Source organism: Leucoraja erinacea, chromosome 2, assembly GCF_028641065.1.
Source record: "Leucoraja erinacea ecotype New England chromosome 2, Leri_hhj_1, whole genome shotgun sequence".
Lineage (NCBI taxonomy): Eukaryota > Metazoa > Chordata > Chondrichthyes > Rajiformes > Rajidae > Leucoraja > Leucoraja erinaceus.
In genome coordinates this window covers 48,165,161-48,309,339 of record NC_073378.1, presented here as the reverse complement: position 1 = coordinate 48,309,339, position 144,179 = coordinate 48,165,161, and the positions used below count along the sequence as shown (strand labels likewise).

General features: G+C 44.1%; 3 protein-coding genes and 1 long non-coding RNA gene across 7 annotated transcripts; 2 read left to right on the top strand and 2 right to left on the bottom strand.

Moving 5' to 3' along the window:
• Positions 1-35,109: 35,109 nt before the first annotated feature.
• efhb (EF-hand domain family, member B) lies at positions 35,110-74,996 on the bottom strand. The gene is made up of 13 exons (XM_055656438.1): positions 74,783-74,996; positions 74,510-74,572; positions 67,695-67,838; positions 58,883-59,063; positions 54,152-54,262; positions 51,792-51,921; positions 49,574-49,657; positions 45,681-45,748; positions 44,727-44,881; positions 41,074-41,281; positions 40,679-40,858; positions 39,229-39,410; positions 35,110-35,629 (listed from the first exon to the last, which is right to left on the bottom strand). The coding sequence occupies exons 1-13, from the start codon at positions 74,855-74,857 to the stop codon at positions 35,468-35,470; spliced, it is 1,743 nt and encodes a 580-aa protein (XP_055512413.1). The 5' UTR covers positions 74,858-74,996; the 3' UTR covers positions 35,110-35,467.
• A 27-nt stretch (positions 74,997-75,023) lies between these two features.
• Positions 75,024-78,301, top strand: LOC129709855 (uncharacterized). Its single transcript, XR_008725586.1, has 3 exons — positions 75,024-75,193; positions 76,727-76,881; positions 77,800-78,301. It is a non-coding gene; the product is annotated as an uncharacterized LOC129709855 (long non-coding RNA).
• Positions 78,302-83,545: 5,244 nt separating this feature from the next.
• Positions 83,546-129,414, top strand: rab5aa (RAB5A, member RAS oncogene family, a). 4 transcript variants are annotated; one of them, XM_055656458.1, is made up of 6 exons: positions 83,546-83,654; positions 96,722-96,954; positions 110,967-111,118; positions 113,286-113,408; positions 117,418-117,511; positions 128,010-129,414. In XM_055656458.1, the coding sequence occupies exons 2-6, from the start codon at positions 96,789-96,791 to the stop codon at positions 128,123-128,125; spliced, it is 651 nt and encodes a 216-aa protein (XP_055512433.1). In that variant the 5' UTR covers positions 83,546-83,654; positions 96,722-96,788; the 3' UTR covers positions 128,126-129,414. The 4 variants fall into 4 exon arrangements, with proteins under 4 accessions (XP_055512433.1, XP_055512425.1, XP_055512441.1 ...); XM_055656450.1 differs by lacking the exon at positions 83,546-83,654 and adding an exon at positions 83,832-83,879; XM_055656466.1 differs by lacking the exons at positions 83,546-83,654; positions 128,010-129,414 and adding exons at positions 87,823-87,990; positions 125,465-125,547.
• A 6,601-nt stretch (positions 129,415-136,015) lies between these two features.
• Positions 136,016-142,066, bottom strand: LOC129709817 (protein phosphatase 2C-like domain-containing protein 1). The gene is made up of 2 exons (XM_055656426.1): positions 139,629-142,066; positions 136,016-137,880 (listed from the first exon to the last, which is right to left on the bottom strand). The coding sequence occupies exons 1-2, from the start codon at positions 140,719-140,721 to the stop codon at positions 136,745-136,747; spliced, it is 2,229 nt and encodes a 742-aa protein (XP_055512401.1). The 5' UTR covers positions 140,722-142,066; the 3' UTR covers positions 136,016-136,744.
• Positions 142,067-144,179: the final 2,113 nt, after the last annotated feature.

The following is a 144,179-nucleotide window of genomic DNA, read 5'->3' as shown; positions in this document are numbered from 1 at the left end:
AGGCTGATTCTATCGATGATAGCAGATCCTCCTCTGGAACCAGCAAGCAAAGAGTATTCACACTCTTTAAGAGTCATTCTTTGGTATGAATGTGCATGACCGATGCAAACAGGTTGTAGGGCATAAGGGTTTTAGGCCTAAAAGTTTATTAGGTTGTTTTGTGGGGCATGCCCGGTTTTAATGGGATAAATGGTCTCCCTCTGTTTAATAACATGCCCCACAAAACAATCTTTCATCTTTCACTGCTTCAGATAGTTGTCTATTTTTAAAGATTGCTTTCATTACAATTTGTGGCAGAGAATTCCATGATCCAATGATCATGTACATAGGAAAATTATCTACATGATAATACGTGCAAATCAAGATTTATTGATTTGATATTATTATCATGTAGATAATTTTCCTATGTACATGATCATTGGATCATGGAATTCTCTGCCACAAATTGTAATGAAAGCAATCTTTAAAAATAGACAACTATCTGAAGCAGTGAAAGATGAAAGAAAATGATATGAGATAGTTGTTCATTATATTGGATTTGGGGTCAGCAGAGAAGAACAGACATGATGGGGAAAATGGCTTCATGCTGTTTCATACATCACAATGACCCTGCTGTGATTCTGTAGAATGTAATTTATGAATTACAGCTTGGCACGACATATGAATTTCACCATCCAACCCAGACCCGAATGCACATCCATGGCCTCTGACATGTGCAGTCTTCAAAATCTCACATCATAACAATCATCCTAACAACTTCCTCAAATGCTTCGTAACTGCTTAAATTCCAGGAATGCAGCGTTATACTTCTTTTTAAAGCGGAAACAGGAAAACTCCACAAATTTGGAGGCTGGCATATTAAGGGAAAGAGCAAGTCTTGAGTTACTTTTGCCAGCAGATTCAAATGTTAAATTTAGGTCATAAGGTCATGTGATAGGAACAGAATTAGGCCATTTGGCCCATCAAGTCAACTCCACCATTCAATCATGGCTGATCTATTTCTCCCTCCTAACCCCATTCTTCTCCCCATAACCCCTGACACCCCTATTAATCCAGCGTCAAATACAAAAAATTATTGGCTACGTCTTACTCTTGACAAGAGAAGTTTAGAAGGATGAGGGGGATCTCATTGAAACTTACCAGATAATGAAAGGCTTGGATAGAGTGGATGTGGATAGGATGATTCCGCTAGTGGGAGAGTCGAGGCTCAGAATTAAAGGACATTCCGTTAGGAAAACGAGGAAGAATTTCTTTGGTCAGAGGGTGGTGAATCTGTGAAATTCCTTGCCACAGAAGGCTGTGGAGGCCAAGTCAATGGATATTTTTAAGGCAGAGATTCTTGATTAGTACAGGTGTCAGGGGTTATGGGGGGAAGGCAGGAGAATGGGGTTAGGTGGGAGAGATAGATCAGCCATGATAGTATGGCGGAGTAGACTAGATGGGCCAAATGGCCTAATTCTGCTTCTATCATTTTTGACCTTATGACAACGCCATCTCAAATAAAAAGTTGGTTACTTAATGGTGTCTACGATGATGACGATGTGATGGAGCATTTCTCGAGAACATGGAGGTAGAGAACCAGAGGGACTATTTACTGTTTCACCTTGAATGGAACATGCTCAAGAAAGTGATTCACAGAGTTGTGATCAAGGCATAGCCTCTGGGAGCATTATACACAATAAACAGTTACAATGCAAAATGAGATTTAAGATTTAAGATTCTCCAAGGGTGGAATCCTGAGTGTTAGATTTAAACCTAGAAAGTTATCTTGTGAATGCTGTAGGAATAAATTATGTCACACCTATTCAATTGGACAACCTCAGCCGTCAAAAAGACGTCCAGAATCAGGAAAGTGTCCCTTGTCCCAATCACTGCATGTTGAGTCTACATTACATAGAGGAAAGAACCTTCTGCTATTTTATTGAAACTCCGCAATGCACAACTGCCTTGGCAAAAGCTGAAGTGTGATTATAACAGTCAGTATTAGTGCCCTGATGAAAATTATTCAGGTGAACAACCGTTTTACAAAAGACCTTTCAAAACCTCGAGCGGAACTTTACAAAAGTGACAAAATCTGCTGATGGATCTGGATCGGTCCCAACTGCAGTTTTCTTTCAACATCCATCCCAATCCTGTCATTTATCACACAAGGTATTGACTCAAATGAATTCCCTTGGATGATAAAAGTTGCAATGTTACTAATTAAATCCAACTTCCTCATTTGGCATTTGCTCCCCTGGCTGCCGTTCCTCACAACGTTGTTGGAATGGCAGAGCAACCCCCAATAGAACTACAAGGAGCACAGGCTAAAGTGAAAAGGAGTCTCTATACCAGAGAATGAGGTGGCATTCCAGCAGCTGCAGGGACAGCTCACAAAAGATGATGCTGCCGAAAGACTTGGTTGACTTGCGTAACTTGGGCGGCATGGTAGGCTAGACCCACTGCCTTACAGCGCCAGAGACGCAGGTTCGATCCTGACTTCGGATGCTGTCTCTACCAAGTTTGTACATTCTCCACGTAACCTGCACGGATTTTCTCCGAGTTATTCAGTTTCCTCCCACGCTCCAAAAACATACAGGTTTGTAGGCTAATTGGCTTGGTATGAATGGAAAATTGTCCCTCGTGTGTGTAGGGTAACTGGTCAGCATGGATTCAGTGGGCCGAAGGGCCTTTTTCCACACTGTATCTCTAAATTAAACTAAACTAAACCTGTTATATAACGTGGAGGAGTTTTCATCCCAATACTCTGTGATTTTCCTGTAGTGATTCAAAACCAGAGACAGCTTCTCATATTTTTTGTTTTACAGTTTTTCACCACATTAAAGTAAGTGCATGAAGTCAATACCAGTTCTCAGAGTCATCCACTTATTTCCTGTAATCTATTCCCTCTGACATGCCCATCAACTCCACTTTGATTGTCCGACCACCCACCCACCAGCTAAGTTACAATAACCAAATAACCTACCAACCGGCTATTCTTTGGGGTGTGAGAGGAAAGTAAAGCACCCATAGGAAACACATGGTCATAGGAAGAATGCACAAACTCCATCAGATAGCACCAGAGGCCAGGATTGCATTACGTGCTGCATCATGGTGCAACTCTGAAATAATGTGCGATGCTCCGGTATTCCATGGGAAACGTCTTCTCATTTTGCACTGTACCATTGTTGCTTTGTAAGATGACAATAAAGATTGATTGATTGATTGCTTGATTGATTGAATTGCTATCACTAATTCTATCCAAGATTCAGACTTGGATTATGACCTGTTGCTGCATTGTTTCAAATCCAAGCTGACTCAACTATGCAAGAGTTATGGCAAAAGTGAAGGGCGAATAATCTCAAACTATCCTCTATTCTCCAGCAACTACCAGACTTCTCGCACGCTCCACGTTTGCTGTTCCCAGGCTTCCTCCTCTGATGTCCCTCTGGCGATTGAAACCCCCCTACGCTAAAATACAAAGCACATCGAACTGTGCCCCCTCAGCAAACCATCCCCCCCATGACATAGCTGCTTTCTATCTTGCAACTATCAACCTCATCTCTCAGCGTTCAATCTTCAGAAGCAGGTCCCCTGTTAATAAGTCCCCAGCAGATCACTTAGGCCATCTGTGAATGAGAACCGCTGGTGAAGGAACCGTGCTGGCCTCTCAGGAAACCACTGGGTTTCCCAATATTAAATCTCACAACTGCATCACCCAACCTCGCACACTACACAGAGCTCCCCTCAAGGCAATGAAATCCAGGCTGTAATTCTCCAATGCTGCTGTTTATCCTCAAATCACAAGAGAGTGATTTATTTGATGTTTCTTCCACAGATGTTGTCTGATCATTACTGATTTAAGAGAAAGTTAGATAGAGCTCTAGGGGCTAGTGAAGTCAAGGGATATGGGGAGAAGGCAGGCACGGATTATTGATAGGGGACGATCAGCCATGATCACAATGAATGGCGGTACTGGCTCGAAGGTCTGAATGGCCTCCTCCTGCACCTATTTTCTATGTTTCTATTACAGCTCGCACATTGCTGCTCCAAGTGAAGGAAAGCAAATGTACAGGGCACTTCTGAATGGGGCAGACAAAATATTCCACAATGAGGTCTTCCTGACTTTACTTAAGTGAGAGGCATTAGTCCATGATAAAGGCATTTTAATATTGTTTTCATATCTGATAATATTAATTATGAAATCACAATTGCCATGTCTCAGCAAGACAAATAAGGGTGCAATTCTGCTAAAAAGACAACATTTTTATTTGCATATATCAAATGGGCCTACAAGTTAAACAAACAGAAATGATGCTGGTTGTGGTCCTTCCCATTATAGAATAATATCAAAACTTTATCCTCCTTTCCATTTACTTCCTTTGAGGATAGCAGCAAGATTTTCCAACCGGAGCAGGATTTTCACTGTCGCTACATCTGAAGGGATCAATAAAAATCAGTAACAGGATCAGTCTTTGTAGACAGATAACAACTCTGTCTCTGTGTGTGTCTCTCTCTCTCTCTCTCTCTCTCTCTCTCTCTCTCTCTCTGTAGGCCCCTCTCGGTCATGACTGACCATGGGTGATGCATCCTGGTCAGATGCAAGCCTGGGCGATGTCATATGGAGGACAGGCTGTTGCCCATGCAGCACGTCCCCCCTCTCCACATCGCTGATCGATCCAAAGGAACAGCAGGGCCATTACAGGTTGGCATTAGCGCCGTCGCAGGAGCTGCCAGAGCGAGGTTGTGGACAACAACGAACTGCCTTATGGGCTCCGACTGGGGATTTTCTTGAGGTTTACTCCTGGAGCCTTTTCCATGACTGGATATGGCCACAAGGCAGTCGAGGTTTTAAATCAGAGTTTTCCCTCTCCTAGATGGACTGCCTTCCCAGGCTTACGAGCCCCATCTGCCCGAAGATAATAACTAATAAACAAAGATTCAATACATTAATAACTACTGGTGCAAATAACCCAACATTCTTACTGCAACCAAAGACAGTCCAGAGAAGTTCATAACTTTGGTCACTGTGTGTTGGCATCTGGAATATACTGCGTACAGGTGTGGCGGAGGTAGGTCACATTGTGGTCTTCAAGAGGAAGATGGTTAAATATACGATTGGAATAAATGCAAGGTTAGGGAAAAGGGCCCTGGGGTGGATCTAATGAGTTGATCTGTCAAGGGTTGTGTGGACACAATTGGCCAAATGGCCACCATCTGTGGTGTAACCATCCAATGGTTCCTTGCTGATTCTAGCAGACTAACATTGCGAACACTAAGGACGTAATTATATCGAGTTGGCTCTTACAGGCAGGTTACATCCACTACAAGCCCAATACCAATCCTATGCACATTCGGAGAGAAATATTACTGAAATAATGTTGCCAGCCTTGCATCATCACCTAAAGCTAAAATTATTCTCAGATAATCCTTGCTTCACATATCTGGTGGATATTTTGTTTCCACTGAAGCACTGCCACTAAATAAATAAAAAGAGATAAAATATTATCTGTGAAACATTTTTAATATTTTGCCTTAATAAGTGTTTCCTGTTTATATGACATCTGAAGCATACATATTTGTGTTGTTGTCTTTCTCTGAGGACATGGGAATGGATTGGGGAAAAAAACTGATAGGAAATTTAAAAATCAGCTCTAAAAACACATATGTTTACCTTTTTTATTCGGGTGATTAAAGACAGAAATATATATATATAATTTATGATCCTTCTTAAAGAAAGAAAGAGGGATGAAGGGGGAAGGACGACAGATAGCACAATGGGCTAAGAGTTCGACTGGCGACCGGAAGGTAGCCGGTTCAAATCCCGCTTGGAGTGCATACTGTCGTTGTGTCCTTGGGCAAGACACTTCACCCACCTTTGCCTGTAATGGAATGTTACGGCGGCAGGCGCGGGCACACCGCGACGCCCTGTGTCTCCCTTTCAAGGGAGATGCTAAAAATGCATTTCGTTGTCTCTGTACTGTACACTGACAATGACAATAAATTGAATCATCATTTCATTTCATTTTTGTAGAATCTTTGTTGAGGAATTCAAGAGCACAGAGATTTGGAGACCATGTATCATTTATGTATAATTTACGATTTGTATGTTATCTGAATCTATTTGCTGTGATGCTGCTGCAAGCAAGATTTTCATTGCACCTGCACATCACCATACATGCATACAACAATACCTCAATTTGATGACTTGGATGCTTTCAATAATTACATTCACAATGCTCAAGAGGTAAGAATAAGAGGAGTGCTATTATCTTCGCACTCGCTGGTGCCAGCAAAGATAACAGACATAGGAAAGGGCAAGATCATAGGGATGGTTTGGAAACAGGGATGATAAAGTTAAAAGTGAGGTGCAGAATTGAAGGGTAACGCAAGACCAGGATTTGATGTAAGCTAGGATATGAACAGTTGATCTAGATAACTTCAAGATTATGAACGAGAAAATGAAGGAAGCCAGCTGGAGATCAAGTGTTGAGGTAACAAAGGCATGGAGGAATGTTTTCCCTGTTAAATCTCTCCCTGCACGGGAGACCCGACCTTTTCTTTGTCGGGTCTCCGTTGTCGTTGGGGCTGCAACGAGGAGCGGCCTCCAACAGGAGAAGACCGGGGGCTCTGGTGCCGACGACTCACCTCACCGTCGCGGAGTTGGCCGAGTCCAGAGCGGGTGGAGCGGTGGTGGAGCGCTGCTGCTGCTGCTGCGGCCCGACCTCCGGAGATTCGGAGGCTGCAACTGCGGGTCTGGTGGACGGCGGCACCAGGAGCCCGCGGGTCCCTGGAGGGAGACCGCTTTTCAGGGCTCCCGCAACGGCGACTTCTCCCGCCTGAGTTGCGGGGTTGAAGAGCTCCTGGAGCGGGGCCTGACATCACCGCCCCGCGCGGCTCGGAATGGCCGCGGGACTCTGCGTGCGCACGCCGGGGGCTCTAACATCAAGAACCCGGTGTGCGACCTCGCACCACCCGGCGTGGCTTTAATGGCCGCGGGACAATCGCCATCGCCATCGGCCGGGGGCTTTGACTTTGACTCTGACATCGGGGGGGTGGGGGGGGAGTGCAGTGAAGAGATAAGTCTTTTGGCCTTCCATCACAGCAATGTGATGGATGTTTATGTAAATTATGTTGTGTCTTGGGTCTATTTGTTTGTAATGTATGGCTGCAGAAACGTCATTTCGTTTGGACCTCAAGGGGTTCAAATGACAAATAAATTGAATCTAATCTAATCTAATCTAATCTAATCTTTCAGCTGCAGTAGAAATGAGATAAACCAAAAGTTTGTCAATGTATGGTATTAGAAGTAAATGGAGATAGCATGGGCATGAAGTCCAAAATGTAACAAAGGATTAAATGTAGCAAATATATAGATTCAGCTTCCAAAAGATGCCAAGGAGAGGTCTGGAAAGGAGTGGCTAGGAATTGCAATTTGTGACTTGCATTGAACACAATTACTTCAGTCTGCCTGATATGCAATTTGAGGCAGGTATAAGACTCTTTGTTAATACACTAATGCTAATGCACTAAACAATACAATACAAGTATTAAAGTCGATATTCAGACTGGTGTAAATTTGGTTTGTAGCTACTTTGTCCGAGTAAATACTAAGCTATACATGACAATTTTGAAGAGTTTTTTAAATTTAAAATCAAACCTTTGGGTGAATAGCAATAAACCCAAGCACTAAGAAAATGGCAGAACAGTGGCTGAGTTGCTGCCTCAACACCAGAGACCCAGGTTCGATCCTCACCTTGAATATTATCTGTGTGGAGCTAGCACATCCTCTCTGTGACCACATGGCATATTTCTGGGAGCTCTGGTTTCCTCCAACACCCCAAAATTGTGCAGGTATGTAGGTTAATTAGCCACTTTAAACTACCCCTAGTTTGTAGCGAGTTGATGAGTAAGTGGGATAATGTAGAACTGGACATCATGGACTCATTGGGCCAAATCGCCTGTTTCCCATTCACACACATTCTATATTATCCCACTTTAGCAATTAAACTAAGCAAATAATTGGTCCCACAGTATTTGAAATCTGCTCCAAATGAGCTACATTTTAAATTGAAGGTTGTTGCTGATAGCAGATATTGAGCTGAAATCACCAGCTGTAAGCCCACTGCCTCCTGAAGTGGGGAAAACCCAGACATATCTCCAGAAACAATTAATGCGTCTACTGCTCTACAGTGCACATCTATCACAGCCAATATTTTAATATATTTTTCTTTAATTATCGTGAAAAAAATTCAATTAATGCTTCATCCAGTGTTGCAAAACAATGGTGTGATATTTTAGGCAGAGTCTCTTGGTGATAAAGCATGTAGTACATCCTTTTAATGCTTTCTATAATAAGTAAATTTAGTTTATGCCATAAATCACTTCAGTGACAGCACTGCGTAAATTGGTTTCTCTGCTGCACTCGGGGAAATTGTTCACCCTGGAGCTGAGAACAGCCTGTACCTGACTCATCTTTCAAGCTTAATAAACCCCCGTGGGAACACACGGGGAAAAAAGCTAGGGTAATATCTTAATTAATTACGCTGCTGCTGTAAATAAAACCTATCACCGTTTTAAGCATTAAAAATCAACATTGCTTTTTAAAGGATTTTTAAAGGGCTCTGGAGTGAAACATATACCATTAAAGATTAGAGGAAGAAGAGACCTTCAACTGATCTGTATGAGGTTTATTACCAGCCAGCATTACTAAGAATAAACACTTCAACTCCTTGGACTAAATTGAATCAAATTTCAGAAGTGGCGTACAATTGACTACTATTGACCAAGGGCAAGTTTTTCAATCAATATGTTTGTACATTTTTATTTCCCCTTCAGTTCTAATAACATAACATCAAGCATTTTGGACTATGATGATTTTTCATATCATAGCACACACTGTAATTCCACTGGAATGTTTCTTTAGGCTGCATAGTTTGTAAATGACAGAATGACTGGGATATATTTTTCAGTACTGCATAGTGATAAGGCTTCGTTCAGGAAATGTGGTACATTCAGTTGTATCCCCACTCTTGAAATGGAGTTCATTTCATCACTAGATGTGGGCTAATGTGAATCTTATTTATTGCTCTCCATTGCTTAAAATGCTAAACAATATTACAAGCTACAATTGTAGCATAACATGGAAGTGAAAATAAGGGACGTTCAAGACATCTGACGAATTTAAATATACACACAAAAATTAACAATACAGTTTATAATTATGTTTATATTGCAATATTTTGAAACCAATCTCATAATATACTGGGGTTTTATTAATATCAGTTAGCGAATCAGGCTGAAACTCTAGCTATTACCACTGCAGCAAAGAAACAGGTATTTCAGTCTGACCGGCATATACTAACCAGATTGATTGATTGATTGATTGATTGATTGATTAAGTACAGCATGGAAATGGGCCATTCAACCCACCGAGTCCATGCTGACCATTAATAACCCATTCGCACAAGTTCTATATTATCCCACTTTAGCATCCACTCAATGCATAATTATGGGGCAGTTTACAGAAGCCAATTAACCTACAAACAGGGGTAAAATTTTGAGCAGAGCCATGGCATTCTCTCACTGCAATTTAGTCACTTTAAGCAAAGTGAAGGGGAGTTAAAGTGAAGCATTGCCTTATGCAGTTATCAATCCCAGTTTGTATTTTATTTTAATTTAAATGGTTTCTATTTAAGCTTTGTTAAATGCAATTATCTCCACCAGGCAGAGATTCAATTTTGTAGTTAACCTTTTACTATGGCTAAAGGGATGAACATGGTGCAGTAGAACAGAATAACACAGGAAAGGGCCCTTTGCCCACCATATCTGTGCTGACCATAAAGCAAATTGAAACTGCACAGCTGCCCACATGTAATCACCATTCCTCAATTCACTGCCAGTTCATGCATCTGTCTAAGTGCTTCTTAAACGTTGCTATTGTATCTGCTTTCAACATTTCCCCTGATAGTGCATTTCAGGCACTGACCAGTCTGTGTTTAAAAACTTGCCTCGTGTATCTCCTTCAAACTCTCCCTCCCTTCCTATTATCTAACATTTCCACCCTGAGAAAAAGGACTCGATCTACTCTGTCTAAGCCTGCCTCATCAAAAGGATGAGACAGGCTTAGACAGGGTAGATCGAGTCCTTTTGGTTCGATCAGGTTGCCTCAGCCTAGAAGCTCTGAGAAGATGAGAAGGAGAGAGAAAGAGGGTGGGATTTATCCAAAATTGGAGAATTCAGTGTTCATGCCTTTTTGCTGCAGACTACCCAAGTGGGATATGAGGTGCTATTCTTCCAGTGATCTCATTCTGCCAATGGAGGAAGACATGAATAAACAGGTCCATATGGGTCACCCATTATCTTAACGTGTCTATTTTCCTCTAGACATTACGGAGGTGTTGTTGCAAAGAATTGATTTCAAAATATTACTGTTGGTTTATGAAGCACTGAATGGTCTAGGGCCAGAATACATTTCTGATCATCTGCTACATTATCAACATTCCAGACCTCTGAGGTCATCAGGGACAGGTCTGCCTTCTGTCCCCAGAGTCAGAACTAAACATGGAGAAGCAGTGTTTAGTTTTTATGCACTGCATATATGGAACACACTTCCAGAAAAATGCAGGTCCGCTCCAACTACCAGTTCTTTTAAATCAGGGCTGAAGACCTTTATGTTTGATGCTGCTTTTAATTACATTAAACAATTATTCATTTCTTACACTACACTGTAACTTTTATTCTTGTATTTTATACTTGTCTTATCCTATTTTAGCTTGTTTTTATTTTCTATTCATTTAAATGACTGTTTTTAATTGCTTTTGATTGCTTTTTAATTCTTTGTGTAAAGCACTTTGAATTGCCTTGTTGCTGAAATATGGGGAGGTTGCTATAGGGAGGTTGCACAGCAGTCAAGGTCATGACCCGTGACCCGTACTGTTGCCATGCAATGCCTTCTGGAGTACAAGCGGTGAACGTCAGGTAATCACTTACTATGGCTGCCAGTACAGCGGGCCCATCTTCTGTCCCAGCATCTGGACTCCACGCTGACTGGTTCCACACTCGTGGACCCCAGGCCGTCGTCCCTCTGTGTGGGGGTCGGGGAGGGGAGGTGAATCACCCCGTGTGTGGGGCTCGGGGTCCGGTGCCGGTGCAGAGCGGTCAGTGACACTGGACAGTGCTGACCCCGGTGGGGGAGTTGGGGCTGTCTAGAGGGATACGCTCCTTCGGCTGCTTACACCTTGGTGCTTGGGTTTCAGAGCGCTCAGTCACCATCCAGCCCCGGGCGATTGAAGGCCGGGACTTGCCCTCAATCCGCCGGCACGCTGCTCTTTCGCAAGACAGTGAGCAGTAGTGATTTTGGCTGTTTTCTATCACGGTTACCCTTATTTCCACAATTTTTACAGCGCAAAAATCGACCATTTTGGCGGTTTTTAACAGGTAAGAACGTACGCTGCCTTGCACTCGAGAAGGATTGAGCTATTCGTGCGACACGCCCTTTGACCTTACGACTTTGATCCCCCGTAGCGACAATTTAAACCTGGACCTGCAGGTGTGAAACTGCGGTCTTTATTCTCCCCATACTGTTTCACAGGTGGGGAAACATGGAGAGCTGTGCAAACAACGGCAGGCAGCACAGGAATCACCCGTAAGGGAACAGCTGTGCCCGACTTCGCTCCCGCACCGACCAGATTAAACACCATGGCTGGGCGTGAGACTATACAGAACGGAGCCGTTGGCTTTGACAAGTCAAAACGGCAGGAGGAGGGGTGGAAGACATTCCCCCTTAACGGCAAATTTTAAGCCTGGACCTGCAGGTAAGTGATACTGCGGTCTTTATTGTTCCCATACTGTTCTACAGGTGGGGGAAACATGCACAAGACAAAGACGTTGACCAGAGCTGCGACAAAGCTGGCGGGGGAAGACCGCGGAGTTGCGGACGCCAGCAGCGGCCGACGGCACAGGAATCACCCGTAAGGGAACAGCTGTGCCCGACTTCGCCCCCGCACCGGCCAGATTAAACACTGCGTCTGGGCGGGAAGGCAAGAAGAAAACCAAAAGAGTCGTTGACTGATGAGTCCGACTTTGGGCGGCCAGCGATCGTGAGCGCTGGAGCCGGTTGGACTGGCTTATGGAGCAGAGCTCCAACATGACAGGCTCCGGGAGATGGAGTCTAGTCACTGTGGGCACTATGTAAAACCCACAGCAGCACCTCTTGTAGGGCTGCACAGTGCTTCTCCCTTGTCAGAGGGGAGTACGGGGGGGGGGGGGGGGGGGGGGGGGGGGGGGGGGTCAATTCTGGGCTGATCCTGAAGAGGGGTTCTGACGAACAAAACTACAAGTGTGCAGGAAGGCAAAATCTGCTGGTCATGGTGTCCAAATACATACAGCCAGACCACGATGGACACCACTGCAAAAATACTTGGAGAGGATGGGGTAGGGAGGGGCTGGGGGAGGTAAGTGGGGGAGGTGAGGAAGGAGAGTTTGGGGGGAGGAGGGGGAATAGAGGGAGAGAGGAGGGGGAGTGGAGGAGGAGAGTGGGGAATAGAGGTGATGAGAGTAGTGGGGGAGGTGATAGTGGAGGGGGATAGGGGAGGTGAGGAGTGGGGGAGGTGGGGGATAGAGGGATAGTAGGGGTATGGAGGGGAGAGTTAGGGAGGGAGGGGAGGGAGGAGGGAGGGAGGGAGGGGGGAGGGAGGGAGTGACTGACTGCAAATACAAGCCCAGTCGACCCATTCTTTCATCATATGTCAGTCCCCCCGCCATTCTGGGAATTAACCTGGTGAATCGATGTTGCACTCCCTCAATAGCAATAATGTCCTTCCTCAAATTAGGAGACCAAAATTGCACACAATACTCCAGGTGTGGTCTCAACAGGGCCCTGTATAACTGCAGTAGGACCTCCTTGCTCCCAAACTCAAATCCTCTTGCAATGAAGGACAACATGCCATTTGCTTTATTCACTGCCTGCTGTACCTGCATGCTTACTTTCAGTGAATGGTACAAGCACACCCAGGTATCGTTGCACCACCCCTTCTCCTAATCTGATACCATTCAGATAATAATCTGCCTTCCTGTTCTTGCTTCCCAAGTGCATAATCTCACATTTATCAACATTACACTGCATCTGCCATGCATCTGCCCACTCACCCAACCTATCCAAGTCACCCTTCAGCCTCATAGCATCCTCCTCGCAGCTCACACTGCCATCCAGCTTTGCGTCACCCCCAAACCTAGAGATGTTACATTCAATTCTCTCGTCTAAATCATTAATCTATTACTAAAAGTCTGTTCTTGACTGGTTTTGGCGATCTGTGCTACGATTTCCGAGAGAACGCCACCACCTACGGCCGTCATATTTGACCACCTCGCTCAGAGCCCCCTCCACCGCATGTTTGCCGAGGATTTTTCCAGTCGATGAAAAATGACAGAGATATTAATGATTTTACAAAATTCCCCATTCTCTCTGCTGCCCCTGCTGGCGGCAGGGGGGATGGACTATAAAACCAGGAAGTGGTGTGCCTCAATTAGTCTGCAAGCTGGAGGAAGGCAGAGGGTCATGTTTCTCTGAGCTGTGAATAACACATGTCCACATAACTGTGAGTAAGTACCCTTAATGTGGTTTGTAAATGAAAATATGGTTAAAGTAAAAAAAGCACTGCCTGCAAATGGTTGTTTGGGGGGTTTGGGTTGAACTAAAATACAAGCCCAGTCTCCTCCCCCCTTTCATCCTTGTCCCCCCCCCCCATTCTGGGAATCCCCCCCCCCCCCCCGATGTTGCACTCCCTCCTAGCTCCTCCTCCTCCTTCCTCCCCCCCCCCTCCTCAAAATTGCCCCCCTCTCAGGTGTCCTCTCCCCCCTCCCCTCCCCCTAACTGCCCCTAGGACCCCCCCCCTCCCCCCCCTCCCTCCTCTTCCAATCTCCCCACCCCCTCTCTCCTTCCCTTTCCCTCCCCCTCCTCCCCCCCTGTCCCTCCTCCCCCCCTCTATCCTCCCCCTACCTCCTTACAATGCCCCCCTCTCCTCCTCCCCCCCCCTCTCCTCTCCCCCTCCCCCCCCTTCTCCTCTCCCCCCCCCCTCCCCCTCCTCCTCTGCCTTCCTGTTCCTGCTCCCCAAGGGCATACTCTCATCCTCCTCCCCCCCCTCTCTCCTCCCCCCCTCTCCATGCCTCCCCCCTCCTCCTCCCCCTCTCCTCCTCCCCTCTCTCCTCCCCCTCATAGCTCTCATCCTCCCCCCTCACACTGCCCCCCTTTGTGTCCTCCCCCAAACCTAGAGATGTTACCCCCCCTCTCCTCGTCTCCCCCCATTCCCTCTCCCCTAAATCTCCTCTTCTTGACTCCTCTCTCCCCCCTCTCCTCTCCCCCTTCTCCTCTCCCCCTCTCCTCCGCTCCCCCTTCTCCTACTCCCCCCCCCCCCCCCGCTCTCCACTCCCCCCCCGCCGCATGTTTGCCTCTTTCTTCTCCCCTCCTCCCCTCCATGACCTCCCCCACCGTCACTCCCAAAAACCCCCCTCTCCTCCACCCCCACCCCTACCCCCCTTCCCTCCACCCCCTCCCCTCTCCCCTCACCTAACCCCCCTGTCTGCACAGCCCCTCACTCCCCCCTCTCTCCCATCTCCTCTCTCCTCTCCCCCCCCTCCTCTCCCCATGTTCCTCTCCCCTGTGAGTCCTACCCTTAATGTCCTCTCTCCCCCCCCCCCCCCTCCTCTCCCCCCCCCTCCCCCCCCCCCCCCCCCCCTCCTCTCCTCTTGGGGGTTTGGGTTGAAATAAAAAGGCCTCTCCTCTCTCCCCCCCTCTCCTCCCCCCCTCTCCTCTCTCCCCCCCCTCCTCCTCTCCCCCCCCCTCTCCTCTCTCCCCCCCTCCCCCTCTCCTCCCCCCCCCCCTCTCTCCCCCTCTCCCCCCCCCCCTCCCCCCCCCCCCCCCCCCCCTCTCTCCCCCTCCTCCCCTCCCCTCTTTTTCCCCCCCTCCTCCCCTCCATCCCCTCCCCCACCCTCGCTCCCCTAAACCCCCCCTCCCCTCCCCCCCCTCCACTCACCCCTACCCCCTCCCTCCACCCCTCCCTGCTCCCCACTCCTCCCCTCCCCTCCCCCTCCCCCTCCCCTCTCCCCCTCCCCTCTCCCCCTCCCCTCTCCCCTCCCCCCTCCCTCTCCCCCTCTACCTCCTCTCTCCCCCTCTCCCCCTCCTCTCTCCCCCTCCCCCCCACTCCCCCCCTCCCTCCCCCTCCCTCCCTCTCCCTCCCCCCCCTCCCACCCTCTCCCCCCCCTCCCTCCCCCTCTCTCCCCCTCTCTCTCTCCTCCCCCCTCCCCACTACCCTTCCACTCTCACCCACCCTCCCCTCTTCTCCTCCTCGCCCCCCACCTCCCTCTCCCCCTCTTGCCCCTCTCTCTGTGTGTGTCTCTCTCTCTGTCTCTGCCTTCTCCTTCTGCCCTCACTCTCTGCCCCCCCCCCCCCCCCTCTCTAGATGTGACTGCAAGTTGGGGGCTATGCGTCAGTAGATAGGGTGGTTATGGGGTAAAAGGAGCAAATTAATAATATTAATATAATATCAAGGGGGGTAATTAGCGTGAGTGGGGGGGGGGGGGATGGTTAGTGTGTGTGACGCTGCATGCCGCCTCCCCCCCCCCCCCACAACCGCACGTTGGGGGAACAGACCCAATGGGTCTGCACTTGGTCTAGTATATATTGTAAACAACTGGAGTTCCAGCACTGAGCCTTGCGACACCCCACTAGTCACTGCCTGCCATTCTGTAAAGGACCCGTTAATTCCTACTCTTTGCTTCCTGTCTGCCAACCAGTTTTCTATCCATTTCAACCTACCACCCTAATATCATGTGCTCTAATTTTGTGGGACCTTGTCAAGGACTTTTTGAAAGTCCAGCTACACCAAACCCACTGGCTTTCCCTTATCTATTCTACTTATTACATCCTCAAAAAAATTGGTCAAACATGAATTCCCCTTCATAAATCCATGCTGACTTTGACTGACCCCACCACTACTTTCCAAATGCGCTGCTATAACATCTTTAATATTCCAGGAAATCCTCCTCCACAGCAACATTGGCCCAATCTTTATGTAGATTAATGCTACAAGCATCCCTAATTTCCTGCTTGATGCTATCTCCAACCTTGCTACTGCTGTTTGGTGGTCTGTATACAACTCCAACAAGTGTTTTCTGCCTTTGGCTATTTTGCAGTTCTACCCGTACCAATTCTACAGCATCCAAGCAAAAGTCTCTCTGTTTATGGCCCTCTATCTCCTTGCATTGGATCCCATCCCCCTGCCCTTTTAGTTTAAACGTGACCTTTCCTGCACTCTCTTTACCATTAGCTGCATGGATACGTTTCCATGTTGTTGACTCCACCCCGCCCCCACTGTTTTGTTTAAACCCACCCTCTCACATGATTACCATGTGGGAATTATTCCCTAAAATAAGCTGTCACTTACCTTAAATAAAGACATCAGGAAATATAATGATTGGGAACATTTGGCATTTTATATTGGATTTATGAAATATAATTTCTACAGTATTACATTACAAAATAACCAAGACCCACACTTAACACAGTTTACATAAACATCCATCACAGTGAATCTCCAACACCTCCTCACTGTGATGGAAGGCAAAGTCTTTATCTCTTCCCTTTGTTCTTCTCCCGCGGTCCAGCAGTCCAACTGCAGCGACGAGGTGAACTGGGGCTCCGATGTTAAAGCCCCCGGCGGGCGATGGCAAGTCCGGTGGCCGTTTAAGCCGCGCGGGGCGATGTTAGGCCCTGGCTCCGTGTTCTTTAAACCCCGCAATTCCAGCAGGAGAAGTTGCCGTTGCAGAGCTCAGAAAAGCGGTCTCCCACCAGGGACTTGGAGCTCCGATGTTACCGTCCACCGGGCCTGCGGCCGGAGCCTCCGAACTCCAAAGTAGGGTCACAGCCGTGCTCCACCACAGCTCTTCCCGCTGCAAAGACGGCCAGCTCCGCGATGTCAGTTCCGCAGACTCCGCGACTGGAGCCCTCAGGTTAGTCCCCGGCCGGCTCCTCGATATTAGGCCCAACAGGGAAAAAGTTGGATCCCCGTACAGGGAAGAGATTAGACGGTTTCCCCCACAGCCCCCACCCCCCCACATATACACAGCTAAAAAAAATAATAAAAAACAGCTGAAGACATACATTTAACAAGACAAAAATGTTTTAAAACATTTTAATATTAAAAAAAACACAGACGACTGTAGTCGAGCCACTGCCGTTAGGCGCCACCACACCACCAGATATATTAAGAAGAGACATTTTGTATATCATTATTTCCAAAATGATAACTGCTACTGACCCCAAACCTATGAAATGTTTAAGCACAGATTATTAAATAGGCCTAAAGTGCTCAGATTTACATTTTATTCCTTGACTATTGCTGGATCATATGCTTTAAAAAATTCCATTGCTTATGCAGAATCTAGTAATATGCGTAACTGTCAGCATTATAATAGTCTTCTATCATTGTCAATTCTCATCATAATAAACATCTACAAATTAAGTGATGTGAAATATAAAACATTTAATGTTCTACATTGTTGTTGTGCGGTAATATTTCAAGATTATTGTAGTAGACTGGTTGCTCAAAATTTGATTGAATTATTATATTGAAACCAAGTATAAGGTTAGGTTTTGGTAGATACCAATCATCACTTGATGCATTTTGGACAAGCAACAAGCGCACAGATTAGGCACGACAGGCAGTAGTTGTATGGAGTGACGGAGCAGCGGTGGATGGTACTGGTGGTATCACCGGGCCAGGATGACCCATTAATCGTCAATCCAGTGCTGCTGCCAGGACTCCAGCCTTCAAGCCCAAGATAAGATGATATTTTTAAGAACCTGATATAAGATGGTGCTAGAAACATGCCGGTTCTTTGTGAACTACCTCAAAAGAAATCAACCATTATGGTACACTACAATCACTGCGCTTTTTTACTTATGTATGTTTGTGCTTATACACAGTATGATTTTACTGCATTGTATGCAAAACATAGCATTTCACTGTATCTAGGTACCTATGTTGTACCCTCTATCCTTTATCTGTGTATTGTGTTGGGCAGTGTTTACTACTTTTTGTAGTCTTTTCCTCTCCAGGGCGCTCAAATTGCCGAACCAAGCCACGATGCAACCGGTCAGCATGCTCTCTACTGTGCACCTGTAGAAGTTAGAGAGAGTCCTCCTTGGCAAACCGACTCTCCGTAATCTTCTCAGGAAGTAGAGGCGCTGATGAGCTTTTTTGATAATTGCGTTGGTGTTCTCGGACCAGGAAAGATCTTCAGAGATGTGCACGCCCAGGAATTTGAAGCTCTTGACCCTTTCAACCATCGACCCATTGATATAAATGGGCCTGTGGGTCCTCCTCCTGCTCCTTCCAAAGTCCACAATCAGTTCCTTGGTTTTGCTGGCGTTGAGGGCCAGGTTATTTCGTTGGCACCATATGGACAGTTGCTCGATCTCTCTTCTATACTCTGACTCATCCCCATCAGTGATACGTCCCACAACAGTGGTGTCGTCAGCGAACTTGATGCTGGAGTTCGCACTGTGACTGGCTACGCAGTCATGAGTATAGAGTGAGTACAGCAGGGGGCTGAGCACGCAGCCTTGAGGTGCTCCCGTGCTGATTGTTATCGTGGCTGACACATTTCTACCAATACGAACAGACTGTGGTCTGTGAATGAGGAAGTCGAGGATCCAATTGCAGAGGGATGAGCAGAGACCCAGTTCTGCGAGTTTGGTAACCAGCTTGGAAGGGATGGATGATTGTGTTAAATGCCGAGCTGTAATCGATGAATAACAGGCTGACATATGAGTTTTTGTTGTCCAAGTGGTCCAGAGCGGAGTGGAGGGCCAGCGAGATCGCATCCACCGTTGATCTGTTGTGGCGGTAAGCGAACTGCAGTGGGTCCAGGTTTTTGTCGAGGTAGGAGTTGATTTGCTCCATGATCAACCTCTCAAAGCACTTCATCACCACTGGCGTTAGTGCCACTGGTCGATAGTCATTGAGGCACGTCACCTTACTCTTCTTGGGCACTGGTATAATTGATGCCCTTTTAAAGCAGGTGGGGACCTCAGACCTCCGAAGTGAGAGGTTGAAAATGTTCGTAAAAACTCCAGCCAGTTGGTCCGCACAGGTTTTTAGAACACGACTTGGTATACCATCAGGTCCAGGCACTTTTTGGGGGTTCACCCCTCTGAAGGATTTCCTGACGTCGGCCTCTGTGACTGTGACTGAAATACCATCACAGCGAATGGGGGCTCGGGAAGGCACATCAGTATTCTCCCTATCAAAGCGTAAAACGCATTGAGCTCGTCAGGGTGTGATGTTTCGCCAATATTCGAGCTGCCTCCTGATTTCGCCTTGTAGGAGATGATTGCATTCAGGCCCCGCCACAGCTGCCGAACATCTGTCTCATCCTCCAGTTTGGAGCAGAAGTCCCTTTTGGTTTTTTTGATGGCCTTACCAAGGTCATATCTGGACTTCTTGTAGACCACTGTATCATTGGACGTGAATGCCCTATTCCAGTTTCTTACCATATTCCAAAGACGTGCAGGTTTGTAGGTTAATTGGCCTCTGGCCCAAACACATCGGGAGTGGGCGCGAAAGTGGGATAGCACACAACTAGTGTGAATGGGTGATCGATGGCCGACGTGGACTCGGTGGGCCAAAGGGCCTGTTTTCATGCTGTATTTTTCACTCATTTAATCAATCCTCTGCAGATATCCCTGCTGCAGGAGCCCTTCCTGGAACATGTGTCACAGCACAGGGAAGGAGTTCAGAATTTGGGCGGGGGGGAGGGGGGGATGTGAAATTGTCTCCTCTCTTTAATTATCCCCATCACCTCTTCATTCTGTCAAGATTAAAACAGAGAGAAATTATCAATAAATATCCTTTCTTTGATCAATGAATGTGATTTATAAACAATGGTAAACCGATCACTTGCTAATTTAATTTCACCATGTAATTGTTTTAGGACTCTCAGATAAAGTGGAGCAAAAGATACATTCAAATATCCTCTCTTGCCTAAAAAAAACCGCCAATGTCATTGTCTATACCCTATACCATCCACTTTGCTGCTTCTTTGAGTAATATAACTGGATTCCAGATGGTAACAGTGTTGCCGCTGTTAGTACATATCCTCGTGCATTGAGCTGCAAGCTTACTTCTTATGAACATATTTATAGGCAATCACTGGGGAAATCCAGATTCCAGAGGTGAAATGCAACTGTGTTGATCCATTTTCCCAAGCAGTCTGGATAATGTAGTACCTCACTAATTAAGTAAGTATTATTTTCTATTGTTATTTGCAACTTCCCCTGAGGATACCTGGAATCAGCAGTGAAAATGGAGAAGTGATTCTGCCACTCTGTGTATTTAAAGTGAACTGCACAAAGCAAAATGATTGCTATTGCAATGACTTAAATACCTAGAAAATTACCTATACATTTATAAGGTCCTTTTGCAGCTCACCTTCTATTGTGTTGAAAGGAATAGAAACTGAAAAGGCGGCCAATATTCAAAAGATCATTAAGCATCTGTGGAATGAGAAAAGCAGAATTAAAAATGGTGGCACAGTAGCGCTGCTGGTAGAGCTGCTGCCTCACAGCGCAAAGGAACCAGGTTTGATCCTGACCTTGGGTGCTGTCTGTGTGTAGTTTGCGCATTCTCCCTGTGGACAACTTTTTAACACAAAAGGTGTTAGATATATGGAATGGGCTGCAGGTATGCTGCAGGTATTATCACAATGTTTAAGGAACATCTCGATACGTACATGGATAGGAAAGGTTTGGAAGGATATGGGCCAAATGCAGGCAGGTGGGACAAATGTAGATGTGGCATGTTGGTCAACATAGGCAAGTTGGGCCGAAGGGTCTATTTCCACGCTGTGTGACCTATGACTATGACTCTATGATCACGTGAGTTTCATGCGGGTGCTCTGGTTTCCTCCCGCATCCCAAAGATGTGCAGGTTTGTAGGTTAATTGGCCACTGTAAAATTGCCCCTAACATGTAGGGAGTGGATTAGAAAGTGGGTTAACATAGAACTAGTGTGAATAGGTGATCACTGATCAGCGTGGAATCAGTGGGCCAAAATGCATGATCCATGCTGTATCTCTTAACTAAGATAAATTAAACTAAACATTTCGTCAATGACTATTTATCAGAACTGAGAAAAGTGGGGTAAACTTTAAGTTGCAGAGAAAGCAGAAGGAAAGGGGGAGATAACAAAAAGGGGAAGATCTATAATATATGGAGGTAAGGAGAGATTAAATGACAGGACTGGTGGTTCCAGCTGAAGGCATGAATGGGAAGATTTGTAAATGGGATTTTGGTTTTAGTTTTATAGGGACAATTTACAGAGGCCAATCAGCCTACGAACCTGCACATCTTTGAGATGTGAGAGGAAACTGGAGCACCAGCCGAAAATCCACGTGGTCAAAGGGAGAATGTACAAACTCTGTACACACAGCAGCTAAAGTCAGGATTGATCCCAGGACTCTGGGACTGTAAGGCAGTAACTCTACCACTGTGCCACTATTCTGCCCCTAAAATAAGCAAATTAAATCTGAAACACTAACAGGGGAAATAAATGAAACAAACTGATACAGGAAATGTGAGATGCAAGTGTGGGATGGTTGATTACTGTATATAAAATTGTTGAGTTCTATGTTGAATCCCAAAGGCAAAGGTACCCACGGGGAATTGAAGTTCTGTCTCTTTAGGTTACATTAAACATCATCCAAACAGCATACACAACCAAATACAGAGAGTGGGGTAAACTTTACATGGTACTAACCTGTACCTGTACATGGTACTAACACCATCATCAAGTATGCAGATGATACAACGGTGATTGACCTCATCAGCAACAACGATGAGCTGGCCTACAGGGAGGAGGTCCAGCACTTAGCAGCATGGTGCGCTGACAACAACCTGGCCCTTAACTCCAAGAAGACCAAGGAGCTCATTGTAGACTTCAGGAAGTCCAGAGGCGGCACGCACACCCCCATCCACATTAACGGGACGGAGGTGGAACGTGTTTCTAGCTTCAGGTTCCTGGGAGTCAACATCTCCGATGACCTCTCTTGGACCCACAATACCTCTACTCTGATCAAGAAGGCTCATCAGCGTCTCTTCTTCCTGAGGAGACTGAAGAAGGTCCATCTGTCTCCTCAGATCCTGGTGAACTTCTACCGCTGCACCATCAAGAGCATCCTTACCAACTGCATCACAGTATGGTATGCAACTGCTCTGTCTCCGACCGGAAGGCATTGCAGAGGGTGGTGAAAATTGCCCAACGCATCACCGGTTCCACGCTCCCCTCCATTGAGTCTGTCCAAAGCAAGCGCTGTCTGCGGAGGGCGCTCAGCATCGCCAAGGACTGCTCTCATCCCAACCATGGACTGTTTACCCTCCTACCATCCGGGAGGCGCTACAGGTCTCTCCGTTGCCGAACCAGCAGGTCGAGGAACAGCTTCTTTCCGGCCGCTGTCACTCTACTAAACAACGTACCTCGGTGACTGCCAATCACCCCCCCCCCCGGACACTTATTATTTATTCTTTTTATTCAAATCGTTTGCTATGTCGCTCTTCAAGGGAGATGCTAAATGCATTTCGTTGTCTCTGTACTGTACACTGACAATGACAATTAAAATTGAATCTGAATCTGAATCTGAGAGTTGGAGTGGTGTAGGACTAAATAGTCCATTCTGTACTGTTCACCCCTCTAAAGATGGGAGATATTTATTGAATTGTACTTAGTGGCAAATAGCTGAAGGTAAAATAACTCTAGTCCTTAATCCTGGAATAATCTGGTTATGAAGAAAAACACAAAGTGCTAGAATAACTCGGTGGATCAAGCAGCATCCATGGAGGAAATGTTAGGTAACATTTTGGGTCGCTTGTTCAGACTGATTGTAGTACAGGAAACAAAACTTGAAAAGCGGATGGCGAGGGACAAAGCCTGGCAAGTGATAGGTGGATACATGTGATGGGGATCTGATTAGCAGATTGGGAGATAAAGGCTAGTGATGAATAGGAGACAAAAGGGTGTAAGATAAGGGGAGAAGAGGAGTTAAATGTGAAGCCAGAGGAAGGAATAGAAACATAGAAAAATAGGTGCAAGAATAGGCCATTCAGCCATTTGAGCCAGCACTGCCATTCAATATAATCATGGCTGATCATCTAAAATCAGTACCCCGTTCCTGCTTTTTCCCCATATCCCATGATTCCTTTAGCCCTAAGAACTAAATCTAACTCTCTCTATAGGTGGAGAGGGACAGGGAGAAGGGGGAAGGGGAAAGGGGGACTGGATAGTGGGTGAAATGGGTGGAGCACAGGAAAAAGTGGGTGTAAAAAAGGGGGAGCATTATCAATGTATGAATGAATGAAAACTTTATTGTCATTCAGATATACACCTAGACACAGTGCACCTTGAACGAAATTTCGTTGCATTTGACTCTCCAAAATCAGGTAATAGTAAAAAGTACTAGGTGCGTCCATAAAAATGCCTCATGTGCATGGTTCTGTAAATTAAATATATATTAAAAGTTTTTTTTAAAAGTGTCGATATTTTAAAAGTTCTAGCCTCGGTTTTGTTGATTGATCAGTAATCTTATGGCCTGGGGGATGAAGCTGTTGCAGAACCTGGTTGTCCCGCTCTTCATGCTGCGGTACCTCCTCCCAATCCCTCACCTGTTTTCCAGCTTTCTCCACCTTCACTACAATCAGTCTCAACAGGTGACCTGACCTGGTAACTGACCTGAAACATCACTTCCAGAGATGCTGCCTGATCCTCTGAGTTACTTTAGCACACTGGGGTTTTTTTTTGTAAACTATCATCTGCAGTTCCCTTTATCTCAATAATTTGGCTATACCTTGATGAATAATCTTTTGTTGCCAGATTTATTTGCTAATTACACAGTTCAGTCGTAGAATTAAAACCACAATCAAAGTCCAGCTTTGGATGGGTTAAATTTGAAGCAATAGCCATTATACCATCGAATTTCATTTATCTGCTTCCAAGGTACAACTTCTGTTGAAGCATACGTCAAAGGTGGTTAAAAAATACTTCATGTGACGTATTCTGAGTGTATTGTAATATTCACTCCTCTGTGAGTATAGCAAATTTGATGCTTTGACTTGCCCAGCAAATTCCTCAATCTTTGATGCCACTACATAGGGTGCTGAGCCAGAGTAATTTTATAAAGTGCTGGAGTAACTCAGCAGGTCAGGCAACATCCCTGGAGAACATGGATAAGTGACATTTCACGTCGGGACTCTTCTTCAGATTTTGACCCAGACTGAAGAAGCTTCCTGACCTGCAACGTCACCTATCCATGTTTTCCAGGGATGCTGCCTGACCCACTGAGTTACTCCAGAACTTTGTGTCTTTCATTTGTAAACCAGTATCAGCAGTTCCTAGTTTCTACAGAATAATTTAATGCAAAGTCAACCCAATTATTTAGATAGTAAAAATAATAGTAAAATCTCAAAATTGCTGTGTTCTTCTCAAGTTGATAAGCCTTTAAAGGATAAACGGAGCAATTCAGTACAAACATTAACTACAAAACTAGCAAATTGCATAAAACTGAGGAATATGAGATCTTAATTTGACCCTAATCCAGCTGGATTCTTTACCACATGAAGTCATTTTGATTTTATCGCACATCCAGACATGAGCAAGGGAAAAAAATAAGGTGAAGGTAATTTTTCATAAAATTATAATTTAGAGGGAAGCTTCTACTAACATTGTAAATATTTTCAGTTGGACACAGTTTAAAGAAAATGTGCGGGGCAAGTTTCTTTTACACAGAGGGTGGTGAGGTTGGAACGTACTGCCAGGGATGGTGGTGGTGGTGGTGGCAGATACGATAGTGGCATTTTGGAGGCTTTTAGAAAGGTGCATGAATATGCAGGGAATAGAGGCAAATGGATGATGTGCAGGCAGAAGAGATTAGTTTAATTTGGCATAATGTTTGGTGAGGACATTTTGGCTAAAGCCCTGCTCCTACGCTGTACTGTTCTATGTTCTTTAATCTATGTATATCCAGGTATAATTTAATTACATTTAACGTGTCATTCAGGTATTACTGATGTTTGAAAAAATGCTGAATGTAACCAGGTCAATCCAGAAATATTTTAATAGTTATTCTGGAAGTTTGATTGTTATCTAATGAAGAGCAGTTGCTGGTTTTAGGGAACACTTCCCACGCAAACCAACTTAACTGGCATCTCTTCGTAGGTTCTCATGTTCCTCTTGAATTATGAGACAGGGATCTTGCCACTAGAAAAAAATGAGTTCCTGGAGCTCGAGATGAAACTCAACATGACACTAAAAATGGAAAGCTTGCTGTGCTACTCACATGTATGACATCTCCCGCTGATATTTGCCAACATGTTCAAGAATGAATTCCCGATTGATGAAACTCATGTGGCAGTTTAAAATGTATTGTGAAATGTCATGTTATCACCGACTCCCACATCAACTCCACGGCTGGTGTCATCTCCCTGGCCCTACACTCATCCCTGGAACACCTGGATAAGAAGGACACCTACATCAGACTCCTATTGATTGACAGTAGCCCTGCATTCAAAACCATTATCCCGACCAAGCTCACCTCCAAACTCGTGGAACTTGGGAGTCAGCACTCCCCTCTGCAACAGGATCCTCAAACTTCTGCCCAACAAACCAGTGAGGATATGTGAAAACTTATCCTTTACGATAATTCTCAACACTGGTGCCACACAAGGATGCATTCTCAGCTCCTTACTATAGTCATTATACACTCATGACTCTGCAACCTAAATACTAATCTAACTCAATCTACAAGTTTGCAGATAACACCACCCTAATGGGCTGGATATAGAATGGTGTTGAAACCAAATACAGAAAGGAGATTGAGAATGTTGTAGCGTGGAGCCAAGACAACAACCTCGCCCTTGGTGTGAGCAAAACAAAACAGATTGTGATTGTGATTGAGATTGCGAAGCAGTAAACACACCCCAGTCTACATTGATGGTGCTGAAGTAGAGATGGCGGAATGCTTCAAGTTCCTAGGAGTAAATATCATGAATGAATAGAAACATAGAGACATAGAAATTAGGTGCAGGAGTAGGCCATTCGGCCCTTCGAGCCCGCACCACCATTCAATATGATCATGGCTGATCATCCAACTCAGTATCCTGTACCTGCCTTCTCTCCATACCCCCTGATCCCTTTAGCCACAAGGGCCACATCTAACTCCCTCTTAAATATAGCCAATGAACTGGCCTCAACTACCCTCTGTGGCAGAGAGTTCCAGAGAATGAATAAGTTTATTGGCCAAGTATTCACATACAAGCAATTTGCCTTGGTGCTCTACCCACAAGCGACAACATACAATACAGTGACAGTTAGGAATGACACATAAAACATTAAATATTAATAATAAAACATTATCGATTATCATCAGCAATTTGTCCTGGTCCGGCCACATAGGAGCTATGGCCAAGAAAACAAACCAACGCCTCTACTTCCTTTGGCATGTACCCAACAATTCTCACCAACTTCTGCAGATGAGCCATATAAAGCATCTTATCGAGATGCATCACAACCTGGTTTTTAAGGAACAACATCCAAGACCGCAAGAAATTGCAGAGTTATAGATGTAGCCAAGACCGTCACACAAACCAGACTTCCTTCCATTGACTCCATCTACACTTCACACTGCGTCAACAAGGCCGTCAGCATAATCAATGACCAGTCTTATCCCAGACACTCACTCTTTTCCCCTCTCCCATCTGACAAGAGGCATAACAGTTTGAAAATGCATACCTCCAGATTAAGGAACAGTTTTTTTCCCAGCTGCTATCAGGCAACTGAACAGTTCTCTCAACAGCCAGAGTGCAATCCTGACCTCCCATCTACCTGAACTATCTTTAGAAACAAGATACAAGATACAAGATACATTTAATTGTCATTTGGACCTCTTGAGGTCCAAACGAAATGCCGTTTCTGCAGCCATACATTACAAACACATAGACCCAAGACACAACATAATTTACATAAACATCCATCACATTGCTGTGATGGAAGGCCAAATAAACTTATCTCTCCACTGCACTCTCCCCCCCCCCCCCGATGTCAGAGTCAAAGTCAAAGCCCCCGGCTGGCGATGGCGATTGTCCCGCGGCCATTAAAACCACGCCGGGTGGTGCAAGGTCGCACACCGGGTCTTGGTGTTAGAGCCCCCGGTGTGCGCTCGCAGAGTCCCGCGGCCATTCCAAGCCGTGCGGGGCGGTGATGTCAGGCCCCGCTCCAGGAGCTCTTCAACCCCGCAACTCGGGCGGGGGAGTCGCCGTTGCGAGAGCCCTGAAAAGCGGTCTCCCTCCAGGGATCCGCGGGCTCCCGGTGCCGCCGTCCACAGACCTGCCGTTGGAGCCTCCGACTCTCCGGTCGGGCCGCAGCAGCAGCAGCAGCAGCAGCGCTCCTCCACCGCTCCACCCGCTCCGGACTCGGCCAGCCCCGCGACGGTGACGGTGAGTCGTAGCACCAGAGTCCCCAGTCTCTTCCTGTTGGAGGCCGCTCCTCGTTGCGGCCCCAACGACAACGGAAATCCGACGAGAAAAAGTTGGGTCTCCCGTGCAGGGAGAGATTTAAAAAGTTTCCCCCCCCGTCCCACCACACCCCTGCCCCCCCACACACACACCCCAACAAAAAATAACAAAAACTACATAAAAACACAGACAGAAAATAATAAAACGCGGACAGACTGCAGAGGCCGCTGCTGACCAGAGTTGCGCCGCCCACCAGACATAGAAAATAGGTGCAGGAGGAGGCCATTTGGCCCCTTGAGCCAGCACCGCCATTCATTGTGATCATGGCTGATCGTCCCAAATCAATAACCCGTGCCTGCCTTCTCCCCATATCCCTTGATTCCACTAGCCTCTAGAGCTCTATCTAACTCTCTCTTAAATCCATCCAGTGACTTGGCCTCCACTGCCCTCTGTGGCAGGAAATTCAACAAATTCACAACTATCTGGTTGAAAAACCCTTTTCTCACCTCAGTCTTAAATGGCCTCCCCTTTATTCTAAGACTGTGGCCCCTGGTTCTGGAACACCTCAAAATATAATTTCATATTCCTAATATCTATAGTTCATTGTAACTATATGTATAATAAATCCATTTATTAAAGGAATAATATTAAAATCTCTCTAAACATATGAGAGAATATCCATAATTATCACCAGTTTCGCAGATATCAAATAAGTAATATTTAATTTGGCAGGATAGATTAGAGGGCTCATCTAGGGAGGCTATTTGGGTGGAACTGAGAAATGGGAAAGGTGTAGCAACACTTATAGGGGTGTATTATAGACCGCCAAATGGGGAGCGAGAATTGGAAGAGCAAATATGTAAGGAGATTACAGATATTAGTAGTAAGCACAATGTAGTGATTGTGGTAGATTTCAATTTTCCACACATAGACTGGGAAACACATTCTGTAAATGGGTTGGATGGGTTGGAGTTTGTAAAATGTGTGCAGGATAGTTTTTTGCAGCAATACATAGAAGTACCTACTAGAGAAGGGGCGGTGCTGGACCTCCTGTTAGGAAATGAGATGGGTCAGGTGGCAGAGGTATGCGTTGGGGAACAGTTCGGGACCAGTGATCACAATACCATTAGTTTCAATATAATTATGGAGAGGGTCAGAACTGGACCTAGGGTTGAGATTTTTGATTGGAGAAAGGCTAACTTTGAGGAGATGCGAAAGGATTTAAAAGGAGTAAATTGGGACAGTTTGTTTTATGGGAAAGAGAAATGGAAGACATTTAAAGGTGAAATTTTAAGAGTACAGAATCTTTATGTCCCTGTTCGGTTGAAAGGAAATAGTAAAAATTGGAAAGAGCCATGGTTTTCAAGGGAAATTGGACACAGTTCAGAAAAAGAGAGAGATCTACAATAATTATAGACAGCATGGAGTAAATGAGGTGCTTGAGGAGTATAGGGAATGTAAAAAGAATCTTAAGAAATAAATTAGAAAAGCTAAAAGAAGATATGAGGTTGCTTTGGCAAGTAAGGTGAAAGTAAATCCAAAGGGTTTCTACATCTATATTAATAGCAAAAGGATAACGAGGGATAAAATTGGTCCATTAGAGAGTCAGAGTGGACAGCTATCTGCAGAGCCAAAAGAGATGGGGGAGATATTGAACAATTTTCTTCGGTATTCACAGTTCCCTGAAAGTGAAATCTCATGTAGATAGGGTGGTAAAGAAAGCTTTTGGTGTGCTGGCCCTTATAAATCAGAGCATTGAGTATAGAAGTTGGGATGTAATGTTAAAATTGTACAAGGCATTGGTGAGGCCAATTCTGGAGTATGGTGTACAATTTTGGTCGCCTAATTATAGGAAGGATGTCCACAAAATAGAGAGAGTACAGAGGAGATTTACTAGAATGTTGCCTGGGTTTCAGCAACTAAGTTACAGAGAAAGGTTGAACAAGTTGGGGCTTTATTCTTTGGAGCGCAGAAGGTTAAGGGGGGACTTGATAGAGGTCTTTAAAATGATGAGAGGGATAGACAGAGTTGATGTGGATAAGCTTTTTGCACTGAGTGTAGGGAAGATTCAAACAAGGGGACATGACTTGAGAATTAAGGGACAGAAGTTTAGGGGTAACATGAGGGGGAACTTCTTTACTCGGAGAGTGGTGGCTGTGTGGAATGAGCTTCCAGTGAAGGTGGTGGAGGCAGGTTCGTTTTTATCATTTAAAAATAAATTGGATAGTTATATGGACGGGAAAGGAATGGAGGGCTATGGTCTGAGCGCAGGTATATGGGACTAGGGGAGAATACGTGTTCGGCACGGACGAGAAGGGTTGAGATGGCCTGTTTCCGTGCTGTAATTGTTATATGGTTATATATGGTTATAATAGAGAAGGTAAAGACCACAAATGCTCTAGCATGGAAATGCATACAACCATAAAATATTGTTATGTAATACTCCAACATAAATAGTAAGACCGATTGTTCAATATTGCAAAATATTCCTTTTGACGTAAAATTTGTAGTTATTTAACAGAAGTATTTTCGGTGAAGCTGAATTATGGCAATCGTGTGCCGTGGGCTCCCTCTATTGATTGCATTTAATATAGCAGCAAAGTATTCCTCCGAACTGGGAGCACATGGAACTGCAGATGCTGGAATCTTAAGTAAAAGACAAAGTGGTGGATGAACTCAGCAGATCCAACAGCATCTGTGGAGAGAAGAGACAGAAAGTGTTTTGGGTCGAGATTGTCGGTCTGACAGATGGAGTGGGGGGAGAAAGCTGGGAAAGAGAGGTTGGAGTGAAGGGAAACCTGGTAGGTGATGTGATTAGAGGTGAGGGAGGGGGGGGGGGAGGGAGGTTAATTGGCAGTGGGTGGACTAGGTGACAAAGACCAGAGGTGAAAAATAGACAAAAGTGTGTCAGATATGTAATAAAGAGGAGGCGTGAAATGCCATAGAAACATAGAAAATAGGTGCAGGGGGAGTTCATTTGGCCCTTCCAGCCAGCACCGCCATTCATTGTGATCGTGGCTGATCATACACAATCAGTAACCGTGCCTGCCTTCTTCTCATATTCCGTGATTCCGCTAGCCCCTGGAGCTCTGTCTAACTCTCTTTTAAATTCATCCAGTGAATTGGCCTCCACTGCCTTCTGTGACAGAGAATCTGGATGAAAAGGTTTTTTCTCATCTCAGTTTTAAATGGCCTCCCCTTTATTCTTAGACTGTGGCCCCTAGTTCTGGACTCCGCCAACATCGGGAACATTTTTCCTGCATCTAGCTTGTCCAGTCCTATTATAATTTTATATGTTTCTATAATATATCCCCTCATCCTTCTAAATTCCAGTGAGTACAAGCCCAATCTTTCCTCATATGACAGTCCCGCCATCCAGGGGATTAACCTGGTGAACCTACGCTGCACTGCCCCAATAGCAAGGACACCCTTCCCCAAATAAGGAGACCAAAACTGCACACAATACTCCAGTTGTGGTATCACCAGGGCCCTGTACAACTGCAGAAGGAACTATTTACTCCTATACTCAAATCTTCAAGTTCTGAAGGCCAACATGCCATTAGTTTTCTTCACTGCCTGCTGTGCCTGCATGTTTACTTTCAGTGACTGGTGTACAAGGACACCCAGGTCTCGTTGCACTTCCCTTTTCCTAATCTGACACCATTGAGAAAATAATCTGCCTCCTTGTCCACTCACTCAACCTGTCCAAGTCACCCTGAAACCTCCTAGCATCCTCTTCGCAGTTCACACTGCCACACAGCTTTGTGTCATCTGCAAACCAGAGGGATGGATATGGGTGAAACGGGACAGGGGACAGTCCCTGCACAGTTTGTCTCATTGCGCCACATGACAGCGATCTGTGCGGTCTGGGGAACCGCGTCGATTGACGGCTGTGAGTGACGTCACGTCTCTTCTCTTCTCTCTTGGTTGGATTTGCAGCCGCCGACAACATGAAGCAGCCAAAGATGGAACTAACCAGGTGAATCAGTTGTAAAATGGGGGGGGGGGGGGGGGGGGGGGGGTCACAATGCGGTCAAACATCTGGGACAGGGTTCGGCAATCTACGGCCCGTAACCCGAAAAACAGTGGGGGGTTTTTCAATTTGTTTTTGCGGGGTTGGAGCAGGCGAGCTGACCTGAGAACTGCAGCCAGTCCTTGGGACGTGAGTTGATCTGGGAACTGCAGCCAGTCCCTGGGACGCGCAGAATGCCAACTTGATCAACATGGCCAAATTGGGCCAGCCATGTACATGTTGTATAACTCTGACTCTATGCAGTTCTGAATGGGCTTAGAATGACCATTTAAGCAAAATTGCCCCCACTTTCCCCATTTTGATTCTTGAGATTAATATCCCTTTGCTCTGTTAACAGCGTTAAAGTACTTATGAGTTAGTCAGGAAAGGGAACATGTTATTTTTTTTTAGTTTATAAAGCAGTAATAAGTGATTTGTGTCCAAACAATTGGAACTTACATAAAATGTTTGCATTATTAGCAGGGCTGCCAACTCTCACATTGAGCGTGAGAGTCACGCATTTCACAAAATTCTCACGCTCTCACGCTGACCACAAATTTCTTACGCTCAAAAATCTGCAGGTGCTGGAAATTCAAAATTGTTTTAGAGGTGAGTAAAACAGGGGAGACAGGGGTGGGGTGGACGGATGGGGGGAGGGAAATGCTCCCGGGCATTGCAAAGTCTCAGTTCACTCCGGATGTTGTCGCCGCTTCACTGACACACACTCTCACACACACAGTGGCACACACAAGGTTGAAAGGGATATGGGCCAAATGCGGATAAATGGCACTAGCTTAGATGGGGCATTTTGATCTGCATGAACAAGTTGGGATGAAGGGCCTGTTTCCATGCTGTAAGACTATGACACGTTGTAGAAGGGGTGCAATTGCTCTGGAGAGGATCCAGAGGTGATTTATGAAGATGTTGGCAGGGCTGGAATTTTTTTTTTTCATTTTGAAAAAAGATTTGATAACTGGGATTGTATTCTCTGCAGCAACGGAAGTAAAGAAAAACTTAGTTGAGGTGAATAATATATTATGAGAATAGGACCCGTTTTTGCTTAACTAAGAGTGAAGGAAGGAACTGCAGATGCTGGTTTAAACTGAAGATAGACACTAAAAACTAGAAAATCTCAGCAGGACAGGCAGCATCTCTGGAGAGAAAGAATGGGTGATGTTTCAGGTCGAGACCTTCAGACTGAAGAGGTTGAAAACCAGCCATAAAACACAATGACTGGAGATGTGTGTTATTCAATTAAGGGCAGAAATCAGAATCATGTGATCATCTTTATTGACATGACACCGTAGTAAATATATTACAGAAAAAATTTAATGGGGTGCACGGTGGCGCAGCAGTAGATTTGCTGCTTTACCACCACGGGTTTTCTCTGGATATTCCGGTTTCTACCTACATCCGAAAGAAGTGCCGGTTTGTACGTTAATTGGCTTCTGTAAATTGTCGCTGGCATGATGGATGGAATTGGTGTATGGCAGATTGCTGGTCGGTGTGGACTTGGTGGGCTGAAGGGCCGGTTTCCATATATATGTTTTACATATATATATCTTAATTTCATTGAATCATATACGATTGAATATGTGGCATTTTTGTCTTGTTTCTAGATTCAAAGGGTAAGGTTGATTGATTTATTTGTGCAGAACAGTGATGGAAGTCTGACTCTTGCCTTGTTTCTCTGTTTTTTTCTCTATATATATATATATATATATATATGCATAAAAGCATGAATTATAATCTGATTTCCATACATGAATATAGTCATGCATGTGCTGCACCTGTTGATCAGAACCTGGCTCTACTGTGGAAGTAATTAGGAATGTAATTTAGCCTAACCTTATTCATACCTAATCCAATTTAAAGTATTAATGTTACATTCAAGTGTAAGTTAAAAGACTCGCTACAGTATGCACCAAATTGCACAATTTCAAGCTGAAAAATGAGAAAGCTCCCTACCCCCTCCCACACCCCCGCGGCCACCACTCTCCCTCGCAATTTCTCACTCTCAACTCTCACCCAATGTTGGCAGCCCTGCTATCATAAAGTAAATGTTCATGGAGACAACTTTTGCATAGGTAGCTGAATTTGAGACAGGTGTTCCAAATCCATCCTAGTAGTACAGCACAAGAACGGCCCCTGTTCTAACATGGTGACATGGATAAGGGGGAAATCTTTTTAGGACTGAGATGAGAAAAACATTTTTCACACAGAGAGTGGTGAATCTCTGGAATTCTCTGCCACAGAAGGTAGTTGAGGCCAGTTCATTGGCTATATTTAAGAGGGAGTTAGATGTGGCCCTTGTGGCTAAAGGGATCAGGGGGGCATGGAGAGAAGGCAGGTACAGGATACTGAGTTGGATGATCAGCCATGATCATATTGAATGGCGAATGTGCAGGCTCGAAGGGCCGAATGGCCTACTCCTGCACCTATGTTCTATGTTTCTATGGTGACAAGACGATTGCCGTAACCCATATCTCTCCATTCCCTAAATGTCAAAATGCCTATCCAAAAGTCTGAAATACCACTAGCTAATCTGCTTCAACCACCGTCAGTGTGTTCCAGGCATTCACTACCCTTTGTGTGATAAAACTCGCCTCGCACATCTCCTTTAAACATTGCCCTCTCACTTTAAATCAAAGCCCTCTAGTATTTAATTTGTCCATCCTGCAAAGAGGTTTCTGGCTGTCTAATCATCTTAAACAAAGCCAATGTGTAATTAATACGAATATATGTGAATTTTAAAGAGCCCCGTGATATTTCTCAGATTTCAATGGTGAAATCACGTGAACACTTAATAAAATCAAGTAATACATTGAAATAATCAAATGAGTAACATTTTTTAAATGATACATTGACTATTTTGAGGGTTACATATAAAGAATGTACCAGAATTCATTGTTGAAGCAGGTGAGCTGGATAAGCTTCTGGACGTACTCATATTTTCCACTAATTTGATAAAGTCAATACGGGGCACATGTTGCTCTTGTTTCAGAATGGCACCACTTGGCTTTAACAAATCTGCGTGTGACAAACTTGTAAGAGGTACTCAGCAGCAGATTTAATAGCAGCTGCAGTGGCAATACTAGAGGTAAATGTCACTCATTGTGATAGACAGTCAAACAGGCCCAGTTAACAACCACTTAATTATAACCCAAGGCAGTGGCTGGGTTGGTGATGGGGTGGTGGGAAAATGATGGAATTCGAGGTAACTAAGAAGCAAGAAACTAAAGGTGATGGTTTCAGTCATTGTACTGTTTGAATTGCAGCACACTTACTTGTTGAAAACAAAGTTGTTTCCTAATCATTCTGCCATTAATTTTTATCGTTGATATTCCAACAAAGTAACAGCAATTAGTTTGGAGAAACAATGTGAAAATTCATCCTCATTGTTTTGGGATGTTTGTAGCCTGAAGAAAAAGTTTGTTCACATATGTATTTGATAAAAAAGTAATTATGATTTGAAATATGATGCAGTAAATGCCAAAGATTTTTATGGTGCTGTTGACAACCCATTTACAAACTTGCTGAAAAAATTGGAAACAAACCAGAATTATAGAGATATTTTAATATTTTCATGTGAAAGACCATTATTTCTATTCCTACTTTAAAAACATTATATAAATGTCACAGACACTCACTGCATGATAACGTTTGACAAGTTCTGACTATTTTTTGGACCACAACTACAATAAAAAGTTTTAATTGAGAATGTTACAACTACTTTAGTCAGCATATTGAGAGGTATTTGTTATCAATGTTGTGCCCAGAATAAGCTGACAAAAAAACGGAGTTAAAATTTGTGCCTCAACTTGAAATTTTGAAACTGTTCTAACATTTCAGAAACAAATTGCAAAAGTTGATGCATTTAACTTTTTAAATCTTAAATTCCTTGAAGAAATTATAAATGTTTAACAGGTTAAAGTCTCTGATATCTGAGTCTCGTCCAGGATCTCACGAAATGTCTCTACGGACACCTCTCCCGTTAAATGTTTCATGGCAGCACGCCTCCATACCTCTTCAAAGGTCCCCCTGGTCATATCCACTCCAGCCTTACAAAATATTTGCTTCATCTGATGCGATAAAAAAGGGAAATGAGTGTCAGTGCAAATTCAACACCAAATTACTGCCTTTTTGTGATTACATTTTGAATCTGATTTAACCATCAAGAGGAAAATTGAAACAAAGGGTTATTGGAATGAATTTGATTGAAAAGATCTAATAGTTACCTACGCAGATTAAAATGTAAACACATACATTCACTTAATAAAATAATCAGAACATTTTATATTAATTCATCCACTACAATAAGGGCCAAATCTATTTTTTTTTTAAATTAGCATCTTACAGCAACGTGGAATGAATCGAGGTTACATTCTTGAATGTACAAATGGTATGTAATTGTAACCTGCATATCATGATGGTCAACCTCTGGTACCATGTATGCAACTGCAGTGCATTGATGTTGCATTACTATGTTATGTTTTCCACAGCCAAGTAACCATGCCAAAGCAAATACATAGCTATATGAAACAAGGGCTACATGTTCTGACTACTTGCCGTTTAGCTTCAGTGTGCAATCCATGTACAACAGCACAATACCAACCAAAGCCCTGCTACCACCAGTGATAATTGTAGATCCCAAAAAAAGCTTTGTTGCCCGGGACCCTCAGAAGAAGTCTTGTTGTAGGAGTAGAGTGAATTCACTGTGGTGTGCTCCATGTTATGCAATGTCATAATCACACCGTCTGAGGAACAGGATATGGAGAAAGAGGAAGTGAGAAAGAGTATATGGAAATCCCCTCCTCCCACCCAACTCTCTTTTCAGTCTTGGCTGTCACAATACAGCTCATTATATCACACCTTCCATAAATACAGTGACGTTTTCTCATTCTAAAGTTCTTCACTCTGTTGAACCAAGGAACTGCAGATGCTAGTTTACAAAAAAAAGACACAAAGTGCTGGAACAACTCGGTGGATCAGACAACATCTCTGCAGAACATTGATAGGCGACATTTTTTACGGTGGAGTCATGGTCAAGAGGGTAGGTATGAGGAGGGTGTCAGCGAGTTTAATAATGTTGGGAATTGTTGTTGAGTGAGCAGAGGGCTCTGCAATCAGAGGGGGTGAGATTGTAGTGGGCAAGGGGAGTGGCGGTCAAAATGGTTGATGTTGCACCGATAGTTGGAAATAAAGGTCCAACGAGAGTAGGAGGCCAACAGGGGGAGAGAGGGAACTTCAGAAATGGGAGAAGGAGTCCTCACTGATTGGAGAGGACCCGCCTATCCATGTTCTCCAGAAATGCTGCTAACCTGCTGTTACTCCAGCACTTTGTGTCTTTCTACACTATTATTTGATATCTCACCATCTATTTTGGAACCCAAACCAATAGGGTGGCAGATGGGAAAATAGTGCCTGATATAAATGTTAATATAAATAATTTCATTGGAGAGGACAGACAGAGAGTGGGGAAGGTCAAATAGATGAACAAGGTACCAGAAGTTGCAGAGATGAGTACAGTTATGACACTTAGACAGATATGTGGATTTGAAAGATTTGTTGGGATATGAGCCAGGCACAAGCAAGTGGTACTAGCTTGGTTAGACATTTTGATCAGCATGGACACATAGGGCCAACTGGCCCTGTTTCTGTACTATATAGCTCCTCTTCTTCTTGCGTATGGCATGCACAGCCTAAAGTTGTAGGACAACTTGTTCTATTTGATCTTACTTGATTGTGCACACCAGGTTGATTGCATTCATTGAAATCAGGCGGACCACATGAAGGTTGCAATCTCCCACCCCATTATCCCACCCGCTCTGTGACACTAGGACTGTAAATGTTGAAATGGACTGTAAATGTTGAAATGGAGCTGGTCATCACTTCTATGATGGAAAGGATGAGCACCAAACACTCTGCAAAGCATTGTCACTGCCCATGTGCCTTGACATTGATCCCATATTTTCTTGCAAGCCTGCCATTGCTCAGGGTGTTGTATTTGCAGGTTGCCAAAATCATTTTTGTTGCAGGCTGCCCCTATGAATCTTAATCTGTCAACAGCAGCAGAAAGCATGTACAACTTCATCCTTGAAAGTTTATAGCCAAGCTACCTTTTCTGTCTGCCTTGCTCAGTTTACTCATACCAGGTTACTCCCATCTTGAGATCCGACTTCTAACCCGACCTCTTCAGACTGCTAAATATCTCCATCTGAGCTATTAGTTTTGAATGCCAGATTAAGCAAAAATCTACCTTAACCTTTGATCTCAAACTATTAAATCATTGCAATGGCTAATTGGACTCCATGACCGACTGGAAGGTGAAAAAGAGGTGAGGTTATGATGAGGGAAAAGTGAGTAACAAGAAATACATGTTAACACCATCTGCAGCTTGTGAATGTGAAGAGCCCTTGCGTTAAAGAGGTGAAATATTAGAAAAAATGAATATGTATGAGTACATAGACACAGGTAGATAGATGAGTATGTTACGTATATATACACACCAAGATATCTTCCCCACTGCTAATACGAGGCAATGGTTACTTAAATATGATCAGCGAACTCTCTTTGGGGTGAATAATTCATTGCAAGAGCACATGTTTCCATTTGATTTTGCAGTCAATTATGGGTCACCTTATTGGAGAGAGACAGACAGAGAGACACAGACACAGACAGAGAGAGACAGACAGAGACAGAGAGAGAGACAGAGAGAGAGACAGAGAGAGAGAGAGAGAGAGAGAGAGAGAGAGACAGAGAGAGAGACAGAGAGAGAGAGAGAGAGAGAGAGAGAGAGAGAGAGAGACAGACAGAGAGAGACAGACAGAGAGATGGAGAGAGAGAGAGAGGGAGAGTGAGAGACAGAGAGAGAGAGAGACAGACAGACAGAGAGAGACAGAGGAGAGAGAGAGAGAGAGAGAGAGAGAGAGAGAGAGAGAGAGAGAGAGAGACAGAGAGAGAGAGACAGAGACAGAAAGACATTGACAAAACAAGGAAAGCATACTGACAAACTCAGTGTGGCAACCCCTGACTTTAAAGACCTAGATGATACATCAAAACTAAGAATAATCCTTGGCGAAGGAAATACGGCACATCTTGGTGCACAATACGTAACAGCATGCCATAACCTGAGAGACGGTGAATGACCAACATGCACATATGTACGCACACACTAATTGACATTAACTAACACTAAGAAATTAATATTGAATTGCTAAACTTGCTATTGTGTTGTACTGCTTACAGCTGCAAGAACGTGTAGCAATCAATAAAGGGCTATAGGCCTATTGGAGTTTATGTACAGGAACATATCTATCCATGCACTGTATACTTGTATTTATACTTATGCATTTTAAATATGTATGTCATGTTTTATACTTTGGCAATATAACAATGTTTTTTTATCATGCCAATAAAGTTTTTAAATTGAATTGAATTGACAGAGACAGAGAGAGAGAGAGAGTCAGATAGAGAGAGACAGACAGAGTGAGAGACAGAGAGGGAGAGAGAGAGAGAGAGAGAGAGAGAGAGAGACAGAGAGAGAGAGAGAGAGAGAGAGGGACACAGAGAGAGAGAGAGAGAGGGATACAGACAGAGAGACAGGGAGGGAGACAGGCAGACAGAGAGGGAGACAGAGAGAGAGAGAGAGAGACAGGCAGACAGAGACAGACAGACTTACCTCTTCTTTAGACCTGCCTAAAAACATGTCTTTCTCATAAACTTGTCTTTGAGCAAAGATAGAAGGATTTAGCAAGGCAGTAGCAGTTGCTTCATCACCATAGTTAATTGTATCACTAATACGGCGAAAACGAGGAGCTGCTAAATCAGTACGAATAGTAGGTACACCAAGGGTTGGAAAATCTGTTGGAAATAAAATACCCAAATATTGTTGGACAATATTTCAGTTCTTTCAGATATAACATGCTGTTATAAATCATTAGCAGCCAATCGTAACACCACTTAGAGTAAACTTTTAGTTTTAAATATTTAATTCATTAATTCTCATTTGACACAATCTTTATAGATATATTTTCATCTTCAGCATTCAAAATGCTGAGCGTCACATAAGGAGCACTTATCAGGAATCCGTGCATGACTTATATCCCATCCAATAAAGTTAATGATTAAGGATTTTTCTATAAGCAGTGAATTAAATTCACTGACTAGGTAGTGAATTAACAATCAAAATTGTTAAATTCCTTGAACAGTGTAAAGAGGAGCCGATTTGAATTTATGGAGCACTGAAATAAAAAGCATCCCTTCACTTTATATAACCATATAACCATATAACAATTACAGCACGGAAACAGGCCATCTCGACCCTTCTAGTCCGTGCCGAACACATATTCTCCCCTAGTCCCATATACCTGCGCTCAGACCATAATCTTCCATTCCCTTCCCGTCCATATAACTATCCAATTTATTTTTAAATGATAAAAACGAACCTGCCTCCACCACCTACACTGGAAGCTCATTCCACACAGCCACCACTCTCTGAGTAAAGAAGTTCCCCCTCATGTTACCCCTAAACTTCAGTCCCTTAATTCTCAAGTCATGTCCCCTTGTTTGAATCTCCCTACTCTCAGTGGGAAAAGCTTTTCCACGTCAACTCTGTCTATCCCTCTCATCATTTAAAAAAACTCTATCAAGTCCCCCCTTAACCTTCTGTGCTCCAAAGAATAAAGCCCTAACTTGTTCAACCTTTCTCTGTAACTTAGTTGCTGAAACCCAGGCAACATTCTAGTAAATCTCCTCTGTACTCTCTCTATTTTGTTGACATCCTTCCTATAATTAGGAGACCAAAATTGTACACCATACTCCAGGATTGGCCTCACCAATGCCTTGTACAATTTTAACATTACATCACAACTTCTATACTCAAACTTTCTCCTGATCACACCCTTTTTTCCAGATAATTGGAACATGAGAAACAGAAACGGGAGTATGCTGCCTCCTGAAAAGTATCTAATGCACGAGACAAGTGTTGCATACCATAAGATGAAACTACAATTTCAGATAATTAAAAAACAATCCGAAATATATCATATATTCTGTCTTGAAGCACAAAACTGTTCATCTAAAATAACATTATCTGTTAAGAAAATGAAAATATTTGTCAGTGCACTTACCTTCTGGTGAGTAATTACCAACAACAGCATTGATCAATGAAGAGCTTTTGCTATAGTGGCCATTAGACTTGTCTTCCTTTCTAGTTATGGTTCTGAGTGTCTTGACTGAGCTACCAATTTCTAATGGTACAATATCTTCATGTGCTACTAGCCCACAGCCATCATCGTTTGTTGCATTTCCTATTGAAGAATTGATTTAGCTTTAATAAAGAGGCACACAGATATCAAAAGTAAAATAAGTTAATAGTAATATCTGAAAATTGCATTCAGTTAACTTCTGTGGTGAGCAAAACAGAATTAATGATAACTCTTCTCTCTACAGACATTGCGTGACCTAATTAATGTTTACAATATTTTTAATATTTTCCAAAATATGCAGCACAAATATCTTGTACCTTTTGTAATTATCTTTTCTTCTTGTTCTCCAATAGGCATTTTATCTTTCCAATTCAGAAAATTTGCAAACTGTAAGAAGTTGATGGCGCCAACCCCTTCTAAATCACAGTAGTCAAATAAGTCATCCATTATCTTGGGGTCTAACTTCAGGTTAAACTGTGACAGGACATCTCGTAGTTCTTCTTGGTCGATCTTGCCATCACCATTCTGGACAGAATAAAAAAAGAAGTCAATTATCTTGCTTCTGTCTGACAATAGACAATAGGTGCAGGTGCAGGAGTAAGCCATTCGGCCCTTCAAGCCAGCACTACCATTCAATGTGATCATGGCTGATCATCCCCAATCAGTACCCCGTTCCTGCCTTCTCCCCATATCCCCTGACTCCGCTATTTTTAAGAGCCCTATCTAGCTCTCTCTTGAAAGCATCCAGAGAACCTGCCTCCACCGCCATCTGAGATGTAGAGAATTCCACAGACTCAACACTCTCTGTGAGAAAAAGTGTTTCATCGTATCCATTCTAAATGGCTTACACCTTATTCTTAAACTGTGGCCCCTGGTTCTGGACTTCCCCAACATCGGGAACATGTTTCCTGCCTCTAGCGTGTCCAAGCCCTTAACAATCTTATATGGTTCAATGAGATCTCCTCTCATCCTTCTAACTCCAGAGTGTACAAGCCCAGCTGCTCCATTCTCTCAGCATATGACAGTCCCGCCATCCCGGGAATTAACCTTGTAAACCTACGCTGCATTCCCTCAATAGCAAGAATGTCCTTTCTCAAATTAGGGGACCAAAACTGCACACAATACTCTAGGTGTGGTCTCACTAGGGTTCTGTACAACTGCAGAAGGACCCCTTTGCTCCTATATTTGATTTCACTTCTTATAAAGGCCAACATGCCAATCGCTTTCTGCACTGCTTCGCTGACACAATTACATACAAGTTCATAAGTCACAGCAGAGGAATTAGGCTATTCGGCCCTTTGAGTCCATTGCATTAAATCATGGCATAGTTATCATTCCCTCTCAACCTATTTTCCTGCCTTCTCCCCATAATCATTGACATCCTTACAAATCAAGAATCTGTCAATCTCCACCTTAAAAATATCCATTGACTTGGCCTCCACAGCTGTCTGGACTCTTGATCTTCGTGACAGAGAACAGTGTCCATACTATCCCCAAAGATAGTGTGTCTCTTCTCTCTTCCTGTTGAATGGTTCCCCGATCCACGGTGCCACGATTGGGATGCTCGTCCTTTTCCAAACCCCACACACACATCTGCACAGAGAACAAGAATCTCAGACCTGCTTAACAAGCACAAGGGCTGAGGCTCCTCTAACACTGCCTTTACCTCCATCTTGCTACCTGCCTCACTTGCTGTTACACCCTCCTCCTGACCACGGACAATGGTGGAAGCAGTTACCCAAAGAGGTGTGACTGCCTCCAGAAATGTAGCATCCAGGTAATTCCCCCATCCCTGATGTGCCTCAGCATTTGAAGCTCAGACATTGAGCCAGAGTTCTTCAATCAACCAACACTTGTTGCAGATGTGATCAACAGGAACCACCACCAGCTCCCACATCCTGCAGCTACAGTACATTGCCTGATCCTGCATGCGTCCTTTATGTGTTGTCAAACAACATATATTTATACTTCCTGCTTGCTGATGTTCTACTCTGGGCTTCTCTCCGAAGCCTCTCGAGCCAATATAAGAAATTCGAGAAAATGTCCTCATGATTTTCCATTAATTGATCTTACTGAGCAAAAACATGTTAATTGTGGGTGGATGGGATTTTGGCATTGGAGTGAGGGGGGGGGGGGCACATGAGAGCTACATTCTCATAAGATGTGCATGTTAAGAAGTAGATCTTCTGTCATTTATAGTGTGAATCTTCTCATACCACAACTGTGAGTGGCACTACATTTAGGAAGTGACTATTACTGAAAATAGAGGTAAAATGCAAAGACCAGTTATCAACATTGTTGTCGAACTTATTCTTGCACAATAGGAAAGGCAGTTTTGACACAAGAGCTATAAGAACAATTGTAAAGATGATCTCCATTCTGCACTGCAACCTTCTCCTCACCTGACACCACCATAGCAACAGTTCACCAGATGTGCAAAGAAACAGTTGAATTGCGATAGAATCATTCAATCATCATTATGAATGTGTTAGATTAATGATATGACCCTTGCATAGGGGACGAAGATGCAAGAATGCCTTGGGCACTCGGATCCTAGCATACAGTTCTAGGGGTCACAGTTTAAGGATAAGGGGGAAATCTTTTAGGACCGAGATGAGAAAAACATTTTTCACAGAGAGTGGTGAATCTCTGGAATTCTCTGCCACAGAAGGAAGTTGAGGCCAGTTAATTGGCTATATTTAAGAGGGAGTTAGATGTGGCCCTTGTGGCTTAAGGGATCAGGGGGTATGGAAAGAAGGCACGTACAGGATACTGAGTTGGATGATCAGCCATGATCATATTGAATGGCAGTGCAGGCTCGAAGGGCCGAATGGCCTACTCCTGCACCTATTTTCTATGTGTCTATGCTATCATTGAAAATTTAGCGCGCATAAACTTAATCTACAAAAGAATCACTTTGGAAGAATGATAGACAAAGGATCAAGATGAAGCAAACCAAATTCTTATTTATCCATGCAAACAAAAGAGAATAAATGAAATCTCCAAACATGTATTTGAATGTAAGCAGAATGACAGGAATAAAGATTGAGCAAGGTTATAAACTGTATATCTCTCCATTAATAACATATCTCTTGAGAGGAAAAAGAAAATTAGCCACATTAATGAGGAAAATCTATGAAGGAATTGTTTCACAAGTCTCTAAAACAAGCAGGCAAGGCTTGAAGAAATCCCAGCTAGTTTTTTTAAATTAATGTATTCAGATTATTTTTCCAACAATGTATCTGTTATCATTTGGAATTCTCCTATCTGCTTGGCAATTTATTGTTTTTTCCAAAAAATGTAATCTAACATTTTTAGGAAGTTTGGTCTAGATATGGCCCAAGGAAAAGTTATATTCACTGGCATAGAGTATAACCTTATTTTCGGTGAAGTTTGTATGTATTTCCTTTGGTTCTCAGTAATGGATCCATTACTATCACAAATAACAATTCTTCATTATATCCCAACTTCATTATATACAACTTAAATGTTCTCAATACCCAAGACACAAAGCATGGTTTCTAATACATTTTAAGATTATTTATTATTCTCAGCACATTGGCCAAAATGATTTGAATAAGGTTGAAATTAAATGGGAAACCAATAGTATTAATTAATGGAGTCAGGTTTCTACTTGTTAATTAATTAAGACTGAGCAGGGTCAGAGAGTCAACCTCTCCCAATAGCTCACACCCTCTAATCCTGGCAACATCCTCATAAATCTTCTCTGAGCCCTTTCAAGTTTGACAAAATCTTTCCTATAAAATGGTGCCCAGAACACAATATTCTAACTGCGGTCTCACCAACGTCTTATACAACTGCAACATAACCTCCCAACTTCTATACTCAATACTCTGACTGATGAAGGCCAATGTGGCAAAAGCCTTTTTGACCACCTTATGAAGTACTATATGTGCAACTGTTATATTTCTATAATATTAAAAGAAAGCTAATAAAAAATATTACTTACTTTGTCATAATGTCGAAAAGCTTCAAGAAGTGATTTGAAATTCTGAAAGTTAATTTTTTTCAAATGCTGGCGAAGTATTGTTAAGGTCCCTTTTTCCCTGTCATTCTCTCGACTAAATTTGGTAGGAGTCTTATTGTAAATAAGATCTCCAACACCTGAAACAACAATGTCAAATAATATCAGTCTGAAGAAGGGTCTTGAGCCAAAACGTCACCCATTCCTTCTCTCCAGAGATGCTGCCTGCCCCGCTGAGTTACCCCAGCATTTTGTGTCTACCTTCTGTAACAACGCATTTATTGCAATAATTAAAGCCAGGTTTCTTTTAAGAAGTATTAATTAGATCTGCAAACAATTGCAATGCTCAGAATTTGACTGCACATTTCAGCTCCATAGAACCATTGTTCTGGGGCAAAAGGTGCCAATTTGCTTCCAATTTGGCTTGCAATGGACATATACTAACTTTGAAAATAATTTGTTAAAAAGAATGAACGGTCATTGACCCGAAATATCTGCTCCAGAAGCTACACAAGTATTTTTATTTTTACATTAAAAGCTTGCAAAGTACTCCCACAACATTAGGCATAATCTAATGATTGTACTCATGTGATTGCATGGGTACAAAATTGGACCCAACGCCATAGACTTAACTGCACAGCAGATTAGATATATACAACTTGCATTATTTAAATTAATTATCATGGCTTGCAGGGCGGATGCTTATTGATTAAAAAAGTTTTGGTCTGATTACCATTTAATCTTTCTTAAGGGCCTGTCCCACTTACACAATATTTCTGCGAACTTGCCAGCATCCGTCATAGTTGCAGCAGGTTGCCGAAAATGTTCAACATGTTGAAAATCCAGCAGCAACCATGATATTAGCTTTCACTACTTTAAATCAACATAATTGCCAATGTGAATAAAAATGGAAATTTTAGTTTAGCTTTAAATCATTACCATACTCATCGGGATGCAGTAGAGCACCGAACGTGTGATCAGGAGGAACCTTGCGGGTATCTGCAATTCTGGAAAAGAAACAGAAAGAAGAAACATCTATGAAAATGTTTACCGACAGCAATAAAATTTCCTTAAAACCTGGGGCTCCAATGTTACCAAATTGTAAGCCAGGAATATTAGGTGCAATTCCAACTATAAGAACATCTCCCAACATTGTTAGCAAAAACATACAAGATCCGTAGCCATTGGTGAATGGTTTAATGAGGTCTCCTGTCGTGGTTAATTTGCCTTGGAGGCTGTGGGCCAAGGAGCTTTTCCATTCAGGTTCATGACCCAACTCACAGAAATACCTGAATTTTTAACATATTGGGTAAAAATATTATATAAATCATACCTGATATAATAATATATGGTTTAAAGAGACTGCAACACGGAAATAGGCTCCCCTTGGTGTAATATGAGCATTGGACACTAGATGGCGCTTACTTTTTCGATCTCATTTTCTAATTAGTTTAATTAATTAATGTGCAACTTTTGGCACTGACGAGTTATGATTTCCTTCTCAACTATATTTTAAATCTGTGCAAAATTTCATGTGGAGACATGGGTCACGAAAGTTGATTTCTAGACACATTTTTGATGTTCGGCCCCCAGCCTATTGCAGCATCTAACACGATCATTGCTGGCACTCTGGGAAACTAACCCTGCAGGAGGTCTGTGATAAAATAACTTGCTCTAATGTGGAGCTTGGTGAAACATGTATGCTCTCACACCATATCCTCAACTTACATCTGACTGCCAGTGCTCACAACCCATCTGTCTTCAAGTGCCACATGTTTGAGATTTCCTAATCATCTTCCCCCATGCTTTAGTCTTCTTCCAGCCCAACACGATTATTTATCTACTGATTTATTTCGACAACGACTGCAATCCAGCAGGAGCCTAAACCTCAAAAAGACGCAAAATACTGGAGTAACTTAGAGGGTCAGGCAGCATCTCTGGAGAACCTGGATAGGTGAAGTTTCGGGTCAGGACCTTCTTCTGACTGAAGAAGGTAATTCGGAAATTGGATAACATGGTGTTCCCTTGGCATTGTTAGTTGTAGGGGAAGATAATTCAAGTTCTCCTGACATGCTGCCTGACTCACAGAGTTACTCCTGCTTTTTGTAAAACACCATCTGCAGTTCCTTATTTCTACATGATCCTAAAACGCCATCATATACCTTCTAAACCTCCTTTAACAACCCAATTCCTATATAAAAGAAATCTGAGAACAAAAATTTGGGGGCTCCAAGTGGGGTTACATTAGCTACCCTCCTTTTTTTCTGTGCCAGTTCCCCACAGCCTTCAATTCACTGGTCTCTCAAAAATGATCTACTTCCTTTTTATACCCACCGTGATCTACCACAATCCTCTGGGGTAGAGAATTCCAGATATTCATCACCTTCTGAGAAAAAAAGTTTGCTCTACATTCCAGTTTGAAATGACCATTCCCTAATCTTATAACTAAATCCTCCTGTTTAACACTCTCCCATTAGCACCTATATATTACTAAATCTCTGTTCTTGACCGCTTTTGGCCTTCTGTGCTGCGATTTCCGAGAGAACGCCGCCACCTCCGGCCGTCATTTTTGGCCACCTTGCTCAGAGACCCCCTCCGCCACTTGTGTGCCGAGGACTTTTCCCGTCTATGAAAAATGACGGAGATATTAATGTTTTTACAAAATTCCCCATTCCCTCTGCTGCCCCTGCTGGAGGGAGGGGGAGGGATTATAAAACCAGGAAGTGGTGTGCCTCAATCAGTCACTCGTCAAGATGGAGCTCTGTCAATTAGTCTCTGTCACTCTGAGCTCTGAATGACACTGAACACATTTCTTCACACCTGTAAGTACCCTTAATGTGGTTTGAAAATGAAAATATGGTTAGTTTGAAATAAAAAAGCACTGCCTGCAAATGGTTGTTTGTGGGGTTTGGGAGGCACTCTCTTTCTTTCTCCCCTCCTCTCTCTCCCCACTCTCTCTCTCTCCCTATCCCTCTCTCTCTCCCCCCCTCTCTCTCCCTCTCTCCTCTCTGCCACCCCTCTCTCTCTCTCTTTCTCTCTCCCTCTCCTCTCTCTGCCTCTCTCTCTCCCCCTCCCTCATGTCTCCCCTCCCTCCTTCTCCCTCCTTGTCCCCTCCCCTCTCCTCTCCTCTCCCCCTCTCCTCTCCCCCCCCTCCTCTCCCCCCTCCTCTCACTCTCCCTCCTCTCTCTCTCTCCCCTCTATCAATCAATCAATCAGTTTTATCCCATATATAACCACAGGTGCAGTGATATAAATTCGCCAGCAGCGACACACTCAAAAAACACACAACACACAATAACATCCACCCCCCCTCCCCCCCCCCTCCCCTCTCCCCCCCCCCCCCCCCCCCCCCCCCCCCCCCCCCCCCCCCCCCCCCCCCCCCCCCCCCCCCCCCCCCCCCCTCCCCCCCCCCCCCCTCCCCCCCCCCCCCCCCCCCCCCCCCCCCCCCCCCTCCCACCTGTCCCTGCCCCCGTCTCCTCTCTCCCCTCCTCGTCCCCCCCCCCCTCTCCTCTCCCCCCCCCCCCCCTCTCCTCTTTCCCCCAGCCTCTTCTCTCCCCCCTGGACTGTGCCCATGATGGATCGAGCAGAGTCTACCATTCTCTGCATCCTTGTACATTCCTGTCGATTGGAATTGCTATACCAAGCCACGATGCAACCAATGCATCTGTAAAGGTTTATTCGGTGACATGCAGAATCTTTAAAATTCTAAGAAAGTAAAGTCACTGGCATGCCTTATTTGTAAATACCGTCGGCACGGTGGCATAGCAATAGAGCTACTGCCATACGCTGCCAAAGACCGGGGTTCAATCCTGACTACAGGTGCTTGTCTGTACAGAGTTTATACGTTCGCCTCGTGACTTGTGTGGGTTTTCACCAAGATCTTCGATTTCCTCCCACACTCCAAAGACACACAGGTTTATAGGTTAATTGGTTTGGTATAAATGTAAAATTGTCCCTAGTGTGTAGGGAAGTGTTAGTGTGCAGGGATCGCTGGTCGGTGCTGACTCGGTGGATCGAAGGGCCTGTTTTCGTGCTATATTGCTAAACTAAACTAAAATCTGCAGGGTGGGTCCAAGACAGGTCGTTGACGATGTTAATGCCTATGAATATTGTAGATTGATGATGCATGTGAACCAATCACACATAAGCCAGCATCACTAACTCCACCCCACTATAACACTTATACTAACACTCATTCCCAGCACTACAGTTCGAGCAGCTAGGATGCACTGACAACCTGTCGTCCTCAACGCTGCTGAGTTTCAAGTGCTCATTAAAGATGTGTTTAAATCATACACTGTCTCTGGCTCTTGTTTACAAATATGAAACAGCCAAATCCCTCCATCACCGATCCACCAATGAAAACTGGCATATGGCCTCCCAACTTCTCTTCCTCTGAAGTCAACAAATAGTTTCCGAACTATTTAGATGGCAATGAACCAAATGGGTGTAATCACAATCTTGTGGCTTTTGGCAAATGGTCTTAACTAGGATTTATTTTTAATGCCAGATCATTAACTGAATTTATATTCTACAGCTTTGATCACAGGACTGGTTTGTTGCTTCATGCCTCTGAATTACTTGTCGATTCATATATTCAAGGGCTATTCTATTGCATATGTTGCCTTGGTCATGCACAAGAAAATATGTCTACTAGGAGCTCCATACAAAACTGTCACAGATATCATAGGCTGCAGTGTTGCTTGAGGGATGGACATTTTTCTTGGACATTGCCCTTATTTTTCTTTATCGCACATTCTTCAAATACACAATTTCCAGGAAAGTCTAATTAACCTTGATTTATTTTTCCACAAAACGTAATTTTGACTTACGGATCAAGGACTTTTCCAACTTGAGGGTGTGTTTTTTCTTTGAAGTCATCAATTTTTTTTGACACTATCCTTGCAGATTGTTTCCTGTATTGAAAATTCAAAGTAATGTTTGAATAATATTAATATTTAAATGATACAGGGGAAGGAAATATCATGAGCTGTTAGGGAAGAGTTTATTAATGCACAACAAATAATGAAAATGCTGAAAATATTCAAGATAGTGAAGATGGATGTCAGATAGTGAAGATGGATGTCAAAATATGCACCAGAATTTTGATTGGTTGGTCAGGTGAGCTGAGGAATGATTGATGGGATTTAATACAGTGAAATGGGTGTTCATTTTGGAATTTCTAACATGGGCAGGACCTACACAGTGAATGGTAGGTCTCAGGGGATAGATGCAGGAAGATTGTTCCCGATGTTGGGGAAGTCCAGAACAAGAAGTCACGGTTTAAGGATAGGGGAAATCTTTTAGGACCGAGATGAGGAAAACATTTTTCACACAGAGAGTGGTGAATCTCTGGAATTCTCTGTCACAGAAGATAGTTGAGGCCAGTTCATTGGCTATATTTAAGAGGGAGTTAGATGTGGCCCTTGTGGCTAAGGGAATCAGAGGGTATGGAGAGAAGGCAGGTACAGGATACTGAGTTGGATGATCAGCCATGATCATATTGAATGGTGGTGCAGGCTCGAAGGGCCGAATGCCTACTCCTGCACCTATTTTCTATGTTTCTATGTTTCTAATACTTTAGAATACACTTTAAAGGAGGAATGAACCATATACAGCGTTCTTTGTGCAATGAACCAGGAATACATTTTTGGACAAGCGATAGACTTTAAAGTCAAGATTACAGGAGGCTTAGAGGATAATTTGCAGATATTCCTGTTCCTGGGCACCCGCAGCTTTCTTCCAGGAAATTGAGAATTCAGAAGATATTATCAAAGATGCCTTGGTACATATCGGATATGGTGTTCACAGTGCAACACTGGAGCCAAGGATAAAGGGAGGAGCAAACAGTGCCAATCAAGCAGGGTGCTGCTCTCTCTTAAATTATATTGAGCTTGGGCATATTTGTAACTACACTCATCTAGATAAGTGGTGAAAATCCAACTGACTCTTGATTTGTACTTGGAGAGTAAAAAGTTGGGTCAATTGTGACAGAATAATATAATAATAATAACTTTATTTATAGAGCACTTTAAAAACAACCACAGTTGCAACAAAGTGCTGTACATGACTAATCATGGACAATAAATTATTACATAACAATAAAAACATTAAACAAAAGAGTAAAAACAATAAAATTAAAAACATTAAAAGCACTAAAAACAGGAGCAAAGTCTCAAGCAGTGTCAAAGGCCAAGGAATATAAATGTGTTTTAATACTGATTTTGAAGATGGACAGTGAGGGGGGCTGTCTGATGTGCAACGGCAGGATGTTCCAGAGTGCCGGAGCAGCAACAGAGAAGGCTCTATCCCCTCTAAGCTTCCGCTTAGACCTCGGTACCTCCAGGAGCAGCTGATCAACTGACCTGAGGCACCAGGCAGGAGCGTATGGGTGGAGCAGTTCAGAGAGGTAAGGCGGGGCGAGCCCATTTAGAGATTTAAAACCAAATAAAATAATTTTAAAATGAACTCGAAAGTGCACCGGGAGCCTGTGGAGGGAGGCCAGAATTGGCGTTATGTGCTCCCTCTTTCGAGTTCCAGTTAAAAGGCGAGCAGCAGCATTTTGAACCAACTGGAGACGAGCCAGTGAAGATCGTGCAACTCCAAAATAGAGTGCGTTACAGTAATCCAGCCTAGATGTAATAAAGGCATGGATTACTGTTTCAAAATGCTGCCGCTCGAGAATGGGCTCTGCTCTGTTCATTGGAGAATACACCAGTATTCAATGAAAATGCAATGGTTAAATGAGATGAATGAAAGAAGCACCAACAAAATTCAACTCCATTATGATCCATTTGATAATCTTAGAGATGGACTTGAACATTCTGATGCCTATTTTTTAACTCACTGTTCTTCATATGGCTCAATCATATTTGTAGTTCAGTCCATGAAAAGCCTGATAGTAAACTTATAAGCAGTCTATGTACAAAGCCAGCAGTTATTTTCCTTTGGGCAGGGGAGGGGTGAGGGAGCTCATAATTCAGATATGAGTGAAGTGAACCCATAGTGAAGAAGAGAGAAGCTGCAATGGCAGATTTCATGAATACTTACAGTTGCATTTCTGTTAACCAGTGCAATGATTTTGCTGTCATTCTTCCATCACTGAAATAAGGAGTCTCGATACCAAATGCACTGTCTTTGTTGATTCTCGACCAATCGTACTTTCTATCCACCTGTTCCCCTGTGGAAATCATTCAAATCAGTTTAAACATTGAAATCCATGCTGTTTTTCTTTTGTATGTACCATTACAAATTATCATCCAATTGCGAATAATTCCAAACAATGTGAACCAGCCTTTCCACCCATGTTGATGAAAATCAAAAGAAAAAAGGCATGTTGACCCTCTTGATTTAAATTGATGATTTTAATTAAAAGAGTTCAGAAAAAAGCTCTGAGATTTAAAAAAAAATAAAACTGACTACACCTTGATCCTAATAAAATCTGTAGTGCCTGGATTTAAGTATCACCGCAAATACTCAGAGCCTTAGAACTCAGCCATAGCACTATAGAGCTGTCTTAACCATGGAGGCAGCCATCTCTGCTACAGACGCATCTCAGCCACAGAGTATCTCAGCCATATCAATATAGAACTATCTCAGTCATAAAGCCATAGAGCCATTGTAACCATGTAGGCAGCCCTCAGCCATAGAGCCACAGAGCCATCTCAGCCAATGAGCCACAGAGTCATCTCAGCTTTAGAGGGACAGAGGCATCGCAGCCATAGAGCCATCTATGGGCGTCAGAGGTTTTGGGGAGAAGGGAGGAGAATGGGGTTAGGAGGGAGAGATATATCAGCCATGATTGAAAGGCAGGGCAGACTTGATGGGCCAAATGGCCTAATTCTACTCCTATCACTTATGATCGTGCCCATGAAATTCCAGCAACTGACTTACTGGGCAGAAAAGTCTAGTTACTGAAAGCATGGCTATAAAATCTGCATAATCTGGGAACTGACAGCAAGCATGTAATGAGAGCCCTGCAGTTACGCATTTCATCATTGACCATGCAGCAGGTGTTCGGAATCAGTAATTCATCTGCCTGATCATATGTGTTGCTGTCCAATAAAGACCTGAATGAGTATACACATTTTTATTAGCATGTATCATCCTAAATATAACTTCCCAAGTAGCTGGAAGGCTGCAGGCAGTGGAGATGTACAAACAGAAAATCTCCAGCAGTTTTTGACCTTGACCAGCCAGCTCAGTCTGCATCCACTCAGCTCCTTGACCTTGAGTGTACGAATCAAGAACCAGACAACATGGGTTTAAGGTGAGAGGGAAAAGATTTAATAGAAACCCGAGTGGTAGCAGTTTCGCACAGTGGGTGCTGGGTATACTGAACAAGCTGGCAAGTTTTAAGTTGAGAAGAGAAATATATAATTGGTACAGGCCCTTCGGCCCAACTTTCCCATGCCAACCAAGATACGGCATCTATGCTAATCCCACCTACCTCTGTTTGTGTCATATCCCTCTAAGCCTTTCCTATCCCTATACCTGAGCAAGGTAGACAAAAATGCTGGAGAAGCTCAATGGGTGTGGCAGCATCTATGGAGCGAAGGAATAGACGACGTTTCGGGACGAGACCCTTCTTTAGACTGATGTGCGGAGATAGTAGGCTGTGGGAGAGCTGGGACAGGGACAGGGAGGGGATGGAGAGAGAAAGCAAGGACTAACTGAAATTGGAGAAGCCAATGTTCATACCGCTGGGATGTAAACTACCCAAGCGAAATATGAGGTGCTGCTCCTCCCAATTTGCGGTGGGACTCACTCTGGCAATGGAGGAGGCCCAGGACATAAAGGTCAGATTGGAATTGTCTACCTTCGATATTTCCAGCATCTGCAGCTCTTTCCCGAATCTGACCTTTCCGTCCTGGGCCTCGTCCATGGCCAGAAGAAAATGACTATATGTCTTCTCCCAGTTATGGTTCCTGATTCCCCTACTTTGGGTAAAAGAGTCTTTGCATTCACCCTATCACCTTCATGATTTTATACTAACATTCTCAAAATCCTGTTTAATATATGTATGTAGTCGTGCCAAATCTTGACAAATTGGGAGTATAAAGATAGAGTTAAAGGGAAAGCGAGTATAGGAAAAATTACAAAAGACTCCTGAATTAATGGAAAGGAAAGTTCGAGAAGGGGTAAGAGAGTACAGTCAGGGCCAATAGTGGCCGGTGTGAGAGGGGAGGTGAATACCAAAGTTAAAGTGGTGTGCATGAATGCACAAAGTATATTATTACTGACAAATCCGGACCAAATGGAACCACACATCATATTTGAATCATTACTTCACACAGCATGCTGCCATGCTTTACATATTATATAACCTTGTCAGAGACAAGCAATAAGTACATTATTGCAAATAAACAAGAATTCAGTACAATTTGCGTAAAAGAGTCATGCTTCCTTACCAGTGATGTAATCATTATGCGTTGTCCTATACAGCGAATGCCCTTTTAGCGATTCTTCATTAATTTGTTGTCGAGTCTTTGGTGGGTTTATAAGCTCTCCAGCAGTGATATCTGATGTAAATATTTAAATATTGATTTGTGATCAAGATTATATATAGGAGTAATTATATTGCATTGCAATATATATATATTATACATTACATTACACCATATTATATTGCAGCTTTCATTACTGTCAAAGTCGAATATTATGTCAGAAGAAGGGCGGATCAACCTACATGCAAATAGACTCATGCTTAGAGTCATACAGGCCAATCAGCCCAACTCGCCCATGCCAATCAAGATGCCCAATCTATGTTAGTCCCACTTGCCCATGTTTGGTCCATATCACTCTAAACCTTACCTATCCATGTACTTATCCAAATGCCTTTTTAATGTTACTTTTGTACCTGTCTCAACTATTTCCTCTGGCAGCTCGTTTCATGTACCCACTGTGCAAACCAACACCCACCCCCCCCCCCTCAGTTTACTATTAAATATTTCCCCTCTCACCTTAAACCTATGTCCTCTGGTTCTTGATTCCCCTTCTCTGGGTAAACGACTGTGCATTCACCCTATCTATTCCCCTCATTACTTTTAGACATATATGAAGTCCAACATTTGTTTTTAAGATGCTGCCTTTCAATAACGACTTACAATGTTTTAGTTGGCCCCTTGCAGACAGGCCAGATTGCCAAATGTGTGCATTAAACTAGCACAGTAGGATTAGGGAGGTGGGTTCATCCATTAGCTATTTTTACAGCTTCCTCAGTGACAATATACAAAGTGGCAGAAGGGGGATTGTGGGTCTTGCGTCCCGGAGAGAAAGGGGCTCAGAGCGGTGATAGAGAGGTTCGCACATTGAATGGGACTAAGAAATAGATTTGCTGGTGTGATTGGGTTGTAAATGATTTTAGGATGATCATTAACAGAGCTAGAATTAACCTATAGTCAGTCCCTTTTTGACCAGGGTGCAGAAGATGGATCAAGTAGCTTTCCCCAATGCATCTCACCCTCACTTATGAGTTCTACACATTAGATTAAGCTGTAAATATAGCTGATGGACCAACCCACTTCTCTAACCCTGCTGTACTAGTTTAATACACCTTATATAAAAATATTCCAAGGCACTTTACAGGAACTATTCTGCTAGGGTGTAATGGAGGCACTGGAAAACATGTTGCCAGAGGCGGGCATGCTTTGGGAGATAAGATCATATTCAGGGATTCTTCCCATGAATAGGAGGTTGGCCATGGTACAGCAGCGTGAAAACATACTTTATTTGTGGCTAATTTTGCAAAGCTCTAAAACCCTGGCAGCTGAAGAAAGGCAGGAACTGCTTGCTGCATTGCAGCTTGCAGGACAGGAGAAACAGGAGAGTTGCCCTTCAGGTTTTGAAGCAAATCTGCCTCAATTTCTCCCCCATGATTAGTTCTTACCCCAAGTGACTGGAATCTTTACTTTTAACTACAATTATTCAGATCTGACATCTTAAATCACCTCTGCACCATGCCCAATGCAATCAGATCATTCCTGCAAGATATTGACCAGAAACGTACTCATTACTCGGTACTCAAGCCGTTGCCTAACTGGTGTTATGTGCAGTTCTCCTATAACCCTTATCATGATTATAAGATCATAATAGATGTCCATTATGTCTACTCCATCATTCAATCATGGCTGATCTATCTATCCCTCTAATCCCATTCTTTTGCCTTCTCCGCATAAGCCTCATTCCTCCTCAAATTCTTCCTCATCTCCTTCCTAAAAGAACGTCCTTTTATTATGAGGCTCGGACCTCTAGTCCTAGACTCTCCCACTAGTGGAAACATCCTCTCCACATCCATTCTATCCAAGCTTTTCACTATTCTGTACGTTTCAGTGAATTCTTCTAACCCCCCCCCTCATTCTTCTAAACTCCAGGAATTACAAGCCCAGTGCCATCAAACGCTCATCATATGTTAACCTACTCATTCCTGGGATCATTCTTATAAACCTGCTCCAGAGCCAGCACAACCTTCCTCAGATATGGTGTCCAAAATTGCTCACAATATTCCAAATGCGGCCTGACCAGCGCCTTATAGAGCCTCAGCATTACATCCCCATTTGTGTATATAAGCTCTCTTGAAATAAATGCTAGCATTGTATTTGCTTTCTTTACTACTGATTCGATTTGCAAATTAACTTTCTGGGAATCTTACATTATCCTTGATTTCTTGCAACTGAGTTCATTCTGAATCCAGTTTGCTATTCACTCTTTGGTCCCATGTGCTTGTATATTTTTCCCACACTGCAGAAGGGATCATTAGTATATCATTAAAAATGACCATGAATGGTATGATAATAATACTCTTAGCAGTTACATAGAAACATAGAAAATAGGTGCAGGAGTAGGCCATTCGGCCCTTCGAGCCTGCACCGCCATTCAATATGATCATGGCTGATCATCCAACTCAGTATCCCGTATCTGCCTTCTCTCCATACCCCCCTGATCCCCTTAGCCACAAGGGCCACATCTAACTCCCTCTTAAATATAGCCAATGAACTGGCCTCAACTTCCTTCTGTGGCAGAGAATTCCAGAGATTCTCCACTCTCTGTGTGAAAAATATTTTTCTCATCTCGGTCCTAAAAGACTTCCCCCTTATCCTTAAACTGTGACCCCTTGTTCTGGACTTCTACAACATCGGGAACAATCTTCCTGCATCTAGCCTGTCCAACCCCTTAAGAATTTTGTACGTTTCTATAAGATCCCCCCTCAATCTTCTAATCTTCCCAAGTTTACCAGTCCTTTTGGAAATGAAAGCTCTCCTTTCTCACCCAGCTGTGTAGCTGACTCTTCACCATCCTCTAATCAGCCCACTTCCAGGGCAATTCGAGCTGAGATACAAATTCAAGCTTTGCTAGCAATACATACATCCCACAAAAGGAAAACAATGGCACAAGAAGTTGCTTCCTTAAATGCATTGGCTATTAAGGCTCCCTTGGGTGATTGACAAAGGGGAGAGATCATGCTGAGCAGGACTGATTGCTACAATGAGCATTATTGCTGGGATGGGTATGGGTATGGGTATGGCTGCCCAGCCTGCAGCTGTCTGTTTTTTCACCTCTTTTTTTTTTTAATTTTTAGTGAGTTGAGTGTTTTGTTTTTTGCAGCTCTAGTCTTTTTTATGTGGGGGGGGCTGCGGTCTGTGGAGCAGCCAGCCGCGGGCGGCGGCGCTGAACTTTACAACGGGAGCGTGGGATCACTCCCCAAGATCGGCAGTGGTGGAGCTCCATCCTGCCCGGCCTGTCGGCTTTGGAAGTCGTGGTCTCCGGTAAGAAATCGGCCATTCCAGGTTTCCCATGCCGCTGTGAGGATTCTCCCGACGCCAGAGCACCATCATCCGGTGAGAAGGGCCTGGCACATCGGACCTCCATAAAGGCGAATGCGGAGGCCTCAATAGGCCCGACTATGGGTGGACATGGGGATGGGGACTTTGTGCCTTCTCTCACAGTGGGAATCATTGTGGGGGATGTTTCTTATGTTTAAATGTCTTTATTATTGTTATGTTGTTTTCTCTTTTTAAGTGCTGCAATGGCAATCCGCATTTCACTACACCAATTGGTGTATGTGACTAATAATAAAGAACCTTTGAACCTATTTAGATGATGGAGAGCAGCATATTTACTTAGAACTTGCCAAATAGGAGCCCCTTCAAAAATGTGGCCCCTCGCACTGTTATTAAATATAATAATGCCTGATCTGACCTTGGTCTGGACACTTTGCTGCAAAACTCATTCTTTTTTATTTCTGCTAACCATTGTGTCTTCAAGGAATTTACCCTTCACTAAGAATGAATGTCTGAACTTCACAAAACATCATAAATCAAACCTGTCTAAAACAGAGCAAGGATTGCATTACGTTTGTACATTTGTATATCCTTGTCACCTATTGGGCTATATTAACCATATAACCATATAACAATTACAGCACGGAAACAGGCCATCTCGGTCCTACAAGTCCGTGCCGAACATTGCTGAATATTGCTGGAAATAAGTGCAGTATCTCAATAAGGTCCGACAAGCAAATTCTTGGCTATTTACAACATTCATCTAGCCAGTGCAGAATCATAGAACAGCCAATTCAACTTTACCCAAGCCAATTCCTTTAAAACATTATCCAGTTAGCCCCACTGCTCTGCTTTTCCCAAAACATCTTAACTGCTTTTTATTTCAGTTATTTCTTTGATCAGAGTTTTAAAAGTTACATCGAATGTGTGTCGAGTATATTGTCATGTAGCAGTTTTAAGATCCTGGAAAATACACAACAAATAGTTATTTCTCTCATTATGTCTCAGGGGCTTTCCTGGTACCATTCCAAAAAAATCTCTCAGAACCTTAAGAAATCCAGATCCTTGCCACCCATTCTTAAATCTGGTCATGACATTGGCCACAATATACACAGCTGGAGATATCAATGTTTTACCAGTTAGCATAGTGCTGTTCACTTTGTACTCTATGTCTCTAATGTATAAGTAAAGGATGCCATATCCCTATTTATCAACACACATAAAAGTCCTGGTCTCTTGGTTCATGCAACTCCCTTGAAATGTTACTCTTATGCTTCATCTCAGATGTTTATTGATTCATAAAATAATTTAACTTTCAGAATATTTTTGTCTTCCATGGTTCCTTTATCTGCGTATTACTACCTTTGAGTATTCTTTTCCCAAATGTAGTATTGTATATATCTAGTCCTTCAGGTAATCCCGGTGCTTGATCGTGAGACTTTCCCAGTGGAGCTCGTTGATGGCTCGGGTAAGCTGCAGTAATTTTGTCTGCAAATATGTGCTCAACCCGTGTCCTGATAGGAGGATTTATCAATGATGCAACCTAAATGACAAAGTGAAATGAAAATAAGTATGATAACTTTCAGCAATCATCTCAGTCTTCATTTATTTTCCAATGATGATTAAATATTGTGCACACTTCAATATCCAATTCTTCCAAATACCGCTTGCCTTCATTGCTATTAAAATAATTGCTGGGTCTAGGGTTTAGATTTGAGCCTGCATTAGGACTTGGATGCAATATTCTTTAGTAATAAACAAATATCGCTGTCAGAATGACTGCTCTAAAACTGAGATCATATTTAGATGGTTTGGTGGAGAATAAGGATCCCCTGACATTATCCAACTATAATAAATGGCAATCCAAGATGTGCCAAAACATGGCAATGATGCATGCTGGTCCAAATGGATCTACTTTCATCTTACAATTGTAAATTCGACTACAATTTTTTCCTCACTCATTATCAACAAAAATAAACAGTAGTTGTAATTTCAACAACTCCACCTATATGCCTTCCTCTGGCTTCAAAATTCGTACCTATTCTATTCTTATCTTACATTTATTATCTTGTCATCACTGACCATTGTCCAACTATCTATCTATCAACCCCTCCCCCTCACATGTATCCAAAGGACAAAGGACACTTATTGTCACATACACCAATTGGTGTAGTGAATTTTGAGTTGCCATTTGCAGCACACCAATAAAAATAAAACACAACATTAAATAATTTAACATTAAACATAAAAACATCCCCCCACAATGGTTCCCATTGTGAGGGAAGGCAACAGTTCAGTCCTCTTCCTCTTGTTCACCCCTGGTCGGACCTATTAGGGGTATATAGGGGGTCACTAGGGGCGCCGCGTTGAAGGCAGCCTCCGCCTACAATCTGTTTGATTTTTAAATCTTTTGTTTTACATTTTTCGTCAGTTTTAAAGTTTATTTTGGGGAATCTCCAACTTTTCTATGTGGGGGAAGGGGGATACGGTGAGGGGGAAACTGTTTCCCAGTCGCTTCCTGGCGGGGGCGCAACTATTTCTCCGAGTCGCGTCCTCGCCCTCCCTCCTCGCGGCCTACCATCTGGATTGGTGCGGCCTTTCCTGCCGGGGACCGGACCAGAGCTTCAACAGCAGCAGCGCAGCGCTGGAGTCACCACGGATCGGCGATGCCTACCTGGATCGCGGTTTGCAGCTCCAGAGCGTTGGGCTGCTGCTCCAACATCGCTGAGCTGTGGTTTGGAGAGCTTCCAGCGCGGCCGGCGCTGAACAACATCGCGGTGTCCAGGGGCCCTTTGCCGAGGGCCACCAGCATTGCATCTCCCCCCCAGCGCGGCCTGCGGACTCCGGTAACAGGTGCCCGACTCGGATGTCCAAGCCGCTGAGGAGGTCCTCCAGTCCCGACGTCAGACTTCCATCACCCCGGCGAGCGGGCCTGAACATCGGGAGGCCAACAGAGGCGGAGGATCACTGAATTTTTGGAGCCTTCCCTCACAGTGGGAATTTGATCCTGCTGTGTGGGGATGTCTGTGTTAAAAAAACTATCGTGTCCTGTGCTCTTTATTATTTATTTGTATGGCTGTATGGCGACCACACATTTCACTGTACCAATTGGTACATGTGACAAATAAATGTATCTTGTATCTTGTATCGATTGAGGCCTCCCCAGTCGCTGCAACGGCGGCACGATGTTTCAGGCCCTCTCGACGGATGATGGAGCTCCGGCATTGGGAGAACACTCTCAGTGGCATGGAGTGTCTGGAACGGCCGCTTCCTCCCCGGAGACACGCGGCTCCCGAAGTCCACAGACTGTGCTGGTCGGAGCTCCAACACTGGCAATCTTGGCAAAAGATCCCAGGCTCCGCGGTGTTTAAAGTCAGCGCCGCCCGCGGCTGGACGTTCCGCAACCACAGCTCCGCGATGTTGGAGTCGGCGGCCTCAGCACTCCGGAGCTTACCACACGGCGACCAGGGGACGGCATCGCCCGCTCCGTGCTGGCACTTCAGTGCTGTGGGCACCCCCCCCCCATACCCACCCCCCCCCCCCCATCCCACCTACCTCCCCCCCATCCCCCCAAACCCCCCCCCCCCACCCCACCACCACATAAAAAGACTAGACCTCCAAAACAAAAACTTATAACACACTAAAAAAAAAAAGGGTGATAGGACAAACAGCTGCAGGCAGGGCAGCCATACTGGACGGCGCCCCCATTATCACTTACATAGAAACATAGAAAATAGGTGCAGGAGTAGGCCATTCGGCCCTTTGAGCCTGCACCGCCATTCAATATGATCATGGCTGATCATCCAACTCAGTATCCTGTACCTGCCTTCTCTCCATACCCCCTGATCCCCTTAGCCACAAGGGCCACATCTAACTCCCTCTTAAATATAGCCAATGAACTGGCCTAAACTACCTTTTGTGGCAGAGAATTCCAGAGATTCACCACTCTCTGTGTGAAAAATGTTTTCCTCATCTCGGTCCTAAAAAATTTCCCCCTTATCCTTAAACTGTGACCCCTTGCTCTGGACTTCCCCAACATTGGGAACTATATTCCTGCATCTAGCCTGTACAACCCCTTAAGAATTTTGTAAGTTTCTATAAGATCCCCCCTCAATCTTCTAAATTCTAGTGAGTACAAACCGAGTCTATCCAGACTTTCTTCATATGAAAGTCCTGACATCCCAGGAATCAGTCTGGTGAACCTTCTCCGTACTCCCTCTATGGCAAGAATGTCCTTCCTCAGATTAGGAGACCAAAATTGTACGCAATACTCCAGGTGTGGTCTCACCAAGACCCTGTACAACTGCAGTAGGACCTCCCTGCTCCTATACTCAAATCCTTTTGCTATGAAAGGATTTGCCAAGCTTTGTCCTGCCCCCACCTCTCTTCAGCTTTCTTCCCCACCCCCACTGCCCCGATCCAAAACATCATCTATCCATGTTCTTCAGAGATGCTGCCTGACTTGCAGAGTTTTTCCCGCACTTTGTCTTTTAAATGTTTCCAATGCTCCATTGAGGCAACCATTGACTACCATTTTAACTTTATTGCTGTCACTGCAACCTAGCAACAATTAACCACGAGTAATATGCTTATGAAATAATATTCCACAATACAGAAACATGTGTATGTTGCTCCTTTGTCAGATAGTATACTTGAAATGATCCATGATGGATCACACCATCATCATTCTATCTAGTTTACTAAAACTTTCCAGATATTTAAATGTATAAGCAATATGGGTGAAACTGGGAAATAAATAAGTCTGTCTTTTCAAGCACTGAACCATTTATGCACAAACAAAATAGACGCTATTAACTGATGTGTAATTTGCTTCCTTTTAATGGAAAGTAACTCAAGAAAATCTAGTTTTTTAAAAATTCGTGTTTATGATCAATTGATAGATTGCACGGTTCTCAAAGGCAAATCATTCACAAATCATGGGCTAGATTGTACATGGAAAATCTGGCAACCCTACGTGGAATGCTTGCATTCAGCTGTGCAGTGTAAGATTATTCAGGATTTCATTAGAACACAAGTGTGAGTTGGAGTAAGCCATATGACCAATCAAAATTGCTCTACAGTTCAGTGTGATAAAGTCTGATCAGATTTTGGCATCAACTCCACCTCCTGCTTGTTTCTCCTCACCCCTGACCCCAATAAATCATTTTTTTTCTCTCCCAGCTTTGAATATATTCAATGATTTGGGTTCCATAGGTCTGTGGGGTAGAAAACTCAAATCAGAAGGAATCCTTCCTCATCTCTGTCGTCAATGGGTGACCTCTTATTCTAAACCTTTTCCATCAATTCTAGATTGCTCAAGGAGAAGCATTTTCTCAGCATCTACAAGAAGGCATGGAAGACCCACAATGTGATGTCAGGTGCTAACTCCTGATGTCCACTCCAATGCTGGTGTCAAGAAGCAGGGTTCAATACGTATGTTGGGAAATCTATTCATATCTGCACTAGACTAGACTACACTGGTATTCTTTTTTAAAATTGTTTGAAATTATTGAACGATTTTAAATATGGCGGTTTAGGGTGTTCGAATCATTTTTATGTTTATTTTAAACTAGACCAAGTGCAGACCCGTTGGGGAGGGGGGTGAGAGGGGGGGTAGGGTGAGGGGGGGGGGAGGGAGGGAGGGGGGGGAAAGAGGGGGAGAGAGAGGATGTGCTGAGAGGGGAGCAGGGGTGTGGAGGGGGAGGGGAGGGGGGTTTAGGGGAGGAATGGTGGGGGAGGGGACTGGAGAGGGAGGGAGGAGGGGGGGAGAGGAGAGAGGGGAGGGGGGGGAGGGAGAGGAGAGGGAGGGGGGTTTGAGGGAAAAGAGGAGGAGGGGGAGGGGGGGGGGAGGGGGGAGGGGAGGGGGGGGAGAGGAGGGGGGGAGAGGGAGAGGGGGGGGGGAGAGGGAGGGGGAGGGGAGGGGAGAGGAGGGGGGAGAGGAGAGGGGGGAGAGGAGTGTGTGGAGAGGGGGGAGAGGAGGGGGGAGAGGAGAGGGGGGGAGAGGAGGGAGGTGAGGGGGGGAGAGGAGAGGGGGAGAGGAGAGGGGGAGAGGGAGGGAGGGGGGAGGGGAGAGGAGAGGGGGGGAGAGGAGAGGGGGGGAGAGGAGGAGAGGAGAGGGGGGGAGAGGAGGAGAGGGGGGAGGAGGAGGGAGAGGGGGGGGAGAGGAGAGGGGGAGAGGGGAGATGAGGGGAGGGAGAGGAGGAGAGGAGGAGGGGGAGGGGGAGGGGGGAGGAGGGGGGGGGATGGAGGGGGAGGAGGGGGGGAGGGGGAGGAGGGGGGGAGAGAGAGGGGGGGAGAGGGGGAGGAGAGGAGGGGAGAGGGGGGGGGGGGGGGGAGGAGGAAAGGAGCGGGGGGAGGGAGGAAAGAGGGGGGGGGGAGAGGGAAAGGAGGGGGGGAGAGGAGGGGGGGGAGGAGGGGGGGGAGGAGGAGGAGGAGGGAGGGGGGGAGGAGGAGGAAAGGGAGGAGAGGGGGGGGAGGAGAAAGGGAGGGGGGGGGGAGAGGAGAAAAGAGGAGAGGGAGAAGAGGGGGGGGGGGAGAGAACTTAAAAAACATTTTAGAACCAAAAAAGACACATCTACAAGCATTGTAGAACCAAAAGAGACACTTTTTGCAAACATTTTAGAACCAATAAACACTTTTTGCAAACATTTTAGAACCAATAGACACATTCTGCAAGCGTTTTAGAACCACTAAGGACACTTACATTTGAGTAGACATGTGTTCAGTGTTATTCACAGCTCAGAGAAATGTGATCGTCTGCCTTCCTCCATCTTGAAGAGACTGATTGGGGCACACCACTTACTGGTTTTATAGTACCTCCCCCCTGCCGCCAGCAGGGGCAGCAGAGAGAATGGGGAATTTTGTAAAATCATTAATATCTCTGTCATTTTTCATCGACAGGAAAAATCTGCAGCACACATACGGCGGAGGGGGGCTCTGAGCAAGGTGGCCAAAAATGACGGCCGTAGGTGGCGGCGTTCTCTCGGAAATCGCAGCACAGATGACCAAAACCGGTCAAGAACAGACTTTTAGTAATATAGATAGTTTGATATTTTTAAACAATTTTGGAATGCTTTTGAATATGTTTTATCTTCGAAATCAGCTTCAAAATCATTGTTTGTCAGTAATTTTGTAGACAAGTTCTAGTCTCTGCTGTCCTCAACTAGTCACCCATGATTCAGGCTTTCTAAGGCGAGAGCCTTTCATGTGCAAGGTCTCATCGCCAAGTTTAGAAGTCGTAATTTGCAACAATTCATTCTCATTTTCTATACTTTCAAACTGTACGTCATATGGTTGGGTTGTAGCCCAAATTAAATCTAGTTAATTAGTTAAAAATGTTATGAAAATAATCAAGATTTAAGAATTGTTTTCACCCATATCTTTTACAGATTTTAATAGACAAGTTTTGCAATACATTATTTTGTTGGTCATGCCTGCAATTGAGATAATAACAGTAAATAATTTCACATCAAGAATAGAAATCAAATCAATTGGCAACAGTTTTACATGCACAACTCATGCAAAAATTGATTTTGCAGACGTCATTAGCCCATTGATCATTTTCTGGTGAACTAAGACAAAATTAGTCCAGCCATGTGTGTAATATTCATATTTGTATGTTTTGTTTGGTGCACAAGGTATGCCTCTAATGTCATCACTACTCACGTAATGCCTATTTCCACCCTTACTAATGAAAGTTGAGCTCAATTTATGATTGTTGTGTAACATTCCAATACATCCGGGGAGCACATAATGTTGTTTTGTCATCATATGTTTACTCAACTTTAAAAGGCCACTCTTCTGACATTGGGAGATCTGACTTAATAATTTCAAAACTCATTGAAGGTTTCTCAAACACCATTTCTGATCATGCAGTTGGCCATGTGTAGTAGCCCTTAGCTCCAGGACCATGAGCTGCTCTCAGGTGACATGACGTGTCCACTGTCAGAGCAATCTGCTCACAAATGGCAGCTCAATATTCATTGAGGATAGGCATCTGGATGAAAGCAGACTCTACATTCAGTAGTTGTCGCCTAAACGAGTAGGCACTCTGAAATGGGACTATTGCCAATCTCCAAATAATCCCAGAATGGAGGTCAAGTTCTCCTGCCTTGGTACAGCCTGATGTGATAGCTTGGAAATAGACTCCTTCTCATTCCTTGTCAGTTCGATCCTTAGTTGATGCAGTCCTGATAAACGTTACAGTGCACCTGCATTCACTCCTGTCACAATGAGCACCCATCGACCTTATCTGAGCACTCTTCAGTATTTTGGATACAAGGTAGGTATGTTACAAAACCTACCTGAATCGTCATTGGGAATCTGCCCTCAGCCATGTCCGCGATTTTGGCGCTGTTTGGAGGGGGCGGGTTTAAAACGCGATTTTTACTAGGCTGTACTAATCGCAGATGTTCAGCCTAGTAAATCATTAACGAAAAATCGCTGCAAGACCCGGTCGCAAAAGGTATTATTAGTTTTATAGGCCTCGATAATATAGTTCTAATAGTTTTTAAATTACTGTCTGATTCCGCAACCTCTCGCAGCCCCAGGGTTTTATAAAGCAAACAATTAAAGGTATGTACCTTATTTTTACATTAAATGGGGCATATATATAACCCTATATATCAAGTTATCTATAGCGAGTAGTTCATTTTGGGCTTTTTATATCCCGCAGTATTTTTCTCGGCATTTGAGGGCACTAATCCAGCGCGATATCAACGTTCTAAACCAGCGCGTTTCACATGAACCCACTAGAAAGCCGATTTAAATGGGCATTTATTTACAGCAATTGAACACTAAATTCCTTCCATTTGGCCTATAAATTAATGTAAATTAGATATAAAAATCATGTTATATTGTGAATTATTTGTGAATAATCTTTGGACACTTAGGCTATTTAAAAATGTTAATCTTTCCTTAAGAAATGGGCTTTTGACAATCCAAGATCACAGCTTTTTTGTAATGTCCATTGAAAATCAATAGGGAACAAGATGCTAATTTCCGAGTATGAAAATGGCCATAACTTTTTTAATACTTGAGATATGAAAGTGAATTTGGTGTCAAATTAAACTTATTGTTATGCTTTATCTGATGGGATAAATTGCAGACTTGATTTTTAAAATCTCAAAATTTTGTAACATTGCTATACAAGGGACCCTTCCCTACCCACTCCAGCAAACTCTTGCACCAGATTCCCTGATGGTAGTGTCTGATTGCACCCCATTGATGCCAGTGTGATCCACTGTGATACTCAAATTTCTGAAATAATGTGGTGCCAAACTGAATGATACACCTGTCTACATCATGATTAACAATCATCATCATTCTTGTCCTCCTTCCCTTTCCATACTTTCCATACCTCCCATAACAACCCCCCCGCTCCTCCTGTTTGCTCTGCTTAAACTACAGATGTTATGGTGTTGCTTTTCCTCAAGGAAGGGCATCCCATCTTCTAATTAGACATGTTACAGCCCTCAGGATTTAACATGGAATTAAAGAATGTCAGACGACCAGTTTATCCAGTTTGCATTAAAAATGACACATTCTGATGGAGGGTAACATTAACTCACTTTTTTCTCATTCCACAAATGCTGACTAATCTGCTGAGTAGCTGAGTACTTCCAGCAGTCTCTAGTTTATTTCAGGTTTCCGGCAGCTACAGTTTTCTCCAGTTCACAATTTGAGTATTATGTTCTTCTCTCTCATTTTCATTCACCTCATTCTATTTTCATTTCCTTCACAAAGGTTAGCTACGCTTTTAAATCTTCACTGCCCTTTTTCACACAACACCAATCCCATTCCTCTTTCTATCCCACTAAATTCTCCACATTGTAAAATATATATAATTTCTAACCTTTCCTAGGTCTAATGAAACATTAGAACCTCCTTCTTGTATTAGCACCTGAAACATTAGTTCTGTTTCTCTCTCCACAGATGCTATCTCACCGCTTCACTAATTGCATCCTTTCTTGTGTCTATGTTAAGACTTAGAGATACAGAATTATGTTTTATTTAAAGGATCATGTCTGAATTTTGCTATACAATCACTACTGTAAACATAATGAATCACATTTTCCATTGCTTTTCGTATCTAAAAATGCAAGAAAAATATAATTTTGAAACAATGATTTGGAAAAAAAACAAGAAATATTGCAACATTACAACAAATACTTACAGAATTAGAGGATTTGGTAGAAACTCCATGTTGCAACGATGATGCAACATCAGGATCATTTGCTTTGCCATAGAAAATAGTGGCAGCACCAGGTTTGGGATTCCAATAATTGAAAAACTTTTTTACCCTGGGTGGTGTAATAGGCTGCATGAGTAAGCAATGAGAAAAATAAATACACGTTATTTATTCAGGCTATATTATCTGACATAGTTTAACAAATCATTAAATAAAAAGTATCTGAACGTCTGATAATAACTCCAGAATTTATCATCTTTAATATGAGGGAACAAATTGATTCATGATACTTTTCTTTTATCTATAATGTTATCAAAGATATCAACTCACTTAATGCAAACTGGTAAACAAGAAAGACACCAACAAAAATTGAACATAGAACAGCACAGAAAGCCAGGCGGCCCACAATATCCATGTCGGACATGATGCCAAATTAATTTCCTCTGCCTTACATGATCATTATCTCTACTTTCCTTAAATGTTGCCATCATATCTGCCTCCACCACCATCGCTGGCAGCACATTAGAGGCATCCACCGCCGCTATGTATTAAAAAAAAAACTTGCCGCACGCATCTCCCCCCCCCCCCCATCTAAACTCTTCAGAGAAAACAATCAAAGTTTGATCATCATCTATTAGCTGACATCCTCTAATCCTGACAGCATTCTGGTAAAACATTTCCAAAACCTCCGCAACCTTCCAGTCAATGACCAGAACCAGGTGCAATACTCCAAATGCGGCCTAATCAAAGTTTTATAAAACTGCAACATGATCTTCTCACTCGTACTCAATGCCTCGAACGCAAGCATACCACATGCCCTTTTTACCACTATCTGCTCGAGCTGTCACTTTTAGAGAGCTATTGAGTTATGCAGCATAGTTGGTAAAGGTCTTGCCCTCAACTGCATATTTTCCCATTACGTTTGACATCCCAAAGTGCAAACCCTCACACTAACTTGGAGTAAACTCCAATATAATTCCAATATCATACTTAAATGGGTCTTCACTGATCTAAAATCCCAACAGCATTCCTCCCTGTCCGTCCGCATTTACGTCCAAGTTTTCTTGGTTTCTGATATAGAGATATATATCATGAACAACAGACATCCTACGACAGATCCCTGAGGAACACAACTGTTCACAGACCTTCAGCCAGAATAAAAACCTTCCACCACTAGTCTGTCTTCTATGGGGTAAGGCATTTCAGAATCCAAACAACCGAGTCACTAATCCCATGCATCTTAATCTACTGGATCAGTCCATCATCAATTACTTTACCAAATGCCTTGAGTCAATGGACTACAGAAAAAGACAATGGATGAATAATTGAATGGGCAATAAGATTGCTTAAGATGTCGTTGAAACAAAATAGTAAACTATTTCAGCTTTTTTGTTACTTATGATTGATAAAAGACAAATTGTTATATATTACCATATGAACCAAACTTTGGATTTGTTTAAATATAATTAGATGTTTTACGAACAATTAGCTTCATAGAATTTTACAGCAATGCCAGTCTAAGATAGCCATTTTAGATGTACTTTTAAAAACTTTTTCCCTTTATCTACACATTAATAATTAGTCATGCAGTCTCATCATTACCTCTTTGGGTTTGCACTCCATGCATTAGTTGTGTATTTACCTCAACCAATCACCAAATATTTTCCAAAATGTGTATGTATATAACTTTGAGGCATGACGACTACGAGGCATCATGTTTGTGAGGGCACAATTATAGCCTGTGAGGCCAAGTGACTTTAAAAATAGATTAAAACTGCAAAATAAATTAATTTCTCCATCTTATACACCAAAACCAAAAGACAAAGGCCGCAATTTTACATTTCTTGCAAAATCTGTATTAATAATTGGCTGTTTCAGCCAATACAATCTGCTGTGCATGGAGACAACAATCCCAAATATTCTGGGGCCAGATAATTTGAATACATTTGGATAAAGTCCCAACACTTCCTTGGCCCAGCCACAATTGGGTTACAAAATATGTAGATGTGCACATTTAAAGGTAAGTGACTACATAAAGAAAACACACTCTGTTTCAGTCTTTCTTTCTGTCCAGTTACCTTGTCGTAGTCAGTTATTCTTCTAGTCTCATCATAGTCTCAAAAATTCCCTTGAGATCCAAATTATTTTTCATTTTTTCTTTTCTCATCTTTCCTTGGACCATGTCTTCTAATGTTATTAGTAATAACTAAATGTCCCTAAATGGAGTATTAAAAGCAATGTAGAAACCCAAAACGACAGAAAAGCAAACTGAGAAGACACCTGGTGCAGAAGTGTTGCATAGAATATATTATCGCCCAACACCTCCGCACAGTCCTCATTAACCAACCCGATCTCCCAGTGGCTCAGCACTTCAATACCCCCTCCCATTCCGTATCCGACCTTTCTGTCCTGGGCCTCCTCCATGGCCAGAGTGAGTCCCACCGCAAATTGGAGGAGCAGTACCTCATATTTTGCTTGGGTAACGTAGAAACATAGACATAGAAAATAGGTGCAGGAGGAGGCCATTCGGCACTTCGTGCCAGCACCGCCATTCATTGTGATCATGGCTGATCGTCCCCTATCAATAACCCTTGCCTGCCTTCTCCCCATATCCCTTGACTCCACTAGCCCCTAAAGCTCTATCTAACTCTCTTTTAAATTCATCCAGTGACTTGGCCTCCACTGCCCTCTGTGGCAGGGAATTCCATAAATTCACAACTCTGAGTGAATTTTCTTTTTCTCACCTCAGTCTTAAATGACCTCCCCTTTATTCTAGGCTCCTGGTTCTGGACTCGCCCAACATTAGGAACATTTTTCCTGCATCTAGCTTGTCCAGTCCTTTTATAATGTTTTAATCTTTCCTCATATGACAGTCCCGCCATCCCAGGGATCAATCGCGTGAACCTACGCTGCACTGCCTCAATCATAAGGTAGTTTACACCCCAGCGATATGAACAGTGACTTCTCCAATTTCAGGTAGTCCTTGCATTCTCCCTCAATCCCCTCCCCTTCCCAGATCTCCCACAGCCCACTGTCTCAGCCTCTTCCTTTCTTCTTCCCCCGCCCCACCCCACCCCCACATCAGTCTGAAGAAGTGTTTCGACCCGAAACGTCACCTATTCCTTCGCTCCATAGATGCTACCTCACCCGCTGAGTTTCTCCAGCATTTTTGTCTACCTCTCGATTTTTCCAGCATCTGCAGTTCTTTCTTAAACATATTATAATGTAGAGTTCAGTCGAGCATACTGATTAGGTGTCAGGGCATGTTGTTGACAGGGGAACTCCCCTATCAGATGTACATGAGCCAGAATTGACTTGTTACACACCACTGGCGATGGCTTAGTTAAAAGATGGAAAGAAAGCAGTATGCCCCATCAAACTGTATCTTTGGACTGTCATTTTGGAACTTTAAGACTTCTATGTAGGCTAGCCATTAACAAAATCTCAAAAACAAATTGCCATAAACCTCAGCCCACCACAAAGTGGGCAATTTGTCTTCACATGCTTGCATTCCTATTCCACGCTTAAAATCATGTTCTGCATTATGAGCAATGCCATATAAAAATCACTCACAGGATCAAATATTGCATATAAGCCTCAAAACTATCAGTTTTGAATATAGTACTTTAAAAAAAAAATTACAAATATAGGAGAATTTATGATGGTAAGAATGTAAAAAAGTCAGTTTTAAACAGTTATTTAAAAAAAAAGAATTTTGGAGGGTTGAGACCAATCCTAAATCTTTAATATACATTTAATATACAGTACTTAGTCTTAATATTTTCTTATATGTGACATAGTACATCCAAAATATAATATTCAGCTAGACAAATAAAATAAATCCTACATGACTATTCCTAAAAGTATCACGGGATTGATTCTCTTCCATCCCAGCTAACATCCTAATAACTGTTTTATTGGCTATTAATTTTATTTGCACATTCTTGCTCTGGATGAATTGGCTTCAAGCAAACTAGCAGATACAATAAAAAAAAAGCAAGGAGGAACTAAACATCTAGTAAAACCAGTTACATGAAATGCTGTTTTCAAACTATAAATGCTTTCAGCATCACAGACTAATTATTCTGTAGCATATCTACCTGCTTCATTATATGATAGCATCCACATTCAACGTGTGCGATTGCAGCACAGAATTGAAAGTATTGTGGCTTTCTTGGAAATGGAGCAATTCCAGGACATCTGCGCCACAATCTTCACAGTGGAGCATTATTATAGATTGTTTCCTCTAACGAATGCCCAAAGAGTGTTACAATGAAGGCTTTCATTTGCTTTAAGGCATTCTCAATAGATAGGCTCACAAAAGTTATTGTCCAGACTAGGACAAAAATACTGGCTATCTTGCCAAAGCCAATCCTCAGCCACCAGATTAGCAGGTGGTGTGTCCGAAACCCAGGAAATGGAACAAGATTGAAACAACAGAGAATGTTGAGCAAAATACAAACTGTTGGACAACAGCTGGCCAAGCAACCTCTGAAGGAAAATGGATGGTCGACTTTCAGGTCAAGGCCCTGTATTAGGACTGAGAGTTCAGACAGGAAAAAGAAGTGAGAGAAGTACTAGTAGGAGATAGGTGGAAATTGATTTTTTATAAAAAATGAAGGATATGGAGACAAGTAGGGTAAGGGATAAGGAAGGGGAAGGGTACCAGATAAGGAAGTGTTGGTGGCCAGATGTAACCAGATGGTGGAGGGATAGGAAAGATGAACCAGAGCAGAGAAAATACAGGCAGCTATGTATGCGAGTGATGGAACCAGGTGGGGACAGGATGAATGTAGATCATTCCACTTTCACTGTAGTCGGATATCAGGAAAGTTTTGGAAGCAATAAAGTGTCACCTGACCCCATCCCATGTCCTAAGAAATGTTTATTGAAAGATCCAGCTCCATATAGTTAAACTTCTACCATCCTTGCAGCCAAAAATAGAATAGAATTGTACTTGCTAGCTAATTACAATCATTCAAATGGCGATAGACCTAGTTGGAAAATCCAAGTACTGAAATGTTTTGGGATTCACGTTACCATTTCTCTCCAGAGCATACTGGTTTACCACATGTTGTTTCTCAAAGTACAATATTCCATTGTATACTTATTTTTGAAAGAAATCCGTCTAATTCAAGCCCCTCAAGATTCCGTTCACCCGAGAGAGCTTTTCCAAAGTTTGGTCGTTTGCCAATTCAAATATTATGTAAATTGTACTGAATATACACCCACCCCATTCTACATCCCAAATGCTACATTATCTGGTCTTGCTGCTCTGAATATGGCAAAATCCTTCAATTGTATTCCTTCTTTAGGGACCTCATTCTGAAGAAGTGGTAGAATAATTGGTAACGCTTCAGAAAACATACACTGTTTTGAAAGGGATATTCTATTGGTTACACTGAGAAAAATAGCTTCAGGTTATGCTTAAAAGTTGTGTTAGGAGTTGATAACCTATTTCTTTAAGATTTATGTGGAATGTCACAGCAGTGGAAGGACAAGGCAGAGGAATGATGGGTCCTGGAACGTGACACCTTTGGTACACGTATCTAAATTAGGGTTTCTACATTCTGGCGCTAGGATGCCAAAGCATCCTTTTTAGTCAGACTCCTCCACTTTCCAGGCACTAATTGGATATTTGACTCTAAATTCCAACCACAGAAGCTAGTGTCCCTATCTATTTGTTTTGTGAATTCCTCTCAACAGGAGCATAGCGACCCACATTGCTTCTCATCGACAACACTCATGAGTATACTCTCGTGAGTAAGGCAAGGCAGCGCCTTTACCACCTCAGGCAACTGAGGAAATTCAGAGTGTCTCCGAGGATCCTCCAGTGCTTCTATGCAGCGGCGGTGGAAAGCATCTTGTCCGGGAACATTATCATCTGCCAAGGACAAGAAGGCTCTGCAGAGAGTAGTGTGTTCGGCCGAACGCACTATGGGAACTTCACTTGCCCCCCTGCAGGAACTATACATCAGGAGGTGCAACTCCAGAGGCAACAATATCATGAGAGACCCCTTCCACCCCTGCAACGGACTGTTCCAGCTGCTACGGTCAGGCAAACGCCTCCGTTGCCATACGGTGAGGACGGAGAGGTTGAGAAGGAGTTTCTTCCCAGAGGCTATTCGGACTGTAAACACCTATCTCACCAGACACTAACTCTACTGAACGTTTTTCCTTCCATCATTTATTATGTAAAATAATATGTGTGTTATGATTGTGTTTAATAGTTTGTTTGGTTGTTTGTCTTTTGCACAAAAGTCCGCGAGCATTGCCACTTTCATTTCACTGCACATCTCGTATGTGTATGTGGCAAATAAACTTGACTTGACACCCAGAACCTGAGGGTTGTCTGCAGCCCAACGCCCCCCACCATCACCACCCCATCCCATATTCTACCTTCAACAAATGATCAGTTTTGTCATCTGTTCCTCCCCCCCAGAGATGCTGCCTGACCCACTGAGTTCTCCAGCATTTTGTGTCGACCATCTGTGTTGTCTTTCGGCTTCATCTAGTCAATAATTTTCCTGCCAGTTGTGTACGGATGGAATGTATAACACCGTCCTTCAATCTCCACTTTTAAGTCCATTACCCATTCAACTATTTGTTTTGCATGCCTCATCCCATCTAGGCTTGTTTTATTTTTGTGATTTAACTCACTTCAGATCAATTCCCTTTTCCAAACAAAAATTTCCTGCGTTTTAACTGGCGTTCGATAGATACGTTACCATCTTGCATTAAAAAAAGACATCAGGATTATTTATACTTCTCAACTTGTATGACACCGATGTATTACATACCCTGGGCTGAATTTCAGTCAGACATTTCGAAACGCTTCCAGTAATAGGCACTAATTTCCCCGCCTGCAAAATAAATATTAATTAGTTAGTGGCAGTCTGTGATCATGTGTGGGTTGTGCCTCTTAGTTCAGAGCTTTCCTGTTATTTATGCCATCTGAATATTGTAAAAGACAGCAAGTAATTTTAGGGATCGTATGTTGCGCTTCACGATATTTGTCAATGATACAACGCGGAGCAAAAACATGACAAAATAGAATGAAGAAATCCACATACTGTACATAACACGGGATCCGTATCGGTGAACTTTCCCTTATATACAGGTCTTAAAGGTTGGAGAACTGCCTGCATAATGAGTTTGTTTTATAGTCGCAGCGGACAATTGGGAAATGATTGAGTTCAGTTTGCAGGCGTTGTGGCCGCAACTCGCTCCGGAATCAGGCTCTGCTCCTCTGGAATGTTGATCCCGACTGTCACCTGGCAACCGGCTGCACGTGAGCACGGGGCAGGTGGCGGCTGCGCGTGAGCGCTGGGCGGACGGGGAAAGGAGCTCAGGCTCCTGGCATCAAAGATCCTATAGCAGAGGCCATCTGACCAGCAATGTCTATGAGCCATCTGACCAGCAATGTCTCACCAGCAATGTCTATGGGACTGGTGCTGCACTGAGAGATTACTTCACTTCTTCAGGTAACTTTGCCTTCTTACAATATTCAGTAACTGGGAAATATCGTAAATTATTCATTTTATGACTCTCCTTACTTTTTAATCAGCCTGCAAGACAACGTTATCACATCGTTATCACATCCGTAAATACCCTATGAGGATGATAAAATACTTTATTTTTACTATAACTACTATTATCTTAATACAATGGGACAATGCAGACAAATGGTAGCAATGTTACAAAATTTTGAGATTTTAAAAATCAAGTCTGTAATTTATCCCACCAGATAAAGCATAAAAAGAAGTTTAATTTGACACCTAATTCACTGTCATATCTTCAGTATTAAAAAAGTTATGGCCATTTTCATACTGGGAAATTAGCATCTTGTTCCCTATTGCTTTTTCATTGACTTAACACTAAAGCTGTGATCGAGAACAGTCAAAAGCCCATAACTTTCTTAAAAATTAAGAGAACTGAAAGGCATTTTCAGTTATTATAGATTTAGCATTCTGAAACAAATATGAAACAATCTTACTTGGATGACTTGAAATTAAAGCATATAATTAATTAGTTACCTAATTGTAGCTAATTAAAAAATTCAATTACTAGATCTAAACATCTATGTCAGGTCTCGGGTTTGATCTAGTTTCTGTTTCTTATTGTTTTTTAGTATTAGAGTGTGCATTCTTGTTTTATTTTGGTGTCTCGCATCTCCTCTTGTTTCAGGTCCCATTTCCTGTCAGGTCGTTTACCCTCATGTGATTATTGGCCCCGCCCTGATGTGTTTCACCTGTGTCTCGTTATCCCCTGCTAGTCTGTATTTAAGCCCTTTGTGTTTTAGTTCTCATTGCCAGTTCGTCGTGTATGCTACTTAGTATCACCTCGTTCCAGCTCTAGAAATCTTGTGACCTTGACCATTGCCTGTTTTTCGACCTCTGTTTTTTGCCTGCTCCTAGATTGTACTGTTGCCTCTGTTTTGCTTACCTGTGTACCGACTTGGACCGATTAAACTCTGAAGACTGATCTGCCCTGTGTCTGAGCCTGCATTTGTGTCCTCCTCCTTGTTCAGTTCTGATAATCTATCCATTTTTAAGAATAGATTAACATTTTTAAATAGCCTAAGTGTCCAAATAACATTCACACAAGAATTCACAATATAACATAATTTTTAAATCTCATTGTCATGGGTTTATAGGCCAAATGGAAGGAATTTAATGTTTAATACCTGTAAATTAATGGCCATTTAAATCAGCTTGCGAGTGGGTTTTTCTGGAACGCGATCAATTGGAATGTTGTGATTGCGGTGGATTTAATCCCGTATTGGCAGCAAAAACACTGCCGATTCATTCGAGAAAATAAATCACTGTTTCGCAACTTAAAATGTGAATTAAATGCATCTTAAGAAACACTTTTATACATAAAAAATAAACTGCTTTCTTTTACCTGTCCCCTACGTAAAATCCGGCCCCGTTGTCAGCGTTGACGGCTTCAGAAGCTGATTTTAAAATCACTCCAGCGATTAACTTGTCGGGCGAATTTTTTTTTAAAACACACAGAGCGGCCGTCGGAACGATTCTTCAGCAAAAACTTGCACTTCAACAAAATATAATCCAGGACCAGGTCGGAGAAAACCGCGTTTTAACGCCGTCCCCCCCTCAAACACGCCAAAATCGCGCAAACGGCCAGTGGCAGAATTGCAGCGCCGCTGAAGGTAAGTATTGTAACATACCTACAAATGGGACTAACCCACAATGCCAATAAGCGTGATTGGTATTCCGAAAAATGCAAGGAATCATTGGATTTATCAAAGGTCACTCGCTATAAAGAAAAAGCGAACGAAGCGCTGGCTGCATAAACTGTATGTAAATTCTTATCTTTATTCATGATTAATGTGTAAAAATGTGTAAAGTGTATGTGTAAAAATATATTTAATGTGAGGAACGGGGGTGTCAGGTAGCGGGAGCAGTTGCGAGTGGGAGACGGGGGAGAGACTGCAGCAGCAACGGCCCACAGCGAGCGTGGAGAAGAAGCGCCGCCCTGCCGAGCCAACCGACAGCCCTGGACCAACAGGACAGCGGAACTCTCCTGTGGGCAGCCGCCCAATAAAAGCCTCTCTCCCATTCCCCAGTCCCTGCCTCCTCTCACCTGCCATCTATCCCATTGACCGTGCTCCTTTGTGGGAACTGCTGCTCAGCGATCCCCGTTGCTGCACCAACTGAGGCCGGAGCTCTGGGTCTGGGGAGAATCGCACCTGCCCTCCCCAACAGTGAGTGGGATCCGAATCCCTCGGCATCGTCACAGGTCACAGAGCCACCTTGGTGGGCCGGTGACTGTTGGCTGCGCCACTCACCTTTTCCAGTGATTGTCGGTTGGCCCCGTCGACCAGGCTTCCCATGTGACTGGAACCCAATGGGTCTCACTTAGTCTAGTCTCCTTTATTCTTTGCCCCTCTCACCTTAATGTTAGTCTAGTGGATATTAAAACCTACTATTCTCTGCACTGCTTTCTTTACTGCTTCTTTCATCAGGTGTTTAAAAGGGAGGAATACTAACTGATCAACCAAGCAAGGGTAATAAGTACTAATCACAATGGTTTTCTTACCCTTGCATAATTTGTTCCAACCTTCTAGACTTGAAAAGGCACACCATCCCTGGATATGACAGGGTATATGGAAGAGTTACAACATAGGTATATTTACAGGTCTTTATCAAATGATTTTACTCTTTTTTTGTTCTATCCAAATTAATAACTTGTCCTTAATATTTTTCTCAGTATTTTTGACATAGTTGTCCAACTTTGTGCTATAAATTTGAAGGGCAAGGTAAAAGCCACATTATGTTATAGGTCAAAAGTCACAAAAAGCACTCCAGATTAAATTGCTGGTTTTATCAAGAGGGAAAATGGATACATTTATTAGGGATCATGGAAGATGTAACTGGCAGGAAAGATTAAAAGAGGTGGTCAATGGATGTTGTGTGTTTTGATGAACAGACAACATATATTGGTTGACAAACTGTAAATAGTGAAGGATCAGAGATGAATCTCTGGAACTCTCTGCCACAGAGGGGAGTTGAGGCCAGTTCATTGGCTATATTTAAGAGGGAGTTAGATGTGGCCCTTGTGGCTAAGGGGGTCAGAGGGTATGGAGAGAAGGCAGGTACGGGATACTGAGTTGGATGATCAGCCATGATCATATTGAATGGCGATGCAGGCTCGAAGGGCCGAATGGCCTACTCCTGCACCTAATTTCTATGTTTCTATGAATACTGGAACATCAATTATTTACATTCTACATCAATAACTCGGATGAAATGTGTTGTTTCAAGTGTCCTCACGATGCAACAAAAGGTGGGAAGGAAATACGCGAAAAGAATACAAAGTGTCTACAAAGGAATATAGACAGTTAAATGAATGGGCAGTAAGATGGGGGCGTATAAATTCATGAGAGGAATAGATCGGGTAGATGCACAGAATCAAATTTCACTGTACCTTAATTGGAACATGTGACAACAAACTGACTTTGAAACCTTGAATCGAGGAGAAAGGTTTAAGGCAAAGTGGAAAAGGGTGGTGGGTGTATAGAACAAGCTGCCAGAGGAGGTCATTGAGACTGGGACTATTCCAACGTTTAAGAAACAATTAGACAGGTACATGGATAGGATAGGTTTGGAGGGATATGGACCAAAAGCGGGCAGGGGGGACTAGTGTACGTGGGACATGTTAGCCGGTGTGGGCAAGTTGGGCCCAAGGGCCTGTTTTCCAAACTATCACTCTATGACTCTAAGATGGAATATAGCGACAAGAAATGTGAAATTGGGTCTTTGGTATGAAGAAGAGTAACGTGAAATGTAATTTAAAAGCAGTGGGTCTATTAAATATTGGGAGGGAGTTGGGAATGAACATCGCAAGAAACAAATAAAGTTAACATACAGATTCTCAAAATAATTAGTCTAACGAGTGCAATGTTGCCCTTTTATATCGAGGGCAACCATGCAAGACTAAGAAATTGCAGAGTTGTGGGTGCAGCCCAGTCCATCACACATACCAACATCCTTTCCATTGACTCGGTCTACACTTCATGTTGCCCCTGCAAGGCCGCCAGCATAATTGAGGACCAATCTCCTCCAGTCACTCCCATTTCTCCCATCAGGCAAGAGGTACAGAAGTTTGAAAACCCATATATCCAGCTTCGGGGATGGTCTCTCACCAACTAGATTGGTCCAAAGCTACCATCTATGTGTTCGGCACGGACTAGAAGGGTCGAGATGGCCTGTTTCCGTGCTTTAATTGTTATATGGTTATCTATCTCATTTGAGCCTCACAGACTCTTTAATCAGACGTTACTGAACTTTATCTTGCATTAAACGTTATTTCCATCATCCTGTACACTGTGGACAGATTGCCACAAGCCACGCACCGGGAGTATACTGGCATGTCAGGGCCAAGTCCATTGACAAGCCCAGCTCTCCCGCTGCGGACCGAGGACCCATTCACCGAGGATGAAGAACCCACCCGGCTCGCCCACCACAGACTCCGAACTTGGTCCCGAGCCACCGGCATCGATGGGATCTGTGCCACTGAGTAAGGAGTGACCCACGAGCAATCGTCGAGAGCGAGGTGGGCCGCAGAGAACTATGGGGGGACCCAGCAGGGAGCCGCGGCCGCCATGTACGGCAGCAGGCAGAAGATAGGACTGTTTTGTGAACTTTAACTTTGCGGTGCCAGAAACGTGGTGACTCGTGTGCACTGACTAGGTGAGTTCTGCTGTATGATTTTACTAGGTTGTATGGGGTGGGAGATTGCAACCTTCGCGTGGTCTGCCCTGTTTCGACAAATGCAATCAACCTGGCGTGCACAATCAAATAGAACAAGTCATCCTACAACTTTAGGCTCTACATGCCATACGCAAGAAAAAGACTAGGTTGTATGCAAAACAAAGTGTTTCATTGTACCAAGGTACATGTGACAATAAAGTATGAATTGAATTGATAGTTTTTTATCTGACTGGATTGTGTACAATAACATGGCATGCACGGCAATAATTATAAATAAATAATTATACGAAAATCTAATTCCTTGTATGTAGCAAAACATACTTGGCTAATAGAGTATGATTATGATTAAATATTTCTATCAATTTTCCAGGTTACTAAATTGCAAGTGGAGCTCCCTTTCTCTCCTAAATCATAAATATAATTATATTCATCAACCACGCAACATTATACTTGACCTTTCCTCTGATATGCAAAGTCAATTTTATTAATTCAAGTTGGTCTGCATTAAAAAAGGAAAATGCGACAAAAATTGCAAAAATGTTAAGTTTTAACATTTTCTTACAAAAGAAGATCTCTTCAATGAAAATCACTTTTAACAGTGCGTCTACAGTAAGAAAGACTATGGGCGAACTCAGTGGGTTGAGCAGGATCGGGAAGGAGCATTAGGGTGGAGCAATTGTCAACTTTTTAGATCCTGATGCAGGGACTTGACTCAAAAGGTCAACTCTTGAATTATTCCAGCACTTAATGTTTTGAACTGAGTTAATCTCAAAGTCAAAGTCAAATTTATTTGTCCCATGCACCCAAAGGTGCAGTGAAATGAATTTGCCAGCAGCGATGCACTTTAAAAAAGAACACACAATACACAATAGAATTTAACACAAACATCCACCACAGCATTCTTCACTGTGGTGGAAGGCAATGAAGTTCAGTTCAATTCAATTCAATTCAACTTTAATGTCATTGCACAAATACAAGTATGAGTACAACGAAATGCAGTTTTGCGTCAGTCCGTAGTAGTTGTGCATAAAGAAAAAAAAAAAATAGAAAGAGAGAAGATACAGAATAATCAAAAAATACAGAATAATTAAACAATGGGGACGGAGGGACCGGAGAAATCTATCGGCGGGACTCCGAGTTCAGCAATGTGATTGTATTATTGTAGAAGCTGTTCCTCATCCTACTAGTACGTGACCTGAGGCTCCTGTACCGCCTCCCTGATGGGAGGAGGGCAAACAGTCCATGGTTGGGGTGTGAGGGGTCTTTGATGATCTTCCCAGCCCGTCTCAGACACCGTTTTCAGCCAGTCCTCCTCCCTTGTTCATTCGTGTTCGGGGCCATGAACCCTCCGTAGTTGCCGCTACGGACGGCCCGATATACAGGCCCCCACATCAGGATTATCGAAACTCCGACATTGGGACGTTCAAACACATTCCGCGGCGTGGAGTGCCCGAATCGGCATTTTCCTACCAGAGACCGTGGCTTCAGGATGTTATAGGCCACAGGCCAGCGGTCGGAGCTCTTCTCCGGCGATCCGCGGCAATCACGACTCTGCCCAGCCCTATACCTCCTCCCTCGACTATGTGATGGGACCCCAACAGACCTTTTGGGTGGAACAGAGGTTCACTTGCACCTCCTCCTACCTCATATACTATATCTGCTGTTCCAGGTGTGGAGACCAAGCGCAGCCTATCGCGGAACACATTTGTTCAGTCCGCCTTAGCCCACAGGATCTCCCGGTTGCCAAACACTTTGATTCCCCATCCCGTTCCCATACTGACCTTTCTGTCCTGGGCCTCCTTCACTGTCAGAGTGAGGCCAAATGCAAATTGGCTGAATGGCATCTCATATTTTGCTTGGGCAGCTTACAACCCAGCAGTTTGAATAATAATTTATATTGCATCCCCTCTCTTTCTCGGTCCAGCTCCAACCCCAGTCGTTGTACTGTCACTTGTTGCTCACTGCCGTCCTGCTGAGTTTCTCTGTTTGTATTACTCGTTAACACCTTCCTCATAGACAACATTGGAACATTATGAGCTCCACCTTTCTTTGGTCATCAATGCTGGCTTTGATCTGCCTTTGCATTTCTGTGATTAATTTGCTCTAGGTACCTTTTCATATCTCTTGGTTTCCTCTCCCCTTTCAGTCTGAAGAAGGGTATAGACTCAAAATGTCACCTTTCTCTGGAGATGCTGCCTGACCTTCTGAGTTGCTTCAGCTTTTTGTATCTATCTTAGAATAATATCCAATTGTCCAGGAAATCTGATAACCAGGCACTGGAGTTTAGAGCGAGCTAGATTATCTGAGTTTTGTTCTGATCTCCCAAACCAGTTGCTCCTCTCTGTAGAAACAAGGAGCTGCATACGAAATGTTTGAAGGGTCTTGACCCGAAACATCACCCATTCCTTGCCTCCAGAGATGCTGCCTGCCCTGCTGAGTTACTCCAGTATTTTGTGTCTATTAAGGAACTGCAGATAGAAACATAGAAAATAGCTGCAGGAGTAGGCCATTCGAGCCATCACCACCATTCAATATGATCATGGCTGATCATCAAAAATCAGTTCCCCGTTCCTGCTTTTTCCCCATATTCCTTGATTCCTTTAGCTCTAAGAGCTAAATCTAACTCTCTTAAAAACAATTAGTGAATTGGCCTCCACTGCCCACTGTGGCAGATATTTCCACAGATTCACAACTCTGGGTGAAAAAGTTTTCCTCATCCCAATCCTAAATGGCCTCGCCTTATTCGTAAACTGTGATCCCACGTTCTGGACTCCCCCAACATCGGGAGTATTTTTCCTGTATCTAACCTGTCCAATCCTTTAAGAATTGTATATGTTTCTCTAAGTTTCTCTTCTTCCATCCCAACTTGGTTGTTGTTGGTTTTCACAAAGTGCCAGAGTAGCTCGGCGGGTAACGCAGCATCTTTGAAGAACATGGGTAGTCCAGAGATACCTGACCGACTGTGTTACTCCAGCACTTTGTAGTCTCGTTTGTGCTCTCTTCTCTTGGGGCGACTCTGCCCAAAGATCCGCTCTGCTATGGGATCTTTGACTGTGCCCTTCTGCAGAAGAGGATGGGGATGGGGGTGGGGATGGGGATGGGGATGGGGGGGGTGGGGGGGTGGGGGTGGGGGGTGGGGGGGGGGGTGGGGGGGGGGGGGGAGGGGGGGGGGGGGGGGGGGGGGGTGGGGGGGGGGGTGGGGGGGGGGTGGGGGATGGGGATGGGGGGTGGGGATGGGGATGGGGATGGGGAGAGGGAAAGAGGGGCAGGGGGGGGCGTGGGGGTGGGATGGGATGGGGTGGGGGTGGGGCGGGGGGGTGGGGGTGATGGGACGGGCGGTGATGGGGGCGGGGGATGGGGAATGGGGGTTGGGTGGGGGGGGGGATGCGGGGGTGGGGATGGGGGGGGGCGGGATGGGGTGGGATGGGGATGGGGTGGGGGTGGGGGATGGGCGAGAGAAAGAGGCGCGCGGGGGCGCTCGGGCAGGGCTGGCTGACGGACGCGGCGGTGATGGTGATGCGGCGTGAATGGCCGGGAGCGGGGGAGGCGGGGGGGGCGGGCGTTGTGCGGCGCGGGCGGCGCTGCGCCGGGCACGTCGACCGCCCATTAATGTCAAAGCCCTCGGCTGGAGGGAGGGAGGGAGGGAGAGCGCAACCGGCCGCACGGACCGACGGACGGGGGGAGCGCAGCGCAGCGCCTACTTCAGCTGGTAAGCTCCCAGCAGGGAGGCTGTCGTTTAAGCTGTTACTGCAAGCCGGTGGGTTTGTGTACATTGTGGGTGAAGAGGAGCCGCAGCCCTCCCTCCCCTCACTCCCTCACTCTCCTCCCGCGGAGCCAGGCTCGCATTAAACTCGCTGTATCTGCAAACACAAGATGGCGGCTCCCGGCTGCGTAGCCTCGTCGGTGGAGAGGGGCGGACTCGGGCTCGGGCTCGGCAAGTGGGGAGAGTGGAGGTCACAGTGGGTGGGTGGATGACTGGGGGAGGACGCTCCGGTGTGCTGGTGAGCCGGGCCAGGGGTGAGTCAGGTTAGGGCCGGGGCCGGGACCAGGGGCCGGGGCCGGGACCAGGGGGTGAGTCAGGTTAGGGCCGGGCCCGGGACCAGGGGGTTAGGGCCGGGGCCGGGACCAGGGGGTGAGTCAGGTTAGGGCCGGGGCCGGGACCAGGGGGTGAGTCAGGTTAGGGCCGGGGCCGGGACCAGGGGGTGAGTCAGGTTAGGGCCGGGGCCGGGTCCACCAGGGGGTGAGTCAGGTTAGGGCCGGGCCGGGACCAGGGGGTGAGTCAGGTTAGGGCCGGGGCCGGGACCAGGGGGTGAGTCAGGTTAGGGCCGGGGCCGGGACCAGGGGGTGAGTCAGGTTAGGGCCGGGGCCGGGACCAGGGGGTGAGTCAGGTTGGGGCCGGGGCCGGGACCAGGGCCGACGCTGCCGCCTTGGGCCCGAGTGTTTTTGTTGCAAGTCAGGAATGACGTCAGCGGCGCAACTGGAGCCAGAGTCCTTGGCCTTTTTTAGTTACTAATTAACTAAAACAACTTCGGCTGCCAGGAGGGTTTTATCCGTAAACGGGAAGAGGGGAGAGAAAGGTGTTTCTAATCCAGTTAGCCAGGCAGAGGTTTAGTCTCAAATGTTGTCGTTTCGATGCATATTGTTCATTAATTAAACGCAAGGGATTAAACAGAACTTAAACACAAGTAAGTTAACGTATGTCACAAAAAAAACCGGTATATCCGATCGGCTATTTTAAACCTAATTGTGAGTTATCTGCGAGATTTAAAAAAAAAATCTTTATCAAAGCGAAAATGACGTCCGCATCCATCAAATGAATAAATTAAATGCCTGAATGTACTGAAGTGAAATTGTCCGAATTAGCTCAATTCTATGCATTGTTGAAAATGTCAACGTCTTATAATTTGTCATGGAGATGTTTACATGTAATATTAATTGAAAACTTCGGATTATTGTGTTCTGCCATTATACAATAAGGAACGCTAGACATCTGAATATGCAGACGGGTATTATGTTATAGTCGTCAAACTAAGACCACCTCATTATGATTACTTAATTTATTCCAAATAATTGGGTTGCTTGGAACTACTTGGAAGTTCAAAATAGTCAGGTCCCCATCTAGTTTCTTTTTGTGATCCTGTGTATCCCCATAACTTCCTCAATGTACTGATTTTTTTTTTGATATAGGGATTTACTCTTCAACACTTCATTGTGGAATTAGTAGAAGAATGAAAATTGTTACACTACTACATTGGTTTTCCATTTCCAAACAGATATTTCAGTTGTTTTTCCTGTGGAAACTAATGTACAGATTTAAAAATGTATGGTGACAATTGTTTTACATTTGAGGAAATGGGAGCCCTCGGGTGACCATTGGAATAGGCTCTTTACTGAGCATCTTATTAGACCGCTGGGATTTGATTTTGAATGGTCATATGTAATTTAAGGAATAACATATGGTCTCAAAGTTGTTGAATAGAGTATACGATTTAAAACTTACAGAACTTACAGGCTGGTCCTGGCCCACATTAAGTCCTCACTCCCATCCACCCTGGATCAGCATCAGTTTGCATATAGAGCAAATAGGTCAATGGAGGATGCCATCATCATAGCTCTACATTCTGCACTGACACATCTGGAGCGTCCTGGCTCATATGTGAGGATGTTATTTGTAGATTTTAGTTCTGCATTTAATACCATCATCCCCAGCAGAATGGTGGACAAACTCTGATCTGGGTGTTAATGCAAACACATGCGGATGGATTAAGGACTTTTTAACAGACCGCCCACAGACTGTCAGGATGGGGTCCAATTACTCCCCAGTCCTGACGCTCAGCACAGGAGCGCCACAAGGTTGTGTGCTGAGTCTTGTATACAATATACACTTATGACTGTATACCAACACACAGTACCAACACGATCATCAAATTTGCGGACGATACGACTGTGGTGGGACTGATAAACAACAACGACGAGTCTGCCTACAGGGATGAAGTCCAAAAACTGACTGTCTGATGTACCAAAAACAACCTGGTACTCAACCCATCAAAGACAAAAGAACTGGTCGTTGACTTCAGGAGGAAGAGGAGAGAGGAACCTGCTCCCTTATACATCAAAGGAGATATGGTGGAGAGTAACTGGCTTTAAGTTCCTGGGAATAAACATCTCCCAGGACCTCAAATGGCAATTGAACACCGTCACTCTCGTGAAGAAGTCACAGCAGCGGCTGTATTTCCTGAGGTCTCTGCGGAGAGCAAACGTCTCACAGCCGCTGCTGCTGTCCTTCTACCGATGCGCCGTGGAAAGTATCCTCTCCTATGGAATCCTGGTGTGGTTTGCTAGCTGTACTGTGGCTGAGAGGAGGGCGCTGCAGAGAGTTATAAAAACTGTACAGAGCATTACAAACGCTCAACTGCCCTTCTTGGATGATATATATAGGGCCCGATGCTTGCGCTGGACCACAAATATCAAGCAGGACACATCCCACCCTGCCAACCACCTTTTCACTCTGCTACCCTCTGGGAGGCTATTCACCCATGTGCGATAAAAGAGCTTAATTCCAACAGAGAACACAGGGGAAGCAAAATTGATTCCAAGAAATGCCGCCAAATTCTATTTAATTCTTTTTAAATACTTATTTATTATTTTACTAATAAGTGTACATATGTGTCAATGGTTGTCGTGTTTGTATTTTTTTAACCGGAGGAGATGTAATGGAATTTTGTTGCACAGTAATAATAATAATAATAATAAGTTTATTTATATAGCACATTTATAGTCAATTTTCATTGACCCCAAAGTGCTTTACATAATTTAAAAATCAGTTCCATACAAAGCATAAAGATGGGTTAACAAAATAATAAAATGCATAAACAGGACACAACATGTAACATAAACATCCACCACAGCATTCATCACTGTGGTGGAAGGCACAAAAAATTTTGGGCCTCCTCCCCCCTTTCCCCCCCCCCCCCGTGGACAAGACCAGAGTCCAGTCCAGGATCAGTCTTTCCTCACCGGAGACCGCGGCTTCAAGATTGTGTAGGCTGCAGGCCGGCGGTTGAGATTTAAAGTCCCCGCTGCAGCCAGAAGCACCGTAGACTGCAGGGCCGGCGGTCGAAGCTCCCCTCCAGGGGTGATGGTAAGTCCATGCTGGGCCCGCGGTAGAAGTTATCCGCGGGCCGGCAATGGCGGCTTCTTCTTCCCCCGGGTCCCCCACGAGGCTGTAGACGCCGCAGCAGCTGGAACTCTGCAGACTTCAGGCTGCGACTTCAGGCTGCCGGCTGCCCCAGGCCAGTGAAACGGAGCACTCCCCTCCAGCAAGCCCCAGCGAGGGCTCACCCGCTCCACGCCGAGTCCACGCTGCGCCTGCCGCTGAAGCCCCGGGCACGTCTCCGGGAAAGATTGTACAATGACAATAAACGTATTCATTCATTCATTCATTCATCCATTCATTCATTCAAATGTTGTACTGACTTTGTTAAAGTCGATATCATTTGTTAAAACATCTTTTAACATGAAGCCGGTTAGTCATAGTCGTATGGCATAAAAATGGGTCCTTCAGCCTACCATGTCCATGCCAACCATTTTTGCATCTGCATAGTCTATGGTTGGTAATTTGTCCCGTAAAGGAAATTGATGCTTGTTCAAAATTAATTAAACGTTCAAACTTTAGTTTTGTAAAGTTTATCTAGAATAATTGATGATTCTGAGGCAGATTGGGCATTTCTCAAAGTCTAGTCAATGTGCTAATTAGTTTAGAAATACTGCATGGGAAGAGTCCCTTCAGCCTACTTAGTCCACTCCTCTGTTCACACTGGTTCTGTTATTCCACTTTCTCGCTCCATATATTCTAGGAGCAATTTACAGAAGCCAATTAATCTACAAACCCGCACGTCTGTGGGATGTGAGAGGAAATGGGAGGAGGTTCAGACGGTCACAGGGCGACATTTCTAGGAGTAAATATCACCAGTAACTTGTCGTGGATTACCCATATCGAAGCAAAGGCCAAGAAAGCAAAACAACACCTCTACTTCCTTAGCAGGGTAAGGAAGTTCGGCATGTCCCCAACTTCTACAGATGTTCCGTAGAATGCATTTTATCAGGATGCATCACAGCATGGTATGAGAACAACTCTATCCAAGATCGCAAGTGAATTGTGGGTGCAGCCCAAAGTAACAGGCAAACAAACTCCGTTCCATTGATTACATTTACACTTCACGCTTCACAAGGTCACTCGCATAATCAAGGACATCCCTCCCAAATCAGGCAAGAGGTGCATAAGTGTGAAAATGCATGCAAAACTGATAGTTTCTTCATAGCTGTTAGCAGACAATTAAGCCATCCTAACTAGAGAGCGGTCTTGAGCTACCATCTACCTCATTGGAGGCCCTCATTAACTTTCATTGGACTTCACTGGACTTTATTGTTGCACTAAATATTATTCCCTTTATCATGCGTCTGTAATCATGCATTGTCCTTCTGCTTTTCGCTGTACCTTGGTATGCATGACAATAAACTAAACAGCCCAGACCACCACACAAACAACCTCCCTTCCATTTATTACATTTACACTTCACACTGCCTCAGCAAGGCCACCAGCATAATCAAGGGCAGGTCTCACTCCACTCACTCCCCCTCTCCCATCAGGCAAGAGGTGCAGAAGTGCGAATACGCATGTGAAACTGATATTGAAACATAGAAAATAGGTGCAGGAGTAGGCCATTCGGCCCTTCGAGCCTGCACCGCCATTCAATATGATCATGGCTGATCATCCAACTCAATATCCTGTACCTGCCTTCTCTCCATACCCCCTGATCCCTTTAGTCACAAGGGGCACATCTAACTCCCTCTTAAATATAGCCAATGAACTGGCCTCAACTACCTTCTGTGGCAGAGAATTCCAGAGATTCACCACTCTCTGTGTGAAAAATGTTTTCCTCATCTCGGTCCTAAAAGATTTCCCCCTTTCCCTTAAACTGTGACCCTTTGTTCTGGACTTCCCCAACATCATGAACAATCTTCCTGCATCTAGCCTGTCCAACTCCTGTTATCTGTTCATGACTGTTATCAGGCAACTGAGCCATCCTATCAACAACTAGAGAGTGCTACAATCTACTATCTACCTCATTGGAGGCCCTCATACTATCTTTCATTGAACTTATTATTGTTCCCTTTATCATGTGCCTGTACAGTGTGGCCCTCACACAATCTTTAATCAGACTTTACGGGACTTGCATGGCTCGATTATAATCATATAGAGTCTTTCGGCTGGTTTTCACTGTATCTCTGTTCACATGACAATAAACTAAACGTGCAATCTCCACACAGATAGCGCCCAAGATCAGGATCAAACCCGGTTTCTCTTGCACCGTGATGCAGCAGCTCTACTAGTGGTGCCACTGTGCTGCCCAAATGTTGGAAGTAAAGCAGTCATGTTGCAAGAATGAAAAAATGTTTTGATGACAATTAACTTGTTTTTGTGGTATTCTACCAAGTTTGCGGAGGGCACAAAGCTGGGTGGAAATGTGAGCTGCGAGGAGGATGCTGTGAGGCTGCAGGGTGACTTGGATAGGTTGGGTGAGTGGGCAGATGCAGTATAATGTGGATAAATGTGAGGTTAGATGGTGGCAAGAACAAGAAAGATTATTATCTGAATGGTAAACGCAAAATGCTGGAGTAACTCAGCGGATGAGGCAGCATCCCTGGAGAAAAGGAATGGGTGATGTTTAGGGTCGAGAAAAGGGGAGGTGCAATGAAACCTGGGTGTCCTTGTACATCAGTCACTGAAAGTAAGCATGCAGGTACAGCAGGCAGTGAAGAAAGTAATGGCATGTTGGCCATTAATATAATGAAAGAATGGGTCGACTGGGCTTGTATTCACTCGAATTTAGGATGAGAGGGGATCTTGTGGAAACATAAAATTCTTAAGGGATTGCACAGGCTAGATGCAGGGAAAATGTTCCAGATGTTGCGGGAGTCAAGAATCAGGCGTCACAGTTTAAGAATAAGGGGTAGACCATTTAGGATTGAGATGAGGAAAAACATTTTCACCTGGAGAGTTGTGGATCTGTGGAATTCTCTGCCACAGAGGGCAGTGGAGGCCATTCACTGGATGTTTTCAAGAGAGAGTTAGGGCTAACGGAATCAATGGATATGGGGAAAAAGCAGGAACGGGGTACTGATTTTGGATGATCAGCCATGATCACATTGAATGACGGGGCTGAATAGCCTACCTCTGCACCTATCTATGTTTCTATGTTGCTCTTTAAGACTTAAGGATGGCACATTCAGGGCTCGAAATTAGCGGTTGCCCGGGTGCCACAGACCACTCAAAGCGCCTCCGGGCAACCTAAACATCGAGTCATTTTGCCCGGCTTGGCAACCAGATACTGGTTTGTACCGAAGATAGACACAAAAAACTGGAGTAACTTCGCAGGTCAGGCAGCATCTCTGGAGAAAAGGAACGCGATGTTTTGTGTCGGCGGTGATGGCTGTATTGCGTGGGAAAGATACTAGGTGCGTGGTGACGATGGGTCGGAGCGAATGACGGGCCCCGAACAGCGGCAGCAGCGGCCGTGACAGCGGCTCCATCACCTCCTCCCGCACCCCGCCCACCCTGATAAGGGGCGCTGCTTGCAAATCCGCTAACGGCACTTTAAAAAAAAAATCCTCCCGCACGCCGGGGCGGGAGGAGGGAGGGAGGAGTAGGCCTCGGCGTGCAGGGGAGGGTTTAGTTTGAAAGCGGTTATCGCTGTTAGCGGGTTTGCAAGCAGCGGCCGCTATCGGAGGAGGAGGAGATGGAGCCGCTGTCGAGGCCACTGCTGCTGCTGTGTGGGACCCGTCATTCGCTCCGGCACTTTTGAAGCAGCTGCACTAAAGATACTATAGCTATAGGATCTTTGAGCTGCACCTTGCTGTTGGCTATGGTGAGGAGTTCCCAACGGCCAAGGCAGTGGGGCGATGTTGTCCGAGGAGCGCTGACCTCTCTCTCATGATTCCCATGATTCCTTGCGTTTTACGGAATACCAAACTCGCTTATTAACAGTCTGCGATTAGTCCATTTACCCACAACTCTGTGGAATGCGAGAAGAAACCGGAGCACCTACACATCACCCAGTCACACGGAGAAGATGTGAACTAAACTCCAAACAGATAGCACCAGAGGATAGCATTAAACCCAGGTCTGTGGGGCCATGGGACAGCAGGTCCAACTAGCTGCACCAATGTCAGGGCTCTCGCTTAACCTTTTTTCCCTGTTGCCAGTCAGGCAACCTTGGCAGCTTTTTAGGTTGCCAAATTACAGTTTAGGTGGTCATTTAAGATGTTTTGCATGACGCGTGCGATAATGTGCTCGGATGAAGTGCGTAGTTACCAGTCGGAATTATACTCAATGAAGCATTCACATATTATTTTTGCTTCAAATAAAGTAACAAACTAAACATTCACCAATCAAGACATATATCCCACAATGACATGCAGCTAAATTATAAGACAGTATCTCAACTCTTTTTACACATTGCAATTAATGCAATTTCTATTAGTTCTTTCCACTTCCAAACAAAAAGGTGGTAGGATTATTCAGTGTATGATGAACCTGTGTCAATAAATCCTGGACCATGGTAACATATATGCGTACGTATAGTGAATGTTGCTCATTAAATAACTACAGTACTGATACTCCATATTAAGAGCATTGATTTGCCGTTAAAATGAATTCTGTAATAACGTGTCAACGGTAGCAGTGACAATCGAACACTGCGGTTTTAATGTCATTGGCACCCGGGCAACCACTAATTTTGAGCCCTGGTTAACCGATAGCCCTGGACCGACGGTCCGCGCTGGCTGTAAGCCTGGGGTGGTCACTGCCCCAGGCCGGTGTCCAGTCAGTCCAGGGCTGTCGGTTACCCAGAGGGACCAGCAGAGTTGAGCTGGAGTTAGCGCTTCTTCTTCACGCTGGCTGTAAGCCTGGGGCCACCACTGCTCCGGGCCGGTGTCCCGTCAGTCCAAGGTCACCCTGGACATCTCCGGCCGCCCCCGGAATGGGATGGAACACTTGGAAGGGGGCGGCCCAGTAGCAATTCAACAGTGCTTGCATCGCCGGAGAACTGGGTTCGATCCTGACTACAGATGAAACGCAGGTCTGTACACACAGCAGCTCAGCTGCCGAGAATGTCTCTCCGCCAATCCAGTCTCTCCCCGTCTCCCACTCGCATCTGCCCCCTCTCTCCCTCACTGTTACACCCCGCGACCTGGCATTCTGGTTCTCAGATTAAATATATTTTTACACATAAATTATGAAAAAAGATAAGGATTTGTACACAATTGATTTATCCAGGTTTTACTTCTACAGTCGGACATATACATCACAAATTTGGTCAGGAGATATTTCAGTTGAAATTTTAACGTTAATTCTGAAGTGGGAATGATGGAAACAGCGTTTATCAATAAAAACATTTTTAATCTGGTGTGTGCAAACTGGGCATCTTCATTGTTGTTCACAGCACATACATCTAATCTGAATGTCCGATAATGTGGTGTTTTGACACCTTTAAACATATTACCAAAAGAACATTTGCTGCAGTTATGTCCTTTGACCATCTCTTGACAGTTAGTGTAATGTTTAACCTCTCAGTTGGGTATAGTCGGTTTTAACAGCTATCATCATAAAATGCCTTTAGAAATTTCCTTGCAACCTGCATATTGTGTATTGGATAAATTATGTGGGAGGCGGGAGTGTTTCTGTACCAATAGCAATAACGACCTATGCTATGGCCATATCATGATAATTTTCGGTCCTTCACAGAAAACATGCTTGCATCAATCGGTCTAAAGAAGGGTCTCGACCCGAAACGTCACCCATTCCTTCTCTCCAGAGATGCTGCCCACCCCGCTGAGTTACTCCAGCATTTTGTCTCATGTTTTTATGTCTTCCCATATTTCTTCTTTTGAAAATGAACTGTGCACTCTTATATTGCATGTTCTTCTCATTTTTCAGGCTTTGATATTTTATTACATGACCTTTTAGTGCAGTTACAGTGTTCCACGATTTTAAATGGGCTTGATCCATTTATCTTCATTCATTGGCTTTGAGGCCCAGAGTAGCTTCCAGTCTTAATGTGCCATTCAACTCATTCATAGTGGAATTGTCCTGCGCCTGTTCTCCAGTGTTCATCTGCAAACTAAATTTGTGACGTGCATTAATTCTTCTAACAACCATTGTTTCTTCAGTGCTAGCCATTCAAACTTTTCCCCTGCTCATCAATCAGCCCCTCAATTTTCCTGAGGAGGGTCTTAACCCGAAATATCGCCTAACCATTTCCTTCACAGATGCTGACTTACCTGAATCCTCAATTTGCCATTATCTTGTACCTGTACTCTTCTCTCTATTTTCGGTACCTTGCACAAATAAATACCTGCTTTCCCAACTTCAGATTCAGATTCAATTTTAATTGTCATTGTCAGTGTACAGTACAGAGACAACGAAATGCATTTAGCATTTAACTTAATTATACAATCTCACCTTATGGTCATCTTGGAACATTGTTTTCAGCACACTGTTCCCTCAGTCCTACCTTTTTGCTGCTTAGTTGTTTTTTTTTGCTCCTATTTCATAAATCCTCAAAGTTTCAACTTACGAGGATGTTGCCAGGACTAGATGGTCTGAGCAATAGGGCGAGGTTGAGTAGGCTAGGACTATTCCTTAGAGTGCAGGAGGATGAGGGATGATCTTATAAGAAATAGATCAGGTCACTGCAGAGTGTCTCTTGCCCAGAGTAGGTGAATCGAGGACCAGAAGACAGGTTTGGGGTGAAGGGGAATAGATTTAATAGGAATCTGAGAGATAACATTTTCACACAGAGGTTGGTGGGTGTATGGAACAAGCTGCCTGAGAAGGGAGTTGAGGCAGGGACTATCCCAACATTTAAACAGTTGGATAGATACAACATGTATAGGACAGGTTTGGAGGGATATGGACCAAATGGGTGGCTCCGCGAGCCAGTAGCCTTGCCAGCAGCGTGTTCATCCTTTCCAATTTTTTTGTTTTTTTTTAATGTCTAATGTATGTCTAAATGTATGTTTTAGTGTGGGTGTGGTGGGGAGGAATAGGGGGAAACCGTTTTCAGTCGCTTACCTCGACAGAGATGCGACTTTTCTCTTTGTCGCACCTTCACCCCCCCTTGCGGCCTAACAACTGGATTGGTGCGCCTTTCTCGGAGACTAGCCCAGAGCTTCAGCAGTAGGCGCAGCCCGGACTTTAACATCACGAAGCGGGGCGATCCCTTGCCGGGTATCGCCAGAAGAAGTGCTCTGACCACTGGCCTGCGGACTATAACATCGTAAAGCCGCGGTCTGCGGAGATTCTAGCCGCGGGGGTGGCATGGACTTTCCATCGCGGTGCCTGGGGTCCCTTGCCGGGGATCGCCAGAATAAATGCTCTGTCGCCGTCCTGCAGCCTATAAAGATAGGATGGCTCTGGTGTAGAGAATTCCAGACATTTGCCACTCAGAAAATTTGTCCCCAAGCACCCCAGTGTTGAATGTTTCCCCCCTCCACCATATCATGTAATTATGTCTCCTTGTTTGAGATTTTCCCACAGGGTACTGGGGGCCCAAACTATGGAATTTGTCTCCTAAACCACTCTTTTTAAAAAATCCTTTAATCTCTATTTGGAACCTAGAAAAGTACCACACAGAAACAGACCCTTCGGTCCACAATGTCTGTGCCAAATATGATGCTGAGATAAACTAATCTCATCTGCCTGCACATGGACAGGGCTCTGGGGATTATAAATACTGGTAAATAAATTCCAGATTTGGATGGGATTATGGCATTGAAGGCAGAGCAATAAATCAGTAAATAAGAGACTAACGTAGGGGTCCTTGTCATCCAGCAATGAGACCTTGCTATTGTTTTGATGTAATTAGGCAGCCATGATAGAGAATTATCACCTGGTGCAGCAACATCAATAAACTAATCAAGCAATTAATCGTTCACTTCAGAAAGGGGAAGTCGGAGACCACGTGTTTGTTTCCTGGGTGATGCCATCTTTTCCTGGCCAGGGCCCAGCACATGGATGTATTCACGAAAAAGGCATGGTTCGGCAATTCCAATGCACAGGAATGCAACAGGCACGTAGACAGTGGTGGACTCAGCCCAGTCCATCGTGGGCACAGATGTCCTCGCCTCAAAAGCATCTACATGAGGCACTGCCTCAAGACAAAATCTATCTTTAATTTGAAGGGCAGAAAATAAAGCCAACATTAAAAATGATAGCATATGTTTTTGACAAAAGGAAACTAGGCTGAATTGTTAACTCAAAAATGCAGTTTAAACTAATTGTAGCAAACATTACTAATGCATATGTTGAAAACAGAGGTACTTAGCTAGTGTTAGCTAGGCAGCAATATTTTCAAATGAAGATGCTTGCACCAAAAATATTGTAATCCATCATACTTGGGGAGCTACAAAGCAGGGGGAAAAAACAACAAAAGGGGCACTAAGAAAGCATTGAGCATGTTAGAAAAACAAGGCACTTTATTTAATGATGAATTTTGCATTATCTTGAATGTAGCACACTTGGGTTTGCATTTATTATTAAATGTACTGAGGTACGGGAAAATAGTTGTCTTCTATGCTATCCAAAAAGATTAGATATGCCATACATAAATACAATCAAGTAAAACTCAAATACAATAGAGGGGAAGATACCGAGTGCAGAATATTATTCACGAGATTTTTATTAGATTACGAGTCATCATAAAATGCGGATGAGGTGCCCGAAGATTAGAGGATTGCAAAAGTTGTGCCTCTATTGAAGAATGACTGGAGGGAAAAGTTTGAGGACTGCAAGCCAGTGGGCCTAACGTCTGTGGTCGGAAAATTACTCAAGAGTATTCTGAGTGATATGATATACAAGCATTTAGATGGGCAAGGGCTTGTTTTGTACGTGGGAGGTCGTGTCTCACGAATTGGTGAGGTTTTTTTTAAGATGTCACTGAAATGTTTGGTGAGGGCAAAGCTGTAGACGTATATATGGATTTCAGCAAGGCATTTGAGAAATGGTAGGTTGCTCTGGAAAGTTAGGTCACATGGGATCCAAGGAGAGAGCTGAGTGGAGGCAGATACGATAGTGGTATCTTAACAAACTTTTGCATAGGCACATGAATGTGAAGGAAATGGAGGTATCTAGACTATGTAGACTATGTGCAGGCAAATAAAAGTTGGCCTTGGCATCATGTTCAGAGTATTGGGGGCTGGAGGGCCTCTTCCTGTGCTATGTTAAGTAATCAAAATAAGTTATTAGTGGATCTTAGTTGACCATTGGATAAGTTGACCATTTGGAAGAAGGAAATGGGCAGTCACTGATAACAAATTAAGTTATCTTTCGAGAAATTTAAAAAAAAAATCTTGATGGTGGGGAAATAACCTTTCTTTATTAAATGGTACAGTAGTGTTGCTTTTCCTCATGCAGCTATTTTCAACAGGCTTGGATTTTATCTGCATTATTAAGTGTTCTGGGGATGGGCTGTCCTCATCAATGCCTATTTACAATTTCATTCTTTGCAGATCATGGTTAAACTGCTGTACATTTGTGTTTGTTTGGATTTTCAGATTAATTAAGTGTTTGTACCTTTTTGTATGAGTAATTTTGCTGCATGATTGGAACTTTTTTTAATCTTGATCCAGAAAAATCCCTATAATGGTATGTGAAATATTGTTGCATTAATTGAATGTTTGCTATAAATTCACAAAAAGTTTTGTTTTCTCTTTTAGCCTGAAACCAATTGGACGAAGATTGAATACTAGTTTGTAGTAAGTGGTTCTGGTGACTAATTGGGACATGGCAAATCGGGGAGGCGTAGCGAGACCCAATGGACCAGCTGCTGCTAACAAAATCTGCCAGTTCAAGCTTGTTCTACTTGGAGAATCTGCTGTTGGAAAATCTAGTTTAGTGCTTCGCTTTGTGAAGGGGCAGTTCCATGAATACCAAGAGAGTACAATTGGTGGTGGTAAGTTTTGTTTTAACAATTATGCTAAAATCCTATCAGTATTTGCATTGTACTGTGTAATTATACATTGTTTTCTACCCTCTTTCACAGATTAACATTTCCATGTTACTCTCATTTGGGAATTTTAAAAAGTGAGAATTTCCTCAGCTAACAAAATGTATAGCATTGACTGAAAGTTTTAATGTAGTGGGGAGGAAGCCAAATGTACACTAAGCAGCTGAAGTGACATATAATTAAATTTCCTTGCTAATATACTGATGCTTCTGTGCAGGAATCTTTCTTGCTTTTGAAATGCTAGTTCTGAGTTAATTTATTCTAGATGGGATTTGCTACTTTACTTGGAAGAACTGTTTGGGATCCAGAATTGCAAGTGATAAAGGGAAGATATTGCATTTCCTGTGAACGCATATGAAAGCGGTGTTATCATTACCACACTTCTAAACGAGTTATTGATGCTCAAACTGTTAAAGCCTTGTCCCACTTGCGTGTCCTTGGCACGCAAATTACGCGACCTCGTCATCGCGTCGAGGCGCACGGGCATCGTGGGGCCGGTCCCACTGAGACGCGCGGAAGGGTATGGAGTTGTGCGTGGTATCACGCGGCGCTCCGAAATTTTGTAGTGAACGAAAATGTTTGAGCACCACCGGCCAAAGTGGGACAGGCCCAAGAATCTGGCGTGACGCAACGTCTCACCTCCAACAGCAGCAGAAGCAGGCAAGCGATCGTCGAACTCGGCCTGGGGCTCACGGTCGTGGCGGACCCGGATCCACCCCCACTTCTACTCCCAGAGCGGGGCCAAGAAGATTGAAGATAAAGACAAAATGCTGGAGTAACTCAGCGGGATCGGCAGCATCTCTGGAGAGAAGGAATGGATAAAGTTTCAGGTCAAGACCCTTCTTTCAGACTGAAGAAGGGTCTCGATCCGAAACATCACCCATTCGTTCTCTCCAGAGATGCTACCGGTCCCGCTGAGTTACTCCAGCATTTTGTGTCCATCTTCAAATGACGTCACACACTCCAGACGGCTGTGCGGACGCATAAAGTCGCGCGCGACCTTTGCAGGACCGTCACACGCGACCTTTGCGGGACCATCGCGCCTCAACGTGACCACTAGGTCGCGTAATTAGCATGCCAAGGACACGTAAGTGGGACAGTGGCTTTACCTATTTCATTTTCCCATGTTCTTCCACCTCTGGCTTCAGACCCTCAATCCCACATAATTTGCTTCTTCCTCACCGGGAACTGCATATCTTGTTTTCTCACTATTGTCTCTAAAGTGGATTCTCTTATCTACTGTTAATCAACGCGCATTGCCATGAAACCTAATCCTCTATTCTCTATACTTATACCTTAAACCTAGATAAATATATATAATTTTATCTTCCTAATCCTCCGATTTTGGTAGCCCATGCATAGTTGACTTTGTTACAATTAAACACTTGTTCATCCAACTTTCATTGCTGACTTTGATGTAGATGACGTTGAAAGTAGTTTCCTGTTCTCACTTTTCTTAAATTATTCTCTTCTGACTGAACTTGCCTCTTTTGTCCTCATTACTGCCCTTAAGAATATTATATTTCAAGTTTATAGTTAAGCAATTATTTTTCCAAACATTTTTTTTCCATCCCCAACAAATCAGAACACCCATGCCAAGACTCTAATCATATTACTTGGGATTGCAATTATACTTATCCGGTTTAAAACTCTGTGATCCTCTGCAAAATTGATAATTTAATCTAAATTTTAGGATGTAAACAGTTTTTTTTTAACAATGATGGGCCCAAGTCTAGTATTGATTGTGGTGTGCGACATTGATACACGCTTTGCTAAATACTGATAAGGTCAATAAATTGCATGGAAATGTATCTATAATAAAGTACAGTAATGGAATATCCAAATGAGAGAATTTGGAGTATGTGGCAGCACAAGCTGGAAGGGGGTGTGAAGAGGTGATTGATTCAGGGGTCTAATAGCATCACATTTGTTGTTGATCTGGATGACCACAGTGGTACATGTTCAGAATATCCTTGGCTATCCAAATTTATTTCCCAACAAAATCAAGTTATTTGTGAAGATTGGATATAGAGCAGCAAAATCTTTTATCTCAAACTCCTGGCAGGTGTGTCTAGAACGAGTCAGCATCTCAAAATGAGATGTTAACCATTAAATCTCTGAGTATATCAAGATACTAAATAATAGATTAAAAACACAAGAAACTGAAGATGCTGGGTTTAGGGGAAAAAAGACACTAAGTGCTGGAGTAACTCAGCGGGTCAGGCAGCATCTCTGGAGAATATGGTTGGGTGACGTTTTGGGTCAGGACCCTTCATCAGTGTTGTTGGGGGGGGGGATGGGGGGTGGTGAAAGCTGGAATAGAGATGGGGGCAGGAGAAAGCCTGACAAGTGACAGGTGGATACGGGTGAGAGCGGCTTTTGATTGGCAGATGGTTGGATAAAGGCCAGTGATGAAAAGCTCACGTTATAGGAGTAGAATTAGGTCATTCGGCCCATCGAGTCCACTCCGCCATCAAATCATGGCTGATCTCTGCCACCTAATCCCATTTCCCTGCTTTCTCCCCAGAACCCTTGACACCACCTGTTCTAATCCAGAACTTGTCTTTCTCCGTTTTAAAAATATCCACTGACTTGGCCTCCACAGTCCACTGTGGCAATGAGTTTCACAGATTATCTATCCTCTGATTAAAGAAGTTCCTCCCCACCTTGTTAAAAGAGTGCCCTTTAATTTGGAGGCTATGACCTCTGGTCCTGGCCACAAAGCCTTCAATCCCCTTATCCAAATCATTAATATATAACGCGAAGAGAAGACTCTCCTACCTGTGGAAACATTCTTTCCACATCCACTCTCTCTATGCCTATCATTATTTTAGGTTTTAATGAGGTGTCCCCCCCCCCCCCCCCCCCCCCCCCCAACCTTCGAAACCCAAAAGCTAATCATGTGCTAACCCACTTATTCCTGGAATCATTCATGTAAACCTCCTCTGCACTCTCTCCAGAGCCAGCATATCAGATGTGAGGCCCAAATTTGCTCACAATATACCAATACGGCCTGGCCAGCACCTTATAGTCTCAGCATTACATCTCTGTTTTTTGTATTCCAGTCCTCTAGATATAAATGCTAGCATTAAATTTGCCTTCCTTACTATCGATTGGACTTGCAAATTAACTTTTTTGGAATCGTGCACCAGCCCTCCCAAACCCCTTTGCGCCTCCGATTTCTGGATTCTTTCTTCATTTAAAGACCCATAATTTATTTATTTGCCTCTGTACTCCACAATTTGAGATTTTGTAATAGAGAAAACCACATGTGGTTAAAGTACACATTGTCAGATTTTAATAAAGGCCATTTTTTTCATTTTAGAAACATAGAAACATAGAAAATAGGTGCAGGAGTAGGCCATTCGGCCCTTCGAGCCTGCACCGCCATTCAATATGATCATGGCTGATCATCCAACTCCGTATCCTGTTCCTGCCTTCTCTCCATACCCCCTGATCCCTTTAACCACAAGGGCCATATCTAACTCCCTCTTAAATATAGCCAATGAACTGGCCTCAACTACCTTCTGCGGCAGAGAATTCCAGAGATTCACCACTCTGTGTGAAAAAAGTTTTCCTCATCTCGGTCCTAAAAGATTTCCCCTTTATCCTTAAACTATGACCCCTTGTTCTTGACTTCCCCAACATCGGGAACAATCTTCCTGCATCTAGCCTGTCCAACCACTTAAGAATTTTGTACGTTTCTATAAGATCCCCCCTCAACCTTCTAAATTCTAGCGAGTACAAACCGAGTCTATCCAGTCTTTCTTCATATGAAAGTCCTGACATCCCAGGAATCAGTCTGGTGATCCTTCTCTGTACTCCCTCTATGGCAAGAATGTCTTTCCTCAGATTAGGAGACCAAAACTGTACGCAATACTCCAGGTGTTGTCTCACCAAGACCCTGTACAACTGCAGTAGAACCTCCCTGCTACTATACTCAAATCCTTTTGCTATGAATGCTAACATACCATTCGCCTTCTTCACTGCCTGCTGGACCTGCATGCCTACTTTTAATGACTGGTGTACCATGACACCCAGGTCTCGTTGCATCACCCCCTTTCCTAATCGGCCACCATTCAGATAATAATCTACTTTCCTGTTTTTACCACCAAAGTGGATAACCTCACATTTATCCACATTATACTGCATCTGCCATGCATTTGCCCACTCACCCAGCCTATCCAAGGCACCTTGCAGCCTCCTAGCATCCTCCTCACAACTAACACTGCCCCCCAGCTTCGTGTCATCCGCAAACTTGATGTTGCATTCAATTCCCTCGTCCAAATCAATAATATATATCGTAAATAGCTGGGGTCCCAGAACTGAGCATTGTGGTACCCCACTAGTCACTGCCTGCCATTGTGAAGAGGACCCGTTTACTCCTACTCTTTGCTTCCTGTCTGCCAGCCAGTTCTCTATCCACATCAATACTGAACCCCCAATACCGTGTGCTTTAAGTTTGTATACTAATCTCTTATGTGGGACCTTGTCGAAAGCCTACTGAAAGTTCAGATATAACACATCCACTGGTTCTCCCTTATCCACTCTACTAGTTACATCCTCGAAAAATTCTATAAGATTCGTCAGACATGATTTACCCTTCATAAATCCATGCTGACTTTGTCCAATGATTTCACCACTTTCCAAATGTGCTGCTATCCCATCTTTAATAACTGATTCTAGCAGTTTCCCCACTACCGACGTTAGATTAACTGGTCTGTAATTCCCCGTTATCTCTCTCCCTCCCTTTTTAAAAAGTGGTGTTACATTAGCTACCCTCCAATCCTCAGGAACTACACCAGAATCTAAAGAGTTTTGAAAAATTATCACTAATGCATCCACTATTTCTGGGGCTACTTCCTTAAGTACTCTGGGATGCAGCCTATCTGGCCCTGGGGATTTATCGGCCTTTAATCCATTCAATTTACCTAACACCACTTCCCGGCTAACCTGGATTTCACTCAGTTCCTCCATCTCATTTGACCCCCGGACCCCTGCTATTTCCGGCAGATTATTTATGTCTTCCTTATTGAAGACAGAACCTAAGTAGTTATTCAATTGGCCTGCCATGTCCTTGTTCCCCATGATCAATTCACCCGTTTCTGACTGCAAGGGACCTACATTTGTTTTAACTAATCTTTTTCTCTTCACATATCTATAAAAGCTTTTGCAGTCAGTTTTTTATGTTCCCTGCCAGTTTTCTTTCATAATCTATTTTCCCTTTCCTAATTAAGCCCTTTGTCCTCCTCTGCTGGTCTCTGAATTTCTCCCAGTCCTCTGGTAGGCTGCTTTTTCTGGCTAATTTGTACGCTTCATCTTTTGTTTTGATACTATCCCTGATTTCCCTTGTTATCCACAGATGCACTACCTTCCCTGATTTATTTTTTTGCCAAACTGGGATGAACAATTGTTGTAGTTCATCCATGCAGTCTTTAAATGCCTTCCATTGCATATCCACTGTCAACCCATTAAGAATCAATCGCCAGTCTATCTTGGCCAATTCACGTCTCATACCCTCAAAGTTACCTTTCTTTAAGTTCAGGACCCTTGTTTCTGAATTAACAATGTCACTCTTCATCCTAATGAAGAACTCAACCATATTATGATCACTCTTGCCCAAGGGGCCGCGTACAACAAGACTGCTAACTAACCCTTCCTCATTACTCAATACCCAGTCTAGAATAGCCTGCTCTCTCATTGGTTCCTCTACATGTTGGTTTAGAAAACTATCCCGCATACATTCCAAGAAATCCTCTTCCTCAGCACCCTTGCCAATTTGATTCACCCAATCTATATGTAGATTGAAGTCATCCATTATAACTGTTTTACCTTTGTTGCACGCTTTTCTAATTTCCTGCTTGATGCCATCCCCAACTCCACTACTACTGTTAGGTGGCCTGTACACAACTCCCACTAGCGTTTTCTGCCCCTTAGTGTTTCGCAGCTCTACCCATATCGATTCCACATCCTCAAAGCTAATGTCCTTCCTTTCTATTGCGTTAATCTGCTCTTTAACCAGCAACGCTACTCCACCTCCTTTCCCTTTCTGTCTATCCCTCCTGAATATTGAATATTTGGTTTCACAATGTAGAAATTACAGCAGTGTTTATACATAGTCCCTGCATTTCAGGGCACCATAATGTTTGGGACACAGCAATGTTATGTAAATGAAAATAGTCATGTTTAGTATTTTGTTGCATATCCTTTGCATGCAATGACTGCTTGAAGTCTGCGATTCGTGGACATCACCAGTTGCAGTGTCTTCTCAGGTAGTGCTCTGCCAGGCCCGTATTGCAACCATCTTTTGCTTATGCTTGTTTTGGGGGCTAGTGTCCTTCAGTTTTATCTTCACCTGGTGTTTAGGGATTTTCTTTATTATAGAGAAAATTATTTTTGTCATCAGCTGTGGAGGTCTTCCTTGGCCTGTCAGTTCCTTTGCGATTAGTAAGGTCACCAGTGCTCTCTTTCTTCTTAATGATGTTCCAAGCAGTTGATTTTGGTAAGCCTAAGGTTTGGCTGATGTCTCTAACAGTTTTTTTTCTTGTTTCTCAGTCTCATAATGGCTTCTTTGATTTTCATTGGCACAACTTTGGTCCTCATGTTGATAAACAGCAATAACACTTTCCAGGGTGATGGAAAGACTGGAGAAAGGACTAGATGTAGCAATGTTACAAAATTTTGAGATTTAAAAAATCAAGTCTGTAATTTATCCCATCAGATAAAGCATAAAAAGAAGTTTAGTTTGACACCTAATTCACTTTCATATCTCAAGTATTTAAAAAGTTATGGCCATTTTCATACTCGGAAATTAGCATCTTGTTCCCTATTGATTTTCTATGGACATAACAAAAAAGCTGTGATCGTGTGCTGTCAAAAGGCCATAACCTTCTTAAAAATTAAGAGAACTGAATGAAATTTTCAGTTATCGTAGATTGCACCATTCTGAAACAAATATAAAATAATCTTACTTGGATGACCTGAAATTAAAACATATAATTAGTTAGTTACCCAAGTGTAGCTAATTTCAAACTTCAATTACTAGATCTAAACATCTATCCATTTCTTAATAAATGATGAACATTTTTAAATAGCCCAAGTGTCCAAATAATATTCATAAATAATTCTCAATAAAACATGATTTTGAAATCTCATTTACATTAATTTATAGGCCAAATGGAAGGAATTTAGTGTTCAATTGCTGTAAATTAAAGTCCATTTTAAATCAGCTTTCTAGTGGGTTCCTGTGAACGCGCTGGTTTCGAACGTTCACATTGCGGTAGATTTGTGCCCACAAATGCCCAGAAAAATACTGTGGGATATAAAGAGCCCAAAATTAGCTACTCGCAATAGTGACTTTGTATAAAGGGTTCTAAAGAAGCCCTTTTTAATGTAAAAATAAGGTACATACCTTTAATTGTTTGCTTTATAAAACCCTGGGGCTGCGAGAGGTCGCGGGTTTAGAGAGTGATTTTTAAACTACTATAACTATTATACAAGGCCATAAAAACTATTACCTTTTGCGACGGGGTCTTTCAGCGATTTTTTGTTAATGATTTACTAGGCTGAACATTTTCGATTGCAACAGCCTAGTAAAAATTGCGTTTTAAACCTGCCCCCTCTAAACAGCGCCAAAATCGCGCACACAGGCTGGGGCAGATTCTCAACGACGATTCAGGTAGGTTTTGCAACATACCTACTAGATGCTGAGAGCTCTCTTATACCTGCATTAAGGAGACGTTTAAACACACCTGAGCAATTACAAACCCTTGTGAAGCCATGTGTCCCAAACATGATGGTGCCCTGAAATCGGGGGACTATGTATAAACACAGCTATAATTTCTACATGTGAAACCAAAACATATAGAAATGGCCTTTATTAAAATCTGACAATGTGCACTTTAACTGCATGTCATTTTTTTTTCTATTCCAAATCTCAAATTATGGAGCACAATTTTGGTCTTTGTCCCAAACATTATGGAGGGCACTGTATAAGACTGTATAAGATCAGATACAGATATAAGTGGGGCAAATTGTGAAGCTAGAGGAAGCGATTAAAGTGGAAGGGGAGAAATGGGTGCAAATCCAGGTCAGGAACAGAGAAGGGAGGGAAATTTAAAATCGGGGTGGATTTTGTAGGTAAGTTACTGTCTGACAGCTTAATGATATGACTCCACCAATGCATTGAGGTGCCAATTCTGGGTAGATCATGTTTTAGAAATGCATAAGTTACGGATCGCTGCTGCCTGGTAGATCATGAGAGTTTTGCTATGTGTAAAGTATTGATCTTGAAATGTACATTCCCTCGGATGTTGAAAGCTGTGCAGCTGCACTAGAGACATCTGTGAATTTTATCAGATATCTGCCTTTTATTGATAAGTGGCTCCCAAGATAATTTCCATTGTCTCATCATGGACCTATATGTATATAAAGCAAAATATTAGTTCTCGTACGCTTCCATGAAAAACCTGATGATTTGGTGCTCTGTCTCTGAATATGTCCACACATGAACACCATCTGTGTACCACAGCTTGATGACCTTGATTCTGCAGTGGAGGCAAAGCAGCATAAACTGCCTTAACTATATCCACTAATTTTACCTCCACGGCCTTCTGGGGCAAAGAATTCCACAGACTCACCACCCTCTGACTAAAGAAATTCCTCCTCATCTTCCTAAAAGAACATCTTTTAATCTTGGGGCTATGACATCTAGTCCTAGACTCTCCCACTAGTGGAAACATCCTCTCCACATTGACTCTATCCAAATCTTTCACTATTCTGTATGTTTCAATGAGACCTCCCCTCATTCTTCTAAATTCCAGCGAATATAAGCCCAGTACTTGATGTACGCTTAATAATATATATGGCAGCTAGAGCTTGCATTTTCTATGTGGATCTTGAATAAAAGTAAATGGATAACGATACCGGTAATCAAAGATATAATCACACTGTAAATATCACCGTTATTGGTAAATTGGAAATTTTCTGCACCCGAAGGCTGAGTGTTCTGGTAGTGTATTTAAAAGTGCAATTGATGTCACGTTGCAGCCTTATAAAGCTTTTGTTAGATCATATTTGGAGTATTTTGTACTGTTCTGCTCCACCCTCATTGCAGGAAGGACGTGATGGCTTTGAGAGGGGGTATAAGGAAAAGTTGGACAAAATTGGATTGTTTACTCTGGGGCATTGGTGGTTGAGGGGAGACATGAAGTGGTGCAAATGGATGATGATGTTTCAGGTTTTTGGATAGCAATATGGATATGCAGGAAATGGAAGGATATGGATCAATGGGGGCCCTGAACACATTGCCTGGAATGGTGTTGGAGACGATAGTGGTCTTTAATGTGCAGGCAGATGATATAAGTTCAACTAGACATCATGTTTGGCATCACCACTTTGGGCCGAAGGGCCTGTTTCTGTGCTGTACTGTTCTATATTCTACATGATATCTGGAGCATCAGAGGTTGATAAAGTACATAAACATCATATGAGGCAAAGATGGGGTAGAAGGTCAGAATTTTTTTTCCCAGTATGAAAATATCAATGATAGTGGCTTTAATGTCAGAGGGGGAACGTTTAAAGAATTGTGGGGCAAGTTTTTAATAGTGTGATGGATGCCTGGACTGTGTTGCCAGGGGTGATGGTGGAAACAGATGCTGGTGTTTCAGGTTTTTGGATAACAACATGGATATCCAGGAAATGGAGGGATATGGATCACATGCAGGCAGAGTAGATTAGTTTAACTTGGCGTCATGTTTGGCACAGAGATTGTGTACTGAGGGACATGTTTCTGTGCTGAACTCTTCTGTTCTCTGATATCAAAGGGAACTGGCTAGGAAAGACCTCCTTCGACTATGTTGAAGACTATCTACGAAGACCTTCGATTACCTTCGACTACCCTCGATTACCTACGAATAACATGCCGACCTTCTACGACCTACTTCGACTAAACCTACGAGTAAAAAAAGTATAGATTTTTTTCCATGGCAACCTTTTTTTAAATCGCGGGCATTTTTCAACATGTTGAAAAATACGCCGCGGCCTAGCTGAGGCCTCGAGTACACGAGGACTACTCATGAACATGAGGGAGAGTTACAAAGACCTCCTCGGACCTCGTGTCGACCATGCTGTGAGTACGAGTCGAGGGCAAACTCGCCAGAACTCGCGGATTAGGTCGCCGCAGTGGGACAGCCCCATAAGGGTACCAACCTCTGACATGGGTGGCCAAATTTGAAAGTTATTAAATCATAATGAAATAACACAGGATTAAAAATGGGCCTACCTATGATCCTTTTAAGCTAATTTGTGATAAAAAATTTGACTAAAATTTAATACTTTCAAATTTTGAAGAGAAAAAAAAAATATTTATAAAACATAAGACATATGGTACACTTATTGATTTTGAAGCTCCCTGACAAAATGTCAGCACATAACCTACCACGTGGCCCGTAGTTCACGCCGCCAGGGTCATTATACACACACACACACACTATATATGACAGTAAAATTTCTTGAATCTACTCATACGGCTGAGCACGGCCTCTCCAATGTGGGACTTCCGCAATCAGTGTGACCTCTGCACTTACCAAAAATTACGCATTCAGCGCGACCTGTCCACTAAGCGGAAGTCACAAAATTAGCGGGACCCTTGGACTAAACACAGTCGGACCTAATAAAGCATTTATTTCTTCCAAACACTGTCGGATCTAATAAAGCATTTATTCCTTCCAAACGCGGTCGAACCTAATAAAGTATTGCCTTTTCAAGCACAGGCAGGGCAGCAGGGCAGCAGGCCAAACAACTCATGGCATTGCCATTTCATTTCATTTCCAATTAAGCATTGTACTTTCAAGCACAGGCGGGGCAGTCGGCCAAACAACTCATGGCATTGTCATTAAGGGCTAACAAATCATTTCTTGCAAGTACATTGCAGACTCATGACATTGGATTCTTTTCGTCAGTCTAGTCTCAAGAAAACTTGACTCAAACACTTGTTTCAGCTTATTACCTCTTTATTGCAGCGCTGCGATAATTCTCTGAACCCTCCAACACAGAGCCAACAGCTCCGGGACAGGTCAAGAGAACTCCCTCTCTGGTACAAAATCAAGGCATTATATAGGTATTAGACAATCATGGTACAGAGGGTGCGGCAAGTCATTAACCAATCATTATGGTTTACCATACATTAGCTTATTTGCATTAACCAATCAACTGAGTCCTTTCAGTGATTTACAACATGACTCTCCCTTTCTGGCCTCTATTTACAACCCTTGTTTGTGTTTTTTTTTACCTTCTTTGTTTTAGAATCATTTCATTTCATCAAAGTGAAACCACAGAAAAGTAGGCTCAATTCTCAGAGACCACCCCTCAAAATATAAAAGACACATATAATACAGCAATCACACAATACATACAAACAAAACACATGTTCTCACTTTTGGAAATAAGTCACCTCTAAAACTACAGATCTAAACAAGATCCAATATTTACAATCCTAATTAAAACAATACATTTCACAAATGGCTTCATTACACATTACACAGTTAAATACAATTGCCTATGTATTACAAACATTAAATACATAAGTTTGCCCCATTCTTACAAAGTCGGCAAAGACTTGTAAGTTGTTTCAAATTACACAATTCCCAACTCCAAGCACACAGGGGCCATATAATTGTCCAACTTGATTAAAGATAAGTGTTTCTCGCAAAGCTTGGATTTAGCTTCATGTTTACATTCCCTTTCCTCTCCTGCATCTATCTCATCCGAGGTCCTCTTTATGACTTTTGCTTCATTATTTTGGCTATACACCATGATCTATACTACTTAAAATATAGGAGATGAAACAATGGGAATATTACATACAAACAGGAAAATAACCTGGCAGTTTGGTGGCCTTCAGTTTCACTACTGAGTGCTGTATTTACGGAAACACCCATATATAAAACATAATAGTGTTCAATGTGGCTTTGGTTAGGACACATTTGAAGTACGACATGCAGTTCTGGTCATCCCATTACAAAAATATGTGGAAGGGTTGAAACGGGTGCCAGATGCTGCCTGTGTTAGAGGGTTTCAGCTCCTGGGAAAATTAGATCAATTTAGATTATTTTCTCTGGATTGTTGGAGGTTAAAGTGAGACTTGATAGGAGTATATAAAACTATGAGAGGCTGAGGATATTTTGTGGATTAGTGGATTTTCAGTATGGTGAGGGATTGGATAGGTAGGGGTTGGTTTTCCTGAAGTGAAGGAGGGTGAAGAGTGACCTGATAGTATACAATGTTATGTGATGCAAAATAGGATAAATAGTCCAACAAAAAATTCTCCCAGCAGTAGGAATATTAAAACAAGAGAGCATCAGTTTAAGATAAGGAGATGAGGTCTCAAAGAGGACCAAAGGTTTAAGAATTTTTTTAGTGGTTAATATCTTGAACATCTTGCCAAAGGTTGTGGAATTCAATTTAATAACTGTGTTTGAGGCATTTAGATGGACACTCAAAGAGGCACAGCGAAGAAGGATAAAATCCTAATGTGGGCACGTGATTAGTGCAGATGAGCAATAATGTTGGCATAAACATCGGTTCAACGTTTCTGTGCTGCATGACTGACTTGCAGAAAGCAAATTGCTTTTGTCGTGAATTAATATTTTGCACTCTTGGACCCTATGTTAATTTACATTTTGAAATATAATTTGTCATTATTTTAGTGGGAGGAATTTTGTGGGTTATTCATTCAATAACTGAACGTCCGTCAGAATCTAAATTGGTGGCATCTAAATAAAAACAGAAAATGCTGGAAACTATTGGCAGGTCATTAACATCTGTGGCATGTGAAACTGAGTTGAAGACCTCAAATGTTCATTGTTTCTTTCTGCAGATGCTGACTGACTTGGCTGATCCAGCATTTTCTGTTTTAATTTCAAACTGTTGCTGTCTTTTTAGTGAAGCTCTGATACAAGGACACTGGTTACTATTTATTATCTATATAAATACCATCACAACTGAAGAATAATTTTGTAATTTTCTATCCCAGAGGGCTATGGATGTTCTATTATTAGATATTAACTGTAAGTATGGGCTATCTATAACTGGCGTTTTAAAGTCAGTGTAGCATTTTAAGGTGTTTGCTTTTTAAAAGTTGTATTTGTATATCTGAGCTCTAGATTTCAAACTTTTATGTTGGAAAACGTTTGTAATAAAATATTTATGGAGGTGGACACAAAATGCTGGTGTAACTCAACTGGTGGGGCAGCATCTCTGGAGAAAAGGAATGGGTAAGGGATGGGTGACGTTTCTGGTCGAGACCCCAGGGTCTTGACCCGTAAGCATCGCCCATTCCTTCTCTCCGGACATGCTGCCCCACCCGCTGAGTTGCTCCAGCATTTTGTGTCCACCTCCATAAATATTTTATTATAAACCTGAGTTACTCCAGCATTTTGTCTCTGCCTTTGATTTAAACCAGCATCTGCCGTTCTTTCTTACACATTTATGGAGGTGGTCTATAAGATGGATAAAAATGAGCAAAACTGTCCTGACTTTAAAACTTGAAGCATCCCAAACAATATTTTTACTATACCTAAAATTAAAGGATACTCAGAAATTAAACCATTTGCATTCAGCTAAGTTGAAGTCAGAGATGCTTTTCTGAAAGTATTGACTTCAGTTATGATTTTAACATTTGGAAATCTATTTTTTAAGTCAGATTGTGGCAGCAAACTTCGTCAGAATTGTTATTCATGTGCTCCAAAATGATTGTCTATTCTAACCTAGGTTAACATGCGTCAACTGCAACTTTTTTTTGTAGGCCAATTGCAGAATGCCACCCTTTTTCCATGTAAGATCATATCCAAGTGTGTAAATTAAAAACTCTTTTATGAAAAACAAATGTTTTGTTTCCATTGTTTTGTGGAAATGATCATACACATGATCTATATACATAATTATTTTTCTTTCAGCTGCTTTTTTAACTCAGACTGTCTGCCTCGATGACACAACTGTAAAATTTGAAATATGGGACACAGCAGGGCAAGAAAGATATCACAGCTTGGCCCCAATGTATTACCGAGGAGCACAGGCCGCCATCGTAGTTTATGATATTACAAATGATGTAAGTGAAATTATGCAACATTATTTATTTTGATAATGTTCCAATGATTTTATGTTAAAACAAATGTAAACAAAATTTAACATTTATTTCTCTCCTGATACTGACCAGCATAAAAAGCTGTACCTTTTACACTTAATAAAATACACTTTTAATGGGCTTTTGTGGGGTTGGAGATTGAACTATCTATATACTTATAAAACTCTCATCTTGTCCTCTTCCGGTTTGTGTTGTTTTTACATTTGTGCAAAAACGGTACCCGATAGCACTAAGATTTTTGCCACCTTACTTGCCATTCTCCTGTGTTGCAACGGTGGCATAGTACAAAAGTTATGATGGTTTAAAAATCGTAAACACCGCCCCCTTCCTGGACCCGCTGTCAATCACCGGCAGAGAGGGGAATAAAGCTGATGGAGCGGAATGGGCAGAGTGTGTTGTGCGAGTGAGCAACTTGCGGGCTGCTTTAGCGGCGACCAGCACGCCGAGCCGGGAGCCGCTGAGTCAAGCTGGAGCCAGACCGGGAGCTGCTGAATGAGGCCAAAAGCAGAAGGTGCGGGGAGAGCAAAGTGCGAGCTGTATCTGCGGCGACCACACACAAACACCCCCCCCACAGCCACCACCCCGCCCCGCTTCTCCCGCCCCCCCCTCCCCCCCCCCCCCCCCCCTCCCCCCCCCACACACCCCCTCCCTCCCCCACACACCCCTCTCCCTCCCCCCCACACACCCCTCTCCCTCCCCCACACACCCCCTCCCTCCCTCCCCCCCCCCCCCCCTTTCCCCACCCTCCCCCCACCCACACACACCCTACCCTCCCGCACCCCCCCTCCCCACAAGGAGAGTTTCAGGCGGGTTGGGGGGGGGGGGGGGGTGCGGGACGACCCCAAGCGGGGGCTGTGGTGGGGAGCATCTTGCAGCTGGGGACGGGACGACTCCAGGTGGGGGGGTCCTGCAGTGGGGGAGGGGGGGCGGTTTCAGGAGGGGGCTGTCGGGGGCCGGTGTTGGGGGGTCCTACAGAAGTAGGCCACGGCAGCACTGCCCCGACATGCCCCGTCTGAAGCCGTCCGCCTCCCCCGGGGGCTGTATGCTCCCCTCTCCCGCACCAGCCCCCGTCTGAAGAATGCAACAAGAGACGCAACCCCTACACATCTCCCCTCTAGCCCCACACCCTCCCACCACACACCCCCCTCCCTGCACACCACGCTCTCCCTCCCCCTCCCCCTGCCTCCACCCTCCTCCTCTCTCACACATGAAGAGGAAGGGGTGGGGGGGAGAGTGTTGGGGGATGAGGGGAAATGAGCCGTGCCTGCGCAGTTAGGGGCTATGGGTGAGTGGTTGAATATTGCTTTGGAGGAACGGGTTACGTTGGGGGTACTGGTGAGTGGTGGAATATTGCATTGGGGAATGAGTTGCGTTGGTGGACCAGGCGTCCCGTGTGACTGGGACCCAACGGGTACCACTTAGTCTAGTGTGTTATAATACTTCAATTTTTTGTTTTAAAAAGCTAGAGTACCCATTAAATTGGTATGGAGTTATGTCAAATGAGTTAGTGTTTCTTTGTGATAGCCAAGGACAATTGAAATTCAGACCTGAAAGCTAAATAGGATATCTGTTTGGAGAATTTGAAATAAATTGGGTGATTTGTAGGTGTAAAAGAAATGGCAAGTATGGCTGCTGTTGTGAGGGAAGGGAAGATATTCAGCTAAAGTAATGTTCCTTCTGCTTTACAACTTGAAAACTCAATTCCTGTGGTCTTTCATTCTTTTGCATGGATATTTTTCCATTTTTTACTCATTACCACTTGAAGGGAGTAGTTTTTCCTTACAACCTTCCCTGAGAGCATTTGTGATCTTTTCAAACAGTGAATATAATTCTCTACTTCCATCGTCCTCATCTTTCCTCCCGCTTCCCTCCACTTCTCCTACTCTCCCTCTCCTCCCTTCTGCCTCATTCTTTCCCTCCCCTCCAACTCTCTTTAACCCCACCTCCCCCTCGCCTGGCAGTGAAGAGCAGTCGAGCAAGGTTAAGCCATTTCATGTATATTCTGAGATGGCTGGGGGATAACACTTGATTTTACCAAATATGTAATTGGAATTCAATTAATAATTTTCAGTGGATGAACATTTTGTGTGGGATACGTAAAAACTCTTGCATGTTTGATATTTCCTTGTAGGACACTTTTGCACGCGCCAAGAATTGGGTTAAGGAGCTACAGAGGCAAGCAAGTCCGAACATTGTAATAGCTTTGGCAGGGAATAAAGCTGATCTTGCTAACAAGCGAACTGTTGAGTTTCAGGTATGTAAAAGATAAAAAAAACATTACAATGCATTTTTATTTGTATTGAAAAACCTTTGAAAGCTGGTTAGAGAAATCAATATTCATACCACAATTCAATATTCAATGGTATTCCCATTCCCACACTGACCTTTCTGTCCTTTGCCTCCATTGTCAGAGTGAGGCCAAACGCAAATTGGAGGAACAGCATCTTGTATTTCGATTGGGTAGTGTAATCCAGTGGTAACTTCAAGTAACCCTTGCATCGCCCCTCTCTCCATCCCTCCCCCACCCAAATCGTATCAGCTTCAAATTTGTCTTGTTGAGTCTCATTGTCTATACTAATTTTCACCTAAGCCTCGGCTAACAATGGCCTGTTTCCTTTATCATCGTAACTTTTTCTGCATATCTTTCATTCATTTGTTCTATATCTCTCTGCATCACATTCTATATGTCTCGTTTCTCTTTTCCCATGAAGGAAGGTGTTGACCCAAAAGATCACCTATTCCTTTTCTCCAGAGATACTGTCTGACCCACTGAGTTACTCCAGCTTTTTGTGCCTAACTGTTCTGTTGGTGTTGGTTTCAATTGTAAACCAACCTTCCCCCATCAACTCCATCTACACTTCATGCTGACTTGGGAACGCATGTAACATATTCGATTACAACTTAAATCCCAGTTGGGCAGAAGGTACACAAGCTTGAAAGTGTGTACCATCATATCCTGGAAGAGCTTCTGTTATTGGGTTATTGAATAGGCTAAACGTGTGGTGCTGATCTCCCAATCTACCTTGTGGAGGGCTTTTTTAACCTGCATTCTTTGTAGCTGTAACACTAATCTGCACTTTTTTCTCTCTTTGCACAACGTTGTACTTCCGTAGGATTTGATTATACACTTGTATGATTTGATAGGTTAGTGTGTAAAACAAAGATTTTCGCTATCTCTGTATGCATGACAATAATAAACCAATACTGATACCTAGAAACATTGCCGACCTGAGTTGGATCTATCGGTGTTCTCACACATCTTCTTCACACATCCCTGACATTTTAGGTGGTAGAGAATCTGGTTTTGTGAAATGCTGGCACATTTCTGAATTTCTGCTTTAATTACAATTTGGAGGTCATTGTAAATGTGCCTGAAACATCCAAGGAAGTAGAGTATTCCATGACTTTTTAGCTTATCTTGCAGATCTCTTGGTGAGCTTTAATGGGAGTGGACAAAATCAGCTTGGGTTTATGAATAAAAAATAATGCTTAAAAAGTCTGTGTTTAACGAGAAGCATCCGATTATTTGGAAAAGAGATTGATGAGGGAAATTTAGAAATCTATGGAACAATGGGGTTTAGAGGTTAGTCCTATTTGATAGAAGGGTCTAGGACTAGAACTCTGATGTAAGATAAAAAATAAGACAATTACGATTGACAAAGAAAACTTTGTTGGAATGGTTGGAAGCTAGAATGAGTTGCCTGCAGATATATTCCATTGTGGTCTTCAGGAAGGAATTGGATGAACGTATTCTTGAAAAATTAGCACTGTTTCAGTTGAAGGAGTGTAGTTGGCACGGTTGCTCCAGTAGAGAGAGCAGGTGTGGACGTGAAGAGCCAAATTGTCTCCTTTGGTGTTGTAACAATTCAAGCTTTTACAAATAGTTATGAATCATTAATCAGCATACAGCTGTATGTTTTTTTCTGCATGTCAAAATGAACTGTTTCATTATTAAGGAACTGGGAATGGAATTAACAGTTCTGTGCAACTGCCAATGAACAATCCCTTCTGACCCTGTGGTGGATAGATGATCATTAATGGACTGGTCTGGTCTAGGAATGTTGAGGCCCTGTACAAGAAGAGACAGGGCTTGTTGTACTTTTTGAGAAGGCTCTGCTCCTTCAAAGTCTCCATTAAGATGCTACAGATGTTCTACCAATCGGTGGTAGCCAGTGACATCTTCTTTGCTGTAGTTTGCTGTGGCAGCATGGTGATGGCATCGGACACCAATAAGGTTAACAAACTCATCAGGAAGGCTGGCTCCGTCCTGGGGGCGGAGTTAGATGCATGGGAGGTGGTCTTGGCGGGGAGGATGCTCCTCAAACTGCGGAGCATCGTGGACAATACAGCTCACCCCCTCCATGACACACTGGTCAACCTGGTCAACTTCAGCAATAGACTGGTTCCATCAAGATGCAGGACAGAACGCCACAGAAGATCCTTCTTACCTGTGGCTATCAAACAGTACTCCCCCTTCTGTCGTGGGGAAGACTGAGATTTCCCCCTTCCCCCCCCCCCCCCCCTCCCCAATCTTTGCACACCGCCAATCCTTTCCACTCGTCACTTTAATTTCATGTTTCACGTATTTTGTGTTTTATGACTGTTGGCAGATTTCCCTCCTGGGGTAAATAAAGTTCTATCGTATCGTATCATATTAAGGCCTAGAGTCTTCCCAAGAGGGCAGAGTCATTTGGACTTTACTTTCAACCATCTTTGAGTTAATCCTCAACAACCCATATCACCATTGACCAGTTGTCTGTGAATTTCGTCTTGTCAGACCAAATCACAACTTGTGCTAATGTTAAATTATGGATGTTAGCCTTGTTAAATTTGGTGTCTATGTGTTGTCCAGTATTGCACTGGTATTGGAATGAGCTTGACAAGACCTGTGCATTAATGCCTATATAGATCATTAGGAGTTGGTGTTTCTCCATGGTGCCACAGACAAATATTGGGAGGATACAGAGCAGTAAATGCTGAGTTGAATTTGTTTTTTTTGTGAATCCACATATCTTGACAGTGTTTTATATTGTATGAGCTCTGGTGTTGTATTCAAACTTGTACATATAGCTAGTTAATCAAGTAGTAACCAAGAATGCACCTGAGGAATCTTCATTCAAATATCATAGTCATACAGTGGAGAAATAGGCCCTTTGGCCCAATTTGTCCATGTCGAACAAGATCCCCATCCAAGCTAGTCCCATTTGACTACATTCAACCCATATCTGTTTTGTCCTTTCCTATCCATATACCTGTCCAAATGTCTTTTAAATGTTGTTACTGTACCTGTCTCAACTACTTCCACTATCAGTTCAAAATCACCCTTTAGCATCTTATACTGCAAGCAAAGTCCTTGCCTGTCCAATCTCCCTCTAGCTTAGGCCCATGCGTCCTGGCAACAGACTCATAAATCTTCTCTGCACTTTTTCTAGCTTAATGATATATTTTCTATAGCAGGATGACTAACGCTGAACGCACTACCCCTAATGTAGCTTCACCAACATCTTGTATAACTCTAACATAATATCCCAACCTCGATACTCAATACTTTGATGAAGCCCAAAGAATCACATTTCCTCTTTCCTACCCTGTCTACTTGTGATGCCACTTTCAGGGAACTATATGCCTGTACACTTAAAGCCACACTCTGCATCACTTCCCAGGGCCCTGCCATTGCTAGCCATCTTCATAGTATTGGAGATATAGATATAGATATTTCAAAATGAATTGCTGTCTCATAGTGAAGATTCAAATTAGACTGCCTGGCGAGAGATTTTATAGATTGAAATATGGCTTATACAAAGCTGCCAAGTAGTACGGATTTTCCGTATTTTGTACAGAAATGTGATAAAGAAGTATACAAAGAGATGGCAAAGAATGCGCTGTCAAGTAAGGTGCGTAGAAGACGTGAATTGGTAGCAAAGTTATGCATTCTAGTAATCGTACATGGGTATGACCGCACATAAAAACCTTTTTTTCAGAAAAAATGCTCCGTGTAAAAATACTGATTTTCTCAGTAAAATACTGGTTTTCAGGTACGAATACTGAAATGCTCTGACAAAACTTGGCAGCTCTGCTTGTAAGACATAGTAATATATTAATTCTCCTTTTAACTTTGTGCAACTATAATATCTTTTATTTACAAGAATAACATTCTCAAACAATTCCTGGAGACCATACAACTGAAATATTTAGTGAAGGAAAATTACAAAATAGTTGTCCAAACAAGAATCATGAAAACTGCTTTCTATTTTGCCTTGTAGGAAGCACAGTCCTATGCAGATGACAACAGCTTATTATTCATGGAGACATCTGCAAAGACTTCAATGAATGTGAATGAAATATTTTTGGCAATAGGTAAGTTTTATTCTTTTAAAAGCAATATTCTATGTTACAATTGGCATGAATTTTAAAGATTTACTTTTTTTGCATTAAGGGACTTCTACATATGTTTTCAAGTAGTGCATTTAAAACTAATACACTATACGAGATATTGACATACTACAATTCAACTAAATGGAAATTGTTGGAAATGTGAAATAAAACGAAAATTGTGGGAGAAAAAACATCTTGGGTCAAATAGCATCTCTGGATGAAGTCATGGAGATAATGATTTAGATCAATGGCTTTTCATTGGAATGAATTCAACGAGCATGCATGGAACCTGGTACTCGAAGAGGGGTAGTGGAAATAAGAAAATAAATCGTTTTATGGAGGGAGAGGGGAAATCTAGCAATGACCTGAGTATAAAAGCAAACATTTAGGTCCTGAGGAGTGCAAGTCACTACAGCCTGAAGGCAGCAGGGGGATCTAAGAAAAAATCTGCTAAAGGAGTCTGATGTGGTCCAGGTGTGTTGTGGAAGAATGGTATGTACATTTTGAATTCAAATGCCATGTTTGGAATGTGCAAATAGGAAATGATGTCTGGCATTCGATCCATCTACTGTGTGGGTTAGCCTCTGCAAAACTGAGCACATCTTGTTTACATTATTGTGTAAGAAGGAGCTGTAGATGCTGGTTTAAACTGAAGATAGACACACAAAGCGGGAGTTACTCATCTGGAGTAACAGGCAGCATCTCTGGAGAGAAGAAATAGTTGGCCCTTCTACAGACTGGTTTGGGATAAGGGAAATGAGAGACATCAAACGTAAACTGAGGAACAGCATCTCATAGTTCGCTTGGGCAGCTTACAGCGCAGTGGTATGAATTTTGATTTCTCTCACTTCAGGTAGTCCCGGCATTCCCTCTCCCTCTATACCTCCCCCACCCAAGTTGCACTAGCTTCTCATTTTCACCCTACAAACAGCTTACAATGGCCTGTTTTATTTATCATCGTTACTTTTATGCATATCTTTCATTCATTGTTCTTTATCTCTCCACATCACTGTCTATATTTCTCGTTTCCCTTATCCCTAACCAGTCTGAAGAAGGGTCTTGACCCAAAACATCACCCATCCCTTCTTCCAAGGATGCTGCTTGTCCGTCTGAGTTACTCCAGCTTTTTGTGTCTATCTTGTGTACATTATTGCCTTCACATTATTTATACTGATACTGAAATGCCATTGAAATAACTTTGTAATTGTTGATAAGCCTTCCAGTCCCCTGCACCCTGAAACTAAAACTGGGAGTACCTCTTGCATTACTTAGCTTGGTAGTTACTCTTTCGATTGGTCTTTTAGTTATTTAGCACTGGAGGTGACATAGCCCATAGTAGTTTGGGAACCTCTCGGGGAGGGGGTGGGGGGGGGGGGGCGCTGAGGCATGGCGCACACACGCACACGCACTACACACACACACACACACACACACACACACACACACACACACACACACACACACACACACACACACACACACACACACACACCTCCACTACACACACACACACACACACACACACACCTCCACTACACACACACACTAATCACCCCCCCCACACCTCCACTACACACACACACTCTACACACACTCCACCACCACTCCACACACACACACTAACCCCCCCCCCCTCCCCCTTGATATTATATAAAAATTATAATTAATATTTAATTAAGAGAGAGACAGAAGGAACTGCAGATGCTGATTTACCAAAAAAGACACAAGGTGTTGGAACTTAGTGGGTCAAACAGCATCTCTGGAAGATGTGGATAAGTGAAGGAGGGGGGAGGGGGTAGAGAGGAGAAGGAGAGGGTGAGGGGGGTAGGGAGGGGCAGAGAGGGGGGGTAGAGAGTGGGGGGGTTAGAGAGTGAGGGGGAGGGGATTAAAAAGTGTGGGGGAGGGGGTAGAGAGGGAGAGGATGGGGGGGTAGAGAAGGAGGGGGAGGAGTTAGAGAGAGTTGAGAGAGTAGGGGGAGGGGGTAGAGGGAGGGGCAGAGAGAGGGAGGTAGAGTGGGGGGAAGAGGGGGTGAGGGAGGGTAGAGAGGGGAGAGGGAAGGTATAGAGGGAGGGGACGTAAGAGGGAGTGTAGATGTTTGTACAACTATCCCTACCCCCTCCTCTCCCTCAATTCCCCCCCCCCACTCTCCCTGCTCAACTCCCCAGGATTTCCCCCCCCCCCCCCCCCCCCCCCCCCTCACCTTGTCGAGCGGAGCCGATGGAGCTGGTCCTAGCGAGGCCGAGCGGGGCTGAGCGGGCGGGGCTGAAGGGTCCCAGCAGGGCCGAGCGTGCGGAGTCTCCCTCCTTGACTCCCCAGGATTTGTTTCCTCTCCTCCACTCCCTCAATCCCTCCCTCACCTCTTCGAGCGGAGCCCATGGAGCTGTTCTTAGCGGGTCCGAGCCGAGCAGGGCTGAGCCGAGCCCAGTGGGTTGGAGCGCTGCAGTTCCCCTCGTAGGGGTGGTGGGGGGGGGGTAGGGATAGAGAGGGAGGTGAGGGGACTGGGAGATGGGGGGAAGAGGGAGAGGGGGCAGAGGGAGGGGGTTAGAGAGAGGGGATAGAGTGGAGGGAGAGAAGGTGGAGAGGGCGAGGGATCCCAGCTGTGCCGAGCGGGTTGGAGTGCTGTGGTGTCCTTCGTAGGGGGTGGAGGGGTAGAGAGGGAGGCTGGAGGCACACACTAACCACCTCGCGCGCATGTGCGTGCACACGCGCACACACACATATTAATATTATTCATTCGCTCCTTTTATCCCACCCCCGGCCCTATCCACTCACGCATAGCCCCCAACTGTGCAGGTGTGGCTATAGAGGGAGAAGGAGGGGGGTAGAGTGGGGGAGCGAGAGGGGGTAGAGTGGGAGAGGGAGGGGTGGGGGGGGGGGGAAGGCGTGTGGCGTCACGGGACGGCTGGTCCCCGAACGTAATACTCCACCACTCACCCATAGGTCCGAATACTCATCGCTCCCTAGAGTGGGACAGGGAGAGGTAGAGAGGGAGGGGAGGGGGGGAGGGCAGAGAGGGAGGGGAGTAGTAGAGAAGGAAGGGGAGTAGGAGAGAAGGAAGGGGAGGGGCTAGAGAGGGAGACTCCGCGGAACAGGCAGCATCTCTAGGGAGAAGGAATGCATGGCATTTCGGGTCTGAAGGATGGTCTCGACCGAAAACGTCGCCCATCCCTTCTCTGCAGAGATGTTGCCTGTCCCGCTGAAATAATCCAGCTTTTTGTGTCAATCTTCATTATACAGCAGGGACCTCCAATTTTTCAGCATGTGGGCCGCATTATATATTTGGCACATTTTTGCGGGCCATAGGAAAAAATTAAGAAATGTCAGTTTTATAAATTTAATGAAAGAGAGAGAGAGTTAGAGAGAGGTTGATAGATTGATAGAGAGAGAGAGAGAGAGAGAGATTGAGAGATTGAGAGAGGGCAGAGAGATTGAGAGAGGGCAGAGAGAGACAGCATAGTGGGAGAGAGAGAGAGAGAGAGACGCAGAGAGGGCAAAGACAGAGAGGGCAGGCCACTGCCAGCACATTACCGAGCAGGACGTTTTTAAACCCCACCGTCTGACAGATGTCGTCATAGTTGGGGATATTGATGCCGGCTGGATGCCGCTCCCAGCGATGGAGATCACGTTGAGGGAGGTGAAGTCGGGCTTGAGGAATCGGTCCTTCTCAAAGGGCTGGGGCCAGGGTAGCTGGGGCAGCAGCCGCACAGCAGAGGACACCAGCCGGGCGAACTTGGCACTCATATCCTTGTTCACCACCGCCACAAACCCTTCAAACTCCCCTGTGGAGCCATAGGGGTCAAGGTAATGAAGCCATTGTAACTCTCCACGATGGGCCCCTCATCCCGCATCCAGTGCGCGGAGCTCTCCTTGTGTGCGCAAAACCGAGCGTGCGGGGCCGAACATGTCCCAGCGGGGCTAAGCGGGTTGGAGTGCTGGAGGGGGTAAAGTGGGCGAGGGAGGTGAGGGAGGTAGAGAGAGAGAGAGAGAGAGAGAGAGAGAGAGAGAGAGGGAAGGGGTTAGAGTGAGTGGGGTAGAGTGGGGGGGAGGGAAGGTAGAGATGGAGGGGGTGAGGGATCCCAACGGGGCCGAGCAGGTTGGAATGCTGGAGTGCCCCTCGCGCCCGGAGCGTGTGAGTGTATTGTGACGTTGGTCGGCATTTTTTCCTTCAAAATTAGAACGTTGAAAACATTAATATTTTGAAGCTGTTTTTAAAAGACTTGAGAAATGTGGGTTGAAATGTGATGGGAAGATATGTATCTGGTCGGGGGAGAAAATGTGAGTAGCATACCACACACGGTGCCTCAGGAAGGCCGTCAGCATTCATAAAGACTCCTCACACCCTAGTAACGGACGGTTCGAACTGCTTCCCTCTGGCAGACGTTACAAGGCCTTCTGTGCCCGAACCTCCAGACTCAGAAACAGCTTTATTCCCAGAGCTATAACGGCTCTGAACCGGCCCTGCTGAGTGCCCCCCCACCCCCCTGGACTGTCTCCCTCGGATGGTCACGTCACACAGCTTATTTATTTATTTTACTTTTCTTTTACATCGGTTGGAAGCTGCATACTAAATCTCGTTGCACTGATGTGCAATGACAATAAAAGATATTATTATTATTATTATTTGTAAAAATGGGAAGGCTATGGCCAAGTGTTTGAAAGAAGATACAAATTAAGGAGATTAAAAGAAAGCCATCACAAGCCTGGCCCACACAGACATTTATGGCCCTGTCTCACGGTGCGAGTCCACCAACGAGTGATCCGAGTGAAAGAAAAAATCAAACTCGTGGTTGTCTACGAGATTCCAAGTTTATGTTCACGAGTTTAAACGAGTTCCCACATGTATGTCTAAGTTTGCCGTTTACTTCTCATTTCTGTGATGTACCAAGTTCCTCTCCCGAGTTACTCTTGAGCCAACAACGACTACCGATATGTGGAAAAATCATCACATGGGTAAAAATGATGTAATGCCGTTTTTTTTAAATATAAAAAGCCTCCCATGACCATGGACAGAACTGCCCCGATGATCAGCTTCTCCGTGTCTCTTATGTAGCTGCATGCTTCTCTTGTCATATAATTAACCGCTGTGTATTTGCAAACAAAAAAAACCTTTTATCAAATCGTTGCCTATCATTGTTACAATGCAATAAATGGCATTTAAAGTACTTGGCTGTCAAAAAAAAGCACAAAACGTAAAGGTGTTTAAGAAACGGACTGCAGGGAGAACTTCAAAGCTTTTGTAAATCGATTAAATTCAGGTAGAAGTTGAACTCAAGATTTAAATCCCCTGAAAGTTAGGTTTCTTTACACAGGATAGATGTTCTGCCAAAACGGAGTTGCTGAATAAAATCGTCTCCCGTTTTCCTCTGTTTCTTGCATGACTTCGGCTTGCCAGCTTTATTTTACACTCCGGGATCTGTGTAATGTATATAAGTGTAAAATAATAAACTGACCAAGAAGGTCCAGTGTTCTCCCCTGTTAGTTTAGTTTAGAGATACAGAGCGGAAACGGGCCCTTCCAGCTATCCACGCACACTAACACCATCCTACACCCACTATGGACATTTTTACATTCACCAAGCCAATTAACCTACAAGCCTGTACGTCTTTGGAGTGTGTGGGGATCTCGGAGAAAACACACGCAGGTCACGGGGAGAACTTACTCAGCACAGACAGCACCCGTAGTCGGGATCGAACCCGGGTCTCCGACGCTGCATTCGCTGTCATGCAGCAACTCTACTGCTGCACCACCGTGAATTAAGGCCTGTTTTAAGTATCAAATAGAGGAGCAAGAGGGTGATTACGGCTGAGAAAGTGCAGAGGCCAATGCCCAGGTAGTCCAATTCGCAGGAGTGCAGGTCCACCATGACGACGCCGTGGCCACGGTGGGCTTTGGGGGAGGTGCAGGTGACATCGGTGACCAGGCAAGGGATGTAGACCGTGGTCTGATTGATCCACCACATGAACCACATGGTGTCGCAGGTGCAGAGAAAGTGGTTGCCGCTTAGCCGCAGCTCCCGAAGGTGTTTGATGGCGCTGTCCGGGAAACTGGAGGCCTCGATGGTCTTCAGGTTGTTGTAGCTGAGATCCAGGTACCGCAGGGAGGTCATGCCCCACAGGAAGTCCTTGGTCAGCTTGGAGATCTGGTTGTGGGTGAGGTTGAAGAAGCGCAGGGTCTGGGTGCAGTTGAACAGCATGCGAGGCACCGTGGTCAACAAGTTGCTACCGAGGTCCAGCAGCTCCAACCAGCCTAGCAGGAAAAGTCTGCCCCAGTTGAAATTCCGCAGCTGGTTACCGCTCAGCACAAGCTCCTTGAGTAGCGGGGGCAAGTGGTCAAACACGTTGTGCGGCATGAACGCGAGTTTCTTCCCCTAATAATCCGCTTCTATCTGTGTTCGAGAGCGAAATCTTGCAAGAAAAACTGGATAGACTCGGCTTATACACGCTGGAATTCAGAAGATTGAGGGGGGATCTTATAGAAACATACAAAATTCTTAAGGGGTTGGACAGGCTAGATGCAGGAAGATTATTCCCAATGTTGGGGAAGTCCAGAACCAGGGGGTCACAGTTTAAGGATAAGAGGGAAGTCTTTTAGGACCGAGATGAGAAAATCATTTTTTACATGAGTGGTGAATCTGTGGAATTCTCTGCCACAGGAGGGAGTTGAGGCCAGTTCATTGGCTATATTTAAGAGGGAGTTAGATGTGGCCCTTGTGGCTAAAGGGATCAGGGGGTATGGACAGAAAGCAGGGATGGGATACTGAGTTGGATGATCAGCCATGATCATATCGAATGGCGGTGCAGGCTCGAAGGGCCGAATGGCCTACTCCTGTACCTATTTTCTATGCTGGAGTAACTCAGCGGGACAGGCAGCATCTCTGGTGAGAAGGAATGGGTAACGTTTCGGGTCAAGACACATTATTTCTCTCCAGAGATACGGCAACAGCACAGCACAGCATAAAACCAGTCTGAAGAAGGGTCTCGACCCGAAACGTCACCAATTCCTTTTCTCCAGAGATGCTCTCTGCCCCGCTGAGTTACTCCAGAATTTTGTGTCTATATCTCATGGCTTATAATGTCACCACACATTGTAAAATCATTATCTGAAGATGTCTCCTCGCTGGCTCAAACATAATCTATGTAGAACTCCCGTTTCTCTCTGCTTCAGATACGTGGGAATTCCCCCAAGTATGGTCACTTTTCATGCGTCCGGCCCGGTGTTAACCCTTCCCATCAATGCTTGAGCCCCCATCTTCGCTCTGTACCTTCAGCTTCATCGGCGGCTCTCTCCCATCAAAAGTATCCAAGTTAATTTCAGACCCCTATCCATCCATCCATTCATTCATTTTCCATTAAGATCTGACAAATCTTCAACATTTCACTTCTGGCACTCAGGCCAAACCCATGGTAGACTCAAGAGTCACTACGGTAAACTCATGGGCCACTACGTTCTTACAACAAGTTTAAATGTTTCAAATTTTAACTTCAAGAGTACATTTGACTCGTGGAAATCATTAAACAAGCGTTAACAAGTTTCCTGGGTACCTGCCGTTAGCGCCACGAGTCGCTAAGTTGCGTCCACGAGTTCCGACGTTCCCGCTACGTTAATTGTACGTGATTACCACAAGTTTAATTTGTTTTAAACTCGGGGTCACTCGTGGGTCGACTCGCACCGTGAGACAGGGGTTTAAGAATTTTGAGAACAAAGGGAGGAGTTTTAGTATAATAGCGATAGATGTCCAACCTGACATTCCATGATGACTAATTTATTAGAAGAATTTATGAATTGCTTTGGGAAGACATTTGCCCACTCTTTCTTGCCATGAGCTCGATTTCCATTGTTAAAGATCACATGGACTACTTAACCGCCACATGATCCAATTTAGCTTCTTCTGATTTGGTGAGAAATTAATTGTTCTACTTTGATTTTTGATACCAGGTAGTGATGCGCCACTGCTGGCCTTTCACAAGTGCAGACAGCCTTTGGATGCACTCGTGCACCGTTAGAGCTCTTATTTACTTTTGTGTTTGGGTAATTATCAGAAGAATTTAATCATAGTGAATACTGTGTTTCTCAGAAGCACGTTACATTTTCATCCTCTGTTGGAAGTGCTGCCAGTATTGTCCAGTGGGATGGATCTTGGGTGACAAAGGCTATTCTATACTTAGTCCATTAAATCATTTGTACTTCTACCACAGCCAGTGATACAGCAAGAACAACAAAAATACCAGAAATCTTGTGGGAAATGCTGTTTTATTTTCCAAATGGGCTTAGTTCCAGCATTGAGTAAAAAAGAACTGCAGATGCTGGTTTAAACCAAAGATGGGTCATGGTGGCGTAACAGAATTGCTGCTTTACAACGAATACAGCGCCGGAGACCTGGGTTTGATCCCGACTACGGGTGCTGTCTGGACGGAGTTTGTACATTTGCCCCATGATCTGCGTGGGTTTTTTCCGAGATCTTTGGTTTCCTCCCACACTCCAAAGACGTACAGGGGGTGTAGGTTAATTGGCTTGGTAAAATGTAAAAATTGTCCCTAGTGGGTGTAGGACAGTGTCGCTGGTTGGCGCAGACCCGGTGGACTGAAGGGCCCGTTTCTGCACTGTTTCTCTAAAACTAAAAAAAACCTAAAAAGCTGGAGTAACTCAGCAGGACAGGCAGCATCTCTGGAGAAAAGGGATGGGTGACGTTTCAGGTCTGAAGAAGGGTCTCAAAACATTCTCTCCAGAGATGCTACCTGTCCCGCTGAGTTACTCCAGCTTTTTGTGTCTATCTTAAGTTCCTGCATTAGTCCAGTAGTGACAGAATATACAGGTGCACAACCTTTTATCCGGTGTTCCAGAAACCGAAAAGCTCCGAAAACCGGCCATTTTTTCCAGATGTCGTCTGCGCACCAAAGCTTGCGTTTGGCGCCAAACGTGACCCAAAACGACCCACGGTCAACCCAGGTCTGTACTACTGTAGCGGCTGCCTCCTCCCTGGAGACCGGGAGACGCTTAAACATCTGTAAATCATTGCTTAAATGTTAGTCAGTTAGTTTGGAGGGCTTTTATGTGAAGGGGGGTGAAGGGGTAAACTTTAATTCTTAGTCCCCTACCTGGTCGGAGAGGCGGGGAGCGGTCAATGCCTTACCGGGTTGCCGTGCAGTAAGCTCCGCAGCGCTGTGGCCGGTGGGGCTGCGGGCGACGCCGGTTGTAGCTCCGACCCCGGCAACTCTACCCCTGGCTGCGTGGCGCTCCAAATCCAGCGCGCCCCAGCTCCACGAATGTCGGGAGTCGGCGGCATCGCAGCGCTGGGATACCAGCGGGGAGCGGGCAATGCCTAACCGGGTCGCCGTGCAGCAAGCTCCGGAGCGCTGTGGCCGCCGACACACAACATCGCGGAGCGTCGCTGGATTTGGAGCCGCGCAGCCAGGGGTAGAGTTGCCGGGGTTGGAGCTCCAACCGGCGCCGCCCGTGGCCGGACGGAGCCCCCAGCTCCGCGGCTCCAAATCCAGCGACGCTCCGCGATGTTGTGTGTCGGCGGCCACAGCGTTCCGGAGCTTGCCGCACGGCGACCCGGTAAGGCATTGCCCGCTCCCCGCTGGTATCCCAGCGCGACGCCGCCGACTCCCGACATTCCCGGAGCTGGGACGTCCGACCGCGGGCGGCGCTGGATTTGGAGCGCCTCGCAGCCAGGGGTAGAGTTGCCGGGGTCGGAGCTACAACCGGCGCCGCCCGCGGCCGGACGGAGCCCCCAGCTCCGCGAGGTTGGGAGTCGCCGACCAGGTAGGGGACTAAGAATTAAAGTTTCCCCCTTCACCCCGACTCCACCACCACCACATAAAATCCCTCCAAACTAACTGACTAACATTTATGCAATGATTCTCCCGGTCACCGGGGAGGAGGCAGCAGCTCCAGACTTTTCAAGCCGCCCGCGCTACCTACCTAATCTACGCTAAAAATCTTCCATTCTGAAATCCGAAAATGTCCGAAATCCGACAAGTGTCTGGTCCCAAGGCTTTCAGATAAAAGGTTGTGCACCTGTACCAGTTACGGAGGCTCCATGGTGGTGATGGGTGCTTCACAATGTGGGCAACTGGGGACCACTGCAAGGGACAACAAGGGCAAATGTTGACACTGTACTTTTATCTGTTCTTGTAGTTCTTAAGGCTTGCATCTGGTCCATGGATCATGGCCTTATCTCCCAACTGGGCAGTGGGGGTGGGCATTCTCTGCATGGGAAATGAGGAAATCTTTGATAGACTTCTGAGAAGGGCACCCATTACTCTATTTCAGAAATAATGGGGGGGGGGGGGGGGGTCGTTTTTGTGCAATGCAGTTTAATACACCCAAGAATGAAATTTCTAGATATAAAAACTAATTTTCTGATTTTAAGATTATGATACAAAACAAGTTTTTAAAGCAGAGGAAGTAATATATTTAAATACATTTGAATGAAAAGTGAGTGGCAACATTTCAACTTGTAACTTGTTCCTTGCAGCAAAGAAATTGCCCAAGAATGAGCCTCAAAATACAGGACCAAACAGTGGAAGAAGCAGAGGCGTAGATCTTCATGAACCTACCCAACAGACCAAGACCCAGTGCTGTAGTAACTAGGCCTGTTTCTAATGCAATTCTGTCTCCCCAGTGTCCATTTCACTACTGCTTTATAATGGAAAACCCTAACTTAACAGATTGCTCTCAATTCCAATTCTTAGTGGGGAATGTAGTTAAATTTCTAATACAAAATTAATCTCTTAACTTTTAAATAGTAAAATAGTCTTTTCTTCGTTTGGCAGATGCATGTGTTGCTCAGTTCAAGCATAATGTTTGCCATCTGTAGGGACGGACTAATAAAATCTTAAAAGCCTGCTTAAATTGGTAATTCACTCCAATGTAACAATTGGGATTTCTACCATTAACTGTATCCAATTGCTAACCAGGCAATGACCATTTGGTTAATGCTTAAGTGTGTTTACTTTGGATGTACAGTATATAATTAAAACCTTAATCTAAAATTATTTATTGGAAATAATTTTAAAATGTTAAGTTTCTTCCTGAAATCTGGTTTGCAAATGGAATTGAATTGAACTGTGTTGTGGCAGGTTGTGTACAAATTGCACCACCCCTTGCACTAACATTTTTTTCGTATATTCCCTCAATCATTACTTTGAAATTACTCTGATCCGTTTTCTTGTAAATAAGGTATTATGACGTGGTCTGCATTTACATAAACTTATCGGACTGCTCTGGTTGGAAACCCGTATTTGAAAAAAATCATTAAATACTGAACTAATTAAGCAGATCACAAGATTTGCTATAGAAAGTTTATGAACTTTATAATTATGATATAAATATGGCATAGGGCACTCTACAATTGTATGTACTGTAAGTAATGACCATGTATTCTTTGTGTTTTTTCCCAGCATTTCTAAATGTGTATTTTTTGTTACAGAATGTTTTCTTTTTCCATTGTTATGCACAAATTTTTCGTAATTAGTTTGCAGTACTGTTGATATCTTCTAAGAGGTGAAATAACTAATAAACCAATAGCACAACATGTAAAAAATATGCCATTGCATTAGAATGAAATGCCTAGCAAAAGGAGAAAGGGAAATTGCTTTGCATTTGACAATGGGCAAACTAATGATTTAAAAAAAACGCAATAATCGAGTCAGTAGTTGTAATCTTACACAAACTCTTGCTCCTTTAGCTCAATCCTTGTAATGCAATTTCAGACTAAAAATTAACAGTCGCGGGTTTTTGTATTTATTCACCTGTTAGAAATTGGATGTGTCTAATCAGTTTGTTTAAAATGTGTAAATAAATATATTCAAAATGTTGGTGTTAAATCATTGAGGAATTTATGAACTGGAATGTTAGAAATATTAAATCTTCAAACATCATTGGCTGATTTCAAGTTTGATATAACTAGATAACTAAATGCAAAGTGTGTAAGAGAACTGCAGGTGCTGAATGAAATCGAAGGTAGACGAAATGCTGGAGCATCTCTGGAGATAAGGAATGGGTGACGTTTTGGGTTTGAAGAAGGGTCTCGAACTAAATGTAAAGGCAATGTATCATCATCACAATGGATTCAAAAGAGCAAATCTAAAATTCTGTATCAGTGAGTTTGACTTGGGTTTAAACTAAGACAAATTAAGCCTGACCTGCTGAGCAATTCCAGAATTTATTTTAATTTTGGAAGATTTTCAGGCATTCTACACGTGAAACTTTTTTTAAGTAAGGGAAAAAACATCATCAGTCAGGAAGTTTGTAGGCCATCCCCGTATCATACATGTTCCATTCTAAAGTCCAGCATCTTAGGAGCTTTAAACCGGAACAAAAATAACATTGGATACGAACTGATGTCAATTAATTTTCCAGCCTTATCAGTGCACTTCCCATATATATTAAAGAATACATAGAGCAATTGCATTAAACATCCAATGCATTAGAATTAGTTTATTTTCTCCCGGGTTACTGATGATAGGAACAGCTGCATTATTGCTTGTACAAACTTTAAAATGTTACAATGTCCTGGTATTCTGTTTATCCCCCTGACTTGATTCCACCTTTTTTGAGTAATTATCCAGCTCTGTAATTTTCGAGACAGATTCAAATGAAGTGTGTCTCTTTTGTATACTGCAACATCATATTTGTTGCATTTTTTTCACTTCATAGGATATTCAGAACCAGAACTTGTAACTAGCTAGAGAAAGCAAATAAAGGAAAGGTGGCAAGAGGAAAGAAAACATATACAATTCAACAATTTACAGTTTGCAGAAGCACAATAGCTGAATCTTCTGTCAACAATGAGCATAAATAGTAACTGAAATAGGCCATACTCTACTATTTAATATTGTGGCTGGTCTTAGGATGAGGCGGATGTTCGGCAACTGGCAGGGCTTGAATGCCATTACCTCCCACAAGGCAAAATCAGGTGCAGCTCAAACGGCAGCGAAGCATCACTCCCTGACGAGCTCAATGCATTCTACGCATGCTTTGATAGGGAGAACACTGATGTGCCTTCCCGAGCCCCCATTCGCCCTGATATCACAGTCACAGAGGCCGATGTCAGAATAAAGCGCCTGGACCTGATGGTATACCCGGTCAAGTTCTCAAAACCTGTGCAGACCAACTGGCTGGGGTTTTTGCGGACATTTTCAACCAGTCATATCTGAGGTTCCCACCTGCTTTAAGAGGGCATCCATAATACCGGTGTCCAAGAAGAGTAAGGTGATGTGCCTCAACGACTATCGACCAGTGGCACTAACATCTGTGATGAAGTGCTTTGAGAGGTTGGTTGTGGTGCATATCACCTATCTCGACAAGAACCTCGACCCACTACAGTTCGCCTACCACCACAACAGGTCAACGGAGGATGCAATCTCACTGTCTCTCCACTCTGCATTGGACCACTTGGACAATAAAAACACTGGGGTCAGGCTGTTGTTTATAAACTACAGCTTGGCGTTCAATACCATCATCCCCTCCAAGCTGGTTGCGTGGCTGCAGCCACTGTGTGAATACCTAAAGGGGCTGCTCCTTGCCTGCTGGCTGCGCTTCTCACCCACCATCCTCATCTTTGGACACCCTGTGCGTAGGGTAGGGCTGAAGAGGTCCTGGTTGGGTTGCCCCTGGGCCTGGCCAAGCTGGCCATCCGCGAGTCACGGCGCCAGGCGGCGGAGGGCTCTACCCGGGCCAGCTGCCTGCCCCTTTTCCGGGGTTACGTCCGTGCCCGGGTGGGATTAGAAAGGGAATACGCCCTGTCTGTGGGCACCCTGAGGGAGTTTCGGGACCGCTGGGCTCCGCAGGGTGTTGAATGTATCCTCAATAAGGATTGTATCATAATTGTATAATAGTTTATTATGGATATATGTTTGTATTGTATTTATGGTGGTGGGTTCTGGCTTGTTTTATTGTAGTGTAAATATTTTTTAATAATTGAATAAATTTTTTGGTAAAATAAAAAAATTAAAAAAAATAAAAAATAAAAAGCTGGTTACGTGGCTGCAGCCACTGTGAATACCTAAAGGGGCTGCTCCTTGCCTGCTGGCTGTGCTTCTCACCCACCATCCTCATCTTTGGACACCCTGTGCGTAGGGGAGAGGCTAGGGCTGAAGATGTCCTGGTTGGGTTTCTCCTGGGCCTGGATTAAACCTCCTTTCTCTGCAAGACAGACGGAGATAAGAGGCTTCCAACAACATCCGCGAGTCAAGGCGCCAGGCGGTGGAGGGCTCTACCCGAGCCGGCTGCCTGCCCCTTTTCCGGGGTTACGTCTGTGCCCGGGTGGGGTTAAAAAGAGAATACGCCCTGTCCACGGGCACCCTGGGGGAGTTCTGGGACTGCTGGGCTCCGCAGCGTGTTGAATGCATCCTTGGCAAAGAGTGTAAGATAGTTATACAGTAGTTTATTAAGGATATTTGTATTGTATTGTGGTGGGATCTGGTTTATTTTATTGTAGTGCAATATTTTTTTAATAATTGAATACATTTTTTGAATTTAAAAAAAAGCTGGTTACGTGAGGAGGTGTGGTGATTTGGAGCTCCCGTCCAGATACAGAGATAAGTGCTTTAAACATCTTTTTGGGAATTCGAAGGAGACATAGCGATACATTTAAACATCCTTGTGTATTGCTACTTATTTTAAAGTTTCAGCTTGTTTTTGGGACTGCGTGCAGTTTTATCAGCTTACTGTCCAGCTCCCACAATGTGGCTGGCAACTTGCCAGGAACTGCTGCATGCCCGCAAAGGGGAATATATCTACCTGGACTTTTACACCTGCATCCAGAACAAGCTCCCCCCCCCTGCCTCGTCGGTGCTGGCTTTTGTGTGGTCTGGGAGGATTTCTGCACCTGCACCTTCTCGACCTCTTTCTGGGGCCTTGGAGCCTGGAACTGAAGAATAAGCCTCCATTCTCTCTGCAAGACCGACGGAGATAAGAGGCTTCCAACAACAAGACTGCATGCAAGTCCCTTTTGTTGCGGTAGGAGCGGCGAAGAACAGCTGGGATTGCCTGTGATGGTCAGCAGCTCGCCAGGAAACGCAGGAGAGCCGAGATAGCCGGGCGGAGGTGGTGACACAGCAGTTTTTCGGGAGAGCCGCCATTATCAACGTTCAAGATGACACCGCATCCCTCCCTCGAACTGTTCCATATTGTTTTTGTGTTTTGATGACCTCGTGCCATTTGGGCTGTCTGTGTCTCAGGCTTTGTGTAAGTGTTATGTTTAAATTGCAGCGCCTGATACCATGCTGGGTCAGTGTTCTGGGGGAGCAGGGCCTTCCAGGAGCTATGCAAAGGCGGCTGCTTCAGCTGCTGTTCTGGGGGCCCGGTTCTCCATGAGGAACCTGCCTTTCGAGCATGGAATAAGGTGCTACTTGACCCCTCACATTAAACTGGAAGACTGCTCGGCTGCCGTGGCCGTGGCGGCCAATCCCGCAGGCGCTCTGTACATGGGCAGGATGTTTGGGAACGCCGTGTTGGGGTGAACGCGGCATTGAGTAAAGGGATCTCAGTGGGGGGAACCTTGGCGACCACTGCGCAGCGGGTGGCCCTGTCCAACGTCCCACCCTGCATCACAAATGAGGCCCACCTTCACACTGTGGGGAATGTGCTCACGGTCATCACCCCAAAATCCCAGGGGTTCCGCAGGAACCTGCGGCACGTTCTTTCCCTCCGGCGCCAGCTGACGATATTGCTGGACCGGTAGGAGGTAGTTGACGGGCGCTGTGTCCAGCAGGATGGGTGTGATTTCACCGTCTAATGGCCATTGGAATGCCCAAGGTGCCATGCCTGTAAGGACGTGGAGCATATTCAGAGGAATTGCCCCAAATCCCGGTGCCACTAACCGCCCTCTCCCTCCTCGCCCCCCCCCCCCGCCCCTTTAGTTGAGTCAGGGAACCCTGGGGTTGCGCAGAGCATGGGTGAGGGTGGGGAGGGTCAAAAGAAGGGGAGCAAGGTGGCGAAGAAGGTGAAGCGCCTGGAGAACAAAACCCGCAGGGACAAGAATGATCTACCCATCCCTTCACCTCCCATAATCCAGCCGGGGGTGGTGGGGATCTGGCGGGAAGGTGTGCCACAGAGGAAAGTTGCTCAGGTGACCCCAGAGTCTGAGCTCCTCCCATCGAAAAAGAGAAGGAAGAATCTCTAGGGAGGAGCGGAAGGGGGACGAACGGGAACCCTCCAGGGGGGAGGGGAGCACTGTGGTGGAGGAAAAACTCCCGTCCTGTGGTTCGGGCCCTGGTCCCCGGTCCCATGTTCTGGAGGGGTTTCTGGGGAGGCCAGTTGGGGACCACTCGGGTGATATGGCGCAGGGGGAGGTTCCTGTTGGGGAGGGAGTCCCGCATCAGGCACCCGAGGAAGCCCAGGAGCAACCCACCCAGGACGAGGCGCAGGGCACGCCTCTGGAGGTAGAGACTGTAGGTGGGGAGGGGGTTGTGGAAACCGGCATTTTTCTGCCTCAGAACCTGGCTCCAGAGGGACTCCCTGAGTTTGGTGCACCAGAGTTCACTCTGGGCCCAACTGGGGGATGGGGGGGGTAGTCGCCCCCCCAGTGTCGATGGTCTTGAGTCCCCGGGTACATCTGGGGAACGCCCCTCTACCACTGGCCCCAGGGTTGAGACTGAGGTGGAGGAGAGACCAGCGGGTGGGGAAGAGGCAACCGCTGCACAAGGTGGGGCGGGAATATCGAGCACTAAGGGTGGGTCCGGGGATGGGGATGGTACCTCCATCTGCAGTGAGTGGGTGGAAGGGGACTCCTCGGACAATGAATCAATGGATGTTCTCCCTCTTCCCGACGCCAGTCCATTCATTCCAGTGGAGGAAATCCGCGAGTTCATCACGGCCTCCGAAGGAGCCCAACATCGGCCCAGACTGGCCTCCCTCCAGTGGCCAAACCTACACGGGCTCACCAGCTCACTGAAGCACATCTTCAGGAGGAGGAGGAGGGGCAAGGGGGTGAAGGGGAACGACTGGCATCAGCTCAGGTCCTTTTTGGATGACCTGGAGAAGGACGCCAAGACCAAGAGCAACGCCGTTCCTGTTGAGGGTAGAGGGACCAGTAGAGTGTCCCTTGTAGCCAGGGTCTGGAGGGCAAGGGGCACTGCCACTCCACTTGGGGCCCGCAAGAGGAGGAGTGGCTCTTCTGTTACTGACCGAAGGACTGGTGACAGGATCTCGGGTGTAGGCAGGGCTGAAGATGTCCTGGTTGGATTACTCCTAAGCCTGGTCAAGCTGGCCATCCGCGAGTCATGGCGCCAGGCGGAAGATGGCTTTGCCCTTTTACCGGGATTGTATAGTAGTTATTAGAATATTTGTAAAATAATTGTTTGATGGTTTTGTAACGTGGTGGTGGGTATGTAACCACGGTCTTGGTTTTTTTGGTTTTTGTATCATGTTAAAATTAAATAAATTATTTTTTTATTTAAAAAAAAGCTGGGTACCAAGCTCATAGAACTCGGTCTCTGTGCATCCCTCTGCAATTGGATCCACGACTTCCTCATGGAAACATAGAAAATAGGTGCAGGAGTAGGCCATTCGGCCCTTCGATGGCTGATCATCCAACTCAGTATCCTGTACCTGCCTTCTCTCCATACCCCCTGATCCCTTTAGCCACAAGGGCCACATTTAACTCCCTCTTAAATATAGCCAATGAACTGGCCTCAACTACCTTATGTGGCAGAGAGTTCCAGAGACTCACTACTCTCTGTGTGAAAAATGTTTTTCTCCTCTCGGTCCTAACGGATTTCCCCTTTATCCTTAAACTGTGACCCCTTGTCCTGGACTTCCCCAACATCGAGAACAATCTTCCTGCATCTAGCCTGTCCAACCCCCTAAGAATTTTGCAGACCACAGTCTGTTTAGAGCGATTTGGGCTAAAAGCAAGCAAGAAGCACTAGCGTTCATGGGGCATTTTGGTCAGCATGGACAGGTTGGGCCACAGGGCCTGTTTCTGTGCAGTATAATGAATTTAAGAGAAGTGCAGCTCACACGGTGACTAAGAGAAGAGCAGCTCCCATGGCAGAAGTGAGGTGGAAGCCTTCGACCTTTTCCCCACCACTTCACTCACTTTTCCCTGCTTTTGATAAGTTTTGACCTCTGACTAAAAACACTTGTTTTCTCTTCCCACTCCCTACAAGCTCAAGTATTTGAACTTGCAACTTCATTGCAAACATGGGCTTATGCTCCAATCCTGGATCTCAGGCCATTGGCTTCTGATAATTTTCCCTCTCGCCCACTGCTAGGCTGTCAGTGTTTCTGGCTGCTGACTGGAAGCTGGTCTTAGAACATTTCAACAGACACCTTGTTAAAATCAGCTGCCGCATTTCTCACCTTGGAGATATTAGGAACTGCTGGAGTCTACAGAGGTGAGGGCAGGACAAAGCATAGCTTTGTCTCCCCACTTTTCCAGCTTTCTCCCCCCCCACCCCCGTCTACAATCAGTCTGAAGAAGGGTCTTGATCCGAAATGTCACTTATCCATGTCCTCCAGAGATGCTGCCTGACACACTGAATTACATCTGTACTTTCTGTTCTACGCATATCTAATCATGATGGGTTCTTTGTCCTAATTCAAACATATTGAGATATGAAGCTGGACCATGTTGGAATTGCTTGGCAGATGAGGCAACATGAATGATGAGTTTGTGGTATATGGATTGAATCTGCTATATATTTAGGGCCTGTATCATTACAAATGATATATTATATAATCAGGAAATGATCTGAAGGTAGAATAGGACATAATGAAAATATGCTTCATAGCAAAAAGACAATTTACTCATCAAACTGTATTTAAACATTACAACAAGCAATGTACAATATCTATTTAAAATATCTCCATTAAAACAGCAATAGTACATGACTGAAAGTACAGCACTATTTCAAGTTAAAGCACAGTGGTTTCTTAAAAACGGAATGGAGGATAATGAAATAAAGATTACAAGTTAAAATCAATTCTGGATGCCTATATATGTGCGGCCTTCAAGCATACTGATGATGGAATGACCCAATCGTCTCCAGTTTTGCCAGAAATAGTGGTAATCTATTTACCAACTTAGCTACTGCTGTTCTCCGGATTCTGAATAAACTGAAATTATGGATGGAAGAGAGTTTTTGTGTGTCATTCTGAAAATAACAAATGTATCCAGTTGTGAGCAGCTTTATAATAGGGTAGAGCTAAATTTTGGTTTAACAAAAAGACATTTCTAGATTGTTTAAGCTTATTTTTGCTATTCTATGAAAATGTCTTTGTACATCCTGGAAACAACAATATTAGAACTGTTATGTTATCACAAGCTCCAGCGAGTATAGCTGTTTGGACTAATCTTTCACTGATGGTTTTTGCTATTGTTTCATACTGAAGTTCTGTTCCCTGATTCATAGTATAAGCTTCAGTGTATGGTGCTTCAATGACAATTGTTTCTGGCAAAGTTGTTTCAATTAGCAAATGACTTGATTCTTGCTTTGTTTTGTCCTCAGTGGATGAAAATTTCTCAGCAAAATGAGCATCTGATGTTCTGTCAACATTTAATGTTAATGGTTCCACGGGCAACTTTTCAATGGGACCTTTGTCTTTAACTTCTATTTCTGGTCGAAACTTCTCAGGAAAATTAGTCAGAGTTTGGAGTTTGATACTTGAATTACTAAAAAAACTTTTCCTAGATATGTTCTCACTATGTTGGGACAATAATGGAAAGTCATAATTTACACTGTCAAGGCGGTAGTTGGATTCCTCATTCAATTCAACATCCACAAGTAGACGATCTATGGTTTGCCAAACACTATTATTAACATCCCTGACTGAGTGTTCTTTGAGTAAATATTCAACATGTTCCCTTTTAATTGCTTTATTGTCAACTAAAAGCTCCTCAAATAAACGTTCAGTGTATATTACGGCATTATCATGCCCTAGCTGATTAAACTCATCAAGCAAATGTAGGATGGAGGTCCCCAAATCAATTTTTTGCTCACTTTGAAATATGGCATTTGATGTATCAATGTCTACAATGCTTCTGTGAAAAGATTCACTATATACTGAAAGCATTTGCAATACAATTGAAACTGCTTCATCCTTATTGAGTGCTTTCCAAAATCCACTTGAAGCCAAAACAAGAAACTGGCATGAGGAATCTATAGGCATAGAGATGGTATATGGTATTGGTACAATGGATGTTTTAAGTATGGGGTCTCCGTGGTATCCAAGTCCTCGTGTTGACTGGGTGATTCCTTCGACAAGGCCATGTTGTTCATTTTTGCTGATTGTTCCACCAGTCTGACGGATACGTTTACGCTCTTTACGGTTTGAAGTGCTATGGTTTCCAGTCAAACGGTAACCTTTTCCATTTTTACATAAGATTACATGCACGTCACCTGCAAAACGATAAATATCCGGTTTAAGAAACACTTGCATAAATCAGAATTATTACCTACTGAACAAAGAAATACCTACTCCCTAGTCTGTGCAGTATTTATAAACCTTTAGAATTGTTCATGGGTTTAGTCTAACTTTAATTACTTTCAATGTTCAATTCTGATCCATCAATTTAGACAATAGACAATAGGTGCAGGAGTAGGCCATTCGGCCCTTCGAGCCAGCACCGCCATTCAATGTGATCATGGCTGATCATCCCCAATCAGTACCCTGTTCGTGCTTTCTCCCCATATCTCCTGACTCCGCTATCTTTCGGAGTGCAATTACATTATATTACAGAGAGGTCAGCACTTGGAGTAATTACTGGCATATTTGAAGCCAGTCATATTGCCACTAACTGGGGATATGGTGTGAATCTGGCCTGCCTGTTCTTTAATTTCCAAAGGTAGATCACTGGAAGTCAAACTTTGGTAGACATATAAAATAAATCACAGTGACCATAGGAGCTTCACTGTGGAATTTGGGACGAGTCCAGAGCTTGCTGGAGGTGGCGATACATGTGGATAGGGTAGTGAAGGCACGTGGTATGCTTTGCCTTCAAAGGCTGAGGCATTAAGTATAAATCGTAGGGAATTGCACATCACAGAAATAGGCACTTTTGGCCTATCTTGTTCATGCCGTCTGTGATGCCTATCTATGCTAATCCCATTTGTCTGTGTTAGACCATTATCCTCCGATGCCTTTCTTATCCAAGTACCTATCTAAAACACCTTTTAAACATTTGTAATTATATCAGCTACCTCCCCTCGCAAATATTCACCATTCCCTTTGTGGAAAAACATGTCCCTTAGATCTCCTTTAAATTTCACCAGTCTTATCATAAACCCAGCCTGTCGTTCCAAACTCTTCTTCTCTGAGAAAGAGATAATGCCTATCTATCATATATATGCCTCTCACAATTTTATCAACTCCTACCCAACCTCTTCCTGTATTTCAGGCTATTGGGTCCAGTTAACATTCTCATGACTCTTTCCAGTTTAATGGCATCTTTCCTATAGCAGGGTGACTAAGCTGTACAAAATACTCCAAACCGCATTCTCAATATTGCCTTGTACAACCGCAATATGATGTACCAAATGCTATAGTTAATACCTTGAGTCATGAAGGCCAATGTGACAAATGCCTTCTTCACCACCCTGTCTACCTGTGATACTAACAACATTCCCCAGGACTCTACTATTGACTGTGGCAGTCCTATTCTAGTTTAACTTTACTAAATGCTGCTTCTTGCATTTACCTGGAATGAACACCATTTCCCATTCTTTCGCCCTCTGGTTATGATGTCACAGTCCTGGCTGCTATCGCTGTTCTTTTAAACGTCATCACCCACAGTAATATCCAAAGATATATTTCTGTTACTGAGAGGAACGGCCCAAAGGAAAGGTCTGCACAATATGACTATTATTTTACCTTTCCTGGTGGTCGCCCAACTACCTGCAGCCTGCACCTTTGGTGTGGTAATCTCAGTAAAACTCCTATCTATGACAGTTATCATCCTGGGTGATTCTGAGGGCATCCAACTTAGTTCATTGATGCAGTCAGACACAAGCTGCAGCTGGGCATACTGCGCAGAGGTGTAGTCACCAGAGACACTGGACGTTTTATTACCGATCTTTCACATCCTGCAGTTAAAAATTCTCCTTAACTAAAAGTGTAAACGCTTTCTGCTGGCTATTTGTCCGCTCACCTGCATTGGCAATGTGCAGCGTCCCGATCACATCTGAATCTCTCTCCGACCCATCGTCAACGTTGCCCTCGGTCGCTCCAGTTGTGCCCTGGGTTTTGGAGGCAGAAGGTTCGAATAGGCAAGTGGTAGCTGTACAGCCGCTCCACCGGACCTTAGACCTTTCATTTCGCCCTAGCCGCAATATTCTGTCCATTTTCCAGAAAGCTTTGGCGAATGCCATGTGAATCGGTCCATAAAGCTTGTCTTTGGATCCTTTGCTTCTTGCCGCCGCTGAATAAGTCCGCGCAATGAGCAATTTCTCTTCAGCGCTTTCGGGGAAGTGCAGATTGTATCCGGAGAGATAGGCGTGTTCTTCTTCGGTCAATTTATAGGGATACCCGGCCATGTTGAGTTGCTGCAGGATCAGGAGGGGGAGATCTTTGGACGCAAACTGCGCTGCAGAAGACCCTTGGAAGCCGTCGAAGAGGCCGATGAACCACCTGTCGCTCTGGCCGCCGTAACTGTCCACAAACACATAGACGTCCTCCATCTGAGATTTCCACATCGGGTTCATGTCCTGAGAGACCCCAAGGAGTTTGATGCTGGGTGTCCAGGGCATTCTGAACTGCAGCTTGCGGTCATCCGTGCACACGATGGGCAACTCACGCAGAAACGGCCAGGTCGACAACCTATGAGACTTCACCATCTCGTAGGCGAAATCGATCTTCTCCAGCTCCAGCCGGTTCCATTTCTTGGATCGCGCCCTCTTGGAGACGATGCCCCGCCGGCGGAGCCGCAGGGAGAGCAGGCTGACGGGCACCTTGCCTTCGTGGTACTGCAGCGCAGTGAGGGTGCGGTGCAGGATGCGGTGGTGACGGACACTCTGCGCCCGCAGCAACTTGTCACAAATCAGGCATGGTACTGTCAACGCGGTGCATTGTGACTCTCCCATCTGCTCAATGCTGGCCGACGAGATTATTCCCGATGGCGGGAGCATCGTGACCACGTTTTTAAGCCCGAGCAAAGCCCAGGAACTACCGCAAGACCAAATGGAATCACGCTGCTTCCTTATTAAGTCACCACCACGAAGCTGCATGAAGGACAAGACAGTCATGTATAATCACAGTACAATTAGAGCAGCATTCAAATGATGTATACATTTTTTTTAGTTTTGGGGGGAATCTGAAGAAAAAGCGCCGATGTAAAAGAAAATACTCGAGGGACAAAATAACCGACTCCCGTTGCTCTTTATTATGTCTGCAAAAGCCCAACGCCAGGAAACCAAAAGCAAAATATTGTGCGTACTGAAAATCAGAGGTAAGAGCAGAAAAAAACAGAACCAGTGAAAAGTTTATTTTCCGCCCTCACAAATGGTAACGTAATTATTACAGTATTTTCTGTTCTGATTCACTGTTCGACAGATTTTCTTAAAACAAAATAAGATAAAAATCAAATAGGAATTATTTCAAATACAATAATAACCCAGTACTTGCAACTCGTGACAAAGGCGTTCAATATTTGGGAGGGGCCATCATCAAAAAGGTATGTTTACCTATACCGTTAAAAGTAATGCACGAATGAAAAATTAATGACTTTGTAGAAGTTCCAGTACCGTGGCCAATGATGTTAACAGGAGTTGGTGATTCCGATTGGAACAGGCGACATATACAGGCATGATGGAGATCAGAGAAAGTCTAGAGATCAAGGATCATATGACTCTAGACTCTAGACTCTAGATATATGATCTTTGCAAGAGAAGGCATCACACCTGTCACTATAGGGTGGTTGCACGGCAGTCCTGTTGCCACGCAACGCGGTATGGCCAAAGGTAGACAAAAATGCTGGAGAAACTCAGCGAGTGAGGCAGCATCTATGGAGCGAAGGAATAGGTGGCGTTTCTGGGTCGAAACCACCCTTCAGACTGATGGAGGGTGGGGGTGGGAGACAGTAGACAGTCAGTTGGCTGTGGGAGAGCTGGGAAGGGGAAGAAAGCAAGGACTGCCTGAAATTGGAGAAGTCAATGTTCATACCGCTGGGGTGTAAACTACCCAAGCAAAATATGAGGTGCTGCTCCTCCAATTTGCACGGTGGGACTCACTCTGGCAACGGAGGAGGCCCAGGACAGAAAGGTCAGATTCGGAATGGGAGAGGGAGTTGAAGGGCTGAGCCACCGGGAGATCGGACTGGTTAATGTGAACTGTGCAGAGGTGTTGGACGAAGCGATTGCGAAGCCAGCACTTGGTCTCACCGATGTAGAGCAGCTGACACCTAGAGCAGCAGATGCAATAGATGAGGTTGGTGGAGGTACAGGTGAACCTCTGCCTCACTTGGAGAGACTGCTTGGATCCTTGGATGGTGTCAGACACGTGCTGTCAAGGTAGGCAAGGTTGGCACTGCCTACCCTGACTAAAATTATAAAATTATAATTATTAAATATAAATAGTAAAGGCACGGGAGAATTATGCCTACCTAAGAGAGCGATCTCTTAGGTAGGCATAATTCTCTGTGCTTTTCATGTGCAATACATAGGTATGTTGCAAAACCTACCTGAATCGTCGTTGAGAATCTGCCCCAGGCCGTGTGTGTGATTTTGGCGCTGTTTAGAGGGGGCAGGTTTAAAACGCGATTTTTACTAGGCTGTTGCAATCGAAAATGTTCAGCTTAGTAAATCATTAACGAAAAATCGCTGAAAGACCCCGTCGCAAAAGGTATTATTAGTTTTCATGGCCTTGTATAATAGTTATAGTAGTTTAAAAATCACTCTCTAAACCCCCGACCTCTCGCAGCCCCAGGGTTTTATAAAGCAAACAATTAAAGGTATGTACCTTATTTTTACATTAAAAGGGGCTTCTTAAGAACCATGTATATAAAGTTTTCTATAGCGAGTAGCTCATTTTGGGCTCTTTATATCCCGCAGTATTTTTCTGGGCATTTGAGGGCACAAATCCAGCGCAATGTGAACGTTCTAAACCAGCGCGTTCACAGGAACCCACTAGAAAGCCGATTTAAAATGGACTTTAATTCACAGCAATTGAACACTAAATTCCTTCCATTTGGCCTATAAATTGATGTAAATTAGATTTAAAAATCATGTTTTATTGTGAATTATTTGTGAATATTATTTGGACACTTAGGTTATTTAAAAATGTTAATCATTTATTAAGAAATGGATAGATGTTTAGATCTAGTAATTGAAGTTTGAAATTAGCTACAATTGGGTAACTAACTAATTATATGCTTTAATTTCAGGTCATCCAAGTAAGATTATTTTATATTTGTTTCAGAATGGTTCAATCTATGATAACTGAAAATTTCATTCAGTTCTCTTAATTTTTAAGAAGGTTATGTGCTTTTGACTGTCCATGATCACAGCTTTTTTGTTATGTCCATAGAAAATCAATAGGGAACAAGATGCTAATTTACGAGTATGAAAATGGCCATAACTTTTTTATTACTTGAGATATGAAAGTGAATTAGGTGTCAAATTAAACTTATTTTAATGCTTTATCTGATGGGATAAATTGCAGACTTGATTTTTTAAATCTCAAAATTTTGTAACATTGCTACAATACATGTAATAGGGGAAAGTGTGTGCAGCCCACGTGCCATGGACGTTGCTTCCAGCCGTTAATTTCCAGAGCTGAAGGCAGCTTAAATTCTGCCTTTGCAGCATGCATGCGCAGCTGTAAAGTGGGAAGCAGCTGTAAAAGACAGCGCTGCTGGGGGGGGGGGGGAAGAGTTCCTTTCACAACGTGTGGGGAGTCTGTTGCGGGAGGGCAGGAGCGTTGCGAAGGAGGGGGTCGGGGATCATGCCAGAGCAACCAGCTCAAGAGCGGGTTAGTTGGGCGATGGATAACAGAACAGCGGGCGGTGGAACTTACTTCATGTGTCAGTGCGAGTAACCTCAATTGGTCTCTTGTTCGCATTGACACAGGAGTAAGCTCCACTGCCCGCTGACCCGCTCCACTCTATGATCTTTGCTCTTGAGCTGGTTCCCTCACTGTTCAGACAGAGAGCACTGCCAGAGGTGAGCCGGCCAGCAGAAAGCTCTGAGGTCCCGGCAGCTGCTCGCAGCCACCGGAGCTACTTCCCTCCCTGGCCACAATGCTGTGGCTCCGCCCCTGGAGCGCAGCTGCAGCAGTAAGTGAGTTGCTGGCATGATCCCCAACCCCATCCTTCTCAACGCTCCTGCCCTCCCCGCAACTTTACCACTGGCCAGACTCACCACACTCTATGAAAGGAACTCTCCCCCCCAATTGGCCCCTTGAACTAGTATTGTCATTCAATAAGATCACAACTGATTCAACTTGTCCTGGTGTACTCCCGTTTTTCCCACCATCTCTCCACCTGCCGGTACCCTCCACCCCCCACCCATTCAGTAATTTAGAATGAAGGAAATTTGGAAGCCTTGAGAAAATTGAATTGTTACTTTCTTTATTTTTATTCTTTATTTTTAAGCAGAGGAGAACAATCTGCGCATGCGTGGTTTAAGATTTTTTTAAAAAGCCGACTGACTGCCTACCCTGAGTAATTACTCACGCACGGCACGTGCCTGGATGGAGTCGAGGGGGA

Excerpts from the sequence above, each read along its gene's own strand:
- efhb (XM_055656438.1), bottom strand. The coding sequence starts at position 74,857 with ATGCAGGCAGTTCTCCAACCTTTAAGACCTGTATATAAGGGAAAGTTC. Across the intron at positions 54,263-58,882 it reads TGGGAAAAGAATACTCAAAG|ATATCACTGCTGGAGAGCTT; the intron begins GTAGTAATACGC and ends TATTTACATCAG. Across the intron at positions 49,658-51,791 it reads TGGTTAACAGAAATGCAACT|GAAACAATCTGCAAGGATAG; the intron begins GTAAGTATTCAT and ends TTTTCAATACAG.
- rab5aa (XM_055656458.1), top strand. The coding sequence starts at position 96,789 with ATGGCAAATCGGGGAGGCGTAGCGAGACCCAATGGACCAGCTGCTGCT. Across the intron at positions 96,955-110,966 it reads CCAAGAGAGTACAATTGGTG|CTGCTTTTTTAACTCAGACT; the intron begins GTGGTAAGTTTT and ends TTTTTCTTTCAG. Across the intron at positions 111,119-113,285 it reads TTTATGATATTACAAATGAT|GACACTTTTGCACGCGCCAA; the intron begins GTAAGTGAAATT and ends ATTTCCTTGTAG.
- LOC129709817 (XM_055656426.1), bottom strand. The coding sequence starts at position 140,721 with ATGACTGTCTTGTCCTTCATGCAGCTTCGTGGTGGTGACTTAATAAGG. Across the intron at positions 137,881-139,628 it reads GCTGCACATTGCCAATGCAG|GTGACGTGCATGTAATCTTA; the intron begins GTGAGCGGACAA and ends ATCGTTTTGCAG.